General features: G+C 57.1%; 9 protein-coding genes and 1 pseudogene across 10 annotated transcripts; 7 read left to right on the top strand and 3 right to left on the bottom strand.

The window, feature by feature from the left end:
• Window positions 1-3622: 3622 nt before the first annotated feature.
• On the top strand, window positions 3623-6769 carry LOC129496268 (major allergen Can f 1). The gene is made up of 7 exons (XM_055304384.1): window positions 3623-3712; window positions 4059-4186; window positions 4621-4691; window positions 5158-5268; window positions 5812-5910; window positions 6092-6118; window positions 6720-6769. The coding sequence occupies exons 1-6, from the start codon at window positions 3623-3625 to the stop codon at window positions 6115-6117; spliced, it is 525 nt and encodes a 174-aa protein (XP_055160359.1). The 3' UTR covers window position 6118; window positions 6720-6769.
• Window positions 6770-21893: 15124 nt separating this feature from the next.
• LOC129515410 (beta-lactoglobulin-2) lies at window positions 21894-25005 on the top strand. The gene is made up of 6 exons (XM_055334327.1): window positions 21894-22008; window positions 22392-22531; window positions 22914-22987; window positions 23815-23925; window positions 24492-24593; window positions 24826-25005. The coding sequence occupies exons 1-6, from the start codon at window positions 21919-21921 to the stop codon at window positions 24840-24842; spliced, it is 534 nt and encodes a 177-aa protein (XP_055190302.1). The 5' UTR covers window positions 21894-21918; the 3' UTR covers window positions 24843-25005.
• A 22551-nt stretch (window positions 25006-47556) lies between these two features.
• Window positions 47557-51620, top strand: LOC129514035 (beta-lactoglobulin-1). The gene is made up of 7 exons (XM_055332584.1): window positions 47557-47679; window positions 48063-48202; window positions 49017-49090; window positions 50057-50167; window positions 50692-50793; window positions 51025-51068; window positions 51453-51620. The coding sequence occupies exons 1-6, from the start codon at window positions 47590-47592 to the stop codon at window positions 51039-51041; spliced, it is 534 nt and encodes a 177-aa protein (XP_055188559.1). The 5' UTR covers window positions 47557-47589; the 3' UTR covers window positions 51042-51068; window positions 51453-51620.
• A 7259-nt stretch (window positions 51621-58879) lies between these two features.
• LOC129516846 (minor allergen Can f 2-like) lies at window positions 58880-62377 on the top strand. Its single transcript, XM_055336328.1, has 6 exons — window positions 58880-59185; window positions 59848-59981; window positions 60572-60645; window positions 60852-60965; window positions 61670-61765; window positions 62298-62377. Exons 1-6 carry the CDS (start codon window positions 59075-59077, stop codon window positions 62321-62323), a joined length of 555 nt encoding a protein of 184 aa, XP_055192303.1. The 5' UTR covers window positions 58880-59074; the 3' UTR covers window positions 62324-62377.
• Window positions 62378-65153: 2776 nt separating this feature from the next.
• GLT6D1 (glycosyltransferase 6 domain containing 1) lies at window positions 65154-67572 on the bottom strand. Its single transcript, XM_055336343.1, has 2 exons — window positions 66443-67572; window positions 65154-65837 (listed from the first exon to the last, which is right to left on the bottom strand). The coding sequence occupies exons 1-2, from the start codon at window positions 66718-66720 to the stop codon at window positions 65165-65167; spliced, it is 951 nt and encodes a 316-aa protein (XP_055192318.1). The 5' UTR covers window positions 66721-67572; the 3' UTR covers window positions 65154-65164.
• Window positions 67573-79453: 11881 nt separating this feature from the next.
• On the top strand, window positions 79454-81331 carry LOC129499068 (epididymal-specific lipocalin-9-like). The gene is made up of 6 exons (XM_055308709.1): window positions 79454-79549; window positions 79944-80080; window positions 80241-80314; window positions 80695-80805; window positions 81088-81189; window positions 81306-81331. Exons 1-6 carry the CDS (start codon window positions 79454-79456, stop codon window positions 81329-81331), a joined length of 546 nt encoding a protein of 181 aa, XP_055164684.1.
• Window positions 81332-93743: 12412 nt separating this feature from the next.
• On the top strand, window positions 93744-97490 carry LOC129504201 (minor allergen Can f 2). The gene is made up of 7 exons (XM_055316789.1): window positions 93744-93839; window positions 94631-94764; window positions 96058-96131; window positions 96467-96577; window positions 97043-97144; window positions 97258-97300; window positions 97436-97490. Exons 1-6 carry the CDS (start codon window positions 93744-93746, stop codon window positions 97281-97283), a joined length of 543 nt encoding a protein of 180 aa, XP_055172764.1. The 3' UTR covers window positions 97284-97300; window positions 97436-97490.
• An 11410-nt stretch (window positions 97491-108900) lies between these two features.
• On the bottom strand, window positions 108901-109024 carry LOC129518573 (U4 spliceosomal RNA; annotated as a pseudogene).
• A 1114-nt stretch (window positions 109025-110138) lies between these two features.
• LOC129498974 (uterocalin-like) lies at window positions 110139-111319 on the top strand. Its single transcript, XM_055308608.1, has 3 exons — window positions 110139-110231; window positions 110358-110554; window positions 111076-111319. The coding sequence occupies exons 1-3, from the start codon at window positions 110139-110141 to the stop codon at window positions 111317-111319; spliced, it is 534 nt and encodes a 177-aa protein (XP_055164583.1).
• A 6359-nt stretch (window positions 111320-117678) lies between these two features.
• Window positions 117679-122171, bottom strand: SOHLH1 (spermatogenesis and oogenesis specific basic helix-loop-helix 1). Of its 2 annotated transcripts, XM_055329972.1 has the most exons (8): window positions 122100-122152; window positions 121687-121815; window positions 121079-121226; window positions 120545-120666; window positions 120367-120458; window positions 119040-119229; window positions 118516-118586; window positions 117679-118042 (listed from the first exon to the last, which is right to left on the bottom strand). In XM_055329972.1, exons 1-8 carry the CDS (start codon window positions 122138-122140, stop codon window positions 117825-117827), a joined length of 1011 nt encoding a protein of 336 aa, XP_055185947.1. In that variant the 5' UTR covers window positions 122141-122152; the 3' UTR covers window positions 117679-117824. The 2 variants fall into 2 exon arrangements, with proteins under 2 accessions (XP_055185947.1, XP_055185956.1); XM_055329981.1 differs by lacking the exon at window positions 121687-121815 and having other exon boundaries at window positions 122100-122171.
• Window positions 122172-124725: the final 2554 nt, after the last annotated feature.

The raw sequence follows: 124725 nt of genomic DNA, 5'->3' as shown, positions 1-124725 counted from the left end.
CCTGCATGTGGTTTCAGACTCAGAGGCTGTCTCGTGATTTCTTTATCACCCCCGCATTGCCTCTGAGACAGGCAGAAATGGCTTATTTCATCTCTGAGTCTTTCACCAAAAAGGACTTTCCCAGAAGGAGCATCAGTGTCAAGCCCGGCCCCAGAGAGGAGCCTCTTGGCGCTCACCTGGGGTGGGCAGAAGGGCAGGTGCTCAGGGAGGAGCCTGGTCTCAGGGTCCCCACCTGGGACATCTCCAGCTCCCCCACAGCAGTGAGGGTATGGGGTGGGTGGGCAGGGGTGGATTTCGGGAGGCAGGAGAGCTTCAGGGCAGAGGCCCGGGGCCTGGGTCTGCCCGACTGGGTCCGAGGTCCTGGAGGCAAACAGAGGCAGAGCCACTCTGTTCCCTCCTCCTCAGTGGCTCCAGCTTATGACACCTCCTTCCGTGCTGCTCCCCGGTCCTGACCCAGGTCAGTAGGGAATGTGCACACATTGTTGTCCTGCGGCACGGGGGCAGTTTGGGGCAGTTACAGGGCTGGCCCTCATGCTGCCTGCTCAGAACCTTCCCAGTGGCAGAGATGCCTGGTCCCCAGGAAGAAGCCCGGCCAAGAGGTTAGTGTGCTCATAATGAGGCCCCTGCACCAGCCAGTAATGGGGCCTGTGCTGGCCAAGGCCGAGTTGGCGGGATCTGAGCACTGACCACATTGGGGAGCCCGACTTGGCTCCCAGGCACCCACTGGGAGAGGCCCGCCTCTGGATCCCACTCTCTGGGATCTGCCTTGTCCAAGGAGGGTGGGAGGAGCCCCTGAGAAGCTCCCTGTGCTGGTGGAGGGGGAGACAGGTTGGCAAAGCCTCCCCTGGCGGCCGTGTCTGCTGGCATCGAACTAGCAGCCAAGATAGGCAGGCACGGATCTAGGTGGCCTCCAGGCACACTCCTGTTTGTGTGACATTCACCATGACACAGAGCAAACTAGAGGCACAAAGGGGTCCTGTGTCCAGAAAAGCCAGGGACCTAGCAGGAGCTCAAGGAAAGAAAGAACTGGAACAGAAACACAGCATGACCTTTCCTGGAAGCAGCCCCTGGGCAAGCACAGGCCCTCCCACTGCCTTGCTGCTCCCGGGGGCCAAGGTAATGTGCAGCTCAGCTCTCCCCGCTGCCCTCGAACCTCCCCCGGGACCCCGGTGAGCCGTCTCGTGCACCAGCGTTCCCTCTATTTCCCTGGTCCATTGCTGGGGCCCCAGGACAACAGGGCCGCGCTCCTCTGGGGGCGCTGAGACCCTCGGGGCGGCCTCTGCACCTGCTCATCGCTTGGGCCGCAGGTGTCTACCTGCGGTTCCTGTCACCTCCTCACACTAAGACAGTTTGACTGCATTTCTAATTCTTTCTATCAGTCTTGCTAGAAGTTTGTTTCGATGCATTCTTCCCAAACAGCCAGCTTCACCACTCTTGGGTTCCCCCATTTTAAAAATACCCCAGTTCTTCAGTTTCCATTCTTTGTAATTTTTTACCTTCTAATTTTCTTTAGGCTACTTTTATTACTTCTTGATTTAAATGCTTATAACTCATGTATTTTCGTCGTTTTAGGGGTTTAAACAATAGACATTTCTTTCTCAGAGTTTTGAGGCTGGAAGCCCGCCAACCTGGCACCCGCAGATTCATCCTATCTGAGGGGGCCCCTCCCTCAGAACCTACTCATTCTCAAAGGCCCCACCTCCTCACTCCACCCCCATGGAACTAGGCATTCAGCACGTGAATTTGAGGGGGACATGGACATTCAGATCCCAGCACATGGCGTCACTTGACATCCAAGCTGTTATGGTTTCTAACTATTCTGTATTTTTCACTTGGTTTCCTCCACAAACCACGAGCTGTTTAGGATGATATTTTTTTAAGGGACGCCTGGGAGGCTCAGTGGTTGAGCCCTTGCCTTCGGCCCAGGGCGTGATCCTGGGGTCCCAGGATTGAGTCCCCAACTGGGCTCTCTGCATGGAGCCTGCTTCTCCCTCTGCCTGTGTTTCTGTCTCTCTCTCTGTGTCTCTCATGAATAAATAAAAATTTATTTAATTTAAATTTTTAAAAATTTATTTATTTATAAATAAATAAAATTTTATTTAATTTCAATTTTTTAAAATTTTTTATTTGTAAATTTAAAAATTTATTTATTTATAAATAAATAAAAATTTATTTATTCATGAGAGAGAGAGACAGAAACACAGGCAGAGGGAGAAGCAGGCTCCCTGAGGGGAGCCCAATGTGGGACTCAATCCCAGGACCCCAGGATCATGCCCTGGGCCAAAGGCAGGTGCCAAACCGCTGAGCCACCCAGGGATCCTCAAAGTGTGGGTTTATCTTCTACCACTCCGTTCATTGTGGGTTCCATTTTCACGGCCTTGTAGCCAAACAGGATAGATGCTTTGTATTGTTTCTTGAAATTTCTCACGTTACCTGGCGTGTGGACAATCCTTATAACTGTTCAGTGTGTGTTTTAAAAGAATGTAGTTCTTGGGGCAGGGTCTTTGTACACACAGATTTTTATCATTTTGGTTTGGAATCTCCTGCATTGGTATGAACGAACTATTAAACCTGCGGCCTCTGTTCTGGGTAGAGAAGGATTAAGGCCTCCCACCGTGACCGTGGATTTGACAGGAGCCCTGGCTTCTTCCAACTGTTTTGGCTTTTTTATTTTTGCCGCAGCTTGCCTTCAAACTCATGGCTATTGTATCTTCTTGGTAGATTGCTCCTTATGCTGTTTTTGTACGGGTTCTCTGTTTATCCTTATATAATGCTTTTCACCTTAAATTGTGTTTGGTCTGCTCTGTCTGCTGTGACGTGTGGGGAACCAGGGTGATGTTGCCGGGTGAGTAGGTGGGGGGCAGCTGGTTCCCATCTGCTTTGTGGGTTGGGTCTGCACTCTCCCACCTCCCTGAACCCTGGGCCCCCGCATAATGTCATGTGTGTGCACACTACACTGTCCTTGTGGCCACCTGCCTGTGGTGGCTTTTCCCTTCTAGGCCCAATCCTTCACATGCAGCAGACAGGGTGCATCAAAATGCCCATGTACCTGTCTTGGCAGGAGTGTAGATAGTCTCCTTAAATACACACAGGGTCATGTTCACATAGTAGGTCCCTTTCTTGAGGCTGAATTCGAGGTTAGGAGGCATGCCCAGGGATACAGGAGGGTCAGGGAGACCAAGCCCCATGGTTCTCAGGTCCAAACTGCACTCCCTCTCTGGCAGTCACACGTCTGCCCAGTTGGTGGGGACGGGCCACTGGCACTTTACACGTCTCCCCTGGTGGCTTCCCTCACAGAGAGCCTCTACCTCCTGTGCTCAGACCCACTCCCTCCTGTATAATATTCGTAAGTCTGTTCCTCTGGCCTGGGGCACCGCTGGTTGCACAGTGGTGGTCTGTGCTGGTTAACAAGAGTTTACAGTTGAAAATAATGACATTTTATCCGCTCCACTGCAGAATTGGCCACGGTTTATGGGCGGGAAGGGAGCGGCCAATTGTCTGTGCCAAGTCTCCTGGGGGCCCTGGGCCGAGAGGGGTATAAAGGGTGACCATGCCCTTCGCACAGCCTGTCCAAGCCCAGGCGAGCAACCTGTTGGCAGCTGTGAGCACAGACCCCCTAGACATGAAGACCCTGCTCCTGACCATCGGTCTCAGCCTCATTGCGATCCTGCAGGCCCAGGATCCCCCAGCTTTGGGAAAGGACACTGTGGCTGTGAGGCCCTGATGGGGCAGGGTGGGCCGGGGGCACTCAGGGAGAGGCACTAACCGCTGTCTCCGGGGCAACGGTCAGACAGAGCAAGACGGGTCTGTGCCAAACGAGCTGCGGGTGCGGAAGGCCCTGGGAGCAAGGACACCTGAGGTCCTAGCTGGTCTGCAGGGCCTGACCACTGGCGCCTGGGGGTCCGGCAAGGGCACTGGGCATCTGCTGGGGAGGGAGGTGGGCCGAGAAATGCTCTGTGCCCCCAGCCCTGGGGTTGAGGGACAGCCTGGGGCTGCAGAGCAGGAGGGGGATCCCAGGGGAGCTGGCCTGTACCCTGAGGAAAGTGAACCTTCTCCAGGTGACAGGGAAATGGTATCTGAAGGCCATGACGGCAGACCAGGAGGTGCCTGAGAAGCCTGACTCAGTGACTCCCATGCTCCTCAAAGCCCAGAAGGGGGGCAACCTGGAAGCCAAGATCACCATGCTGTGAGTGTCAGCGACCAGGTGCCCCGTGACCTCCCTCAGCAGCACCCCCTGTATGCACACACCCAAGAGCCAGTGTCCGGGTGGGACCAGCAGACCACGCAGTGACCTGGGCAGCCCCTCTTCATGCTCAGCACGGGGCAGCTTTGAGGGGGTGCTGCCACAGAAGATGCCTCACTGGCGGGGGGCGCAGAGGACAGGAGAGGCCCCAGAGGGGTGGCACTGGCACACTGGGGGGACTACTGCACCAGCTCCTCCCGGGGGAGCCCCAGGGAGCTGCCTCATGTGGCACCGAGGGTCTGGTCGGGACTTGGGAGGGAGATGCCAGTGGCTCCGTCAGCCTGTGCCAGACCCAGGGCAGCACGCGGCGTTGCCCTGGGCTGCTGGAGACAGGAGGGGTGTGCCCAGGGTGGCATCACAGGGCTCCTGTGTTCCAGGACAAATGGTCAGTGCCAGAACATCACGGTGGTCCTGAACAAAACCTCTGAGCCTGACAAATACACGGCATGTGAGTCCTGGAGCCTGAGCCGGGCAGTGCCCTGCATGTACTGGGGGAGGGGGTGGCTTCACGAAGCCGGGGCGGACTCGCAGCCTGAGAAGTCCGCTCCTGCCTGACCCCTCAGTGCCCACTGTCTCCTTGCTGAGCCAAAGTGCCTTATGGTACCAGCACCGCACCCCAAGTACTAGTGGGACGGATCTGTCCCCAGAAGGGCTGGCCTGCAGGGCATTCCAGCCATGTCTGTGCCCAGGTCAGGGGCAGAGGGCAACCTGGTTGTTGGGGACTGAGCACCCTGTGCCCCATGCGCTTCAGACCCCTCTGCCTGGAGCCTCTCTGGGACCCGGCAAGGGGGCCCCAGACCCGGGTGGGAATGCATGGAGGCTGGGCGGTGTGCCCAACTGGACCTGGGTGAGCCCTGGTTCTTTCTGGAGAACCACGAGGCCTTTTTAGGACACGTCCTGCTGTCATTCCACAGACGAGGGCCAGCGTGTCGTGTCCATCCAGCCGTTCCATTTGAGGGACCACTACATTCTCTACTGCGAGGGCAAGTTCTGTGGGAGGGAGATCCGAATGGCCAAGCTTCTGGGTGAGGCTCGCACATCCCAGTGCCTGCAGACCCTCCCCCGACCGCCGGCCCTCTCCAGGTGGCTTCTCCTTCTGGCTGCTTTCCCCCCACCACCACCCCCGGGGAAGGATTCATCGCCATTCCTGGGGTTCAGGATTTGGGTGTTCAGCCCGGGTCCATGCCCAGCAAGAACACAGAAACCCAAATGTCAGGGAGCAGGCCAGGCTGTGCCTGGGGGGCCGCACCACCTTCCTGGGGTGGGGGGAGCTCCAAGCGTGTGAGGTCCTGCCTGGGAAGGAAATGCCTCTGTGTGGGGGGCTTGGGGAGTCCTGCAGCTGCCCCCCCTGCCCCCCTCCTCACCCAGTGTGTCCTCCCGGGTCTGCTGCTCCAGCTCCCGCTACATGCTCACAACTCCTCTGCTCTGCCTTTCCAGCTGCTTGTCTGCTCTGGCCCAGAGCCCTCTGGCCTGGCCCCCATGGGGGTGCGCGGGCTCCCACCCAGGTTGGGGTGCAGATGCTGCCTGGTCGTGTCCCCCAACCTCATGCCTCCTGGTTTCCCTGACAGGAAGGGACCCTGAGCAGAGCCAAGAGGCCTTGGAGGATTTTCGGGAATTCTCAAGAGCCAAAGGATTGAACCAGGAGATTTTGGAACTCGCGCAGAGTGGTAGGAAGGATGCCTGTGCCTGGTCCTGCCCAATTGCCTCCATGGTGGAACCACCAGCAGAGTGACATTTTAGGAGAACACACCACATCCAACTCTGGCTGTTCTCTCTGGGCTTGTCTGAAACCTTGGCTGGCAAGGGCCCTGGGGATCTTCTGAATCATGTGTTCCCTTCCTTCCACAGAAACCTGCTCTCCAGGAGGACACTAGGGTAAGTGGACAGTTGCAGAGTCAGTGGGATTTCAAGAGGCCATGTCCCACCTGGGCCGGGCAGGTGCAGCCATCCAGTAGAGTGGCCCCTGGCAGCGAGCACTCCACGGGCCGGCGTGCAGGTGGGCGATGGACCTCCCGATAGGCCAGTGTGGGAAATCCCTCCTCACCCCTAAACAGTCATCGTGACTCTGTTTACCCAATGAGTTGCTTAAAAGATTCAAAAACATGGTGACCCATGCACGGGATGCCTCCGATCCCCTGAGTCCCTCACTGGCTGTGTGTCCTTTTGGAACTGGAGTTTCAGAGACTTGCAGCAAGGCTGCTTGCCCAGTGCTGGCAGAGCCAGAGTCTAGATCTGCATTCCCGCTCCTCCTGTGCTCCCCACCCCCGACCTGAAGTCACCTTGTCACCTTGTCACACGTTCACACTTCACATGACTGACTGGGCTGGGAGCCTTGGGGGCGGCCCATGGGAAACTTCCCCTTCTGATGGCTCAGGTCCAAGGGCTGGAGCCCCCAAGAGCCACCCCTGGGCCCTGTGCAGCCACCCCTTTGGCTCCTGCCACAGCCTGGGCCTCACAGACACCCCTTCCCTCCCAGGGCAGGAGGCACGAGCAGCAGTTCTTTGGCAGCCCCGGGGCAGCTGCTCCATGACCCTCTGCCCTGCAGAATGCAGAAGGATCTCCTCCCCCGAGCCCACCTGCTCCACCCCTCCTGCCACCACCATTCCCTCCTCCCGGCCCACCTGCTTCCACATAAAAAGCTTCTGCAGGGGGATCCCTGGGTGGCTCAGTGTTTTAGCGCCTGCCTTGGGCTCAGGGCATGATCCCAGAGTCCCGGGATCTAGTCCCACATCGGTATCCCTGCATGGAGCCTGCTTCTCCCTCTGCCTGTGTCTCTGCCTCTCTCTGTGTGTCTCTCATGAATAAATAAATAAAATCTTTAAAAAAAAAAAAAGAAAAGCTTCTGCAATCCCTGGTGACTCTGTCTGTCTGTCTGTGGGGTCCCTCGGGTAGGCTGGGAAGGGGGCAGGGTGGACGAGCCAGGGCAGGAGGGATGCGAGGACTGGTGATGTCCTGGTTCTGGGCAGCGGTGCATTGGTCCAGTGGGCAGGAGGGTACAGGCAGGGCCAGGGTGCTGCAGCTCTGCCTGGGGGTCCTGCAGGGGCTTTCTGCGGGGCTGGCACCCACAAAGCTCAGGTCCTGGGTGGTCTTGGGGTTGAGGGACAGGTCTGATCCATGGGGAAGCACAAGTCAGACTTGTGGGCTTGGGACAAAGGGAGCATCTGCCCGGGTGGGGGATTCAGGGTGCCCTGGACCCTCAGTATTGGTCCTGCATCCAAGCCACCTGCACTGGGTGGTGGGCGGGGGTGGAGCTCCAATCAGGGGTGTGGCTGGCGCTGGAGCTGTCAGCCAAGGAGGCCAGCCTCTGCTTCCCAAGCTGCTCCGTCCAGACTCCTAGCCTCCCTCTGGGTCCCGGCTCGAGGCTTGCCAGGTCTGAGTCTGGGCGGGTTTGGAGGGTGACATCTCTGGAGTAGAGAGTACCACATGTATCATTTTGTTCAGATACCTTTGGGGGTTTCTGGTGTTTGATAAGATTTAAAAGCTTCTCTGACAGCACAACACAGAGAGACACGGTGACACTGGGAGATGAGAGGGAGCCTCTGCACACGGGGGCTGCCAGGGCTGACCAGGTGTCAACCTGTCAGGGAGGCTCTTGTGATGCATGTGGGGTGGGGAGAGTGGGCCGTCCCGGCTCCCCGTGTGGACTGCCTACTGACCCAATCCAGGGGGCCTGGAGCAGAGGCCATGCAGCACTCGAGGCTTCCTTGGAGCAGATGCTCTCGACATGCGGCTCCATGTCCAGCTTCCCAGCTCCCAGCTCACCTGTGACGGGGGCACGGGTGTCTCCCTGGCTCACCTGCAGCGGGGGCATGGGTGTCTTGGGGCAATTTCTCTACTTGGCTGCACTTGTGAGGCCAGGGGAGGCAGCTCAGATCCTGGAGGGCAGTCTGGGGGCCTGGGGTGTCCTGCTGGTCCTCTGTCCCTCGTGCAGTGTCTCTGGACCCAGCCTGTGGGCTCGGCTGTGGCTTGAAAGCACTTTGTTGATTTATCTACCCCCGGCCCCCGACTCAGTCTCCGCTTCCTCCCACTTCCTGGGCAACTGTCACATAGACCACCGGGGGATCTGGGGGAGGACATCCATTTAGACCAGCCTGCCCACAAGATGCCGTGCACCGGGCTGTGGGGAGGAACCCGTCTGCGGGGAAGAGAAATGACCATTCGTGGGGGACCATGAGGATTGAGGACTCGCCGGGGCTCTGCTTGGAGGAACATACATTCACAGAATGAGTCACAGGTGCACCAGGCTCCTGCAGGTGGCCCAAGCCTGAGGCCTCACACTGGCCAGGCCCACGAAGCTGCCAGGGCCTCTGCCCAGGCTCCAAGTCTGAGGAGTCCTGCCCATGGCACATGGTGTGGCCTCCACAAGACCTCCCTCCCCTGTGAACAGACCAGAGCCCCCTCAGCCCAGCCAGAGCCTCACCCAAACCCCACCCCCACCCTGGGCTCTGTCCCAGGGACAGTGGGGCTGGGACTGCTTTCTGGCAAGAGGAGCATTTTGGAAGAGGGAATGTCCCTCAGTGGTCGGGTCTCAGGGCTTCCAAAAGACGAGGGGATACATGTGGACCCCCAAAGCCACCCCCCATTCTGATTGCTCCTAGAGTGGCTGCCTGGGGGCCACAGCACATATCACCTGGGGCTCCACGGGCTTGGCTAAAATGTGGAGGCCTTGCAGCTGCACAGGCCCATTCCTCCCAACTTCTCAAAGGTGCCCACTGGCCCGTGTGTTGCATCCACCAGCCAGATGTGCCAGAGAGGGACGGAGAGGGGAAAGCGGAGCTTCATTCACCCCTTGTCCTGCCCCTTGCCCTCCACTCCTGGGTCCTGAGTCCCACTGTCCATCCATCTGCAGCTGGACTGGTGCCCCCAATCCACAACATGTTTCCAGCCCAATGCTTTCACTGTTGCTTTTATTCATGAAAGGTGTTTTCAGCGGCTGTACGATGCTGGGTGGGCTCTTAGTTTCTTTCAACCCTTTCCTGAGGACGGCCCACAGTCTTCTGGGCCCTGGGGTCCCTGATGTGGGCTGACGTCCATCCTGCCCCCAGTCTCCGCCCACGGCCATGCAAGGCATGTCTCTTCTCTCTGGTCATCTCCACTTCCTCTGCATGTTTGGTGCCTCTCTCTCTCTCTCAAATAAATAAACAAAAATTTTTAAAGAAGACTATGGACTTTACCATTTTATTTTTTTAAAAGATTATTTATTTATTTATTCATGAGAGACACAGAGAGAGGCAGAGACACAGGCAGAGGGAGAAGCAGGCTCCATGCAGGGAGCCTGATGCAGGACTCGATCCCGGGACCCCAGGATCACGACCTGAGTGGAAGGCAGATGCTCAACCGCCGAGCCACCAGGTGCCTCTGTACTTTACCCTTTTAAACAGGCATTTAACTTGTCTGAACCCAACCTGCATGCTCTGTGTCCCCTGCACTGGGCACAGGCCAGTTCTGTGAACCCGGCTGGGCTGCCTGGAGTCCACCCTGTACGTTCATATTTTAGGGTGAGCCCAAGATTCCGACAGTTTAGGTGCAGTACTTGGGGCTCTCGCTCTCTGGCTCCTTTCTTTCCTGGCTTTCTGCCTTCCTTTCCCAGCAGCCTTAATTGCTGGGGACCCTGTCCCCGTTCTCCAGCCAGGAGGATGGCAGGGTTTCTATCAGAACTGCATCTGCTTCAGGCAGCAGACACCAGGCCTGCCTTCAACACAGAAGTGGGGGCAGCAGAGAGCCCTTCCCCCAGGTGCTCATAGACCAACTGACCACAGCTTACCCGCCAGGATGCCAGGGTCCCAGAGAGTTGCATCCCACCTCGTCGGAGATAATGCTGCTCCCTAGGGAAGGAAGGGGTGGCCGGCGGTCAGGGAGGGACTGCTTGACGATCTTGACAGAAGAGGGTGCATGAGCAGAGCGCTGGCCAAGGTCCCCAAATCCGTGCTCTGCCCTTGGAGTGGATGTTGCTGCCTTTGGGCAACTTGACCTGGCTTCGTACACAGTCTCTATGAGGAGGAAATAGAACGTGGGTGCCCCAGTTTGGGGTCCCCAGGCATCAGACCTGCACACAACGCACTCAGCACCTTCTCCCCATCAGTCTGGCCTGGGTCCCTTGAGGGCCATCCCAGGGCACGCATGGCCTGCAGTCCTGCTCTACCTCAGTTACTTTGGGTGTGCTCCTGCCCCCAGGAAGGCCAGCGGGAAGTCTCGCAGTAGGTCTGGGGGCAGATGGGTGGGGCCTCGCGTCACTGCCTCTACCCAACGCCTCACACACACAGGTGCACTCGGCCCCAGGTCACTGCGATGGACACTTCCGTGCCGGCTGTTCCAACTCTCTCGTCTCCTGGCTGCTTGGTCGGGGTGCTGACCTCAACCATGGTGAACTGGGGGACTGGCTACCAGTGGGCAGAGCAGAAAGGAGCTCATCTGGACCTGGGGGGTTGCTGGGGGTTCACCTGCTGGTGCCTCCCTGCCCAGAGACAGTCATGACGAGGGGCTCAGGCCCCCCAGAGACGAGGGTAAGGATGGCCCCTCTGGGCCAGCCACCTAGAGAGTTGAAGGGAACCCAGAATCAAGATGACACCAGGGGACCCCGACGTGTGTCCTGCTCCCCTCCCACATGGGATCCAGGGCCGGGCCTGTGGGCAGAGGGTGACGAGGATGGGGCCCAGCCAGGGGTCTGCCTCCTGCCCTACTCCTCGTCTCCTTGCTCCTGGGATGCCTGGCAGCAAGCAGGATGCCCTGTGGTGGCTTTCTGGGGAGTTCCACAGGTACCCCAGCCACCAGCCCTGAGCCCCACAAATGTCTGACTCCGCGGGTCTGCTCCTGGCCGGGTCCCAGGCCTCAGCCCCGGTGGGCTTGCAGCTCCTCTCGGATGCCTGCGTTCTCTCCAGTCCTGGCTGCCTTTAGTCACTGTCCCCTGTGACCAGTTAAGAATTCTGTATGTTTGTTCCAACGGCGGTGTGGGCTCTCTCTCCGGAACCTCGACCAAAAGACTGACTGACCGACGTGGGACCCTTCCTCTCTCTCTAAAAGCAGTTCTGGGATCTCAGCCTCTCCGCGTGAGCCCGCAGGGCAGTCTCAGCTGGTGTCTGGAGCCCCCAGCTGCCTGCGTCGTCTCCTGACATCCTGACTCCAGCATGCACACGCAGCTGGTGAATCCTGTGATTCAGCCTTCAGGCCAGCTCTCTGACGCCTCCAGAATCTTCACCACGCCACAGCCGGGGCTTCCCAGGGGTGGGAGGCGGGGTGCCCCCGGTGGGGGGAGGGGTCGGTTCTCAGGGAGGGAGGGCCATGGTCCCCCCCACCGCCCCAGGGCTTCATCGACGTCCCACATCCGGGTGTCGAGGTCCCACTACTTTGTCATCTCCCCAACGTTGCCAGGACAGACTTGGCAAGGATTGAGTTCAGCTCCTGGCACAGTCCCACAGCCACACCGTCACCGCGGGGTCTGCTCTCAGGCACCTCTGTCCTGCGGTTTCTGAAATAAATGATGATGCCAAGGCCCTGCTACTTCCTGGAGCTCCAAGGTTCAACATCTCCTTTTGGAAAGCCACCCTCAGCCCATCACTGGTCCCACATTTATGGTTGAGAGCAGCAGCCCGCTGGGTCCCCCAAACCAGCTAGTCTCCAGCGGGTGCCGTGTCCCTGCAAGCAACCCCAAGGTGAGGAACTGCTGTCACTTGGTGCCCTGCACCACCACGCCCCATGTTCCACTGATGCATGGCCTGCTTTCTTGGAACATGCAACACACTTGCAGAGACTCTGGGGAAAGGGCCTCTGGAGGCCTCCCATCCCAGGAGCTGGAGGGAAAAACAACTCCAAACGCTGTGCCTTCTGGCGCTGGCGGACAGAGCAGGGAGGGAGCACGTTCCCTGGTGGGGCTGGGGTGGGTGGGTGTTTGCTCCACATCGACCAGGAGCATTTCCGCAGACAAGTCTATGAACCTTAGCTAGTGCACGGATCTGTGTCGCCACCACCCTAATCGGGATACAGAGCTGTTCCATGCCTGACACTACGGGCGAGGCCTCCCTCCTGCTGCCTTCCCTGCCGCAAGTTCTCATCTATCCAGAACGTCACATAAACGGAGCCCTAGCACCCCGGGGCACCCCGGTGGGAACCCTCACTCTGCTCAGGCCCTCGCCACCTGCCTTGCCACCAACCTGGTCCATGCCTTGCTCCATTTACTGTGTCATTCCATTGCATAGACAGACTGTGGCTTGTTTGACCAGCTCAAGAGAGAGGCACGTGGGGCCATCTCTTGTTCTTAGCAATCGTGCCTGGGGCTGCCATACACATTTGTGTGCGTGGAATCCTGTGTTTTCATTTCTTTTACATGCAGACCTAGGAAAGATTGCCTAGGTGTAAGGTGTGTATTTGTATTTGTAAGAAATCCCCAAGCCGTTTCCCAGAGCAGCTGTGGGTGAGGGTCCCACTCTTGGTGTCCCTGCTGATATCCTGCGCTCTGGTGGGCATGTAGCGCTGCCTCCTGGATGGCGTGGTGACACGTTTTCATCACCAGTGATGCCACACGTCAGATCCCACTGCCCTTTGCCTTCTGGATGTCCTCTTTGGGCAAGTGTCTGTTCAAGTGTTTTGCTCATTTTTATTGGGTTGTTTGCTTTTTGCCGTTGAGGTTTGAGGTTATTTCAATGTATTTTTTTTGAGATTATGAAATTTACAAATATTTCTCCCAACACAGGCTTATTTTTATTTTTTTAAGATTTTATTTATTTATTCATGAGAGACACAGAGAGAGACAGAGACACAGGCAGAGGGAGAAGCAAACTCCCTGCAGGGAGCCCCATGTAGGACTCAATCCCAGGACCCCAGGATCACACCCTGGGCTGAAGGCAGATGCTCAACTGCTGAGCCACCCAGGTGTCCCACATGCAACTTATTTTTAAATAAAATCCTCTCAACAACAGACTTGGCCAAGCAGAAGTTTTGAATTTTAATGACATCCAGTTCACCAGTTTGTCTTTATGAATGATACTTCGGGTGCTGTCTCTGAGAATGCTTTGCCTGACACCAGCTCATGAAAATGTCTCCTGAATTATGTTACACTGAGGCCTGTGATCAATGCAACAGCTACTTTCGTAAAGGAAGGCCTGTGGCTGACGTCAAGGCTCCTTTATTTGTGTGTTCAGTCACTCCAACAGGTTTATCGAACAATAAATTGGCCCTATTGTGTGACCCCATTTCTGAGTTCTCGGTTCTGCTCCACTGATGTGTGTGTCCCTTCCCAGCACCCACAGCATACCCGCAAATGCAAACGTGCCCATCAGGTGACCTCTTACCTGCCTTGAGGGCTGGGCCCACATCCTGCCATGGCCTGCCAGCATCCCTCAGCACCCCAGAGTCCCAGCAAAGCTCAGTTGGGCCATGGACACCACTGCCTCTCGGGCCCTTTGGTGCCCTGCTGCCCAGGCTCCTTGTGAGGATGGGGCAGCACCGGGGTGTCTACAGAGCTAGGCCATCGAGGGGTCCCCGGGGACCCCTGTCATCTCAGAGATCCGGTAAGGGCAGGCATCCTGCCTGTCCCTGGCAGAAGGTCAGCACACACAGGGAACACGAGAGCCTTTCTCAAGGCCTGGACCTGCCTCCTGGTCTCAGGCCTAAAAGAGCATTTGACTTGCCCCTTCTCCACCCTGGGGAGGGCAGGGCTCTGCTCACAAGCACTTTCCTGGGGGTAATTACTGGGGTAATTACAAGTAGCACGTTCAGTTCCATCACCCAGAGGTTATGGAGAGCATGTGGGGAGGCACACCTGGTGCAGAGAGGCACAAGGATGCCTTTGTGAGGCCGGAAATACCCGCCTGGGGCCTTCACCTCCTGCCAGGATCAGCTCCAGGCCCCAGGACAGGCACTCCAAGCCCAGGGCCAGCACAGGGATCCTTATTCAGAGGGCAGCAGGGGCCTGACCACAGGGTCTAGGCTTGGGCGCCTGAGCCTCTCACTTGGTCTGTGTGAGATGGAGGCAGCCAGATGACCCTGCAGGGCCATGGGTCAGATACCATGGAGGGGTTAGGGCTGCAGGGTAAGGACAGGGCCCCTCGGGGCTGGGCTCCTCTGTGCCCTGGGTGTGGGGCCCTGAGCAAGTGGATTGAGTCCCCTAACAGAGGCAGGTGACAGCAAATGAGAAGCCAGAGATTCATGCTGGGTCAGTTGGAGAGGGCAGCATGGCGTGCAGGTCTGGATGGCTCTGAAAGGGTAGACCCACCTAGAGCCTGACAGGGAAACAGGGTCTTTGCAGACGTGATCACCTAGGTACAGACTGTGGGACGAGATCATGCTGCTGGGGCTCTACACCCGAGGGCTGGTGTCCAGAGGGGAGAAGAGGGGATTCGGGACACAGTACAGAAGACAGAGGATACTGAGCAGACAGCTGGGCCCCCTGGGATCTGGGAGAGGTGGCAGCGTGGGTGGAGGGGGCTGGAGGACCTCGGCCGGTGATACCTTGCTCTCAGACTTCCGCCCACCCGACCTGGGAAAGAGTACGTTTCTGTGGCTCCGAGCGCCAAGTCAGGGTAGACCCAAGAAGAGAACAAAGGCGTCCCACAGCAGGTCCAGCAGGAACATGATACAGGGGAGAGGGTGATGCTCCCACAGTGAGCCTGGGGGCACCCCAGGGAGGTGTGGCTGCAGCCGAGCCCTGAATCCCAAAATATTCCCCCTTGGGGGGCTCCCCAGGGTGGGATGCGGCAGGTCCGGGATCTGCAGGAGTGGGGCCCCACCCAGGGGTGAGCACAGGCCTGAGCAGAGCCAGGGTGGTCGAGCAAAGGTGAGCCATAGGCGGGGGGCTGGAGGTGAGGAGCCATTCTGCTTCCTTGCCCCCCGAGGATCCCATTCTGAGAGTGTGGCTCGCCCATTCGGGCCCCAAACACAGCTCATGGGACACAAATCAAGTAAATCAGGGCTTACTGAGCAGCTATTCCAAATGATAGGCTCTACCTGCCAGCAGGTGGGCTGGGCAAGCCCCCAGGGACCCAGGCCCAGGGGTGGGGGTGGGGGTGGGGGGTATAAAGGGCGGCCCATGAGGAGCCCACACAGCCTTTCGAGCCCCAGACACAGACCTGCGTGGCAGCCATGACCCCAGGGCCCTGGAGATGAAGACTCTGCTCCTGGCCACGGCCCTTGGCCTCATCACTGTGCAAGCCCAGGACCCCCTGATCTTCCAGGACCCCGACATGCAGCTTCTGTGGGGTGGGTGGGGCTGGGGCAACAGAGGGTGGTCAGGAGTTAGACCCCTTTTAGAGCTCAAGCCTGACCCTCCCCAGGCTATGGTCAGAGAGCAGGAAGGTTCAGAGTCAAGAGGACCTGTGTCTTGTCTCCAGGCCCTGGGACATAAGGATGTGGCCGATGGAATGTGCCAGAACTAGCAAGGGACCCGGAGCCCCCAGGGGAGCCAGTGTCCACCAAGAGGCCTCAGACGTGTGGGGGTGATGAGCAGCTGGGTGCTGGAGGTGTCTGGTGGGGCCTGCGGGTGGAATTATGAGGGGGTCAGGGTCGGGGGAGCTGGTCACAAGTGCTACAAGGACATGTGTCTTTCAGGTTTCAGGCAAGTGGTATATTAACACTGTGGTATTGGAAAGGGGCACCTCAGTGGCCGAGGTGCCCCCGTACAGGTCTTGGGGCTGAGCAGTGGTGACCTGCACATCTCCTTGATGCTCAGGTGAGCATTTGCCCGGCTCTACCCCAAGCAGCACCAGCCTAGCTGCCCACCAGCCCCCCCATCCCATGGCCTCGGGCCCCACTCGGGGTCCCCCAGCCCTGCACTCAGTGTGGGGTAACACCGAACACCCACAGAGCTCTGGAGGTGGGAGGGCCCCAGGCAGGGCTGGGATCTACTGTGCTGCCCTGAGGTCAGGACTAGAGGCCTCTGCATCCCCCAGACAGGAGCGGACATCAAGCCGTTGCCCACTTGGCCTCTGTCCCGACCTCCAGGTCCAATGAGCAGTGCCACACAGTGGAGACCTTCCTGGAGAAAACAGATACGCCCGGCAAATACAGAGCCTATGAGATTCGGATGCTCAGTGGGTGGATATGCCCCACCAGACCCGGAGCGCCCCCTCCGCAGGCAGCCTTCCTGCCCTGCCTCCACTGCCCCGGGGCAGTCCTGGGCCGGGGACTTGGGACTCTGGTGCTGGGGACCTCAGTCCTGGGGCTCAGGTCAGGAGGCGGAGGCTGGGGACAGGTGGGCGGATCCAAGGGCATGGCAGTCAGGGGTGGGGGGACATCTGCCACCCCCGAGCTCTCCTCCAGGATCAGGAACCTGTGTCCACCCCGTGGCCTTCTTCAGTGGGCAGGAGCCACCTGCACGTGGAGGAGATACCTGTGAAGGACTACATTGTACTTTACTGTGAAGGACAGTTCAAGGGGGACGGGTTCAAAGTAGCTAAGCTCATGGGTGAGCTTCCTGCCACCCTCCACGCCCCGAACCCCCGGTTCCTCCCGGTCCACTCCCTGACACTGTGGGCTCACCTGCATACCTCACTGCAGGTAGAAATCTGGACATGAACCCAGAAGCACTGGAAGCACTTAAGAAATTCCTACGGCACAGGGGACTGCCACAGAACATGGTTGTGCCTGCCCAGACAGGTAACGGCTAGCTCTGCCTGTGCCCCCCGTCCCTTCTCAGGTCCCCTACTCTCACGGGGACACATCAGTGCAGTGACATGTCTCAGGGACACAGGGGACCCCTCTAGGTCTTCGTTGTTCAGTGTGTGAGCTGCGGGTAGTGACAGGTCTGGGCCTTGTCTGGGGCGTCTTGTCATTCGGGCTCTTTCTTGGTTTCTATATCTTTATATATCATGCGTTCTCACATGTGATTAGGATGAGTGACCCCTGGAGGGACGTCCTGGGTTCCATAGGACTTCAAGGTCCCTGGGGACATCCCAATCTGGGCCCAAGAGTCTTCTTTGCAGTGAGACCCCCCCCCAGGGGTCACTCAGGATGTCTGTCCCCAACTGTCTCAGGGACAGAGAGGAACTCTTTTCTTTTCTCTGTCTGGCAGGGTCATTATGTGGAATTCGGGAGTGAGCAGCCAGGCTTTGCCCTGACCACACCCCATGCACCCCAAGAAGACATCTAGGCCGGCCTGAGTCCTGGTGATGTCCCTCCCGGCTCCTCCCTGAGGCGCTGGGACCCCCTCACCTCCCTCCCGCTCTGGGTGCCCCACATGTGCCCTGTCGCCGGGTCTCTGTCACTAATATTGGAGCTGGAAGTGCAGAGACTTGCCTGAGGTGCGCAGATCCACCAGATCTGCCGTGAGCACAGCCCAGATGGGGACAGACGGGGGCCTAGTCACGGCCCCAGGGTGGCCCAGCCCGCTTACCTCAGAGGCACCCCCCCCAGCTTTGGGTAGTGGCAGATGGCAGAAGGACCCTCTCCCTCTGGAGCCCCCAGGAGCCACCCTGTACCCCGCATGGCCACCCCTCACCACCCCTGCCCAGGCCTCATGGACACCCCCTCCCTCCCAGGGTAGGAGGCACGAGCAACAGCGGCTCCACGGCAGCCCTGGGGCAGCAGCACCGCGACCCTCTGTCCTACATGACGCAGATGGAACCCCTGCCCCCGGGCCTGCCCGCTCCACCCCTCCCGGCCCCCTACCCTCTCCTGCTTCCACATAAAGAACTTCTCCAATCCCTAGTGACTCTGTCTGTCTGTGGGGTCCCTCGGGTAGGCTGGGAAGGGGGCGGGGTGGACGAGCCAGGGTAAGAGAGATTCGAGGACTGGTGATGTCCTGGTTCTGGACAGCGGTCCGCGGCCCAGCGGGCAGGAGGGTGCGGGCGGGGACAGGGTGCTGCGGCTCTGCTTGGGTGTCCTGGCGGGGGCTTTCTGCAGGGCTGGCATCCACGAAGCTCAGGTTCTGTGGCTGGGGGAGGGAGTGGGAGGGTGACAGGTTCTGACCAAAGGTGGGGACACACATGGGGGGAATCACCTGGTGCCCCCGTTCCCCACTGGCTGGAGGCCGTGGCAGTGATGACAGTGGAGGCCTGAGGCCAGGCTCCTCGGGGCCACCAGGATGAGGACAGCAGGACACTGGGACCCCAGCCAGGGTAGACTCTGCTCGTGACCCCACCCCAGGCTGGGCCAGACACAGACTCTGCCCGAGGAGTGGCCGCCTCAGGAGGAACTTCTGTTCATGTCCTGGTGCCGACATTGCAGCTTTGCAATGCATAGCCTGACACGCTGCTGGCTGGGGTCTCCCTTGCGATGGGAGGGATGCACCCCACCAGCCTCCTGGAGGCAGGAGGTACGGGGAGTTCCCTCCACACCCCAGCTCAAGGCATTCCCGGGCCTCTCCTGGCACAGCAGGCCCCAGGGGCAGAGCACCAGGGACAAACTAGCTAATCTAAGCAGATAAAATTCAGTCCGATGACGGCGGTGCCCACGGAGTTCACTGGGATCCGGATAATCAGGTTTGAGAATGTGTGGGAACTAGGGGGCAGTGGGAACAGGGGGCAGTGGGAATGGGTGCGGTGGGAACCGGGGGACAGGGGGACCGAGGCCAGTGGGCAGGCAGGGATGCTCGGGCCTTCAGACACGGGGCTGTGACCATAGGTGTCACTGATTTGGGACCTGCTGCTCTGGCTCCCTGCACACATGCACATGCACGGATACACACACACAGGCACACACGTGCACACGTACAGACACAGGCACACAAGTGCACACTCACAGATACACTCACACACAGGTACACATACGCACATGCACCGATACACACACATAGGCACCCACGCATACAACACACACGCGCACATGCACCAATACACACACACACACAGGCACACACCTGCACACACACATGGCCACGCTCAAACCCAGAGGCCCCGCTCTGTGTCTCAGGCTGAATTCTAAGCCTTGAGAAGTCCTCCCTTTAGACGTGCGAACAGCTCAGGCCAAGGGTCCTCCAGGCCGGCCCGGATCCCGTGCACAGAACCGCCTCCCACACCCCCTTGCCCAGTGCACAGCAGGTGTCCCCCGCACCAGCTGAGCATGCTGCTGAAAGTATTGATTCCAACAGAGCATTTGTGCCCACCCCTCTGGGGCTCACGTTGGGGGGGGGTGCTGCATTTCCTGGCTCCCACCATCAGCCGTGTCCAGGGGTGTCCTCCTCGTACAGTATCCCCATCCTCACATCTGCTCTGCTCTGACTCTCTCCTACCTCCAACGTCCACTTACATACTGTGCCCACCCTGGGCCCACCTGGATGAACAGGGTCCCGGCCCTTAATCCATTCACGTCTCTCTGCTGTGAACCACACATATGCACAGGTGCTGGTGCTTGATGGACACAAAGGGATGACATGTGGTGTTGCTGGAGCACCAGTGACAGGAAGCTTCCAAGGGCCTCTCCGTGGGCAGTACCCATGGCAGCAAATGCCCCTTCCTGCCACATGACAGTGATGGAGGGGTCTGTGGTCAGTGGTCAGGGGTGTGTGAGGAGCCACGAAAGGGGACATGACAGGATGGCTGGCCCTCCTTGGGGGAAGAGGGAAGACCTCCCAACGAAGGAATATCTGAGCTCGTTGTGACCACGTGGGTAGACACACCCTAGCAGAGGGGTAGCAGGGCCAGGGATCAAGTGTTCAAAGAAAGTTCTGGGGCCTCATGGAGGTGGGGTCACCTAGACTTTGAAGTGGGAACTGTATGGCAGCTCCCCCCACCATGCACAGGCACATGCATATGATCTCACACAGGCAAACATGCATGTGCACACATGTACCCACACACGTATACATTGACACACATGCATGCATACAGACACGCACATGTATATACACACATCTGCACCTACAAACATGTGCACGGAGATACACACATGCACACAGAGACGAGCACATGGAAAGATTCATGTATACACATGTGCACATGCATACACAGGCACATACAGATACATGTGCATGCACAGGCATACAAGCATGCACACCACACACACACAGACACAAGTAGACACATGCAGACATGTATGCACAGACACACAGACAGGTGCATGAGCACATACAGACACTTGTGTGCACACAGACACTCGTGTGTGCACTCCAGGATGATGCCATCTGCACTTCAGTGGAAAGTTCTGGGAGCAGAACGGAGAAGGACCGAGGGACAGGGAAGCAGAGACCCCTCAGGGGTTTTGGTCAGGAGACTCACGCCTGGTGCTCTGGAGCCTGGAATGAGGGAAGGGACAGCAGGGCCAGAGGACGGAAGAAGGTGCAGGGCGTGTCATAGGCGGAGGCCTATGTGCCTCCGTTCTGTCCTCTTGTCTGACCGTATGAACCAGTGCGGCCAGCATCACACTAAGGAGCAATGGTTTCTGTGGGCATACGTGTGCTGTGCCTGGGATTGGGGCCACCTGTCCACGTGAGCCACCAGGTGGGCAAACTAGAGTGGCACCTCCACAGACGCCAAATGGCATTCAGGAAAACGCTACACGCAACGTAGGGCCACTCCTCTTAGCAAACTACAAATAGAGTTTCCTTAACCTGGCAGGGCGGTGATGGCAGCGGAGTGTGGGGACCCGGTGGCCGGGGCGGGCCGGTACCAGGGGGCAGCGAAGGGTTTGCAGCTGCCAGAGCTTGGGAACCACAGGACCCAGGGGACTTGAAGCCATTTCCATTTGTGGACTCCACTGTCTCTGTGAAGACTCCCCAGGTGGTCACAGATGACAGTGGTCACAGGTTGTTGGTATTGTTTTTAAATTTATTTTAAAAATTATGGAAACTCACCCGTGCAGAGAAGAGAGGATGGCGGATGACCCCCTCAGACACTGCGCTCAGTTTCATGCTGTCCATGCCCCAGAGACCTGTCACTTTCCTTCTCTCTTTGGTGGAGCATTTGAGAGCCGCCCCAGGCACCTCTCTGGCACTAGAAGAATCCGCTCCTCTGCTGGGGTGGTGTGGCATGTGCCATGACCACACCTAACAGTCGTCATGCATGAACACCCCTCAGTGGCCCTCGTACCCAGATCCACACAAGCGTGGTGGGTCCGTCCCTGCCTCAGTGGGTCTGGGGGAACCCAGGACGACTTGAAAATTCTCCAGGAGGCTCCAGTGAGCCCTCTAGATTCCTAAATAATGGGGACCGTCAGGGTTCATCCCTTCTGGCTCACAGAGAAGGGAACGGGATCACACCTGCATTTGGATCTCCTTTCACGTAGCAAGTGTGTGCCCACAAAACAAAACACGTTTCATCCACAAGAGAGAAGATGATTTAAGAGGTCATTTCTGGGTGAAGTTGCCAAGGTCATTTGGACACACCCTGGTCACCCCGGGTTCCCGATGGGGGTGCTTCCTGTGTCCCTGCTGCCAGATGGCGGAGATTTGAGGAGCACAGAGGAGGTGAGGGTGGGGATAGAAGCAGGTTCAGTGTCCTCAGAGGAAGTGTTACCGATGCTGGCGGCCAGCCCTCACCCTCCGGCCCCCACCCTCCCCTCTGGGACCTGCCAGGAGTCGTCCAGGCCTCAGGGACACAGGGACCTTCCCGATTCCACTGGGAGGGAAGAGGCCTCCTATTGTCCTGGTGGAGGAAGCCCCCTGGGGGCCTGGGGATGAGCCCGGGGATTCCGGGAACCGCATGGGGGACTGGACGGTGCTGACCCGCACGCCCCCGCCCCTACATAAGGACCCGAGCCCACTGCTCGGCTTCGCTCACTCCCGGGAGCTCAGCGCAACCACAGCCGCAGCCATGAGGAGCTTCTTGCTTGTCCTGGCCCTCGTGTGTGGCATCCAGGCCACCGTCGTCCCCCGGACCATGGAGGACCTGGACCTCCAGAAGGTTCGAGGACGGCCGGGGTGGGTGGTGAGCTGCAGGGTGGCCAGGGAAGGGTGTCCTCCACAGGCTCTGGGGCATGAGCAGAAGCCATGACGTCGGGAAACCTGCCCCTGGCTCTCCGCCTTCAGGGTGGCTTGTCATTTGGTTTCCCCAGTCCCAGAAGGTTCTAGGGAACTCATGTGACTTGTACTTCAGACCCACCTGGGTAACAGGTGCATGATTTCCAGTGTGGAAATCCTGTAGCCCCGTGTCTGGTAGATGGCCAAGGGTCATCCAGAGCCCACTGACTGCCACCCGCTTAGACTTGGCCCTTGGCCTGGGTGGGAGGGGGAGTCCTCTGTGGGGACAAGAAGGGGCGCAGAGGCAGCTCACGGCCCCTTCCCCAGGTGGCTGGGACGTGGCACTCCATGGCCATGGCGGCCAGCGACATCTCCCTGCTGGATGCTGAGACCGCCCCTCTGAGAGTGTACATCCAGGAGCTGAGGCCCACCCCCCAGGACAACCTGGAGATTGTTCTGCGCAAATGGTGGGTGTGCAACCTCTCCCAGGCTGGGGGCCAGTGAGGGCCTGGCTCCTGGGTGGGCAGGTGGGAGGGCAAGTAGACAGACAGGTGGGGCGGGTAGGTGAGCGGGCAGGTGGATGGGCAGGGCAGGGTCCCAATGGGAGCAGCTCTGTGTGGGTGGTTCCCAGTGCCCTTGGGGCCCCTGCCCAGGCTCTGAGCCAACAGGCCAACCACACAGGGGACTCAGGTCAGGACACAGAGAGGCCTGTGTGGAGGCTGGTCAGCCGTGGGGCTGGGGCCCTGGGGCCCGGGTGGGTCCTGCCGTGAGCCCTGTCTGCTGTGAGGGACCGTAGCGAGGACCACTCAAATTCAGCATCCCCCCCATTATGCTGTCACCGCCTTTCAGGGAAGACAACAGGTGTGTTGAGAAGAAGGTCTTTGCAAAGAAAATGGAACTTGCAACCAGGTTCAGCATCGACTGTGAGTGTCGACTCACATTGACTCTGAGCTGCAGCCCCAGCCCCAGCTGCCTGGAGGCTGCTGTCCCTGCCAGTGTCGGGGTGGGGGAGGTGGGGGGTGCTCGGGCTGCCTGCTCTGACTCGGGGGGTGCTCTGCCCAAGCCCTGGGCCACCAGCCTCATGTGGAGTGGGGTGGCCTCCTGTGCTCAATGGACGGCTGCCACCGCCCCTTACGCTGAGCTCCTGGACTCTGCTGGGCTGGGGCAGGGGTGGGGCGGGGGGCGCAGAGAATCTTCTACTGAATCCTCTGCCACAAACTGTAACATTTGAGGGGTTTTGTAAATTATAAAAAAAACACAAACGGAGAACTTAGTGGTAAACTTTAAACAAAGGAGACACAGAGATTTCTCATAGGTGTTCCCCCTACAAATTCTAGTTGTTCCTTACACATGAGACTTGCTTTGGGCCACCCTGAGCCTCCTCTTTTCCCTGGGGCCTATGTCTTCCTCCCTGCCCTTCCTCCCTGTCCTTCCTCTCTCTCCTTCCTCCCTCTCCTTCCTCTGCCTCCCTGCATCCCTGCTTCCCCTCCATCTCTCCCTACCCTCCAGTTCCTGCACCCCCCAGGGTGGGGGCTCTGCTCTTCTGTTCCACCCTTCTGACCCACCACAATCCTGGCTGCCCACACACCTCTCACCTTGAGCAGGTGCTTCATGCTGTACCACTCTGCCTCTCCTCTTCCTTTTCCTGCTGCCCCTGGCCATGCTGGTGCCTGGGGCCGCTGCACCTGCTCACGGGAGGGACCCTCTGCCAGACAGGACACCATCTTCACCCAGGCTCCTGTCCCCTCAGATGTGGAGGAGAACCAGATCTTCCTGCTGGACACGGACTATGACAACTACCTGTTCTTCTGCATGGAGAACACGGACGCCCCCCAGCAGAGCCTCATGTGCCAGTGCCTGGGTATGTGCTGACAATGTGCAAGGTCACCCTGAGTGCAAGGCTGAGCACCCCTGGCCGGTCCCTTGGACCCCGGGGAGCAGACACAGCAGCATCCTCTTGGCCTTAGGGCCTGGAGATGCCACATTTTACCCCAGTGGTGGCTAAGTCCCCAGATTGCCTGAGAAATCCAAGATAAGGGGGCCAGGAGGCTGGTTGCAGGATTGAGGGCTGGCTTAGTGTTACTGGCCTCATCAAAAGATGACTACTAATTCGAAGCTTTGGTGGATGGTCATGTTCGACAAAAGCACCACTGAAACTGTCATGTTCTCCCCTGAAATGGAAGCCAGTAGAATCTGGTGGCACGAGGCTGAGGCAGTCCTGGTTTGCCTGAGAGAAGCATTTTCTGTGGGGTCATATACACGTGTTCCTGTCAGCACACCAGCTATGCTGGGTGACCCCTGGTAGCCCGCGGCGGCAAGCCGTCTCCTCCCTTGTCCATGCAGACCCCCTGCACTGCCCTAGATTGAGGGGGAGGGGACAGGGACCCCGGAGCCCAAGACTGACTGCAACCCCCCACCCCCCCACAGCCAGGACCCTGGAGGTTGACAACGAGGTCATAGGGAAATTCAACAGAGCCCTCAAGACTCTGCCTGTGCACATGCAGCTCTTGAACCCCACCCAGGTGGAAGGTGAGCACCCCACACCCCACACCTCACACCCCTGCTTTCACTCTGCGTGTGGCTCACCCACCAGACAGCCATGAGCACTGCCCCCCACCATCCGCCAGGCCTCCCTGGATGGGGTGGAGCAGGTCACAGCCCCTGAGGGTGGGTACCCCTCCCCACCCCATATCTGCCCCCTCTGGGCCAGGGGCTGTCCTGGCGACCTGTGACCCCCCCTCCACTCTCCTCCCCGCCACAGAGCAGTGCCTCGTCTAGTCTAGTGAGCTCCACCTGACCCATCTCCTGGGGCAGAAATTTCCTTGTCCTTTCGAAGAGGAAGCCAACGACCTGCTAGATGGTCCCCCTCCAATTTCCTGAGTCTGTGTGCTCAGGCTGGGACCCTGCTCTCTGATGACTCTAAATAAAGCCACATGACCTCCCCTCTGTGATGTGTGTTGTTGGGAGGCATCAGGGCTCAGGGTGCATGGGGGATGTGCTCCAGGAGGGACCAGCTCCTGGGGAGAAACTTCCTCAAGTTTCTCATGCACAAAACAGGAGAATCCACTTGAGCAAACTTTGTAAAATATTATCAGTGAACTAGGAGGAAAACTCATAGTCCTGAATCCTTAAATTAGTTAGCTAAGAGAAACTAAAATAAATGAATCTATAATAAAATCAGGTTAGAAAAAAAGCATTAAAATAAGGAAAATAAGGTGCCTCTGCCCCTAAGGCAAGGGTGGGGGTGAGGCTGGACAGACTTAGCTCACCTGTCAGAAACTGCTGGAAAAAAATCCCCACAAATTTCCAGAAATATCAATGACCACAGATGGAAAGAAATTTAATTTAAAGAATCATAAGGGATTCAGTTGTTTGGCTTTAATCTCATATATTTAAAAACCCCAAGTGGATGATTTTCACAGCAAGTGAATGTGTCCAAAACAAATCTAAGACGACTAGAGAAAAAGTGGTCAGGCCCCTCACCGAGGCAGAGGACACATAAGTGCAGAGCCTCCCGCCCGCCCTCTAGCCCCACCGCCGGCCTCAGAAGGGGGCAGATAGGCCCTTCAGGAGCAGTGGTCAGGAGTGAGCAGCTCTCAGTATGGGGGGCAGGCAACGCCTTCACATTCTCATACCCCTGACAGATGAGCAGTGGAAGAAGTCCGTAACACGAACAGCGTGCTTGCACAGCCAGAGGGACTGTCCCCTGCGCTTGCTATACATGTGGGCACGTCATCCCCATGACAGTGCAGGGGGGCAGGCAACCTGTGCCCCTACTGTTGTCACAGAGGTATAGCATGAGCCACCTGCCCGACACGGGGGCCACATGGGGCTGGCAGTGGGCGAGTGTCGCGGCGCACACCCACCCACCCCCTGCCTTTCCCATCAGGACACCCTATGCACCCATGCAGAGCCCCTGAATGACCTCATTGCCCCTGGATTCCAATGGCGGAGCGTCTGTGTGAAGCTCAAACTAATTTCAAACAGACTATATTCAGATAATTAAAGAGGAAGAATGATTCCTCTGTAGGTGACGAAGTCCTGCTAAGACTCCTTCCTGTAAATTCTCTAAATGGATAGGGGGCAGTTTCCAGGGTGTGCAGTTACGTGCTAACTTCTGTGTAAGAAAGAATGGAAATACACAAATGCGCAGAAACATGGACTAAGACACACAGGAAGTATGAGCAGATGCTGAGTTAGAAACCTATGGGGAGGAACATGAGAGCGCGGGTGGAGACATTGGTGGGTGTAGATTTCATGCAATTTTAAGATTTGAACCAGTTCATATCTTCTGTATTTTAGATGTGAACTGAAATAAAAACCGAAAAGCAGCAAGCCATGAAATGATAACAAGCAGAAATGAATGAATCTAACTTCTGTAAAACTGACCATTTCAGTTTTGATTTTTTTTTTTTTTTTGGCCGGTGACATGCTTTAATGCCACCTGGCAATCGATCCATCATGAAAGGTGGTTAGTTCCAATGAGACGGAACATAGACAGTGGTGGAAGGAGAAGCCTCGTCGAGCAATATTGGTCAGATGCCGTGCTTTCTGGTCACACCCTGTTCACTTTGCTGTGCACACCCCCACCCTGGGGTCTTGCCCCTGTGACAGTGCTCCACCTATTCATACTTTGATCTTCTGTGGACTATATTCTAGGGAAAAATAAAATTTTTTAAAGATTTTATTTATTTATTCATGAGAGACACACACACAGGCAGAGACACAGGCAGAGGGAGAAGCAGGCTCCCTGCAGGGAGCCTGATGCAGGACTTGACCCCAGGACCCTGGGCAGATGCTCAACCACTGAGCCACAGGGGCATCCCAGGAAAAAGAAATCATAGCATCAACCTAGTAATAATATTCGTGTTGGTGACAATACTGGTGTTCTTATCAGAGTCCAAATTGAAACAGATGGAACTTGAAAAGTGGCTTTGAAGGATTATGCATTTAGAAGGAGATCTGTCAGCAGGGAAGGAGGGAAGGGGCTGCGGCTGATGGGGCCAATCTCTTACCTACCATGCATAGTCATAAGAAGAAGGGATGGGTTGGGGGTGTGTGGGGAAGGATTCACGTTGTCATTGGAATAAAACCCAAAAGGTCAGGGGAGCAAAGTAGTGTGGCAAGAAATTTGTGTTGAAAAGTAATGGAAGATGAGGGTGGTATTTTTATTCAAAGTAAGTCTTATTTAATAAATGACACACAGGCAGCTGGAATTGGGGTAGTGTGTGTGTCACAACCTGAGCTGAGGAGGGGGGGGGGCACCCCTCAGCTTGCAGTTCCCAGAAGAGTTTTTGCAAGATTTGTGTTGCTGCTTTCTTAAATGTTTGACGAAATTTAACAAGGAAGCCAACTGAGGTTTGAGATTTTGGTGGCAGGATAGGGGGAAGATTTTCATCCACAAATTCAATTTCTGCAATAGATCTACATCGATTCTGTTTATCCATTGCTTCTCTAATAAGCTTTGATACTTTTTATCTTTCCAGGAATTTATGCATTTTGTCCAAGTTATCAGAACTATTTTCATAAGGTAATGCAAGATGTTCCCTTAATATCATTTTTTTTTGAGAGAGAGAGAGAGAGAGAGAGAGAGAGAGAGAGAGAGAGAAAGAGAGTGTGTACATGAGTGAGGAGGGGGCAGTGGGAGAGGGAAAGAGAGAATCTCAAGCAGACTCCCCACTGAGCTCGGAGCCCAATGCCGTGCTCGAACCCATGACCCTGAGATCATGACCTAAGCAGAAACCAATTGTTGGATGGTTAACCGACTGAGCCATCCAGGCGTCCTTTCTGATATCCTTTAGTGTCCACAGGGTCTGTACTGCTGTCTCATTCTTTGTTCCTAATCGTGATACATGTCAACGACCAGGGTTATCCTGGTTCATCTGGCTAGAGGTTTATCCATTTTCCTGATCTTTTCCTTTTTTTCCTGATCTTCTCAAAGATCAAAATTGTTTTTTATTTTCTCTGTAGGTTTTCTGTTTTATATGTTATTGTTTTTTGCTATTACATTATTTCTTTCCTCTTGCTTATATTGGTTTCAAATTGTTCTCTTGGTTACTTAAGCTTCAGGCTTAGATTTTTCAATTGAGCATGTTTATGTGGCCTAATATAAGAATTAATGCCACAAATTCCCTTCAAAGTGCTGCATCCACATACTTTAATATATTTTGCTCTCATTTTTAGTTAATTCAAAATACTTTTCTTGGATGATGGGCACTGAGGGGGGCACTTGACAGGATGAGCACTGGGTGTCATACTATATGTTGGCATATCAAACTTCAATAAAAAAATATATATATAATAAAAAATAAATTACAAAAATACTTTTCTGTGAAGGATCAAATCGTGTCCTTTGTCTATTGAATTCTTGAGGTTTCTCTATTGATTCACATGAGCTCTTTATATGTTAGGGAAATTAGATATTATGTGTTATCAGTTAAAAATACTTTTCCTCAATTTATCATTTCTCTTCTTACGCAACTTGTGGTGTCATCCCAATGTATTTCCTCTAAAACTCACCAGTGTTTCCTTTCCTGGCTTCTGACCACCGTTGCAGGGTTTGGGTCACCCTTTAGAAAGGCCTCTTATGTTCTGAAATTGAATTCCTGGATTTTCACTGTTTCATTGTTTCCATTGTTCAATCTTTTGCTCCATCAGGACTTCATTTGCTTTAATTCATGAGTTAGGACTCAAATTGTGTTTTCCAAATGTCCACCCCCTTCTCCCAAGACCATTTATTAACTACTGAGTTTCCCCACATTCCTGATTCTCATGTGTACTTGATTCTGTTCAGAGACATTCCCTCCATTCTACTGGGCTGCCTGTGTGCCAGAACCCCAGTGGTTTTGTTTTGTTTGTTTTGTCTTTGAAGTACAGTCAGCCCACACTGTCACACTCAGTTCAGGTGTACAACATAGTGATTCAGCATCTCTACATGTTATGCTGTGCTCACAAGTGTGGCCACCACCTGTCATCATACCTGTACTGCAGTATCACTATGTTCCCTGTGCTGCACCTGTCATCCTTGTGACCTACTTATTCCATAACAGGAAGCCTGAACCTTCCATTCCCCTTCACCCATTTTGTACATCCCCCTTCCTTTGGCAACCACTTACTTTGTTCTCTGTATTTATGGGTCTGTTTCTGCTTTTTGTTTATTTGTTTTGTTTTTTAGATTCCACCTATAAATGAAATCATATGGTATTTGTCTTTCTCTGCTTGGTTTACTTCACTTAGCAGAATACCATCTAGATCCATCCATGTTGTCACAAATGGCAAGATCTCATCTTTATGGAATGTTCCAGCCCCGATTATGACATGCATTTCCTTCGTTTGTGTCCTTTGTTGGGTCCTCAGGAGTGTAATTCTTTTTTCACATTGAGCTTGTATAATTTTTGTTAAATTTATTATTAAAAATAATTTTGAATTTTATCAAAGCCTTGGTAGTTATCATCGGAAATGATCACATAATTTTTCTCTTGTGACCTATTACTACGATGAATTTTATCAATAAATTTACTCATATGAATTATGCTCATGATCCTGGAATGAAGGCTTTATGTATTGCCCTCCAAAAGCGTTCTGTGTTCTGTCTGACAATATTTTAGTTAGCAATTTTACACTGATCTTCAAAAGTGAGATCAATTTGTACATTTCTTGGTAGGTTCTGAAAACAGAGTCTTAACTTCATAAAAATGACTTGGAATTTTCTTTTTTTTTAGCATTCAAATTAACTGTCCCTTGAAGGTGTGCTAGATTTTCCCTTTAAAACTATTTGGAACTGGTATTTTAGGGGGAAATAAATGCCTCCTAAATAACTTATTCTTCATTTTTCCAGTTTTTTTCTAGGAAATTAGTCCATTAATACTTGATAGCTCTCTTACTACCAGGTTGGGTACCTTATATTTTTCTAGAAACTGTCTATTTCATCCAAATGTTTTGTTTATTCCATGAGGTAAAGTAAATGTTTTCCTTCTATTGGTTCTTTACTTTCTTCTCCTTTTGTGATTATTTTCCCAGTAGCATTTATTATTTGATGTATATTCTCTTTTTCCCTTTTTTCTTGATTTGGGCATTGAGGGCTCCCTATTTTATTGGTATTTCTCAAGAAAAAACCACTTGACCAAATATACAATTTTTCTATTCCCTGGTTCAGTAACTTCTGCTTTTATACTTGCAGTTTCCTCCTTATCCTTTTTTATGGTTATATTGTTTTCCCCCTAGTTTTTGAATGGTACAGCTAATTAATTCATTTCCATTCTTTTTACTTATTAAAATTCTCCTTAGTACAACAGATTTTCCTCTCAGTGCTCCTTTACCTGGATCTCTCAGAATCTGATGTGCTGTGTGTTCATTTTCATTTTCTAAGTATTCTGCAACTTTCTCTTTCATTCAAGAGTTGCCCCCACAATTTCCATGTTTTTGCAGTAAAAAGAATGATGAGGGATCCCTGGGTGGCGCAGCGGTTTAGCTCCTGCCTTTGGCCCAGGGCGTGATCCTGGAGACCCGGGATCGAATCCCACGTCGGGCTCCCGGTGCATGGAGCCTGCTTCTCCCTCTGCCTATGTCTCTGCCTCTCTCTCTCTCTCTGTGTGTGTGACTATCATAAATAAATAAAAATTTAAAAAAAAAAGTTAAAAAAAAAGAATGATGGACTGGTCTAGCACATAAAGAGGGTAAAATCCAATTCTGATCACCTAAAACATGAGTTGAAGTGTCAAAAAGTGTCTGCCCGGGTTTGTGGTCTGGGCCAAGTGTTTCTGGGTAGGTGGAGGGATCCTGAGGAATAACAAGTCCAAGTTCAGGATTCTGAGTCCTACTGACTCTTTCCTTGTAAATATTTATCAGCACCGCCTTGGAGCCCTAACACTGAATAGTGTTCACCTCTTTCCTGTCCTACCCAGTTAGTTATCAGATCCTGCTGTCACTTGGGTTATTGGGAAGTCCCAGTTGGAGCCAAAAATTGAGCCAGTCGGACACAAAGATCTATTGTGAGGAAGTGCCTGAGGACTCTGCAGAATCTGGCAGGTGTTGGGCTCACCCTGGGTTCAGGAAGATGGCCCAATACCTGGTATGAGGGCCCTGGGAGTTGGAAGCCATGTCCTGTTCCAGAACCAGTTTCCAGCTGACCTCAACAGCCCTGGATTCAAGGCCAGCCTTGGTTACTAACTGTGTGTAAATATAGGTCAGGGACTTGGCACATCCTACCTTATTCCTGATTTCTGCACAGGAAACTGATTGGGAGAGGTCAAAAGTGACAACGGACATGAAATCACCTTGGAACGTAGGAGGGATTGTGAGAATGAGAAACTAAATGGACTATCCAATATGAGTTAAAGAAGCCATTCATCCATCCATCCGTCTAGCCAAGCAACCATCCACCATCCATCATCCATCATTCCTCTTCTCAAACACCAATTGTGGTGCTGTGTGCCCTGTTTTTACAATCTTTGCTATCTCAACACTGCCTAAGTAGAGCCCCTTGAACAGTCAACTCTGGGATGAATGCTGCAGAGGTTTACTACATTGAGTATAGGTAACTTTCAAAATGCAAAAACAATTGTTTCTGCTACACAACTATGGATCAAATGACATTGTTGGTGATGTAACAACGTGTGTCAAGTAAGGCTGATAAAGAAACAATGACTCCTTTTTAGATTCAGAAATTGTATTATTTACATGGACAGCAAAGCAGGATAAGCAAGGGTATCACCCCCCATGTCCCTTGTTTTACAGGATAACACCATATCCAGAAGGATCTGGATACAGCAATGCAACAATAGTGGCGGGAAGCCCTGTTGTTGAGAAGTCCCTTCTAGACAAAGCTAAGTAGCTTTGTCCTGAGAGGCAGAAGCCTCCTACTGCATGAGAAGGATGGAGTAGCTGAGACTCTCTGTGGCAGCCTCCTAGGAAGATGTGGTGGCAAGTGGGAAATGCTCTCATAGCAGTTCTCCTAGGCCCCCCGGGGTCTGTGTTCCAGAAGAATCACAAGGCATCTATCAAGGCTCATATTTAGTATGGTGTAAATCTGCCTATATGAACATGTGCAAGGTGGCAAGGATGCCACCAGGAAACCAGGCCCTGACAGTATGGGCCCCAAATACTTGGGAAAGCTCCTCTCAGAAAGGGGTCCCTAAACCTTGTCTTGAACATGGAGGATGGGTTTGCCAGCTGGCATGCTGCAGAAAGGCCTTCTGTGGGAAGGTTTACAGCTCTGCTGGCCTCAGAGACGGGGGAGTGGGAGCATCAGGGGGGATTCCAGAACTGTAGGTATGGACTTGGAGCAAAACTCAAAGCTAAGGCAGAGAATGCAAGAGCTTAGCCCCTAGATAGGCAGCTAGTGAGTCAGCATCTATAAATCTTGAGAGAGCAAGAGATTTCTGGACAACCCCACAGGATGCGAGCCCCGCTGGGGAAGCCTTAACCCGGCTTGAATCAGAATCAGAGGTTGGGAGAAGTAGCCAGTCAATAGACCTCAATCCCCAAACTCAGAGGTTTTGCCTTAGGTCTTGAAGGAGGCCAGGTACATAGCCTCTCTGTGATTGTGATGCACATTCTGTTTAGAACACTTCCCAGCAAGGAGAGTATCTGTCTTTATTTGTTTGTGTTTTTGGTATCAGAGCAACATGATCCCATTGACATGTAGGACTTTTCCCTCTGTGGTGTGCCTGGAACAGGGCGAGGCCGAAGGTGGGGAGGCCATGTAAGGGGCAAGCCCAACAGCACATTTACTAAAGAAACATGAAGTTGAGGAATAGGGAACTGGCAGGGAGAACAGAACAGAGGACGTGGACAATTTACAGGTGAAACACAAAGATCAAGTGGAGGAGGATGGAAAATCCAGGGATGACTCGCAGGACCCCTCCCTGAGATGCAGGAAGGGTCGGGTCTCTGGAAAGGAACCAATTCAGAGGTGCTTTGGGTGGGAGCTGGGGGGGTTTCCAGGTGTTGGTGCCTACTGGGGAGTTGACCTGGAATTCAGGAGATTCACAACCGAAAAGTGAAACCTAGTGGTCAAGAGAGGGCAGCCAAGACCCTGGGGAAGAGATGAGACCCCTCAGCAGCAACAGAGCACAAAGGACGAGCACTCTGGGCATGGGGAGAGATATGGGGGGTCTCTGGAGAGGGAAACAGCCCAAATGAGAAGAACCCCAAAGTTGGAAGACGTGTTTCCAAAGGAGAAAGGACAAGTCAACAGGCCGCACTGGTGGAGTGCCCACCAGGGGACAATCGCTGGAGACCACCTTTGAGTCTGCAGGGTGCCAGGCTGGGTGGAAACCACACCGGTGGTGGTGAGGCTGATGCGCAGGGTGCCATCGTCACCCCAACCCTGGGCCATGCGGTGCAGGGAAGAAAGAGCCAGCAAGGGTGAGGGTGGGCGGACGCCAGGGATGGGTCTCCTTCTTTGTCGTTCTAAGTGTTTCACCCCCACGTCCTGACGACATCCTCCTTTTGAGGGGAAGCTGTTGGAACAGACTCCAAGAGGGACATAGGGGACATTTTGTTGATGACAAGCCGGCACCACCGCCCACCCGGTGAGGTCCTGTGGCCATCATGGCAGCGGGCAGGAGGGAAACGGGCCTACTCCAGGCCGGTTCAGAGCAGAGACAAATGGGAGGCCAGGCGACGGGAGGAGCAGGGCTCCCCCAACTGTGCTGCTGGCCTCCTGGCCGCAGGCTGAGCCTACTGTCTATGATGGACACGGGGCGCCCCTCTCCTCCTGTCCACCCCACTGAGCCTGGGGATGGCCACACGTGCAACCTTCAGCCACGTGGGGCCAGTTTCCACAATTGGACAGCAGGCAGCACTACCTCATGCCCATCACGCCAGCCATGCTCGGAGCCCCAAGTGGACACTAGCCATAGCCCCTCCCCTGCACTCGTATGGGGTCTGCCCCAGAGGCGGCCCGACGGTGCCAGGCAAGTTCCCCCCACAGGCAGAGCGGGCACAGTCCTGCTGGCTCAGTGAGGCTGGTCAGATTGCCCATGACCACCTGCCAAGGGTCCCAGGCTGTGTCCCTCAGGGACTTCGTTTCTTCCGTCAGGCTCGTGTGTTGAAGGAGCTTGTGAGGCATCGCTCCTGGGTTTTCACTTGGCAAGGGCAATGCATCACGGCTAATATAAAATTCCATTTTTGTCAAGATTCTGTGACTTTTAGAAATTCATGGAATTATTAGAGCAAGACGTAAGGTCTGCACATGCCAAGTCCACCCAGGCCACGGTCACAATCCTCCGGCAGGGACCGTCACTCCTCCCTTCCTGAGCACCCCGCTATCCCCTTGTCAGGGGTGCCGGCATCCTCAGCCCCTGGGTCTGTGGGATCGTCTAACACCGCTGGACATGAGGGCCTTCATTTTCCTTTCTGGCCAACGGGCTCCCGACCCAGGTCAGAAGCAGAAACTGCATTACAGCCAGGTGCTCACAAAATTTCAACAGAGCAACTGGCATTGGGATCATGTGAGGACAGTTAATGCCCACCGGGGACAGTTTGTGAACACTGACGAGTACCGGGAAGGTACGGATCAGACGCGGCCAGTCAGCAGCAAATTAGCCGGGTTCTTTCTCTTCTTTTCTTCCTCTAAATCCTGTATGACTCTCTCACTTCCCTCTCTCATCAAAGCCCCTGGCTCCCCCTGCACGAGCGAGTGGACACTCTCTGGCCCCTCTGGAGCCTGTGCTCTCCGCCTGCAATCTGAGACCCCAAAATAAAGGCCTGTGTTCTTTTTGGTTTGGGCTCCTGAGTGACAGGCCTGGGCTGGGTCCCAGGTCCCAGGTCCCAGGTGCTGGCCCCTGGCCCACCCACTGCACCCCCATGTCCACCTGCCCACCCCAGAGCCGGTCAGCTTGCTGGCCATGCACTCAGGGGCCGATGACCCAGGGCCTGGATGGCCAGGCAGGCGCAAAGAGGGGGTCCTCCTGGAGCACAGCAGAGCACACAGCTGCATCCAGCCCAAGGGCGCATATGCTCGGGATAGCTGTGTGAACTGCACACACACAGGGAGGGACCAGGAGTATGAGAGTCTGTCCCTTGTGCAGGACACATGGCCACCATGTGGCAGGGCACATCGCTCACAGACTCCGGGGCTGGCAGGGGGCTCTGAGGCCACTGGCTGAGCCCGGGGCCCACCCTCCAGATGCTGCTGTGCCCAGTGCTGACTCTGACCTGTTGCCCAAGATCGCAACCCCGGAAGTGATCCCAACGCTGGCCGGCCTAGGACCAGACCCTCTCCTCTGGGACCTGCCAGGAGCCAACCAGGCCCCGGGGACACGGGGATCTTCCTGCTTGGATGCAGTGGGAGGTCAGCGACATTGTCACAGAGAGAGGGTTCATGCTCTCCTGGAAGAGAATGTCCTCGTGACCCTGGGGATGAGACCGGGGGATTCTGGGAACCACATGTGGGGCGGGGGGGCTAGACAGTGCTGGCCCGCAGGTCCCCACCCCTACATAAGAACCCAAGCCCTCCAATTTACACGTATAATGCAATCCCTATCAAAATACCATGGACTTTCTTCAGAGACTTAGAACAAATTATTTTAAGATTTGTGTGGAATCAGAAAAGACCCCAAACAGCCGGGGGAATTTTAAAAAAAGAAAACCATATCTGGGGGCATCACAATGCCAGATTTCAGGTTGTACTACAAAGCTGTGGTCATCAAGACAGTGTGGTACTGGCACAAAAACAGACACATAGATCAATGGAACAGAACAGAGAACCCAGAAGTGGACCCTGAACTTTATGGTCAACTAATATACGATAAAGGAGGAAAGACTATCCACTGGAAGAAAGACAGTCTCTTCAATAAATGGTGCTGGGAAAATTGGACATCCACATGCAGAAGAATGAAACTGGACCACTCTCTTGCACCATACACAAAGATAAACTCAAAATAGATGAAAGATCTAAATGTGAGACAAGATTCCATCAAAATCCCAGAGGAGAACTCAGGCAACACCCTTTTTGAACTTGGCCACAGTAACCGGAGAAGGACAAACAGTGTATGTTCTCATTCATTTGGGGAATATGAATAATAGTGAAAGGGAATATAAGGGAAGGGAGAAGAAATGTGTGAGAAATATCAGAAAGGGAGACAGAACATAAAGACTTCTAACTCTGGGAAATGAACTGGGGGTGGTGGAAGGGGAGGAGGGCGGGGGGTGGGGGTGAATGGGTGACGGGCACTGAGGGGGGCACTTGACGGGATGAGCACTGGGTGTTATTCTGTATGTTGGTAAATTGAACACCAATAAAAATTAATTTATAAGAAAAAAAAAAAGAACCCGAGCCCTCTGCCTGGCCTCGCTCACTCCCGGGAGCTCAGCGCAACCACAGCCGCAGCCATGAGGAGCCTCCTGCTTGCCCTGGCCCTCGTGTGTGGCATCCAGGCCACCGTCGTCCCCCGGACCATGGAGGACTGGATATAAGACAGGTACAGGGGTGTGTGGGGGCGTGCTGGGGGCCTGGGGCCAAGGGTGGCTGCGGGAGGGCAGGAGGACCTGACTGCAGAGGTCTAAGGGGAGGCATAGAGCTGGGGCACATCTTTGTCCCCCTGAAAGCTGGCTCCAGCCACCCCCGTGTTTCCCCCTGGCTCCTGGGGTGGTCACCTTGGACACCCCGAATGGAAGCTTACTCAGTGTAGCGCTGGGGTGGAAAGGGCCATTGTTCTAAACATGTAAGAACCCCCATGCGGGCATTGGCACATGGCTGGTGATCCTCAAGTGTGCCCTGAGTCCTGACGCCCATATTTGCTGTGCCACCTGAGAAACATGTGTAGGAGACCATCCAGTGGCCTGGGGTGAGAGGGGGAGCCACTGTGGGGGCAGGAAGGAGCCTGGGGACAGCTCACGGCCCCTTCCCCAGGTGGCTGGGACGTGGTACTCCATGGCCATGGCGGCCAGTGACATCTCCCTGCTGGATGCTGAGACCGCCCCTCTGAGAGTGTACATCCAGGAGCTGAGGCCCACCCCCCAGGACAACCTGGAGATTGTTCTGTGCAAATGGTAGGTGTGCAAACCCCCCTCCCAGGCTGGGGGCCAACAAGAGCCTGGCTCCTGGGTGGGCAAGTGGGCAGGCAGGTGGACAGACAGGTGGATGGGCAGGTGGATGGGCAGGTGGAAGGGCAGGGCAGGGTCTCTATGGGAGCGGCTCTGTGTGGGTGGTTCCTGATGCCCTTGGAGCCCCTGCCCAGGATTCTGGGCCAATAGGCCGAGACCACACAGAGGGACCCCAGGTCAGCGAGGCCCCTGTGGCGGCTCGTCAGCTGTAGGGGTGGGGTCCTGGGGGCCCAGGCAGGTCCTGCCGTGAACTCTGTCTGCCCCTGGAGTGGGAGTGGGAGCTCAAGGAATTCTGAGTGCGACCACAATGAGGTCCTTGGCAGAGCTGTAACCCAGCCCCTCACAGACAGGTCAGTTTGGGCTGACACATGTCCACGGCCACTGGGCAGGTTTCCCGGCTGGCTCCGTCTACCCCATTGTCCTCCTGCCCGAGCCACCCACTCAGAGCCACGGGGCCACTCACGTTCAGGCCAATACCTCAGGCATTGCTCCGAGCTGGCCTAGGGCCAGACAGGGCTAGGTGGCCTCCTATCCCTACCCTGGGGTTCATGGATGACCCTGCCACTCTCTGGCTTTTCAGGGAAAACCATGCATGTGTCAAGAGGACCATCATGGCCCAGAAGACTGAGGACCCAGCTGTGTTTACAGTCGACTGTAAGTGTTCCCACGCCATGCCTGTGGGGCCACACTCCGGTCAGCAACCCCCAGGCGGCCCTGGAAAAGCAGTGACCCCTCCCACGCTGGGCCCACTCGGGGCCTGCTCTGAGTCCTTGCCACATCTTGGCGGCAGGGAAGAGACAGGACCTGCTTCTCCTATGCCAATGCCACAAAGGGCACTCCTGGGGTGATGAGACCTGGGGATCTCACTCCCTCTGGAGCCCAGTTTCCTCCTGGCCCCTTCACCCCCTGCTTGGCATCTGGCTGGCCATGACATCTGTGTTGTTATGCAAGTGTAGGTCAGTGAGGGTGTAGGTCTAAGGGCAGGCAGGTGGTGGCTTCTCCTTGGAAATGTCCACAGAAACCAGACCTGTGGGCAAACACACTGTGGATTTGCCTCTTGGTCCTGGAACCCACTTCTGGAACATTCTGGGCCTTACCCCTGCACCTCTGGCCTTTCTGTATGGCACCAGCCCTGCGCCCTGAGCCTAGCAGCCTCCTGCCCTGCCTTGGTCTCATCCAGGACAGGCCCCAGGCCCTCCCTATGGATTACAGCCCGCCCCTGTCACCAGGGCCCACCTGCCCTCCCCCAAGTCTGTGGGGCCTGCAGCCTCTGACACTGTGTCACACTGTCTTCCTCTGAGAGGCAGTGTGCGTGGTAGGTGGGTGCGGTCTCATCTCCAGAATGGCCTGGCCACCAGGGGCAGCCACTAACCACCCCCAGCCCTGGCCCATACCGCCCCTTCCACACCTAAGAGCGGGTTCATCTGCAGGGCCTCAGGTCTACCTGAAAAGGTGGTGGGAGTCTCCAAAGAGCTGGACAGGGTGTGGCGGGGGCCCCCACAGACTGGGGACCCCACACGCTCCCCCTGGCTCACTGCCTCTGAAGAACGGAGGCATCACAGCCCTACCTGGTGCAGTGACTGTTGCTTTCTGTCTTCTGCTTGTTGCTGTCCACATAGAAACCCCAGCTCCAGTGGGCACCGGTCTTGGAGCATCTTGTCATTGCTCACAGGACCCACAGGCACCTGTCCTAGCAAGGGGGGGCAGTCACCTGGGTCCGAGTGCCTGGGTGTGTGGACAAATAGTCGGATGAATGAACGGCACAGCCAGACATGGGGGACCTGCCTGTTCTCAAGCAGGGCAGTATCTCCGTGAAGGGCCTCCCTGGAGTGCAGGCATTTGAAAGAACCATTTACGGTCTTGGCGCACGTGCAGGCGGTGCTGGTCTCAGCAGCCAGAGCTCCCCCAGCCCCGCCATGGGGGCCAAACCCTGGTCCCTCTGCAGCTCGGGGCTTGTGGCAGCAGCCGTGGAAATGAGGGGCAGGGGGGCATCCACTTGGCGGTGGGGAAGCGGCCTGAGGTTGTGAGGGAGGTCGGAGGACCCGCAGATTTCAGAGCTCTGTTCCCACCTCTCTTCCAGACCAAGGGGAAAGGAAGATTTCCATGCTGGACACAGACTACACTCACTACATGTTCTTTTGCGTGGAGGCCCCACTGCCCGCCACCCAGAGCAGCGTGATGTGCCAGTACTTGGGTACGTGGTGGAGTGGCGCAGGGGCGCCTGTGAGCACCCCCAGCCCCAGCCCTGGCCTCCGTGGGTTGCGTTAGGTCATCAGGGGGATCCGGTGTGGGTTACTCTGGGTGAAGGGATCGGCTGGGGCAACGCGGGGACAGGCCGAGGAGGTGCTAATGGTGAAGACCACGGGTTTGTCTACGGTGGAGTGGCCACGCTTAACACAGGGTGGAACAGGTCAATGTGGATCCAAAAATAGGGAAGAAGTAGATTTTTAAGGATTTTAAAAATGTTCAGATATGAAAGCAACTTAGAAGGGTGACATTCAGGTGTCAGACAGAAGTGCATTACAGCTCCCAGGGGACCACAAGCTGGGGAAGCAGAGGCTTCCGGTCCACACATCATCAACACCTGGGCCAGGACTCCCTGCAGCCCAGGGTGGCGAGCCGTCTCCTCCCGTGTCCACACAGACCCCCTGCGCTGTACTGGGAGGAGGTGGAGGGGACAGGGACCCGGAGGCGGGTGGACTGAGCCCCGGAGACCTCCCTGGTAGGTGACCTCAGGATGCCAGTGTGTCCCTCCCACATTCAATTCCTGGGTGGGGTCCTGGGCACCCTAAGGAAGTCCACACAGCCCCGCGGCCCCAGGACTGACCCACTGCCCCTCCCCCCCCCAGCCAGGACCCTGGAGGTTGACAACGAGGTCATGGAGAAATTCAACAGAGCCCTCAAGACTCTGCCCGTGCACATGCGGATCGTGCTGGACCTGAGCCAGGGAAGGGTGAGCTGTGGCCCGAGCAGCCCCCCGGGTGTGCTGACCTAGCCCTGGGTCCCAGGATAGCATCTTCCCTCACTGGTGGCCCCCCCCTCCCCCAGGCCTCCAGGGACGGCAGCAGGAGGTCACTGCCCCTGAGGCGGGGTCCGCCTCCCCACCCCATCTCCACACCCTCTGGGCCTGGAGCTGTCCTGGTGACCTGTGACCCCCCCACCGCTCTCCTCCCCCACAGAGCAGTGCCTCATCTAGTGAGCTCCCGCCTGACCCGTCTCTTGGGTAACGTACTAGCCCTGTCCCCGCCCACCCAGCCTGGATATGTGCACCGGTTGGGGGCATCCCAAGGGACCCTGGCTCCCCTCTGTCTGGCCCTGGCTCCTCTGCGGGAATGGCTGGAATCTGGCATCCCTCCCTCCAGGCTGGCCGCATGCCCACTCTCTCTCTCTCCAGTGGTCTCTCTGGGGTGTCCTTCCCATGTCCCCGTCAAGCTCCCACGTGATGTCCCCATGGCCTCTCCTGGGCGAGGTGGGGCAAACATGGGGGGCTGGCGTGGGGTGACCAGTCTACAGCCTGAGGCGGACAGGCCGGGCCCCACCCTCAGGGTCCGATAGGCTCCCCAGGAATCACAGGGGAGCCCCCGTCTGTTTCAGGGCCCAGAGGCGACATCACCCCGTCTGTCCCCTGTCAGAGGAATCAGGGGGGACAGAGCCCCAGGTCCTGCCAGTCCTGCCCTCCCAGTCCCCAGGCTCCTTGGAGCTCCAGCCTGGGGTCCCCTACCCTGAGCCTCTCCTCCTCCAGCAATAAAGAGATAAACCAGAGCAGTCTGCCTGGGTCTTTCCTGGTCAAGGTGTGGGGGGTGCATGGGGTAGGGGGTGCAGGGCAGGGGGGAGCAGGACTTGTGGGGCAGGGGGTGGGGTGACACACAGGGTGGGGGGAAGGTGCACGGCTTGGAAAGAGTGTGAGGCACAGGGAGGGGGACGGCAGTGTCAGCATGGGTCCCAGCAGGACCCTTATCACTCCCCACCCCAGTGTCAGTCTCCCATTGCCACGCGTGTGGCATTCCTCTGGTCCCGGGACCATGGAAGCCCTAAGTGCGGACAGGAACAGGGAGATTCACCTGGAGAATCATGACTTTTCTGCTTCTTGAAAAAGAGGTGTCTCGGAGGCCGTCCTAGGGGCGGGGGGGCTGGAGTCCCAGGGCGGGAGGGGACACAGCATGTGCTGCAGAGGGACAGATGCACATGCACCAACATCACACGGCAGCCGCTTCATCCCCATCCCCATCCTGTGAGGACCCCGGGCCCCCACCACGGGAGCCACTGCGGAGGTGACCCGCTGCACATCCCTGATGTGCACTCCCGAGCCCTGGCCTGAGTGGGGGCCTTCTGTCCATCCCCACCGGGTCCCTGGGAGGCAGAGCTCTCCATCCTTGCTGAGGGAGGGGGCATGAGCTGGTCAGAGGCAGAGCTGGACGTGACCCAGGCCCCTCAGCTGCAGCCCAGCTCTGAACCTGAACAAAATCCCTTCTGAGGGGAACACAGCAGGTTCTAGCTTCCAAGACACAGGCAGCGGGATTCCCACAGGGTGGGTGGGAAAGGAGCTCATCTGGGTGAGAGCCAGTGTCCCCGTCGCAATGCTCGTAGGGGCCATGTGGCAGGGAGGCCTCTGCGCTGAGATCAAGAACACGGGCCGCAGGCTGGCCTGCCTGGCGCCCTGCTGTCACCAGTTTGTGGGGATCCCGGGTCCCTCACTGTCCTGTGTCTGGTTCCTGGGTGCAAAGTGGAGCGAGCAGAAGGAACGGGCTCAGGGGGTGGCTGCTGGGACCCAAGGGCTCAGTCTGCACTCTGTGCGCTCAGTCTCTGCCAGCTGCCAGCACGGCACCACCACTGCCACCCGGTCCGTCCTACTGCCATCATCCGGTCCCACCGCCACCATCCAATCCCACCGCCGCCATCTGGTCCTGCCGCCACTAGGTCTCACCCGGCCACCACCCCACTGCCCAGCCCAGCCTCGAGCCCCAGTGTCAGGGTCAGCCCAGGTGTGCCTGATAGCTGGCACTTTCTGCTGGCCCTCCTGCCACTGCCACTGTCAGTGAAAGCCAGTAAGGCCACCTCCCCTCCCAGTTCCTCCCTGCTAAGCACCTGTGACAAGCCCTGAAAATAACTATGCTCTGGAAGGCGGATGAGGAAGATGGTCTGGTCTAGGACCCCAGGATCGGGCTATGGGTCCCCCCACTGTAGAGAATAAGATGAACCCAGCCTGGCACTGGAAGGCAGCCCAGGGTGGCTCACTCCCTGCCTGGATCACACCAGACACCCTCCCATGACAGCAGGTTCACCCAGTGCCTGTGGCCACAGAGGTCCACAGGGGGCCCTTCAACTGGAAGCCATCCCTGGACACACTCCCCTTTCACAGGAGACCAGGCCTGAGACGCCCTTTGCCTGTGAAGCCTGGCCGGGGTGGAGATGGGAGGGTGGGGGGAGCGCCAGCAGGGATGGGGTATGGGGGACAGGGGACAGGGAGGCCCCCCGGCCACACCAGGTACACGTCCTGGCATTGCACGCTGAGGCAGCCTGCCCTGCACACTGCGCCTTCCTGGGGAGCTGTTGTGACCGGGACCCAGAAGCTCCTAACCAGCAGCCAGCCAGGGTCACCGTCACACGGGCACCAGGAAACCCCATCCGGAGTGACACCAGACAGTGAAACATAGGAAATCTCAGCACAAAATGAAAGTCCTAGGAAGGAGCCAAAGGAGGCAGCGGTGCCCAGACATGCACACAGCGTGCAACCCAGGGGCAGGACAGCCTCAAGCCTCAAGCCGCAGGTGCCCGCACAGAGGAAGGTCACCAAGGGCACCCCGCAGCTGTGATCGAGGACAGTGGACCAGCTGCGCGAGACCCAGCAAGGCTGGCTCCTAGTGAGGACGTCTGCCACAGGTGGAGACCACAGGACACAGCAGCCCAAGGTGTGTGCCACGCACCGGGCTTCCGAACCCCTGGGGCTAAGGCTGGGGGACCCGAACTGGGACAGACAGATGGACAGCTCAGGATCAGGCTGGGGCTTAAGCCCGCCCCAAGCAGCCATGCATGAGGGAGATGGCAGGCGTGAGGTGAGTGAGGGCGTCCGAGCAACCCCTGCCAGGTGCGCGGACAACACGCCCGCACAGAGCTCACCCCCAAGTCACAGGGCCTGCTGCGCTTACCCCAGTCCTGGCTCCGACACCTGGCTGCGGGCATGGAGGGTTCAAGGAATTTCCAGAGCAGCTCACAGGAGTCAGAGACACACGAAGAAAGTCGTGTCACAACATTCACAGTGCTTAACACCCATGAGAGATGCAGAGGACAGTGACATGGAGAAGGGACCAGGGTCAGGAGGGCAGCATATTACCACTGTGCTTCTGGGGCTCAGGGCTTGTGAGCTTGGTCACCCAGGGTCCCTCCCCTTCCTGGTCCTGTCCTCTCCTGTCCTCTCCTCTACTGTCCCATCCTGTCCCGTACTGTCCTCTCCTCTTCCGTCCTCTCCTGTCCCGTCCTGTCCCATCCTCTTCTTTCCCATCCTCTCCCATCTTGTCCTCTCCTCTCCCGTCCTGTCTCGTCCTGTCCCATCCTTTCCCATCCTGTCCTCTTCTCTCCTGTCCCATCCTCTCCCATCCTGTCCTGCCCTCTCCTGTCCATCATGTCCCATCCCGTCCTGTCCTCTCCTGTCCTGTCCTGTCCCGTCCATGAGCCAGAACTGCTGGTACCTCTAACCAGCGTGATTCCTGTGTAGTCTAAGCTTATCAAATAGCTTTTCTTCTCCAACCTTCTGAGATCCTAAATCCAGCCGTGCACCTCCTGCTTCCTGCCCGCTGGCCCTTGTTGCTGGGAAAACCCAGTTGGTTCCCATGGATCCTTGACTCACTTGCTGGGTCCCAGGTGCCACCCTTCAGCTCGGGGAGTCTTGCTCTCACTTCTGAGGGGCTGCTGGTCCTGGCCTATGGGTTACTGGGTCCCATGGGATGGGGAGTGAGCGTCCCCCACCGTCTGTCCCCAAAGCTCAGATAGATCAAAGCGCAGTAGAGCTCAGCCATGAAGCTGCCAACCGGCGACGTGGTGGGAAGCATCTGGTGACAGTGAAGCGTCCCCCACCCTCTTTCAGGGATGTGTGTGCAGGTCGGCGTTCTGGGGCATCTTCACGGCCTCTCAGGCCTCCACCTCCATGGCCTCTGGATCCCCACGTCTGTGGCCTCTTCACCCCATTGTTCTTGATCAAGCTCAGCATGGCTCGCCCAGGACCTTGGGGGATCACGTTGTTGAGTCTGGGGGGGCCTGACCCCCCCCTCATCTGCAGGGCTCACAACACCCTCTTTACTGATGTCCTCTCTGTAGGGGCTGCTCCCTTCCCTTCCCCTGGGGCGGCTCCTTCCTGTTCCCATCCCAGCCCCCATGCCAGCCCCCAGGATGGCCCCCAGGACAGCCCCTAGGACAGCCCACACGCCAGGCCCCACACCGGGGCCCTAAAGGCATCTGCTCGTTCCACCAGTGGCTCTTTCTGTACTGGGCCCCGGGGGTGAGTGTGAACCAAGTGTCCCTATGCTGCCACCAGCTCCAAAGCAGCAGCTCCAGGCCACGGAAGGTGAGCGGCAGGTGCTTCCGGGGCCCACACACCGGCTCCGGCACTCTGCTCTCTGCCTTAAGGTCAAGCTTGCAAACGGCTGATGCCAAAATCCTCTGTGGAAGCTGGCAAGGCCACTGTGCTTCCCTAGGCTCCTACCGCCTGCCCCCTGGGGGCCGCTGGCAGCACACAGCGCTCACCCAGTGACCCGGGGCTCATTTCAGAACCAGGCTTCTCCAGCATTGAGCACCAAGCTTCGGTAGGAACCCAGAGATGACTTGGCACAGAATGTTCTAGATGGGGGCTGCAGGGTGGGCTGCGCTGGCCTTTCTTTGAAAGAGCAGGGGCTTCAGGTGGCCTCAGATGAAACAGCGTGAGACCCCTCCTGGGACGGGAGCTCCCAGAACGAGGATTGGGACGACAGCAAGGGAGTGTGCAAGAGGGGGTGCTGCATGTAGGCAATGAGAATTTTTTTTAATTGTGGCAAAATATACAGAACATGAATGACATCACCTTAGCATTTTTAAGTGCACAGCTCAGGGGTGTCAGGGCGCATGCTCAGTCCTGTGCTGTCCCCTCTGATGGTCACTGGAATGTGGTCCTCTTCCCACCCTACTGCTCATGCTCTCTTTCTCTCAGATCAATCAATTTTTAAAAATCTATTTTTTTTAAAAAAAAGAGAGAGTGTGATGACACATTTGGGACTATTTTGGCACGTTCTATTTTATATGCTACGATAATGATGTGCGTAGTGACAATGAGTGTAAGCACACCAAGTGCCTGGAGCTCTGGGGGCACAGGGAGGCGGGGGTCCACCGGCTTCATCAAGGGTTTGTACGGGGAAGGGGCCTCCACCAGAGAGGGGTATTCTTTCCCGAAGAAAGGTCACCCACTAATGTGCAGGTTTGGGGGCCCCTGGCACTGCCATCACGGCCATGCCCCGTGTCCCGCTGACGTGTTCTCCCGAGGCCACGCTGCCTCCTGGTCCTGCTGGAGCCCAGCTACAGGGAGGGGTCCTGGGGAAGCAGGGCAGGCTTGCACGCAGCCTATCTCCCTGAGCAGAAGCCTCTGACCCTCCTTGGCACCAGGAGTTCATCCTGAGGGGTGTAGTTCCCACTCCTGCGTTTACAGGCCCCCCTCCTCCCACCCACTTCCACAGCACAGGGGTCCTGGCAGGAAGGGAAGTGCCCGTTGGGCCCAGTCTTCTCCAGGCCCCACTTGCTGGGGCAGCAACCTGGGAAAGTGGGACCCCGGGGCCTGGGTCTCCCCCACCCTGGACAACATCAATCATGTTAGACTTGGGAGGCCTCTTTCTCTTGCGTGTTCCTCTAGTGGAATTCTCTGGAACCCCGTTCCTGGAAATGAACAGATTCGTTCCGAACAGTCAGCGTTGGCAGGAACACAGCAGGATTTCTGAGGCCTGGGCCAGGCAGACGCCCCATAGCCACAGGAGGGACCAGGGGAGGCTCTGCCCACGGCTGCCACAGGAAGGCCACCTGAGAGGCCACCCAAGACCCTCCTCTCCCCACCCCGCCTTCCCCAGGAGCCCAGGACCTGTGGGCTCCCCAAAGGTGGGCTCTTCCCCTGTACAGGGGTGAATCGTCTCTGCAGAAAGAAAGCAGAGCTGGTGTGGGAGAGTCCTTAGGCTCCATCCAAGCTGCTGACAGTGACATGTGGTAGAAAGGCCCAACACATAGGCCATGGGCACCTGGAAAGGCCCAACGCATGTGGGCGTGGGGTGTAGCTCCCAAGGCCCCGCATCAGGAGAGCAAGACTGCATCTGTAGGATTCGCTGGGGCAGCTGTCCCCCTCTTTGCTCCATTGTCCAACCCATGCCCTCCTCCCCAGGGGTGCGCAGGCCTTGGCACCCCTTCCCTCGGGGCACGGGGCTCACTCCTCTCCCCCGAGGGGGCTGGTTGGCCAACGTGGATCATCAGGACATATTCTGTGACTGGTCTCTTCTCCTCCAAACTCCTCAGGGGCACACCTGTAGCTCCGGGTCGCCAGAGACAGGTCGCACGAGGAGCCACAGTGAGTGCTTCAGAAGAGGTAAAGCATGGGGGTCTGGCAGGCTCGGGGCCCCAGCACTATGGCCTTTCCGATCACAAGGAAGCTGCCCATGCTGCGCCCGCAGGCACCCTGCCCTGAGGGGACCCACACAGCCATCTGGCGACCCTGCTGATTGCAGGAGACATCACCGCAGCCCGGTGACTCGGCACCTGAGCCTGCAGAGGGCTCGTTGCCTCGGGCGCCACCGGAACTTGCTGTACCCACAACCGCTTCCTGCAGTGGGCGGTGGGGGGGGGGTGTGTGACCCAGGAGGATCTGATGCCGAAGGCTGGAGGGTAAATAGGACAAAACCAGGAAGGACCACATCCTTTCAGGGAGGCTGGGCATGGGTGACCGGGGAGGCGGGGGGGGGGGGGGAGCTGCAGGAAGGAGCAGGGGTAAAGGGACATAGGTGATGTCTGTCCCTTGTGCAGGACACACGGCCACCACAGACACGTCACCCACAGACCCCAGGGCTGGCAGGGGGCTCTGAGGTCACTGGCTGAGCCCTGAGGCCCACCCTCCGGGAAGCAGCTGCACCCAATGCTGACTCTGACTTGTTGCCCAAGACTGCGACCCAGGAAGTGTTACCGACGCTGGCGGCCAGCCCTCACCCTCCGGCCCCCACCCTCCCCTCTGGGACCTGCCAGGAGCCGTCCAGGCCCCAGGGACACAGGGACCTTCCCGATTCCACTGGGAGGGAAGAGGCCTCCTATTGTCCTGGTGGAGGAAGCCCCCTGGGGGCCTGGGGATGAGCCCGGGGATTCCGGGAACCGCATGGGGGACTGGACGGTGCTGACCCGCACGCCCCCGCCCCTACATAAGGACCCGAGCCCACTGCTCGGCCTCGCTCACTCCCGGGAGCTCAGCGCAACCACAGCCGCAGCCATGAGGAGCTTCTTGCTTGTCCTGGCCCTCGTGTGTGGCATCCAGGCCACCGTCGTCCCCCGGACCATGGAGGACCTGGACCTCCAGAAGGTTCGAGGACGGCCGGGGTGGGTGGTGAGCTGCAGGGTGGCCAGGGAAGGGTGTCCTCCACAGGCTCTGGGGCATGAGCAGAAGCCATGACGTCGGGAAACCTGCCCCTGGCTCTCCGCCTTCAGGGTGGCTTGTCATTTGGTTTCCCCAGTCCCAGAAGGTTCTAGGGAACTCATGTGACTTGTACTTCAGACCCACCTGGGTAACAGGTGCATGATTTCCAGTGTGGAAATCCTGTAGCCCCGTGTCTGGTAGATGGCCAAGGGTCATCCAGAGCCCACTGACTGCCACCCGCTTAGACTTGGCCCCTGGCCTGGGTGGGAGGGGGAGTCCTCTGTGGGGACGAGAAGGGGCGCAGAGGCAGCTCACGGCCCCTTCCCCAGGTGGCTGGGACGTGGCACTCCATGGCCATGGCGGCCAGCGACATCTCCCTGCTGGATGCTGAGACCGCCCCTCTGAGAGTGTACATCCAGGAGCTGAGGCCCACCCCCCAGGACAACCTGGAGATTGTTCTGCGCAAATGGTGGGTGTGCAACCTCTCCCAGGCTGGGGGCCAGTGAAGGTTTGGCTTCTGGGTAGGCAGGTGGGAGGGCAAGTGGACAGACAGGTGGATGGGCAAGTGAACAGGCAGGTGGATGTGCAGTTAGGTGGGCAGGTGGAGAGACAGGTGGATGGGCAGGTGGGCAGGCAGGTGGGCGGGTAGGTGGGCAGGTGAGCGGGCAGGTGGAAGGGCAGGTGGATGGACAAGTGGAAGGGCAGGTGGATGGACAGGTAGATAGTCAGGTGGTAGGGCAGGTGGATGGGCAAGTGGGTGGGCAGGGCACTGTCCCAATGGGAGCAGTTTCATGTGTGTTGGAGCCCCCACCCAGGGCTCTGGGCCAACAGGCCAACCTCACAGGGTGGCCCCAGGTCAGGGTGCAAAGAGGCCTGTGTGGAGACTGACAGGTCAGCTCTGGGGCTGGGCCCTGGGGGCCCGGGCAGGTCCTGCCATGAGCCCTGTCTGCCCCTGGAGTGGGGTGGGGTGTAGGAGAGAGCTGGGTGAGTGTGGGGGCCAGAGAGTAGGACCCAAACCCCATGATGGCCAGCCAAATGCAGACTATCGCCCCTGACTGTGGGCTCAAGGGCACTCCCAGCAGGTTTTCCCTCTGGTTCCATCTGCCCCTCGTGGTCCTGTCCTATCTGGTCACCTGCCACCCGCTAGAGATTATGATGAGTACATCCCAGGTCCAGCTACCAGTCCGGGGCCCTCCTGGAGCATGGCCCCTCCTCCCCACTGTGGTTTGGCTCCAGCACAGTAAGGCCTGTGCAGCCGGCCCACAGGAGGAACCTTCTTTCAGGGAGGACGGCAGGTGTGCTGAGCAGAAGGTCCTGGCAGAAAAAACCGAGGTCCCTGCTGAGTTCAAGATCAACTGTGAGTGCTGGGCAGCTGGGCCATGAGGGACCCCAACCCGCCAACTCACAGGCAGGGCCGTGGGGCTCATGTTCTGGCCTGAGGGTTCCTCAGTGCCTGCTCTCACTGCCATTGCCACCATCCGTGCTCTGGCCTGGGGCCCCAGGGAGTCTCTGCTGGGCTGCTCTGACCCCTGCACCCCTGCAAGCACCTCCTGCACACTTGGCCAGGAGACCAAGCTCGCTGCCTGTGGGCGGGGCCTGGGGGAGCCTGTCCTCCTGGGCCATCTGTGCCCAATGAGACACCTGCTCCCAATGGTCAGGGCTCCATGATGCCCCAGACACTCCTGGGCTCCTCTGCTCCTCCACTCCTGTTGGGCTCATTCCCTCCTATGCTCGTTCTGCATTCCTCACTGAATCCAAAATGAGACGGCCCCGCGGCAGGGGCAGCTTCCACCACAGCTGTCCCCCCCAGCAGGCAGGCTAGGCTGCGACCACCTTTGCCCACCCCGGGCCAGCCCCCAAGACTGGCTTTGACTGGAGGAGGAGGCTTCACAGGACCGTTGCTGACCAGCCCCAGGGGCTCCACACCATTTGCCGCAACGGGGCTAGGATGTGGGCACTGGCTGCGCAGCTGCCAGGAGGCAGTGCGGTGCATCAGGGCCCACCGGCGCTGGTCCCTCATCTCCATGGGGACACAGCTCCGCCGCCAGAGGCCACTCTTCTCCCCCCCGAGGTGTCCAATTCACTCAAACTCAGTGTGGAAACCACTTTTAACCACGCTGGGTCCCAGGCTGCGGGGCTGGGGACATCCGGGATCTAGTGAGGGGCAAGCGCCATTTAGGAGGTGGCCCCATGGGGCCTTGTGCGGGTCCCAGGGAAGCCCCCCGCCCAGGCCTTGCCAGGTGCTGGCCATGGGCACCTCACACGTCCCCTCCTGCTGGAGTGGAGAACCTGAGTCCAATACCCCATCCTGGTGTCCCCCCAGATGTGGAGGAGAACCAGATCTTCCTGCTCGACACGGACTATGACAACTACCTGTTCTTCTGCATGGAGAACACGGATGCCCCCCAGCAGAGCCTCATGTGCCAGTGCCTGGGTATGCGCCCCTGTGCCCGCAGAGAGCACGGCTGCTCGGTCCTCCCTGTGACCTGCGGTGGGCGGTGGACACGTCTTGAGTCCCCAGGGGGCCCCAGGGCTTGTCAGGAGAAGGTGGTCAGGTGCTGAAGAAGAGGGCGCCTTGGGGACTGTGAGTAGCTGGTGACAGGGACAGATGTGAGCTGCTGTGACCATCTCTAAACGGGCAGGTTCAAAGCCTTTGTAAACGTAGTTGCTTTTATTTCACCAAAAGACAAGTCAGAGATAAACATGTCTTTGAATTGTAACATCCTGAAAACAAACATAAAGTGACATTTTCACAGTCCCAGAAACACCATCGGGGCTCCCAGCCTCCCCAGGGGACCACGAGCTGGGGGACAGAGGCCCCCAGTCCACATGTCAGCAGCCCGCAGCGGCAAGCCATCTCTTCCCATGTCCACGCAGACCCCCTGCGCTGCCCTGGGGTGAGGGGGAGGGGACAGGGACCCTGGAGCCCAAGACTGACCTCACTCCACCCCCCCACAGCCAGGACCCTGGAGGTTGACAACGAGGTCATAGGGAAATTCAACAGAGCCCTCAAGACTCTGCCCATGCACATGCAGCTCTTGAACCCCACCCAGGCGGAAGGTGAGCACCCCACACCCCACACCTCACACCCCTGCTTTCACTCTGCGTGTGGTTCACCTGCCAGACAGCCATGAGCACCGGCCCCCCATCCCCCAGGCCTCCCTGGACAGGGTGGAGCAGGAGGTTACAGACCCTGAGGGGGATCCCTCTCCCCACCCCATCTCCATCCCCTCTGGGCCTGGGGCTGTCCTGACGACCTGTGACCCCCCCTACTGCTCTCCTCCCCCACAGAGCAGTGCCTCATCTAGTGAGCTCTCACCTGACCCGTCTCCTGGGTAACGTACTAGCCCTGTCCCCGCCCACCCAGCCTGGATATGTGCATGGGTTGGGGGCATCCCAAGGGACCCCGGCTCCCCTCTGTCTGCCCCTGGCTCCTCTGCGGGAACGGCTGGAACCTGGCGTCCCTCCCAGTGACTCCCGGGGCCAGGCTGGCCGCATGCCCACTCTCTCTTTCTCCAGTGGTCTCTCTGGGGTGTCCTTCCCATGTCCCTGTCAAGCTCCCACGTGATGTCCCCATGGCCTCTCCTGGGCGAGGTGGGGCAAACATGGGGGGCTGGTGTGGAGTGACCAGTCCGCAGCCTGAGGCGGACAGGCCGGGCCCCACCCTCAGGGTCTGATAGGCTCCCCAGGAATCACAGGGGAGCCCCCGTCTGTTTCAGGGCCCTGAGGTGACATTACCCCGTCTGTCCCCCGTCAGAGGAATCAGGGGGGACGGAGCCCCAGGTCCTGCCAGTCCTGCCCTTCCAGTCCCCAGGCTCCTTGGAGCTCCAGCCTGGGTCCCCCTGCCCTGAGCCTCTCCTCCTCCAGCAATAAAGAGATAAACCAGAGCAGTCTGCCTGGGTCTTTCCTGGTTGAGGCATGAGGGGTGGGCAGGGTGGGGGGTGCAGGGCAACAGGGAGGGGGATGTGCGGGGCAGAGGGTGCGGGGTTCAGGCCTGGGCCCCACAGTCCATGGCATCTGGGCATCAGCACTCGTGATGGGATCTCTCAAGCCCAAGGAAGGAGCCGAGGGGCTGCAGGCGTGCCTGTCATCCCTGCACACCGGGCAAACGTCACAAAGGACCACAAGTGAGAAGGGCTGAACACTTAATCTGATAACTATCGATAGGAAACCATAAACACATTACTTGCCAATCAAATTCTGTGCTCTTATGAAAGCGCCACCCGTGACCCTGGAGGCTGTGTCTCAGGAACATGAGGCTGACTGCGCCAGGAAGACCTTGGGCTTCAAGCCTCATGTTCTGACAAGCGCACTGACCCGTTCAGGGCGAGAACGAAGCAGAGGCTCCCCGGGTTAGCAGGTCTAGGAAAAGCAGTCAGAGGCGGAAAGGAGACTTGTTTTCCGCAGACGTTTACTGGCATAAACGTAGGAGTGAACCCCACAGAACCAGGGCTCCTTCAATAACCAGAACAATTCACATTTAACAACATATACACATATTTTTATGTATGTAAAATTATATATAAATGTTACATACACATAACAGTTTATGTATAATTTTGATGTTTTAAAACCATAGATGGAATAGATACATTTCTAGAAAAACATTAATGACCAATTTTGGCTAAAAGGAAAACTTGAAAAATTTCTTTTAAATTTTTAATTGAAATATAGTTGATCCATGACATCACATTAGTTTCAGGGGTACAGCAGAGCGATTCGACAAGTGTGTACCCTGCAGAACGCACAAGTGTGGTCGCCACCTGTCACCGTATGAAGTTAGTACAGTGTTACTGACTGTGTTCCCTCTGCCGTATTTCACATCATTGTGACTTATTTATTTTACAGCTGGAAGCTTGTACCTCTTCATCCTCGCCACCTATTTTGCCCGCCCCACCCACTAGTGACCACCAGTTCGTTCTCTGTATTTATAAGTCTGCTTTTTTTCTTTGTGGTTTATTTTCTCATTTGTTATGTTTTTTAGATCTCACCTATCAGTGAAATCAAATGGTGTTTGTCTTTCTATTTCACAATATCCTCTAGGTCCTCCCCTGTCATCATAAGTGGCAAGATCCCACTCCTCGTGATTGCTGAATATATTCCATTGTGTATATGCACACCGCATCTTTCTTTACCCATTCATCCAAGGACAATGCAGGCTGCTGCCATGTCCTGGCTGTTGTCAACGATGCTGCAGTGAACACAGGGGTGCAGATATCTTTCCAAATCGGTGTTTCCATTCTCTTCAAATAAATACCCAGATGTGGAATTTCTGGGTTGTATGGCACATCTATTTTTAATTTTTTTAAAGATTTTTTTAAAGATTTTTTTTATTGATTTGAAAGAGAGAAAGAGAGTGCGAGCAAGCATGAGTAGGAGGGGACAGGGGGAGGAGGAGGAGAGAGAAATTCAAGCAGACTCCACACTGAGTGTGAAGCCCTACGTGGGACTCAGTCTCACCACACTGAGATCACAACTGAGTGGAGACCAAGAATCGAACGTTTGACTGAGGGAGCCACCCTGATGCTCCTATTTTTAATTTAAAAAAAAAAAGATTTGAAAAGAACTATAGCTATAGAAAATCAAGAGCAGTTCCAGACCCCAGTCTATAGGCGAGAGCCACCAAACTGCTATCAGATGGTTCCTAGCTCAGACAGTCGCCCCAAGGTGTAGACACAGATAGGAAGTTGCTAGACTCTCCTATGACAGAGCTGGAAGAGGAGGAGGCAAGGAAGAAGAGGGCAGACATCCCCTTTTAGGATAAAGACAAATATCTAAATGATTTATTACCACGTTGAATCTAATGATGATTTCAATACATCATGATTTAACCCAGAGAGTCAAGGACATTTCCATATTAGAAAACACATTCAAACTTCACTAGCTAAGAGAGTAACTTTAATTGGTTTTTTAAAATACTTCAAATATATCATATCCCTTTAACAAGGCAAACTTTTCACTATCAAGAGTGACACTCAACACAAGCTGGTCTACACCACATTAACAAACAACCTTAAAATCTCAGTGACTCAAAGCATCATATATATTTCTTGTTTATTGCAAATGTCCTTTACCGTTTAGCAGGGATATTGCACCTCATGGCCACTCAGGAATCCAGGTGGTTAAACAGCCACCCCCAGGAGGTTGCCGGTCACCATATAGAGGGAAACTGTAGACCTCCAGAGAGCCTCAAACCATCCGTTCAATGCTCCATCCGGAAAGGAATACACGTCACCTCCCTTCTCCACCTATAGTCCAGAAGTTGTCACTCAGCTAGAGGGAAGCTGAAAATAAAATCCTGCCTAGGACTGGAAGGGAATATCCCTACACTGGTAATTAAAAACAAAAACAAAACAAAAAAACTTAACTAGCGGACATCATTTTTAAGGGTGAGAAACTCATTGCTTTGCCCTTATGATTGACAGCAAAGCACGGCTGTCCTCTGCCGGTACTCTGTTCAATACGTGCTGAGGGTCTTACTGCAATAAGACAATGATAAGAAAGAAAAGACATAAACATTGAAAAGGAAACATCTAGCATCACCAACAAAACAAAAAAAGAGAGAAGACACAAATTATTAGCTCAGGAATGAAAGAAGGGATCTCACCACAGGCCCTGCAGACACCAAAGGACGATAAGGAAATCTATGAACACTTTTATACACATAAATTTGACAACTCAGACGAAATAGACCAATTCCTCAAAAAATACAAATGACCACAACTCCTCCAGCATGAACTAGATCATCTGAATAGCCCCATGCTTATTAAGAAAATTTAATTCCTGGGACACAGGATGATTCAGTGGTTGAGTGTCTGCCTTTGGCTCAGGGTGGGATCCTGGGGTCCTGGGATCGAGTCCCCACGGGGCTCCCCACAGAGAGGCTGTTTCTCCCTCTGCCTGTGTCTCAAGATGTGATTTCAGGGTCGTGAGATTGAACCCTACATCGGGCTCCAGGCTCAGTAGGGAGTCAGCTTGAGATTCTTTCTCTCTTTCCCTCTGTTCCTCCAAATCATGTTCTCTCTCTCTTAAATAAAAAAAATCTTTAAATAGGGAATGATGAATGCTTTCATCAATGATGGATGGATGGTGAGAAGGTGAATCATGGATCATGACAAGGATCCCTGCTCCCAATCCTCTTAGTCATCAGAGTGCAGAAAGTTCTAGGCAGGACAATAAAGCAAGAAAAAGTAAAAAAAAATAAAAAATAAAAATAAAATAAAAATAATAATAATAATAAGGCATGCAGTTCCAAAAGGAAGAAATAAAAGTATCTCTATTTGCAGATAATACAATTAACTATGTAGAAAATCTTAAGGAATCTGCAAACAAAAGCAAAAACAAAACAACAACAAAACCTTCTTGAATTAATGAGCTCATCAAGGTGGCAAAATATATGAAAAACATACAAAAATCAATTATGTTTCTAGCAATAGACTGTGGACACTGAAATTAAAACACAATGCCAGGGCAGCCCCGGTGGCTCAGCGGTTTAGTGCTGCCTTCGGCCCAGGGCGTGATCCTGGAGACCCAGGATCAAGTCCCACGTCGGGCTCCCCATGGAGCCTGCTTCTCCCTCTGCCTGTGTCTCTGCCTCCCTCTCTCTCTGTGTTTCTCATGAATAAATAAATAAAATCTTTTTAAAAAATGCCATTTATAATCACTCCCAGAAAAGTGGAATGCTTTGATGTAGATCTAATGAAACATACATAGGGTCTGTAGGCTGAGGACCATGCCACAGTGAGGGAAAAAAATCGAGGAAAATCTAATAAATAGTCTTACTGTGTCCGTGAACCAAGACTCAGCAGCGTAAAACATGTCAATTCTCCTCCAGGGGTATACAGCTTTCATGCAATTCCTGTCAAAATCCCAGTAGGGTTTTTCTGTAGACAAGATTATTGTAAGATGTTTATGGAAAGACAAAGGTCCTAGAATAGCTACAGTAATTTTGGGGAAAAAAATGATAAAGTGGGAGCAATCACTCCATCCATAAATTTTAGGTTTCATAAATTTTAAATCTTATTATATAGCCCAAAGAATCAAGGCAGTGTACGTGTAGAGGCGGAGACACACAGATCTGAAGAACAGAGTGAAGAGCCCAGAAACAGATTCACACAAACACACCCGGCAGCAGGCAGGTGTTGGGGTGGGGTATCCCTAAAACCTGCCATGTCCTCCCTAAATTATGTTTAAGCCCAAGCAGGGCTGCCAGCAAACAATGGCCTCTCCTTGCCTCAGTCTCCCCAGGTCCCCCAGAAGAAGGAACCTCGTTCCTCCACATTGCAGCCCAGCACTGCTCGCATGGCCCGAAGTTTCTGCTACTATGCACGTCCCAGCCGGTTATCAAAACTGCTCCCTGAGAAACCCTGCAGCTGAGCTTCCTGGCTTGGAGACAGGGCGGTGGGGAGACCCGACGGCAGAGCTCCCATTCCTGGAGTTACCACCAGCTTGCCGAGGGATCCAGGGATCCAGGGATGGAGGGATCCAGGGATGGGCCTCCAGGTTTCCACCGTCGGCTCTCTGCAAAAGGATTCCTCGCTCTCAGTTACCCCAAAAGGGAGAGAAACCAGCGACGCCCCAGAAGCGGTGGGATGATGGGAGATGGGATGTCTGCAGGATGGAGCTGGAGCAAAGCACTCACAGAAATGTTTCACGCCGAAGGGGACAGTGCGGGCTGGTGCGGAGCAGACACACAGGCCTCGGGTTTTCTCCCTCGGAATCCTAAAGATTTGACTCAAATGCAAAACCTCACAGCTACAGAAGGAAAAGCTTCGGCTCCCGCCCAGGCCAGGCGTCCTTCGGATGGCCACTTGGTGGCACCCGAGTCCCCTCGTTCCGTGAACACGGCAGGACCCAAAGTATTCAGAAAGGGGCGGGGAAGTTCTGCCCAAGGGGCTCCACCGTCCTGCCCTTGGCAGCCTGTCCCTAACCCCCATGCTAGGCCTGACTCAGAGCTGTCTCCTCAGGAGCCACTGGGGACTGCCACTTGATGTCCACGGTGTCCACGTGATGTCCTCCGGTGATGCCCACGGCGTGCGCTTGGTGTCTAGTCTGCAAGGACGTGTCAGCCTCTGACATGGCCATCACCGTGACCGTGACCGTCCTGGGTCCACCGAGCCCAGGCATGCGCAGTGACCCCCGTGTGTGAGCTACCGTGTGGAGCCCGCCTCAGATTCACAGCCCGTGCCCAGGTGCTTGCCGTCCTGCCCAGCACGCCTGGCCCCTCCCCAGGCCCATTCCCACACACAGACACGGGGGACAGGGGGACCCCTCCCAGGGCTGTCACCTGAGATCCCAGATTCCACCCTGGATGCTGCGGGGACACTCCCTTGGTGAAGGCCCTAGTGACCTCTCCATGGCTGGGAGCTGGTCTCCTCGTGTCCATGGGTGAGGAGGACCCCAGACAGGCAGGGCTGGACAGTACCTCACCCCCAGATTACAATGGTCACAGCAGCAAGTCTGTCTGACAGTCCCTGGGGCTCTCAGGGCAGAGTCCCAGCAGGCCCAGGGCTCCCGCAGACACTCCAGTCTTGACCTCTGATGTCAATGACTTGTATGCTCGTCGGGGTAGGGGGACGACAGGGGGAGATGGAAGAAGAAAACCCCTCCCCCCTGCCCCTCTGTGCTCTGCCCTGGCTGTTCCAGCAGGGACGTCTTCTCAAGTCCACCTTGTATAAGTTTCTTGACTTTTTTGGAAATGATCTGGGGCTTGGACCCTGCTCCCTAGGACACAGCCAGTTCCTGACACCCACCTGAGCACTCTCCACAGCCTGCATCCAGGCACCTGTGACCTCGGCCCTCCAGGCTGGCTGGCTGCCCAGCTGCTGCTCCGAGCCTGACCTCCCCAACGTGGCCTCGTCTCCCCATCCCCGCCAGCCTGGCCTCGGGGACAGTGGGTGACCCTGACAGACTCACAGCCCACGAGCCAAAGTGTCACTCCAATCACACCCTTCCACTGGCTACCGTCACACAGAGGGAACCAGTCTGTACGTGACCCAGGAGCTCCCAGGACCTGGCCTCGTGACCTCGTGGAGCATCCTCACCTTCCCACATCCCCTGTCCCCTGCCTGCTTCAGGGCTCTGGCTCACGTTCACCTTCCAGAGCACTGTTCCCTCCTCCCTTCACCCAGCCCCTCCCCCAGCACACAGCTCAGCACACAGCTCAACCATCACCCCTCCTGAGAGGTGAGCACCATGTGACACTGTCACTCCTGTGTGGAGCCCTGGGCGGGCTACACATTCCAGAAGACTCTATCCACCTCATGGTCACCAGCTACCTGTGCCTGTGGGTGCCTGGCACGCAGCAGTGGCCCGCTCAGGACAGGCTGGAGTCTGCTGCTGTGCAGGGTCTTCATGTCAGGGCCTCTGGACCATTCTCCCATTTCTCCTGCCCAGGAAGAAGGGACAGACACAGCAGAATGCCCCAGGACCCCTGATGGGGAGCCAAGGTCCCCTGGTACCAGGATGGGGGCTTCCTTGCTGGGCTGATTCATCAGATCCTCAGACATGCCGCCCCAGGACATTGTCTTGTGCCCATGGGCCCACCTCTGCAGTGTCCTGACCTCCCTCCCCATCCCCCAGTGGCTGCCCTGACTTCCCTGCCCCTCACCCTCCCCCAGTAGCTGCCCTGACTTCCCTGCCCATCCCCTGCCCCCAGTGGCTGATCTGACTTCCCTGCCCCTCCCCATGCTGTAGACCCACATTGTGTCTGCTCCAGGCTCTGGTCTGCGCCCTGGTCACCTGTGCAGCTCAGATGCCCCCCAGAGAGGGTGGTGAGCAGCAGGGGTGCTGTCGTCGGTCTGAGAGGCCGTGAGTTGTAGAGGGTATGAGAGATGCTTGAAGTAAATACAAACCAACAACACAGGCCCTGGTTTCTTGCCAGGGTGCTGACCATCGTGAGGGTTCTGTGCCTTCCAGGCCCCCCGGAACCCCTCCCAGCACACATCCCAGGACAATGGAAGGGGAGGAGGGAGGAGGCTGGTCCTGGCCTTCCTGGCTCAGGGAGGATGGATGTCTTGGGAGGACAGGCCAGGAGGAGGGAGGGAGCCCCTGGGGCTGAGGTGACTCCTCCATGACAGCCTCAATCCACAATGTGGCTGAACCACCCTGATGGCAACCACCCTGCAGGCCAAGGGACAACCCTCACATCCTTCAGATACAGGGCAGGTGTCAGGGAGGCTCCGCCATTCCTGTGGGAGTGATTCTGAAGGCCGAGGAGGCTGGGCGGGATGGCTGGGCCAGCCAGGGCGGCTCTTCAGACCAGTGGCTCCAGAGGACGGAGGACGCATCCCAAGGAGGGACGCTGGCTGCCCAGCCTCCCCAGCCTCTGGGCCCCACGGTCATGGCCACACTGCGAGGGCCACTCCTGCTGCTGACCCTTGGCCTGGGTCTGGCCAGTGCTCAGAAGGCTCTGGAAGAGGTGCCAGTAGAGCCGGGGTTTCAGGCCCAGAAGGTAAGGGAGTAGGGTCAGGTCCCTGGAGAAGCCTTGGGGAGGGTGTGGGTGCCTGGCGCTGTGCAGTGGCAGTGCCCCGGGAGCAGGACTTGAGGAGAGAGGCCGGACAGGTGGGCGAGGCGCAGGCTTGCAGGCGGTCAGCTGCCCCTCCAGCCACAGGCATGGCCCAGGTAGGAGTAGGGGTCTTCGTCCGCCCACAGTGCCCACCACTGGACCTGCTGATCAGGGGTGTGAACAGCACTGGGGCAGGAAGGGGCCAGAGTTGATGCACCCATCTGAACCCCTGCCCGTCTCCATCTCTGGCTGGAGCCGGCCAGAGAAGCCATCCAGGACAGGGTCCCTGGGCATCCCTCGCCCCTCCCCAGACCCGGCCAGGGCGTCTGGAGCCCAACGGGACAGCGCTTGGACCAGACACAGGAGCTGAAAGAAGAGAGGCAACAAGAAGAGGCGGGGGAGACAGGACAGCCTGACACAGAAGGACATTCACAACCAGGAACCGGACACCTGTCTCCCACCCCGACCTCCACCGAGGGCACCCCTCTAGCCCCTGACCTCCCCTGGCAGCTCAGTGCCTGCGATGCTGGGGCCTGAGAGCCAACCCCAGAGGCTCGGGTGCTTTGCAGCCAAGGACCCTGCACCACCTGCGTACCTCACACCTGCAGGTGGAGGGCCGCTGGCTGACCATCCAGCTGGCTGCCAGCCGCGCCCACCTGGTCTCCCCCACCGATCCCCTGAGGCTCGGCCTCCACTCCATCTGGACCCGGGATGAGGACGTGGAATTCGTCTTGTTCTGGACGTAAGCATGCCCCTGCAGCTCTTCTCAGGGGGGTTCCCTCTCAGGGGCCTCCCAAGGGACAGTGACCAGTGCTTAGAACCAGAGGGACACGTGGCATGGAGCTGCAGGCTCCAGACCCTTCCAAGAGGAACAAGGTTTCATGTCAGAAGCCCTAAAGCTTTAGGACAAGGAGCAGGGGGGAAACACACAGCCTGGTTCTTCCTGTCCCCGGGGATGAGGCATAAAGACTTGGCCTATGTGTGGAGCCCAGGTGACCCAGGACAGCCTGGACCAGGTTCCCACCCCCCCCCCCCCGCCCCCAGAGACCTGAACCTCCAAGCCAAGGACAGGGAGTTTGACAGCTCAAGGAACAGGAAACCCCTGCTTCCTTACTCCTGCCCTCTGGTCCTGTGTCAGCCCCTCAAGAGCCCACCCCCTCCCCCAGCTGGATGGCCCTGGAAGCCAAGGGAGCCAGGAGACTCAGAGAGGCAGGAGGGACATCAGCCAAGGTTCCTTCAATGTCCCACTGGGGCAGAGCCTGAGCTGGCACCCCAGGGGGCCGAGAGACAGGAACAGGCTGGGACTTCCTATGCCCCCTCCTCTTTTCGCAGAGGAGACGGGGTGTGCAAAGGAGTGAACGTCACCGTCCACCCAACTGGGCTCCAAGGCCAGTTCCAAGGCTCCTGTGAGTAGCCCAGAGCCCCCTGGTCTGGGTGCTGTGCTGGGTATGGGGGGGTGCAGGGGACGCTCGATGCCCTGATCCAGGGGGCTGGAGGAAGTGCGATGCTGGCGGGAGACATCCTCCTGGTGCCCTGCGCTGTCCAGGGGGGTGTCCAGGGTGGCGGTGGAGGAGAGAGGTATCTCCGGTCACCCGGCTGGGGTCTCCCACAGTGGAGGGAGGCAGCAGCATGCACGTCCACTTCGTCAGCACGGACTACAGCAATCTCATTCTCTACATCCGCCTGGAGGACGACGAAGAGACCACCAGCTTGTGGGCCCTGCTGGGTAGGAGGGGGGGTCTCTGTGAGGCTGTGTGGGGTGGCTGCCCAGACCTGAGCATAGGGCCTGCCGCTCCGGGGGTGCAGGGCCTGCCTGGACTGGACGGCTCTGAGCTGCACCCAACGGACACTTCCTCCCTGGCGCCCCTTGGGTTGGGCATCCCTGCACCTGCCCGCTCACTGCCATGGGAATTCATTCAACGGATCGGCAGCACAAGCCCGGATGTCCTGGGGGGGAGGGACAGTCCACTAGAGAAGAACCACTCCCATCTTAGTGGAAGAGATAAACAATGAATCTAAAAGCTACTGAGTCCCATCAGACTTCAGAAAGTGAAAGAGCCACGTGGAGAAGATGGGGGGTCATGAAGGAGGAGGGTGGGCGGGGCCGGGGGTTGGGGGGACACTTTGTCCTGAAGGTACATGGAGGTGGGGGCTAGGGCTGGGTCAGCGGGGAGGGGGCGGCCGGTCCTGCAGGCAGCAGGCTGTTGTGTGAAGGGAGGACCCAGATGTGCGGTGCCCCTTTGGGGAGCACTGCATATCCTCTGACAACAGTGGACCTGCTCTCAGGGGAGACAAGGAGGGAGGGGGACTAGGTGAGGCCCCAGCAGCCAGCCAGTCAGTGGCAGGGCTCAGGCTGGCAGGACGGGACACTCGGAGAACAGACAGGGCCTCTGGGCTCTGGTGCCCTCATCCCCCACCCTGTGGTTTCAGCCAGAAGAGTGCCCGGAGACCCCTTGTGGCTGAGGAAGTACCTTGAGTATGTCGCCAAGTTCCAGCTGCAGCAAGCCCTAGTCTTCAACCTCGATGGTGAGCACAGCCCACGAGACATGTGTCCCCTGCCTCACCCTACTCAGCACCCAGGCCACTGTGCTGGCGCCGTGCCTGCTGGATGGCACAAAGCCCCTGAAACGTGGTGACCTGGGCATGGCCTTGGTTTCCATTCTGCGGATTCGGACTCTGAGTCAGAGAGGCTCCGGCTGTGGAGCCCCTGGTCCCCACACCCCCTCCCCGGGCACCATCAGTCCACGAACACATGCAGGGCTGTGGGTGGGAGCGCGTCGAACAAAGGGACACCTTCTCCAGCTCTGTGCCCGTTCCACGGGGACCTTGTCGTCCCCTCACTGATTTGCTCAGGCCAGGGCTGCGTGCCAGAAAGAGAGCCCGGAGCAGGGGGAGCATGGCCAAGCTGTGGGGTTGTGCCAGGGGGCGGGCAGGCTATGGCCATCTGTGGGTGCTGGGCAGATGAAGGTGACCCCCAGGGGGGACGAGGGCTAAGCCCTGAGTTTGCTTGGTTGCAAAGTGAAAGGGCAAAGCTCCATCTCCACGTCTTCCTCCACAGCTCGGTGCCCCCCCGCCAGAGCCTAGGTCACAGCTGAGGAGCCCTCCTGCCTGGCCCTCCTCCTGCCCACTGCCCTCCCTCCCCCGCTGCCTCCCACCCTCCAGACTGGCTTCCCAGGCCTCCCAAGCCCCCTCCCCACCCCAGCCTGAGCCCGGCCCCCTCCTCAGCCCCCTCTTGGCCTCTCCCAGCCAGGCTCAGGGGCATGACAACGCTGAGCGGCCAGGAGGGGACAGGCAGCCCTTCCCTCCCCCCTGCCCCGAGTCCTGGGCTGCAGTGAACACAGCACTGGAGTCCTCCAGGGACACAACCCTGGTAGGGGCCGCCTGGCGCTCCTGTGACCTGCTTGCACCCAGCTCCTGCCCAGGGACAACTCAGAGAGGCACGCTGGGCCCGTCCCCACCCAGGTCAGAGAGTGCGGAGCAAGCCCAGGACCTGCCCATGCTCCCCAGAGGAGCCAGGTAAACACAGGCTCTTGCACTGGCACAACAGGTGAGCTGAGACAGGCCCCCACCCTGTCCTGGAAGTCAAGGGCGCAGCCAGGGCGGTGTCTGGACGGAAGGCGCCCCCTCTGCCTGGGGAGCCAGGACCACCCACGGAAGGGCAGGGTCTCAGGAAACTGTGTCACGGGCCCCCATACTACCCACCTGGAAATGCCAGAGACAGGTATGACTGGATCCTGCCCCAGGAACGCCCCGGGGGCAGACAAGGTCTCCCAGAAGGCCATGCCTCAGCAAGGCAACACCCACCATAGCCAAGGGTGAGGTCAGCAGGACCTGGATAATCATTTGTGGGCCCCCTCCTGCTTCCCCTCTCCGGGCGGATGTCTACCTGGCGCTCACTCAGATGCCAGAGACCAGCAGGTGCTCAAAGCACGATACTTCCCTGCAAACCAGGAAACCCAAATCAAGAACTAGAATGAACCTGGTATGATGAGGAAGTGATGCTCAGACATTTAGCAAGAAATTGGCAGCATTTATATGGAGGGAAAAAAAAACTTTTTTTAAATCCTTACTCTGGGACAGTGAAAAAAATGACTTAAATAAATGGATATGGGGTATTCCTGCATCATCTTCAATATTATGCATATTTAATTATCCTCAAATTAGCCTGTCCATCCAAGCAGTTCAATCAATACCCCAGTGGAATCTTTACCCTGAAGTGCAAACCTGAATCTAGCATCCACAGGGAAGAACAAAAGTTTTGAAATGCTTCAGAGAGAAGTCACACAAGTACCATCCCGTCGTTAACAAGTGTGAACCGACAGCTATTACGATTGTGCGGAATTAGGGGCAGGAAGAAAGATCTAGGAATAGAGTCACGAAATAATGCAGGAGGCAAATGGCCCATCACACAAGGCATTATTTATTCAATAAACAGTGTTGGGGGGAAATGGCCAAGAGATTTGGAGGAAAAAAATAAGTTTAGATATCTAACTCCTTGCATTGTCTTACGATGAATTCCTGTTTGATTCCTAATAAACACAAAACCTCAAAAGTTCTGCCCCTATCAATAATAACTCAGGGATGGGACCCTACCCTATGAATATAGGTGCATCACTAATACCCAAACCTGAAATTCAATATTGTCAAGAAGCTTGATAATCTCATCTCTGAAGATCTCCACTGGGGCTCATGAAAAGGGACCCAATGTGAGAAAAGTGAGCAGATGCTATTTTTACTTACCAGGTTGGCATGATTCAATTTTTTTTTTTTTTGCAGCTCAGTTGGCACCTGCTGTATGGGGACCCGCGCTCTCGCTCAGAGGGGCGGAACTGCGGGGGACAGTTCTGGGGTGACCTGGCTTTCGTCTGGACAGCCTCATGATGCCCTGCTCAGCCCGAGCTCCCATTCCGGGAAGGGATGGTCTGTGTTCTTGGTGTCAGCTCGTCCCTGTGTATGTGTGTGTGTGTGTGTGAGTGTGTGTGTGTGTGTGTGTGAGTGTGTGTGTGTGTGTGTGTGTGAGTGTGTGTGTGTGTGTGCGCGCGCGCCCTGAGCTCCTGTTGTATAAGGTCACCAGTCTGCCCTGGGGACCTTGTGACCCACCTCGTGACCTCATTTACCTCAATGGCCTCTGTGAAGACCCCATGTCCACAAATCCCTCACAGGGATGCTGAGCTGTGCTCTCCACACCTGCCACCTCCCACGGGGGCAGTTCCCCGTCCTGACCCCACTTGACCCACCTCACCCATGTCCCACCCTTGCGGGCAGCACCGGACTTGCAAAAGCAATGCCGTGGTCCGTCTCCTGCACTGTCCTGTGCCATGGGCTGCTTCGGGACAAAACTCTTGATTTTAATAACTACTTCCTATCCCTCCCTGCGCCCAGCAGAGTGCCTTGACCACACAGCTCAGTGCGTACCTTCATTTTAACGAAAAAACATGCTATGGCTTAAAAAAAATGAACCGGGCATCCCTGTTTGTAACAATAAAAGAAAGGCATGTGTCTGGACATTACCCATGTCCATCACAGGGTATTACTTGTGGGGATTCAACAAAGCAATGCCCACCTCAGGACTGGTGCCTGTTACGTATTCTCCAATGAACCGACAAACATTTATTGTTTTCCCTTTATTTTAATTCTCTGTCCTTTTTGTATTTATATATATTTTTTTCTGGACTACAATCTTTCTCCATTAAAAAAAAATCATTTCCTGCCTCCTAACCGATGTCCCGGCTCTACAATATATAGATCCCAACATCGCTGTGACCAAGCATTAAACAATCGCTTTTATTCTTTATCCTGTTCAGACCAAACTGGACGGTTCAAAACTGCAGGGAGAAACACGTCCCGTGAATGGATGGCTTGCACAACTCCACCTCTGAACCCACAAGAGACTCGGGGGGGCCCTGTGTACTCTAGAACCCATGGCTACGTGCGCAGGCACATGTGGGAGCACTGCGCTGCCTTGACCAACCAAATCTGTGCCGGGAGCTGCAGCGCCGTGTCCCAGCTGTACTCCGGAGACAGCAGCTTGGTGGGCTTGTGGGTGAAAAAGTACTTGTTCAGGTATCTTTCGTAGGTGCTGTTCAGCCCATTTTCCTTGTCGTGAATCATCCCTTCCAGGTATTCTTGGATGAAGTCTAAAATCTCCAGAGGCGTGCCACCCACGACGGAGCCATCATAGTAGAAGTCCCCCTCTCCCAATAGGATGCACGCCGCTGATCTGAACCTCCTCTCGTAAGGGAAGTCCTTTATGTCTTTGAAGTACCACCAGGCATGGAGCTGAGCCACAGACGTGCCCAGGGTCTCCACCCCAAAATCGTTCTGGAAGACCCTGTTGGCCGTCATGCTGAAAAGAAAGTCGACTTCGTCCTGAATGTGCCCTAGGATGTGCGAAGCCAAGTTCTTCATGTGCATGAGGTGAAAGTCCTCCCGGCTGCCTTCTCTGATGGTGAATACCTGGAATGTCTGCAGAGGACCTGGCTCCAGGTTGGGCAGCCGACACATGGCATCCACCATGATGTAGAAGATGACTCTGTAGCCGGTCATGAAGTGCTTATTGGCCGACTGCATGAACAGCTCTAAGTACTGGTCTGCGATCCTGCAAGACACACACATGTACAGAGGAAGGTGCTCCGTAAGAGTTTCAAGGGAAAGAGACATGTCACCAGATGTGTCATCTAACTGACACGTCACGGATGCTACAGAGCCCCCAGTGGGTAAGGGTAGGCAGGTCGAGTCTGCAGGTCCAACTGCACTGGTTAGTGAGGAAGGGTGTGGTGAACCAGGGGGTCTGAGAAAAGCCTTTAAGGTTTTGGAACACCCATTGAAAAGAAAGAAAATGTGAGCTAGGGACGCCTGGCTGGTTCAGCAGTTGAACATCTGCCTTAGGCTCAGGGCATGATCCCAGGGTCCTGGGATCAAGTTCCACATCAGGATCCCTGCAGGGAGTCTGCTTCTCCCTCTGCCTGTGTCTCTGCCTCTCTCTGTGTCTCTCATGAATAAATAAATAAAATCTTAAAAAAAAAGAAAATGTGAGCTAAACAGTATCAGTAGAGACAGCCACATGACATGAATGACCCCATGAAGCAAGGACAAAGCCACATCAGGGTGTTTCTGCAGGATGATGGCAAGATGCGATGGTTACGGGTCCCTGTGGGCGGCCTCCCGGCGGTGGAAGATTCGTATGTACTCGTTTGCTTTTACCTGCCAGTAGCAAGGACAGCCAGGCCTATGGTGAGGTCCTGTCCTCTGTAGTACTCTTCCAGGACCCGTCTATTAAAGGTGCCTTCCCATATGACTGGAGCGAGCCAGTCCGTGGTCGTTACGACATCAGGGCGTTTTCTGTTGAACAAACAAGAAACCAGTAAAGTGGGCTCCACCTTCACGACGACAGCCGCAGAGGCCGTCCGACAGACACCAGTGAACGCAGGCAGAGCACCTACCACGTGCCAGGCACTGTGCAGGTGATTTAAGCAGCTCATTTAATCCTTGCAAGACACGATGCAGTAAGTACTACTGCGATCCTTGTTCTTGGTGTGGGGAAACAGAGGCACAGGTTGGTTGAGTAGGCTGCCTAATGCCACAGAGCTAATATACATGGGTCAGTATGCAAGACCCAGCAACTGAAGGGATGCCTGGGTAACTCAGTGGCTGAGTGTCTGCCTTTGGCTCAGGTTGTGATCCTGGGGTCCTGGGATCGAGTCCTGCTTTGGGCTCCCCGCAGGGAGCCTGCTTCTCCCTCTGCCTGTGTCTCTGCCTCTCTCTCTTTCTGTGTCTCTCATGAATAAATAAAATACTTTTTAAAAAGACCCAGCAACTGCTACTTTTGTCACCATGCTACCTGCCTTTCAGCCCAGGGGCCACATCCTCCGACCTCCAGCTCAGCTTAAATGGGAGCCCAGAATCAGGGTGTCCTGATACTGCTTGAGGCCAGTACTGCAGGCACAGTGCCTCTGCCTCCCCACATCTCCCTAAGTCCTTCAGTTTTCCTTCCTCCTCTCCACTAGCACCTCCCCCCAACCGCGGAAGATCTAGAAGATGCTTCTCTTTAAACCTCCCCTTGCCTTAGGTCCATCACTGCAATCCAGAAGGAAAAAAAATATCTGGGGGCATCACAATGCCAGATTTCAGGTTGTACTACAAAGCTGTGTTCATCAAGACAGTGTGGTACTGGCACAAAAACAGACACATAGATCAATGGAACAGAACAGAGAACCCAGAAGTGGACCCTGAACTTTATGCTCAACTAATATACGATAAAGGAGGAAAGACGATCCACTGGAAGAAAGACAGTCTCTTCAATAAATGGTGCTGGGAAAATTGGACATCCACATGCAGAAGAATGAAACTGGACCACTCTCTTGCACCATACACAAAGATAAACTCAAAATAGATGAAAGATCTAAATGTGAGACAAGATTCCATCAAAATCCCAGAGGAGAACTCAGGCAACACCCTTTTTGAACTTGGCCACAGTAACCGGAGAAGGACAAACAGTGTATGTTCTCATTCATTTGGGGAATATGAATAATAGTGAAAGGGAATATAAGGGAAGGGAGAAGAAATGTGTGAGAAATATCAGAAAGGGAGACAGAACATAAAGACTTCTAACTCTGGGAAATGAACTAGGGGTGGTGGAAGGGGAGGAGGGCGGGGGGTGGGGGTGAATGGGTGACGGGCACTGAGGGGGACACTTGACGGGATGAGCACTGGGTGTTATTCTGTATGTTGGTAAATTGAACACCAATAAAAATTAATTTATAAAAATTAAAAAAAAAGATGAGTCCAAACAGGGACAGAGATATTAGATTTGGTTTCAATAATAGGGCTTAAAACATGCAAAGCTGGTTCAACATTTGAAAATTGTTTGATACACCTACCATCCCAAGAAATTAAATAACAGTCAGGTGCCTGTTATCATTTGACACAGGAAAAAAAAAACATTATACGATGTCCAACAACCATTCATGAAGAAAAAAAGAGAGAAGACTTCCAGAAAAATAGGAATAAAGGAGAATTACCTTAACTTGACAAAGGGCATCATTAGTTTCTCTCTCTTTTTTTTTTTTAAGATTTTATTTATTTATTTGAGAAAGAGAACACAAGCAGGGAGGAGGGGCAGAGGGAGAGGGGGAAGCAGACTTCCTGCTGAGCAGGGGGCCCAATGTAGGACTCAATCCCAGAACCCTGAGATTATGGCCTGAGCCTAAGGCAGATGCTTAACCAATTGTGCCACCCAGGCATCCCAATTTCTTTTCATGCCACAAGTTTATTCACCAACATATTGAGTATGTTGAACTCAAGAGTTTGATCCATTTTTCAAAGAGACTATACCTCTTAAAATGTTACTTTTCACATCCATTTAATGGATTAATTAAACATCCTTATTTCTTTAATTTTTATTTGTTTATGATAGTCACAGAGAGAGAGAGAGAGAGAGAGAGAGAGAGAGAGGCAGAGACACAGGCAGAGGGAGAAGCAGGCTCCATGCACCGGGAGCCCAACGTGGGACTCGATCCCGGGTCTCCAGGATCGCGCCCTGGGCCAAAGGCAGGCGCTAAACCGCTGCGCCACCCAGGGATCCCTCTTTTTTTTTTTTTAATTTTTATTTGTTTATGATAGTCACACACACAGAGAGAGAGAGAGAGAGAGAGAGAGGCAAAGACACAGACAGAGGGAGAAGCAGGCTCCATGCACCGGGAGCCCGACGTGGGATTCGATCCCGGGTCTCCAGGATCGCGCCCTGGGCCAAAGGCAGGTGCCAAACCGCTGCGCCACCCAGGGATCCCCTAAACATCCTTATTTCTTAAGCAGTTGATGTCTTACTATAAAAAAAAAGGTGCAAACAAATCCAGATCCAAAGTACAAAATCATTGTAAGCAGTAACCACCTAAAACTGGGAACAAGGCAAGGAGGCCCATCCTCACCAACTCTTCTTCACCAGAATAGTGTGGATTCTAGCCATTGCAATAAGGCAAGAAGAAGAAATGAAGCCCCGGGGGACTGGAAAGGAGAAAATAACAATGACCCTGTTTGCAGATGACTTGTATATATATAAAATCCTACAAAAAGGGGTGCCTGGGTGGCTCAGCAGTTGAGCATCTGCCTTTGGGTCAGGGTGTGACCCCAGGGTTCTGGGATCGAGTCCCACATCAGGCAGGGAGCCTGATTCTCCCTCTGCCTGTGTCTCTGCCTCTCTCTGTCTCTCTCATGAATAAATAAATAAAATATTTTTTAAAAAAAACTCTTGAATTCAACATAATCAATATATTGTGAATAAACTTGTGGCATGAAAAAAAAATTGGGATGTCTGGGTGGCAAGTTGGTTAAGCATCTGCATTGCCAGGGAGATGCAGATCAAAACCACAGGGAAATGTCACCTCACACCTGTTAAAAGGCCTGTATAGAAATAGATAAGAGATAACAAGTATTGGTGAGTGTGTGGAGAAAAGGGAATCCTTGTGCACTGTTGGTGGGAATGCAAATTGCTGAAGCCACAGTGCAAGACAGTGTGGAGGTTCCTCGATATTTTTAAAACAGAAATTTCAAAAAGGAACCAATCTCACCTCTGGATATTTACCTGAAGAAAATGAAAATACAAATTCCAAAAGATATATACTCCATCATATTTATTGCAGCATTATGTATAATAGCCAAGGCATGGAAGCAACCTAAGTGCCCCTTGATAGGTGATGAACAGATAAGAAGATGTGGTGTATATATGCAATGGAATATTACTCAGCCATTTAAAACAAAGCCATACTGTCTTATTTCTTCACATGTTTGGTAATTTGGGGTTGAAAAGTGGATCATTTAAATAATGTGGCCACTCTATAAATCAGATTCTTTCTAACGGAGCAGAGGTTTCAGTGACCATAAATGACAAAGAATACAGGCTTTATAAAAATAGTTCAGAAGCTATTAAAACTAAAGAACATAACAATAAATGGCAAGCGCACATGGTGGGGAGGGCAGGAGGACCTGGTGCAAGGCCACTGCAGAGTTGGAGAGAAGTACCCAGCCCACAACTGCTTAAAATGCCAGAAACCTCACTATTCTTTTTCTGGAGCAAATGCTCCCCCAGATTGGTGCAAGCCTTTGATTTCCAGAGTTCTGAAAGAGTTGATTATAGCAATTTTTGCCAGTTTCTTCATTGGTTTTATGAAGGATAAAGTTGGGGGAGGTTATCACTCTTCACTTTTGGTGACATAACTCTAGAGACTCTTGTACCGTCTGTTGGCAGCACCAAGCATCATAAAGCAAGAACTCTGGGAATTCACTTGGACGTCGACCTTGGAAAACTCCTGGTATGACCTTCTACTTTGGATGGTCCAGTGCCCTGCCACCCAATGGCTCCACCTCCACCTGGTGCAGGTTCCGCACACACATGCCAGGTGACCTGTATGAAGGGTGCCAGCAAAGCAGAGAAATGACCCAAGTGCCCACAAGCAGGACAGCTGATGGATAAACTCCTATATTTCCACACTGGATGTTTACACAGCTGCCCAAAATGAACCTCAGTAATGTGCAAAACTTGGGTGAATCTTACAGTATCAAGAGAAAATAAAAATCCCAGAAGAGTACCTAAGTGTGATATCTTCTTTATATAAAGTTACAGGGGACAGAGTAAAGGGATGGGAAAGGATATGCAGGTTTTCATTTCCGTTGCATTAAAATAAGCAAGCAAGCAAATGCAGAAATAATACAAGCAGGCTTGCATGAACCCATGATAACAGTGTTGTGGATCATGGATAAGATTCATCCACGAAAGGGCAGCCCGGGTGGCTCAGCGGTTTAGCGCCACCTTCAGCCCAGAGCCTGATCCTGGAGACCCGGGATTGAGTCCCACATCGGGCTCCCTATACAGAGCCTGCTTCTCCCTCTGCTTGTGTCTCTGCCTCTCTCTCTGTGTGTCTCTCGTGAATAAAATAAATAAAATCTTTAAAAAAAAAGAAAGATTTATCCATGAAGCTGAGGTCCATTTAAAATACATAAATATGTAAGGAAAACGCTCAGAGAAGCTCAAATACAAATGAATGATCAACATACCAAAATACGCTCAAACGGTAATAACTGCAGATAGGCAAACTGACTTGGGATATTTTAAACTAGCAGTTTTGCCTAGAATAAGAGATTTTTCTGATACCTTACTTTATCCACAGTACATAAGAAACTAAAATGGTACGATTGTTGAGAGGGAGTTTAGCAACCTACATCCAAATTATAAGTGCCCCCTTTCTTTGAGCTCATGACTTTGTTTGGGGGGATTTGTCCCACAGATCGACTCACATGACAGTGTGAAAACACCTACATACAAGGTTAATCACTGGAGCCTTACTTGCAAAAGCTCCAAACTACAGACCACCTAAAACCAGTGGCGAGTTACAGGTCTGCAACCAGAAAGTCAGGCACTATGCAGCCATTACAGACATGGGGCCTCCCCATTGCTGGTGCCGGAATCAAGAGGAGCCATCACAGTAGTTTCAAACCACTTCCAAAGAGAGTCTTTCACTGACAAGACCAAGGAGGTCAAACCAAGGAGAGTGTGTCAGGATGAAGAGCCTAAACAACGAAAACTCCAGGGATGCCCAGGTGGCTCAGTCGGTGAAGGTTCTGCCTTCGGTTCAGGTCATGATAGCAGGGTCCCAGGATCGAGCCCCGCGTCAAGTTCCCTGCTCAGTGGGGAGTCTTCTTTTCCCTCTCTCTCCCTCCCTCCTGCTCATTCTCTCTCTCTCTCTCTCTCTCTCTCTCATATAAATAAATAAAAATATTAACAAAAGAAAAAGAAAAGAAAATGAAAACTCCAGCCCTGGGAGCCTCCCAGGGCAGCTCTAATGGGGTGATCAGAAAAAAATCTATCGCTCCACACTGAGCACCATTATTTGTGTGAGAGCAGACATGTCTATTCTTACCTCGGATTGAACCAGTCTGAGAGCCGGAGTTCTACTTCATCCCTGGTGAAAAGGGAAAACTGGGTTATTGTGGGTCATCCATGTATCCAGCAAACATTTCCGGAGCCCCGTGGTGTGGCAGGGGCTGTCGGGCACTGGTTCAAAGCTGTCGGCGTACAGCCTGTGCACTGACCTCGAGAAGCCAAGGAGACAGCCCTCCGGGGTCCCCAGGGTAGGAGCTGCTAGCTGGGTAGGTGGTAGGATCAACCCCATTTGGGGGTCAGGGAGCCTCATAGTTTGGTGCCGAGTGATGGCCAGAGTGGGGACGGCAATAAAGGGCTTGTGGGCATGCCACTGGGAGGATTTACCAAACCCACAGTAGCACCAGCTTAGAGGCTGTGAACGGAGATGGCACAGGTTCTCCCCCCTCGTTCACCACCAGAGTGGCTTTGCTGCATTTAAGGTAAACAGGTTGGAGAAAGAGCCGACATTATGTCTTTAACCTTCATCTAAACACACAATTTACCTAGTTTTGTTGTGCTTTAATGAGATTGGGCAGTTTGCCTCCATAACACTGGGGCGTGCTGTCCGTAAGGGAAAAATGGTGGGAGAACACCCTGATTTCGTTATCGGATTCCCCAGGGCTAGACTGTCGAACTCGGGGCTGCCCATGCAAACTTCACTAAAATCACAAAGTAATGGATGGGCAACGTACTAAAAACTAGCCTTTCTTTCATTCATTTATTTTTAAGTGAGCTCTGCACCCAATGTGGGGCATGAACTCACACCCCTGAGATCAAGACCTGAGTTGAGATTGGAAGTCAGATGCTCAACAAGCTGAACCACCCAAGCACCCCCCAAAAGTGGCCTTTCTTTTAGAATATTGGGGTCACGGATCCCTGGGGTCCCACGGAGTGACAGAGGCATGGAAAACACAGCTGGTTGAAGAGGGGATCCTGACCTAAAGAAACCAACACCCTGGAGGAAGGCGCTCAGCCTGCAGCAGAGTTGGCCTCGTCCTGGGCAAGCGCGTGAGGGGCCCAGCCTGCGGGATGCAGGGCTGTTGTTACCCGGGGGGCCAGGGGAGCCTGGCTCCACACCACACGCCTACCCTGTCCCCACATGGTGGGCTCACACACGCAGCTGCGTGCAGTGCAGGCCAACATTAGGGACTCCACGAAGCCCATCCACCACCTGCTGTCCCCAGAGACGCATGCTGGCACACGGACCTGGGGTCCCCCCTGGATTCCCCATGGGCTCTGGGAGACAATGATGCCTGCTGTGCGGTGCTGCTCTCTCGTGTCCTGTCTGTCCCTTGAACATCACCACCATCCTTGGACCTACCACAAGTGCCTACTCGTGGGCAGAGCAGTCCCCAGCTGAGAGGCAAGGGCCCACCTGGCTCCTGCCAGCTTTTCTCCCAGTCTGTCGGGTCTTCGTACAGCAGCGTTTCCTGCCAACACAGATGCCCCATGTGTAGGGAGTTTTGCCAGGCAAAATTCAGGACTCCCACTGGTCTGCTCACTTGGTGATGTGCATCTAAAGTGCCTCTGTGCCCTCACGGCTCGATCGCTCACCTCAATTCAGGGCTCAATCACTCACCTTTGTTCAAGCCAGAATGCTCTCCTCTTGTCTGGATGCACCACACTTTATCCCATTCCCCGCGGCAGGGCACTGGGTCACTTCCACTTCTTGGCAATTGTGTGCAAAGCTGCTGTGAACGCCTGGTGTGGGTTGTTCGTGGAGGTCCGTTTGCAGGCCACGTGGACAAACAGGAGCACGATGCCAGGTAAACGGAAAGACTGTATTTAGTTCCCTAAGAAGCCGCCAAGATGTCTTCAAAGGCGCGGCCCCATGTTGCATGGCCCTAGCCATGAACGAGGGTCCCGCTGTCCATGTCGCTGCCGGCACACAGCGGTCATCAGCATGCCAGATTCTCCAGGGTTCATGGTGGCATCACGTTGTCTTGATGGGCAATTATCCCATGGCAAATGATTTTGAGCATCTTTTCACGTGCCTGTCCCCGCTCTGCGTGTCGTCTTTGGTGCATCTTCTCGGTGTGCTCTGATTTTGCCTGCTTTTTAAGGAGGCTGTGTCTTTACTGTCAAGCTGGAAGCGTTCTTTCCATTTTCTGGATTCAAGCTTTTTATCAGATGTGTTTTCATGAAGGCTTCATCTCTAAAGACGTTCTTCCTGACAGTATGGCTGCGTTCTACTCAGTCTCTGCGGAGACAGCCCTGCTGGTGAGGAGGTGGTGAGAAGAGGGACTTCTCTATAGGAGACAGCTTTCTCGTGGGTCACTAGCAGGTGTGTCCTGCATGTCCAGAAGAGCAACCTCGGGCTATCCCTCCCCTTGCTTCGCGTTTCCTTCAAGTCTTTGCTATGTAGATTCCGACATTGCTCACTGTGCCCTGTAATGTGCCCGCTGCCTACCTCCTAGGAAAAGAGCGGAAAAGCTCCCCACCAGCAGATGCTTTGGGCGATGGCCGCCCACCCACCCCACCCCGCCCCAGGAGTAACTGTTACCCATCCACACATGACAGAGTTAACATCTGCACACTTTGCTCCATCCCATGGAGAGAAGGGAAGGTCTGGTCATGTCCGAGCATTACTAATGTCTGCACCAAACTCAGCCCCTGATGCCCTCTCTGCCAACTTCACGGGTCCCGGCTCACCCATATCTCACGTTTACCTGAAGTGATACTTGATGAACAGGAAGTATAAAACACATGAGATCAGTAACAGCATCTTTCTCTTGGAATGCATCTCCTCCTGGAGGGACAAGGAGAGAGAAGGAGATCTTAAATAACACACAGTCTTACCCCTGCCACTTTCTAGGCCTGGATTCACAGCATCTCATTTGGGGCCTCGAGATACCAACTGAAGCTCCTGCTTCTAGAAGGAGGAGGCTGGCCTGGAGGGTTGGGGGGAGCTCTGTTCTACTGGTGCTCCTCAGGGCGTCGAGCTCCTCTCTCCCCTGCCCTGGGCACTGAGCGTGCACATCCTCTGGCCCTCCTGCTACAGCACGTGCACCTCTATCTGGACGGTATAGGAGAGATGCATCAAATGCCCCCACAACCCCGCTGTAAAGACAAAGCTGTGACACCCAGCTGTGATGATGAGGAGGAGGAATCCAGGAGTCCTTCTTGGCCTCGGAGGCATGACATGCCCCCCAAAGTAGACTCTGTTCTTTTTCCTCACCTGGATAGTAAGATGGCTTGTTGGTCCCAAGGGTATGGTGGTTTAAACCAAAACTATGAGCTCTCTCCAAGGTCGATGCTCACGAACAGGGATTAAAACCTAAATCACAGGCATTCAGGTCTAACGTGGGACTCTGGGCTCTGGTCACACCCCAGAGCTTACTTGGGGTTTCTATGCACAAGCCTGTAGGGTCATGTGTTGGAGCAGAGGGGGGCTCTCTGATGCTTCCTTTCTGAGCACTTGGCTAACGGGCACGAGGCTTCCCAGCACACTGACCGGCTCCGCAGCTGTCTGCCGTGTGTGCCTGTCGAGCGCACAGGAATGGGGCTGCTCTGGCTTGAGGTGCCCGGTGAGGGCCCAGAACACGCTGGGTTTTGGAGGCAGATGTCAGATGAAAGAGAAGAATCAACACGGCTCCCTAATCATCTTATATTGATAAAATACTGAAATTCAAATAGCCTGGATCTCTTGAGCTAAACACAAATACAACGTAAAAATCGATTCAGTTGTTTCTTTGACCTTTGATAATATGGCCGCAGGACACCGGCATCGCAAATGTGGCCCCCGTTGTCCTCGTACTGGATGGTCTGCGTCCCCCAGCACTGCACAGGCACAGCGTCCAGGCCCCATGACAGGCGACGGGCCCCCTCTTTAACCAATCCAAGGACATTAGAAACGCCACGTGGATGGGGCAGGAAGTCCCTCCCAAGGTGCGCCCCAGCAACGTCGTCCCCGTACTGCTCACACTGGCCCACCCCCTCCCGAAGGGTGGTCCCTTTACCTGGCTGGGGGCGCTGTGAGAGACAAGGGGGGTATTGCCCAAGCATTCTGTCTCTGGGTCTCTGTAAAGCCACAGGCTGGACACTGTCCCCTGCTCTGAGGTGGTGACATCAGCAGGCCCTTTGATGATGCAGCTGGCAAAGTCCCAGTCACAATGATGCAGCTGCCGGCAGGGGCATCTTGGGGATGCTGGATGACAGGACTTTGTCCCATTTAAAAAGTAGAGGATGGGGCGCCCAGGGTGGGGCGGGGCTGAGTCCATGAAGTGTCCGACTCTTGGTTTCGGCTCAGGTCATGATCTCAGGGTCGTGGGATCGAGTCCTGCGTCGGGCTCCTGTCAGGTTTAATCCGATCGGTAATGAAATGAAATAGAGAGGTCAGGCAAAAGTTGGTCGAAACAGGCTTTTAGGGATCCCTGGGTGGCGCAGCGGTTTGGCGCCTGCCTTTGGCCCAGGGCGCGATCCTGGAGACCCGGGATCGAATCCCACGTCGGGCTCCCGGTGCATGGAGCCTGCTTCTCCCTATGTCTCTGCCTCTCTCTCTTTCTGTGTGTGTGACTATAATAAATAAATAAATAAATAAATAAATAAATAAATAAATAAATAAAACAGGCTTTTAATGCGACATGCTCTCCAGGTGAGGTTCCTCGGCCCCCAGGGGAGGGAAAGAGTGGGGAAGTCTCAGGCCGGGGAAGTCACTCCCAGGGGAGTACAAACAGGCTTTTGAAGGGGGGAGGGTTAAGGGGTTGTATGTCTGTACAGGATGGTAGGTATTAGGTATATTTCTGGTGAAATCAGCCTGGGGCAATAACTGCCCATGCCCTTATATGGGGTCTGGGTAAGTACGGTTCAGGTTTCCTGCATAGGTCCAGTCTCCCCCTGATGACATATCCTCGGGCGGTCTGCTGGTGGTGGGAAAGTTCCGAGGTAGGGGCAACAAGGTGGGGGGTCCGCCACCATTTTGTTGGTGCCTCCCTATCCCCCTTGATCCCACCGGCCCAACAGCTCCAGGCTAAGCGCAGAGTCTGCTCAAGTTTCTCTCTCTGCCTCTCCCCCTGCTCATGTGCTCACTCACTCTCTAAATGAATACATATTCTTTTTTTTAAGTAAAGGATATTTGGTAAATGCTCTTTGGCTCCTTGTCTCCTCTGTGGTTCCCTCCTCGTTTTCTAGGGACTGGCCTCACTCACAGGGCAGTGTCTTCACCATGGCGTGTGTTCACACCTATGACAGAGACACTGCACACCAGCTTCTGTGTCCTCGTCCCACCATGACAGCCACCTCCCTGCCCAAGAACGCATCCCCTTCATTGTCCTTCCAGTGCTTCTGTGGCACTCAGCTTGCTGACGGTGGACGCCACATGTGTTCCTGCCATCCGGCCCATCAGGTGTGCTCGGCACAGGGAAATCCTACTCATGTGCGATCCCACCATCACCATTTGTGGCTGTAACACCCATCTTTCCATACCCCTCCCCTTTGAAAGTAAGATCATTTTCATTATCGAAAGTGTAGCATGTGTGCATGGTGTCTTGGCTACACGACAAATGCGACAAACGCCACAGAGACGTGCCCTCACTGCAGTGGGGGCAGAGTGCATGCTTCCTCCTCCGTGCCAGCGGCGGTCACTGGCAGACTTGGGCTTGCAGACACCTGGCCCTCACCTCTGTGCTCACATGGGGGCATCCCCCCACATGCCCCCACCTCCCCGTGGCAGCCCTGGGCTGCACACACCTGTCTCTGCCCACTTGGCCACCGGGAGGGTGTCTGCGCGCATGGGGAAGGCCCGTTCGCTGCAGGCCTGTGGTTCTCAGAAGACCCCGGGTGGGCAGGAGTCGTGGGGGTGCTGTCCATCCACCAGGGAGGACCTCCCCGCGAGTCACTGCCCAACGCCCGGCCTGGTGGAGAGTGAGCTGGGCGGGCTCAGTCCTCAAAGCCATCAAGGCCGCCCTTGCCCATGGATGCCTCCTTCTCTCCCCACAGCCTCCATGACCCCAGGGCTGCGGGGGGGCTCCTCCCCTGGAAAGGAATCCAGCACATTCCGGGGTCTGGGGTCCCCCTTCAAGGGGGGGGACAGGTGCCTATAGCGAGTGTCGGAGGGAATGGAGGTCATGGGCCAGATGCACCTGCTTCCTGAGACCACGCCGTGGAAGTGAAGCCTCGGACAAGAAGTCCGCTGACCCTAGGGCCTGCAGAACTCGCTTATTTTAGAGAAAATCCAGACTACGCTCCTCCAATGAGTCAAACTTACACCCTTTGAATTACTTTGTCCCCACTGAGCACCTGACGCAGGGAGACAGTTATTGCCTCAGGACTGAGCTGGTGAATCAGATCACAAAGGGGGCCTGGGAGCCCGATAACAAACAGGCAGGACAGGGGACGGGACAGGGACAAAGGTTTGGAGATAGATGGGGCTGCGCGGGGTACAGCCAGTGATTCACAGGGGCAGTGGGGGTCAGGCGGGCCCTGGTCACCCCCACGTACTGATGTCCAGTAGCTGCCACCCCCTCTCAAGGCTGCGTCTGGAGATCGGGCGCTTCACCATCATCACACACCCTGGAACATAGCAGGTACTCAATGCGATCACCACGAGCTGTGGTCAGGTCCTTTGGATGGGATTTGGCACCCAATGTCCCAGTCAGTCCACCGGGGGCCCCCCTGCTGGCCCCCAAGCACCAGCCTGCCTGCTGCACGGGGACACAGGGCCTTTCCACTCTGCTCTGGACCCTGGCCCCCTGCTGTGTGAACCCAGGTCTGTGCTCTCCAGGCCCCAAACCCCAAAATGTCTGTCTCATTCTGGCCCCACCATCTGGGCTCCCCTCGCGTCCCCTCCCCTGGGATTCATCACTTCCAGGGTTTCACTCCGAAGTCACAGCCACATGCTCAAGGCAAGGATGGCCCACACAGTTCCTCACATGTGGCGTCATGGGCCCTTCTGTGCCCTCGAATCCGGACACATAGGCCAGGCAGGGACAGTCCCTGTCGGCTGCCAGCTCCAGCAGCTGAAGAGGCCAGGGAGGCCCAGGGTCACCCGGGCTCCTGCGGCCAGCAGGCGCTCAGGCCCAGGGTCCCGCCAGCCACTCACCCAGCCTCACCTGACTTCCCTTTACCACCTTGACCCAGACGGACACTCTGTCCTAGCAGATGTCAGGGTCATCCCATCACTGGCTCCAGGACATCCGTAATCGGTGAGGGGGGTGGCAGCGGTGGTGGCCTTTGGCTGTGTTCCCAGCATGCAGAGGATGGGTGGGGAGAACAGGCAGTGCCTGGAGGCAGGAGAGCGGAAACTACAAGGCAGAAAGGGGTATAAAGGTGGTGGGCCATGGCCGAGGCACCCACCAGTGGGCATGGCCCTGCTCCTGCTGAGCCTGGGGCTGAGCCTGGTCTCCACCCAGGAGCTCAACCCCCAAGCCATCGTGCGGAAAAACTATGACATGGCCAAGGTGGGCCCAGGGTCTGAGTCTGGGCCCTTCCCAGGGGCCAGGCTACAGAGCACCTGTCCGTCCTCCATCTGGGGTCGGGGACCTGGGAGGAGGGCTTGCTTCTCCTTCCCCAGCTATGATGGCTGTGGATATTTCTAGGAGGGCAGGGAGTTCCCCGGGAGAGCAGAGGGGTCCCCATGAGGGCAGAGGGGTCCCCGAGAGGGCAAGGAGGACCCTGGGAGGGCCCCAGGAGTTCCTGGGACGGAAGGGGCGGTCCCTGGGAGGGCAGGGGAGCCCCTGGGAAGGCAGGGAGGACCCTGGGAGGGCAGAGAGGACTCTGGGAGGGCAGGAAGGGTAGGATGCTGGTTGGGAGCCCCACACGCAGGCTCCCCACCCATCGGGGCCTTGTCCACAGGTGTCGGGGGTCTGGTACTCGGTGTCCATGGCCTCGGATGACATGAAGCGGATTGAGAAAGATGGGGACTTGAGGGTCTTCATACAGAATATCGAAAGCTTAGAAGACGGCAGTCTGAAGTTCAATTTCCAGTTCATGTGCGTGTCACCCATCTCAGCTGGAACGGGGGAGGACCGATGTCCCTCCTACCCCCACCCTGTAAACAGGGTGGGAAAGGCTGTACCGGGGGGTCAGCCTGGGGCTGAGGGAGGCTTGAGGCCCTGGCTGGCTGCCCGGTGTCACAGCAGCCGGTTTCAGGGTGCTCGGGGAGTGCGTGAAGGTGGCCGTGGTCTGTGAGAAGACGGACAGGAACGGGGAGTACACCGTCAACTGTAAGTGCAAGTGGCCCTTCTGCGTCCGGCAGCAAGGGCTCCTGGTCCCCAGGGTGTCAGCCGCCTCCTGGCGAGCTGTGACCTAGGGGCTTTTATGGGGCCCCATGGCAGCCTGACCATGACATGAGGGCACCTGCCTGGCACGTGGCCCCGGGGAGGGCCCTGGTCTGGCCCCTGGCTCACGCCTGGCAGGTGCACTGGTTTGGGGTTCAGGGAAGGGTGGGCACCACCACCACCGCGATGCCCAGGGAAACTGCCTGAGCAGCACCCCTCCTCCTGCCGGGGCCACCAGCCCACCATCCACACCTACGGCCGCACGGCATACCTGGCACACATGCCAGGGGTGAGCTGGGGCTGCGCTGAGCTGCGTGTCCACACAGATGAGGGGGACAACAGGGTGCTCCTCTCGGAGACCGACTACAAACTGTACATCACCTTCCATCTCCGGAACATGAGGAATGGGACAGAGACCAACGTGCTGGCACTCTATGGTACCACCTCCTGACCCCTCCCACGTGCCTGGGGGCCCCTCCAAACTGGAGGGGATCTGACCACCCTAAGGCTCTGATCCATGATCAGGTCACCCCTCATGGAGCATTGGGGACACAGGCCAGGCCCCTGAGCTCTGTGTGCACCCCCACCTTGCCCGGCCCCATCTCTGCTCAGGGCACCCCGCCCCCAGCCTCAGCCCTGCCTGGGTGCCCCTGAGGCCTCCTCCTTATGGCATCCCAGCAAGCAGTGAGGGACCCTAGCCCCTGCTGCTCTGTTCTCAGGACGGGTGCCAGACCTGAGTCCCAGCTTCCTGGAGAGGTTTGAGAAAGTCTGCAGAAAGTACGGGCTGGGTCCTCAGAACATCCTCAGCCTGAGCGACCAAAGTAGGTCCAGCACCATGGGCAGCAGCCAGGAGGTCTGGGGGAGCCCCCCTGGGCCGCAGAGCTGGGGAGGGAGCCCCCAGTGAGGCTCCATCTGCGAACCCACTCTGTTTTCCCAGATGACTGTTGCAAATACAAGAAGTAGAGGAGCCCACCCGGGCCTCCCGGTGCGTGAGCATCGTGTCTGGGCGGGGGGAGGGGGTAGCATGGGGTGCGGCGGGAGAAGCTGGGGGCAGGAGTGGGGCTGCTTCCCCAGACCCAAGTATCAGGGGGCCGTATGGGGTGGTAGTGCCCGAGCACACATGGAGCACACTCTGTGTCAGTGTCCTGGGGCCACCAGAGCAGATGGCGTGGGGTGGGGGGGCTGCCTCTGCCTCCATGTCCACACGGCTTCCCCTCCATGTCCGGGTCTCCTTCCCCTTCTAAGGACACTGGCCACTGAATTTAGGGCTTACGGGGTAATCCCACACGATCTTGTTCCAAGATATTCTCCTTAGTCAGATCTGCACAGACACTTCCCTTTTTCCAAATAAGGTCACACCCTAGGTCCTGGACATGGGCGCAGGAACACGCACACACTTGGGTGGACCCTCTTCGACCCCTACTTTCCTCCTCTGAGCTGTTGTCCTTTCTCCGGGCCCAGCTGCATCCAGGGAAGATGGCCCCCACCCTCCCCAGGGACCAGCCCTCCAGAGTCGCCTCCTCTGAGGGACAGTCATCCCTCAGAGAAGACAACGGGCTCAGAGGCTGGGACATGGGCCCCTGATGCACCTCACACTTGTGCATACTTGGAGTTCCCACTAATTCTTGGTTAATCCATTCGTAGACTAGAAGCACTTGTCCCTTAGACATCCCTCCAAGAAATACGGAAACGAGCACACCGACACCATCCGCACACATCCCCAGCAGCCCTGCTCACAGTTGCCCTCCGGAAACGGCCTGACGCCCCCGGTCCAGGCGCCTGGGGACCCGGCCCAGCATGAACGGGAATGGGCTGGGAGGTCTCCAGGCGGTGGTGTCGAGCGACAGCCACCAACCCCAGAAGGCCACACTTGACGATTTACGATTGGATCGGTTGAGTTGTCTGGAAAACCACAGAAACAGAGAACCACTGTGGGGGGTGGGGGGTGGGGTGCGGCTTGAAGGGATGCCCGGAGGGCTCCCTGAGCATCTGGGCCGTGGTGGAGGCCATGGGAGCCTGCACACACCAGGAAAGCACAGAGCTGTGCACATACACGCCTGCCCCTCAGGGCACGGCAACAAGGCCGCATGACAGTGGGGTGGTGCCAGGGTCGGCGTCCAGGGGGATGGTAGGCAAGATGGTGGCATCAGGATGACCGATGAGGGGCACCAGGCGGTGTCTTGACTCCCACAGCTGCATGTGAGTCTATAGTTCTCTCAAAATAAAAGGTTAAACAGAAGAAACATCTGTCCTTCTTTCCAAGTCATTTCCCAGAAAATGCTGGCAGGCTCCCCGATTGTCTCCCCATCCCCGGGCTCAGCCCAGGCCCCACCACCATCGCTGGCCCTCGCTTCCCACATGGCTTCCCTCCACCTCCCCCACCCAACTCCCCACACATACATGCTCCATCAATGCTTAGCAGGCAGCCAGGTGGCTCCGGGGTGGGCAGCTGGATGGGGCAAGGAGGGGCTCCCCTGGTACCCCCAGGCTGAACCGCAGCTGTCCCTGAGCCCCCTCCATGGGTGAGTTCAGCCTGAGATCTCTTCCCAGCCCACTGTCCCAGAAATCTCCAGGACCAACACAGGGCATGGACTGGTTAGCAGGATGGATTGAGGCCCAGCCGCATATCTCCAGGAGTCCCCACCCCCCAGCCCAAAGCCCCAGGGAGCTGCGGGGAGCAGTGTCTGCTCTTAACAGCTGAGCTGGGCTGCAGAGGACCAGGGTCTGAGGAGCTCCAGGCAGGAGATGGAGAGCTTTGTGCCCCTTCCGCAGGGGCAGAGCAGCTCCATCAGGATGGGCAGGGGGCTGGGCAGTGGCCAGCCTGGCCTCAGGCTCCTTGTCCAGAGTCCAGAGCCTCAGTCCAAGCTGCTGGGCCATGGCAAGGGACATGTGGGAAGCTTCCCACTCAGCAGGGCTCACTGGTTCGGAAAGCTGGCATCTGGGGTTCAGAACGGGGTTTCCCAGAAGGGATGGTCATGACGTGGTGGATGGCAGCGCTTGAACAGTCCCCAGCCCCAGCCCTCCGAGCTGGGCTCTGGTGCTCAGCGCACTCCCGCAGCCCACCCAACCCCGGAGACCTCCAGGCGGACCGGGTGACAGATGCAGCAGCCCACAGTCTTGGGGTCAGGACAGAGCAGGGCTCGGCGGGGCACGAGGGACATGCCAAGACACCATCACTGTGGCTGGCGTTGGGATGCTGAGGTCCCCTCTCAGTGAGCGATTAGGACCCAGAGGCGAGTCTGGCGTGACCAAAATCAGGTGAGCTTGTTGCAGGAGAATAAACAGACAAGCTGCCCACAGAATGCGGGCTTGACCCCAGCAGGAAAGCGCTTCTCAGTGTTTGCTGCCACCCAAAAGGACTTTACTTCCAAGGAAGGGGCATTGGTAAATCTCTGACACCCCTGCGCCCCCTCACCCAGCCCCTGTCACAGCCCTAGGGGGACCTGCTGCGGACTGGGGTAAAGAGGCCAGAGAGCCCAGGGCAGGGCGGGGTGCCCAGGGGCATCAGTGGGGACACTAGCAGAGTGCCCCAGGATGCCGCCCAGAGGGAAGAACCGCCCCGGACCAGATCTCACTGGCCCAGTGTGAGCAAGGGAAGTCCCAGGGCAGGGACAGCTCTGGAGTCCTGCAGGGGGTCAGACTGCATGGCCCAGGCCAGGACGACAGGAGCGACCTTGGGGGTGTCAAGTGGGGAGAGGCTCCGCTGTCTTCTTTCATCTTTATTGCCCTGGGCTTTCTGGAAGACCACAGCCTCCTCCCTGGCCTCAGATGAAGGCAAGAGAACAGTCCCCCACGGGTTCCATCCAGATTGCTGGCACGCATCAGAGGACGTGCTGCTTCAGTTCCCACTTCCCCAGAGAGCCGGTAGCGGTGGAGACGGTGGTGAAGGAAGCCAGATACAGGGACCCTGCTCCCCGCTTGGGTGAGCCTGAAAGCAAAGGGGACGCCATGCCAGGCCAGCCGCCCAGCCAAAGCTCAGTCCTTGCCTTTCCCAGCACAAACCCCATGTGGGGAGGACCACACAGCACCACGAAGTAAGAGCTTGGAAACGGAGGCCAGTGGCACTGTGTGTGCAGGTGACCCCCTCACCATGGCCCCACTGGAACACAGGACAGGTCCCTGCAGGTGCCGGCTACTAGAAAGAGGGCCGAGAAGGAAGGCCTGGCCACAGACTTCACAGGTCAACACACGTATGTCCAGGAAAAAGCAGGTTCCAGAACAAGTGACACGGAGGGAAGAGGCGAGGCAAGGTCCCTAAAGGCGAGGCCAGGCACAGCAGCAGCCGGTTCTGTCAACTGAGTCAGGCAGGTGCTCGTGGGAGGTGAGGACAAGTCACCTGAACCTACACCAACCAGTGTCACCCCCAGGCAGGCACCATCGCTGCACGAAACGGGCAGATCCTCACTAGCTGCAGATGGCAGGTGGGGCCAGGCCTCCCTGAGCCGCTGCCGCGGTGGCAACCCTGGCGTCCCGCCACCTTGTACGCATCCAGGTGCCAACTGTGCTGCATACTGCCTTCCAGAACCTGAACTTCTCATTTATTCCCAAGACAGGAGCCCAGATTTGCCTCCTCCGCCGTCAAGCCATGGGCACAACATTTGGCAGTCCGGAAAGAACAGGGCATGGCTGCGCATGCTGGTGGCACCAGTACCTGGACAAATACAGGACTGTGGGGACCTGGCCAGGCCGGGTGGAGCAGGTCCAGCAGAGTCAGGGTGTATGGGCAGCGGGGGCACAGCGCAGGTGCAGGTCGGGCCCAGCACGGACAGTTGAGCCTCACCGGGCTGGGGGGACGGGCAGCAGTTGGCCTGTGAGGAGCCCGCAGACAGTTTGGGGGTTTCCTGGTGTGCATTCTATAAAGAGCACTGCACCCAGCAGGGCTGCCCTGGTGACACCCTAAAGTCCATGACACAGCCTAGCCCACAGCAAACCCCTCCGGGGCAGGTTCTCTCCACTCTGACCCATGGACACGTGCCCCATTCTCCAGGGAGGGCTCCCTGGATGCCTCGTTCCCGAACCACGGCCTCGTCTCCACTCTCACTTGGCCCTCGGGGGGTGTCTGTGCCCCCGCACCCAGGATGGTGGGGCTCACAGGGGTTGTGGTGTCCCCAGCCTACAGGGAGCGGCCCAGGAGGCTCCAGAGAGGAGCCCTGCCCTTCCCAAGCTTACCGGCGCTCCAATGTCTGCCACGGGAACACGATCTTTGTTCCCTCAGTGCCCAAGTTCCTGGTCGCACAGCGTTCAGGACTGAAGACATGGAACAGACAGAGGATGGTAGGCAGCAATGCCAGTTTACCGGGCAATAGTACAAGGCTCCCAGTGAGGGAGGGGGCCCGAGAGCGTGGCCGTTTTGGTGTTAAATCTGGGGGTCCTTATAAGCTCTCTCGCAGAACTATCGTGAGTGTCCTGAGAGAAGACCCCGAGGACTGGGCGCTGAGGCGTGTCCATCAGGGCTTTGATTGCACACGTCTACTCGGTGGGCTCCTGTCCACGTGTCGATGGTCTTGTGCGTTGATGTCTGCACGCTGACGTTTGACAAAGTTGCCCGCACAGAGGCTGCAGACACGATGCTGTTGTGGTCTTGTCCGTGCTGCCAAACAGGATGCCAGTGCAGTTCTGTCTCCACCGTCCTGGCTCCCTGTGTCCTCGTCGGGTACCCTGGCCTTAACTGCCTGAGTGTCCAATGGACTCCTAACACTGCCCCCTGCTCCTCCCCTCTGACCAGGGAGGCCGGTGACCAGTGTCAGAGACGAACAGACCAGACTTGCTGACAGAGGCAGTAGCCAGGGGGCCCCACCACAGCTGAACTCCCTGCCCGGAGGAGACTGGACCTTCTGGGGGGAGTGAGGGCCAGGGAGAGGGGCACGTGGGCTCCAGCAAAGGGGACAAGCTGGAGACTTACCACAGGTGTGTGTGGCCGGGCCTCCCGGGGTTGCTGGCAGGCGGGGCCTGGCTCGGGCGGGCACTGACCAGGACACGCAGCCAGCCAGGCATTCAGGGGGGCTGGGGTCATCCTAGGGATGGGGCTTCTCGGTGCTTGTCCATGTCTTTAGAGGCCAAGGTTGAGGCCTCGCTGAGAAGAAGCTCAGGGGAGCCAGCTAGAGTCTGGCCAGGACCACGTCTTTGTCCCCGGGCCCCTGGTACACACGGCCCAGCCGGCAGCACCCACCTGGACAAGATCCGAGGGTGAACAGGGGTTCTGAGGGGGCGCAGGGCCACAGCAGCCCGGGCCCCTCATCTCGGGGCAAATATGGTACCCTCCTCATCCCGAGGGGGCCCTCGCAGGCAGCACCAAGATCCCGGTTCTCCAGGTACTCCTGCTGCGCTCAGCTGGGAATCGTGGGGCATTCTGCATCCCTGTTTTCTTTTTCACTTTGGGTATTTGACCTGCAGGCCCCTCCCACACACAGAGTGTCACGTAATGGACCCCTCAGTAGCCCCTCAGGGCCTCACAAGGACACTGGCCTCCATTGCTTTTGTTACTTTTTGTTGCATGCGTCACAACCACCATCAGTAGGTCCCCGGCTGCCTTTCTCCTCCACAGATGCACGGGCAGCAGGTCTGTGTAGGGTCCGTGCCCTGCCAGCACTCCATGGCCATGGGTGGACACTCCACATGGGCTCATGGCCCTTGTCCATCCCGTGTGTCGCTCTGCAGCATTCTGTGTCACGGTCATGCTCTCAGGGTCATGAGATCAAGCCCTGCATTGGGCTCTGCGCTCAGTATGGGGTGCGCTCGTCTCCCTGCCCCCCTGCCCCTTCAGCCTGCACACGTGTACACACACACACACACACACACACACATCCTCTCTCTCAAATAAATAAATCTTAAAAAAAAAAAAAAACACGCACCGCACTTGCTGCATCCGGTGGCAAACTCTGAGGTGCCCACGCCCCCCCCCAGGGTGAACGCTGCTTGTGGAACGCTGGCCCTGAGGGTGCGTGCAGCCCCACGCTGCCAACAGTGTCCCCATGGCTGCGAAGCGGCTCTGCCCTCCACAGCCCAGGCGCTGCCTCCTCCATCCCCAGGGGCTGCTCAGGCCCCTTCTCTCAGGTGAGGAAACACAGCTCACTGCCTGCATTCACCCCGACTCCCGGCAGGTGGAAGGCGCATGTGCACGCTCCTCCTCCTCCTCAACAGCTGCCTGTTCAGGTTCCTTTGCCACTTTAACAGTTGGTGGGTTTTTTCCCTGTCGATTCTTAATTCTCTATTTGGGATATCGATCCATTGTGCACCCCTGGGCACCAGACACCCTCCCTGGTCTGTCACCTGCCACTGACCATGCTGCTTCCCTCTTGTTCTGAAATATGTCCTCTCATCTATCCCCCATCCTTGTCCATGGAACTCATGTGCTCAGGGCTGCATCCGCTCCTCCTCTTTCCCTCCTGGCGCTCGCAGCAGGAAGCGTGCCAACTTGCAGGTGCAGGACGCTGGGCCAGACCCTGCTGCCTACCTGCCTGCAACCTTGGTCACAGTTCCTAAACTCTCTGTGCCTCAGTTTCCATAGTTGCAAACTGCAGGTAAGGAGACCTGTGCTGTGAGGTCATCGTCACAAGGATTACCTCAGCTACTAAGGGCCAAGTGCTTCCAGCACCAGCGGGCAGACTGTGTTGCTGCGGCTGTGCTGCCGTCACGGTGGAGCCTGAGCTGCCCGTGAGCTCCCTAGGCCACGTCCGCTGGGCGCCTTCTGCACTCTCAGCACCTGACAGGAGTCTGGCACACAAATATCCCAATGAAAAAATCGACTGTGCTATCTCTGCCCTGAGCCAGGAGCTCTGAGCTGCTCTGCCCTCCTCAAGGTCAGGGGATGGCCAGGGGCTGGATGCTCGGAGTCCGGGATGGGCACGGTGGAGGCCGCATACCAGGAGCTGGCCCGCTCAGTGTTGTTTTTTAAGATTGACCTTTCAAAGCCAGCATCCTGTTGGCTACCAGAGCCAGGTTTGGACAGCAGGCCAGAGGGTGACCTTGGCCATGCCTGGGGAGGAGGTCGGCCTCCTGGAGCAGGGAAGGCCATGTTGTCAGAATCTCCATCCGCCGAGCTCATGGGACCCACAGCCTGAGACCCGGGACCCCCCATGGCCCCTTGGTCACTCGCTCCCTGAGCTCCACCTGCAACCACTGAATCCAGTTTTGTGAGGAGCATGGAGCTCAGCATTCCAGAATGAACATGGCACACAGGGAGCCAGGTGTTGGGGGCTCCAGGCTAGAGAGGAGTCCAGGGGTCGTGACCCTGCATGGTGGGGCCCGGGGTCAAGGCCATGATACAGGGAAAAGGGTGGGCAGAGGCACAAACCCTGGCCATCCACCTCACCATGCACCTGAGTCCCAGAGGCACAAAGACGGGGCTTCCTTGCCCTCCACTTCCCCAGCCCCATGCCCATCACGGGCCCTGGAAGGTGATGCGAGGGGTTAGGGGAACGAGGGCGGGCAGTCTCACACGTGACCTCATGTTTCCCAGCTCTGATGGCCACCTCGCAGTGCTCCAGGCTGAGGGCCAGCTGACAGCCGTGGGACACCATGTGGGAGGGTCCCTCAGGGTTGTCACGTGGGGGTAAAGGACAGGAAGGAATTCGGAGCTCAGGCCCTGGGGATGGGATCCCCAGACTCAACACACAACCACACAGGACCCTCCAGAGGTGGGCCGCACCTGCTCCCCACCCCCGCGGCCATCCTGCTGTGAGCCTGGAGTTGCTCTCAGGCCCTGACCTCCGCCCTCAGTGCAGGTGACAGAGCTCGGGCCTTATGAGGGGCCACACAACAGACAGCACAGTCCTGAGGTCCTGGGCAGCAAGGTGACCTCATCCCACTCCCTTCTGTCCTCAGACAAGCTGGCCCCAGGTCCTCCCTTCTGCCCCTGGCAGCCAGGCTCCACGATGCTTGGGCATCTTTCAAAGTTGGCATGTCTGCAGGTTCTGTCCAACCATCATCAGCAAGGCCATGATCTGCATGCCCCCAAGAGATGCTGAGACGTCGCCAAGAAACAGTGTAGGGAGAGGAGCTCTCAGAGGACCGGCTCCTGGCTGCACCGTTCAGACCCCCTGGGCCTGAATGAGGCTGCACCTTAGGACTGGCCCAGACAGATTGGCCCCCAGTCTGTACCCAGATGACCTGTCCCCAGATGGACTGGCCCGGATGGACTGGCCCCCAGACTGTCCCCAGATGAACTGGCCCCAGATGGACTTGCCCCAGACAGACTGGCCCCAGATGGACTGAATGTGGAGGCATGTGCTTCTGGCAAGAGGAGGGTGGTGGGCAGGTTCCTGCCTTCATGGGTCAGCAACAGAACCCCAGCCCCACATCAAGCTCAGAGCACTTGAGCCATGGGGAGGGAGAGGGCTTGGCTCTCACCTGAGCCTCCCTGGACCTTATTCCTTTCTAGTCTTCTCCCTAAAGCCCCAGGACATGGCTGTGGGGCTCCAGTTCCTTCCCAGAACCTCACCCGGGCCAGGAAGGGTCCACTCTGGAGGCCTGGTGTCTTGTGGGACCTCATGCTGGGACCCAGAGCCAGGCTAATGCCCCAGCAGTGCACGGCACCTGCCAGCTCCACACAGCTGCCAATGCCTACAGGGACCCTCTGCTCGAGGCCTCTAGAACAGCACCCCAGTCTCCCCTGACCTCCAACCACCCAGGTGCTCAGGACAACAGCTCCGCATCATCCTCAGGCCTCCTGTTCCCAACCCTGCAGCAGGTCTCTGACTCCTCAAAACAGGAGCCGACCTCTCTTCACCTGTTCTAAGGCTTCCCCATCCCCACTAGCCCCTTCTCCCACCTGGACCGCCCCCCCCCCCCAGGGGCCCCCAGTGGGTCCTTCTGTGCATCCTCTCAGCCTGGCAGTGACAATGTCCCTGTTAAACTCTGAGTCTGTGTCCTGCTTCAGGGTAGTGGGACCAGCCCCAGCACACACAGAGGTTAGACATCAACCATCTAAAAGTGCGAGACAGTGACGAGGGGCCGCAGAACTGGAGATGGTGGAAGGTACTGGATGACTTACCAAGTATTTTTCTTCTGTCTTTCCTTTTTTTTTTTTTTTTTTTTTTTAATTTTAACAGCTTCCTGATGAGCACAGCCCCACTCAGCAGAGGCCGGTGGCTAAGGCTTGGATGGAAACCCCCCGATGCTCCTAGTTTAAAGAACCGGAGAACAAAGCTAGAGATAGCCTGAGCTCTGAGCAAGGATGGGGCATCCTGGGAAGGAGGGTGAGCTCCGAGCCTGCATGCATGCCTGGGACACATCTCTGCACGCCCGAGACAGACCGTGCAGCCAGCAAGCCTCAGGGGGAAGAAAGGGACATCCTTGTCCTAGCAAACGCACCATGCTCAAAGTCTGAGCCCAGCCAAGGACACCTGGCCACCAAAAACTCTCCAGAGGAACAAGTCAGGATCCAGAATCTAAATCACACCATTCATGGCATCCTGGATACGGTCCCAAACCAGCAAACACATGGGGGACAAGCCCATGCCAAGCAGGCAGGCACTGGAGTCACCTGACTGTAGGTTCCAGCGGCTGTGGACAGGAAGGAAAAGCACGCTCTCAGACAAACAAGGGACAGCTCGGGAGAGAAGCAGCAACTGTAAGAGGAAACAAACAGGAATCCCAAGCTCACTGCACACACATCAAACTACACGCTCCCCGGGATCAGGGGCTGAGGGTTGGGGGGTTGTTGCAGTGAACCTGCAGATAGATATGCAGGAATTGCCCAAACTAAAAACCAAGGAGGAAAAGGATTGGGGGGTGGGGGATGACAAGCAGCACACCAGCAAGCTGTGTGACCACATCCAAGGCCTGGTGTTTCACTGCGGTGTCAGGGCAGAGAACGGACAGATGTTGGGGACACATGTAAAGAAATAATGGATGAACAAGATCCCAAATGTGGCAAAAGATGTGAATCTGGAGCTCCTAGAACTCAAGTACCCTCAGGCAAAAAAAGCAGAGAGGATGCCCAGGGGGCTCAGCGGGTGAAGCGTCTGCCTTGGGCTCAGGTCCTGACCCCAAGGTCCTGGGATCAAGTCCTGCGTAGGGCTCCCTGCTCTGTGGGGGGTCTGCTCCTTGCTCTCCACCTGCCCTCAGCCCTCCCCGACCTTGTGCCCCCCTCTGCTCACTGGTCACCTGCTCAAGGGGACCTTTCCTTTGAAAACTGACCCAAAAGTGCTCCCCAACTTCCTGTGTCTTCCTTGTACCGTCCCCTCCACTTGAACTTCTTGGCAATGCGCCCCATAGTGTCTCGCCCCATCCGACTCCAAACGGCAGGTGCAGGCCTCCAGTCTGCAGGGTCCTGGAGGGCACACACGGGCGCTCCATAAGTGTGGCCAAAACAAAGGAATAGATGGCTATAGCGCCCAGAATTCGCGAAGATGAAATAAGCCCAGGAGCCTCTCTGGTACCTGGCCCGTGAGGTTTTCACCGTGGATGTGCACCAAGGGCGGGAGTCTTGCCACGGAGGGGCGCATGAGCTCAGGCTGGGCTCCCCTCCTGTGCACGGCATGGCACCTCCAAGGAGACCCGTCGCCCAGCTGTGAGGATCAGGCTGGCCCTGGGGACCCTCACTCCGCAGGCAGCCCTGAGGACGTGGGCAGAGCGGGTGGACTTTGCTGCCCATGCAGGACCCCCTGCCCTCTGGTTTCTTTCCAACTGTCCAGGGGTCAGAGCCGTGCTGTGGCCGAGGCTCTGCCCAGGGTCATCCTCTGAACCCATGTCCTGGGGTGGCCAGAACAAGTTCCCACCGGCTGGGTGGCTCAAAACATCAGAAACTTGCTCCTCACGGTTCTGGAGGCCAGAAGTCCAGCTTCCAGGCCAGCGGGGCTGGTTCCTTTGGGCAGCTCTTACAGAGGATTCATCCCAGGTGTCCCCCAGGCCCTGGAGATGCCAACAATCCCAGGAGTCCTGGGCAGGTAGACACCTCCCTCCCGCATCCACCTCTACCACCCATCACCCTCCCTGCACACGCCTGTGCCCCAGTATCCCTCCTCCTGCACAACCCCTGGCACCCAGGTTCAGGGTCTGTCCTACCCCAGCACGACCTCATCTTCATTACGTCTGTGAAGACTTCAGTCCATGGAAGATCACATTCTTAGCTCCTGGGGGTGAGGACTTCAAGTATCTTTTGGGGGTACCCAGTTTGACCCTCAGCACCCCCACAGACAGCGCCCCTGACTCTATCAGCTCCCAGTGAGCCCAGCGTCCATCATAGGGGATAAACACGCAGCTCATGACAACGTTGGGAGGTCAACAGGTGACCACTGTGGGGACAAGTGAAGCTTGGGGGTCAGCAGTCGCCATGGGATTCTGCTCCATCCGCTCAGCCAACCTGACCCTGTGGGAGGCAGGCCACAGGAAAGTGCTTCTCATCGTGGGACCTTCTCAGCCCAGCTTTGGGGGCTGGGGGTCCTGCGTGTTAGAGCAGAACCCAGGCCCTGTGACTCTCTGCAACCCGGTCACGGAGGCCGGGCCGGGGGCTCCCTAGGGAAGACGCCGCAGGGTCCCTCCTGTCCAGGCAGAGGGGACAGGCCAGCAGCCAGAGGGCTGTGGCCTCTGAGCGGGGGGAGTGCTGGTCAGGCATTGAGTCCAGGCGGGAACAAAGGCCTAGAGATGGGGTTTAAACAGAAGAGATTTCCTCTCTCCCAGTCTGGAGGCCAAAGCCTGGGAATGAGGTGTCAGCCTAGCTATTCCCCCTGAAGGATCTGCCCCGGGCCCCTCCCCGCTCCTGTGAATCTTGTGTCCACGCAGCCCCTGTTCACGAGGCCACAGGTCATACGGGATCAAGGCCCCCTCACTCCAGCATGACCTCATCTCAGCTAAAGACATCTGTAACAACGCTGCCTTCAGTAAGGTCACATGCTGAGGTCCTGGGGGTCAGGACCTTCACAGACGCATTTTGGGGGGCTCACAATTCAGCCCCCAGCACACTTCAGTCGCCGTCCTCGTCCTATGGAGGGCTGCAGGCTTCCAGCCCCGCTCCCCCATTCCTGCACCCCACCGTTCAGCCCTGGGGGTCTCCCCATCCACAGCACCTGGTCACTGGCCATGTCCCGGCAACGTGGCAGGCACGGAGGGCACACCAAGGTGACGCTGGCACCCTTCAGGCCCAGGAAGTTGGCACTGCCCACAGCTGGTTGTTGATTTTGGAAATTGGCTGTATGGGTACATGATATTTTTGGTGTCCAATGCAACAGGGAAGAGAACACACAAGAGCTAACATTATGAACAAGATTAAGACATCAGTATGAAGAGCCCCAATTCCCCATGGGGACAGGACAGGAGCTCCTCACCACTGACCGCGCCCCCAACCACATGGCTATATAGACAGGCCACGGGGCCGGGTCACCAGACCCTGCAAGTCTCCAGCTGTCGCCAAACCCAGACAGAAGGTGCTGTGGACATGCAGCTCCTACTGCTGACCGTGGGCCTGGCACTGATCTGTGGCCTCCAGGCTCAGGAGGGAAACCATGAGGAGCCCCAGGGAGGCCTAGAGGAGGTGAGCCCCATTAGGCCGCCGGCCGGTGGGCGGGAGGTGGCCCCACCCTGAGTGAGCCTCGGAGTTGGTGGGTGGCCTGGCTGAGGCGGCAGCCTCATGGGTCCTCCAGGGAGCAGGGCTGCGGGTAGGAATCTTGGCCTCAGGCAGCCAGATACGTGGCCCCCGAGTTCATGCACAGGAAGCAGGGCTGAGGCCTGTACTCCCTGGTCAGCCCTGTATGACACCCTGCTGGGTACCGCTGCCCCTGGCCGACCACCGCAGGCCCAGGCAGACAGAGGACCGGAGTCTAGACTCCACTTTTGGAGATTTGTTAATGAGCCATAGGGCGAGCCCATGATGGGGTAATCTGTTGGAGAGTCCATGGCAGGAGGATCACATGGGGGAGTCCACGGTGGAGGGGAAGATCTGTGGGGGAGTCCATGATGGGGGGGATCAGTAGGGAGGGGGTCCGAAGGCAACAATGGGGGCTGGAGCACCTGCCAGGGTCTTGGAAGGAGCCCTAAGCTGAGTCTAGAAGGGAATGAACCATCCGCTGGGGCCGAGGGGGCAAGTGCTGAGCTGGGACCCGTAGGGCCAGAAGCCCTGGACATGCCTCCTCCTCATGCTCACCCCTGCCAGCTGGTCCACTGGCCCAGATGGGGTGGGGGCGGAACATGGGGACTGACCTTGAATCTGCCAGCCGCCAGCAGCATCACGGGCTTTCCTGGGTGCTGCGTGAACAGGCTGCGGACATGGGGTGGGGCAGGGGAGGGCAGGGTCCCCAACTCACTCTGTTCTCTCGCTGCCCACAGCTGTCTGGGAGGTGGCACTCCGTTGCCCTGGCCTCCAACAAGTCCGATCTGATCAGACCCCGGGGGCACTTCAGGGTTTTGATCCACAGCATGAGCGCAAAGGACGGCAACCTGCACGGGGATATCCTCATACCGTGGGTGCAGGGCACAAAGGGGCGTGGGGGTGCGGTGGAGTTGCAGGGTGGATGGGGCTGGCCCTGGTGAGGGGACAGGAACACTGCTGCTCAGGAGAAGCATCAGAGGTCTGATTCGGCCACCCTCCTGCCCCCTCTCAGCACAGGGTCCCTGGTCAGGACATGTGTGGGCAGTGGGGGGTGGGGATGCTGCTGTCACTGAGGTGGGGGTTCCCTCAGCTGCTGACCCAGCATCCAGGCATCAAAGGAGGTCAGCGCCAGAGGAGGGGAGGGCAGCCCAGGACAAAGAGGACCAATGTCACCTTTAAGGGATCGAATGGATGTGCTTGTCAAACCCCTCAGAGCCCACACAGAAAGTAGTGACTGTCACCGTGGGCAAATGATACTTTCATTTAAAACATGAAAAGGGGGCCTGGGCTTCTGCGGTGGCGCTGCTGGGGGCGGGGGCAGCAAGCGAGTGCTAGGAGATCTGTTGCTTCTGGAGCCTCCGATGGCCGCTGTGGCCAGCAGCCAGCATCCTCTGACGCAGGGTCACAGGGTTGGAGGTCGTGCCTTCTAACGTGAGGAAGCTCTCGGAGACGGAGGCAGACTCGACCTCAAAACTTCGGTTCAGGAAAGCTTGCAAGTTTGCTGCAGGAGGTCATCCTTACGCCGGCCCAGCATGCGCTGCCTCTGGTCTGCAGACTTGGGGAAGTGGCTCCCCAGGCCTCCAAGTCTTCCCCCTCAGTGGGCTCCGCCTCCACCTCACTGAAATCCAAGTCCTCTAGCCAAGGACTGAGGTCTAATGGTGCACGCCCAGTCAAAGGGCATCTTGGAAAAGTCACTCTTGGTTTGATGTGGAGCAGAGGAGGGGGAAGGCCAGGACCAGACAGTGGGAGGAGGTGACATCCAGAACTGCCTGCTGAGCCCCAACCCGGAGCTGGCTTCCTTTCCCTTCACGCTGGTGCTTCTGCAGCTCACGGGGTCCCCCCACCCCACCCCCATGCGTCCATCCCCGCTCCGGGTTTCAGGGTCCCCCACCCACCCCAGGCATGGGGGCTGAGTAGCAAGCTTTAGTTTCCAGTTTTAATTCCTTCGTCAAGTAGATTAAGCAATGCCAAGGCCTGTGGTTCTGGTCCTTAGAGAAAATGAGGACCTTACAAACGAGGCCAGTCACTGTTAGAGAGCTTTCCTGGAGAGATAAAGATCTCTTTTGTATCTTTAAAAAAATAAAAAATAAAATAAAATAAATAAATAATAAAACACGAAAGGGGGCAGGTGGACACTAGTAAGCCCACCCACCTCTGTCTGCAGGCAGGACGGCCAGTGCGAGAAACTCTCCCTCACTGCGTTCAAGACTGCCACCAGCAACAAATTTGACCTGGAGTGTAAGTGTGTGCAGGCAGCAGGCTCCCCGAGGTCATGGCCCCACCAAGAGGTAGGGTTCCTGGGCTTAGAGCCCTGCGGCAAGGACCGGGCAGCTCCACGCCTGGGGGACAGGTAGGCATCCGGACTCAGGCCCCCAGCCCGGCAGGGTACAGGCAGCTCCTCTCAGGGGACAGAGCCCACTTCCACACCCAGGTCCCCCAAGACCAGGTAGGACATGGGGCACCACCCCCACAGAAAGTGAACGGGTGTCCCTCCCAGGTGGGCCTACAATCACCCACCTCCCCGGGGTGGCCATCTATCTCCCAGCCTGTGTCAGCCCCACTATCCTCCACAGACTGGGGACACAATGACCTGTACCTGGCAGAGGTAGACCCCAAGAGCTACCTGATTCTCTACATGATCAACCAGTACAACGATGACACCAGCCTGGTGGCTCACCTGATGGGTATGTGTAGTTCCTTCCAGAGCCATCCAGACTGGCTGGACCCAGGTCCACCCCTCACGTTGGGTATGGGCCTATGGCCCCCGCAGCAGTAGCGGGCTAACTAGGTCTGGGGAGGTTGGGACCAGACCCCGGACAAAGGCTCCAGCCACAGCCACACTCCTGCTCAGCCTCACCCCTGCAGCCCCAGGCGCTTGCTCACACCTGTACACACTGGCTCACATGGCCCCCTCACCAGGACCATCCCGTGACCAGGGCTCCACCTCCACGCCTTTCTGGGTAGCAGGGGAGGGGACAGTCACTTCATCTTATGTCATCCCAAGAGAAGGAGTCTCTCCCCACATCAGCCCCAATTTTCCATGACACATGACCTCTCCTCTCAGTCCCCAAGAGCCTGGTCCCCCGACACCCCCTGGGGCCAAGGCCCTGCTCTGGTGCCCCTATCCCCACCCCCATGTTCCCCTGCAGTCCGGGACCTCAGCAGGCAGCAGGACTTCCTGCCAGCATTCAAATCCGTATGTGAAGACATCGGTCTGCACCAGGACCAGATTGTGGTTCTGAGCGCTGATGGTGAGGCCCGCTGCCCTCCGGCCCACCCCCACCCCTTGGGTCCCCTCAGTTCAGCGGCCACCCAGCAGGCTGGGGCCAGGCAGGCACTCATTCCTGGTCACTCTGCCCCTCAGATCGCTGCCAGGGTTCCAGAGACTAGGGCATCAGCCCACGCAGGTGAGTGGTGGCGCCTGGAGCTGCACCCCGCAGGGCTTCTCCAGGGGCCCTGGAGGTGGATGGAGCCCCTACCCTGGTCCCTGAGCTGCCTTCAGAGCCCAGAACTACCCCCATCCTCTGCCACCCTGTGCACAGAGAGCCAAGCAGCAGGATCTCACCTGCCTGAGGACTCAGACCTGTAGGCTCGGGGACACCGTACTCAGCTCTGCGTCCCTCTCTGTGAACCCTCCAGGTGATCCCAGCAACAACACCCACCTGCGCTTCCATGTGCGGCCCTGTCCAGCCTGCCCCCATTCCCTGCCTGGGCAGCCACACACTCCCCAGCCCCCTGCTATGGTCCCTCCTCGCATAATAAAGGACATTCCTTTCAAAAGATGACTGCAGAGTCCAAGTTGTCTAGAGGTCATTTCTTCTGGGGCTGCAGAAATGAGCAAAGGGAAAGGCGAACCATCTTCCTGAATCCGAGCTGTCCCCAAGGCTGAGTGCCCGCAGAACCCAGGCAGAAAGTGTTGCCAGGTGATGGGGCACACGTTCATTACAGCTTCAGCCTCTCAAGTGTGCAAAATGCATCCCCTGGGACTCTTAGCATGAAATAATAGAAGGTCTTACACAGACACACACATGCACACACAGCTTCAGCAGTAAATGGAATGTTGGCTCTTACATATGAACCACGCTGAGCCAGGACTGCCTGCAGGCACGGCTGTATCCAGGGGCAGAAGAGCCATCTTTCTCTGTCTCCTGCCTGTTTTCTTTCTTTCCTTGTTTGCTCCATTCTCAGGCTGCACATATGGCTGCCAGTGGCCACAGACCACTCCTCTTCCCTCGAGGTACAGTGTAACCAATTTGTCCTCTCTCCAAAGTCCCTGCAGAGGCCTCAGCGCTGCAGCCCACAGGCCTGTTCAGGTTCTGGCCCCTCCTGCGTTCGTCTCCAAATGGAGAACAGTGAGGCACTTGTGCTTCTCAGCAGCCAGGCCCGAGTCACACGTCCTCTCTAGAGTCTGGGGTGGGGGTAGCTTCACAAGCCCAGGATCTGAGAAGAGAGGGTGGTCCTCATGAGGAAGGGCTTGGTGGGTGGGGCGTGGAGGCACGGGTCCACAAGCTGCCACCTCTGCCTCCTCCCAGTGATCTGACTGCACTTCTATCCCCTATACCCTCAGCGCCCCCAGGTCCAACCAGGGCCTGGTCACAGCACCTGCTCCAGGTCCAAGGGGTGGGAGATGGGGCTTCCTGTCACCAGGGCCAAGGAGAAATCTGGAGGACCCCCTCCATGAGCAAGAATGAGAGTAAACTCCTAAATCAGCCGTTCTGGTGGCAGTGGGGCCAATGGGCCACTCAGGGTACTGCCCAAATATGCACAGGGGGTGCTCCTCCCGCCGTGGGACCCTGGGACAATCTCTCGGAGCACACAACCAAGGGCGCAGGGGCCCAGGGGACAGGCCGGCAGGCGAGCCATCCTGGCTGTCCCTCTGCCCCGCAGCTCTGACGAGGGCTCTCCAGGCCAGACAAAGTCCTCCCTACGGGCTCTGCTTTGGGTCCACACAACCAGCCAGCTCCCAAAGCCAGCCACACATAAAGACCATGGAGAAGCAGCTCACCATAGGAAATCCTCAAGGATCCAGTACGCCTCAGCTCACCGGCAGGGAAACTCTGAGGACACCAAGGAGGTGGCCTGGGCACCATCAGCTCAGCAACAATTGAGGAAAACTCACCAGCTCTTTATGATGTTCACCCTGAATGGCAACGTGACGACGGCTACTGAGCTGGACCTGGGTGGGCTCTCTGAGCCCCAAGCCCCACGGGAAGGGGAACCTGTCCTACAGAACTGCCTCCACTTGGAGAAGCCAAAGCAATTCCAATGTGCTCTCAGTCATTTGAGAAATTCAGGCAAAGACCAGGACAAAGGAAAGACAGGACAGCGTGCAGAGAAGACTCTGAAACGGGCCAAGACCCGAGTACAGCACCGTGCCACCCGCCAGGGACACGCACCGCCTAGAGGCGAGGGAAGCAGCCCTGCCTCGTAGAGAAGGGAGTTCTTCCTTCTCTGGCAGGAAGAACTAGGCAGCAGGGACGCAGATTCGAGAAAGTTATTATAAGACAATCATGTCAACGGAGCAGAGAGGAGACACAGACACTCTGTATTAGCGATCATTTCTACCAACTACAAGGCACCACCAACTGTGACCAGGGCTTCAGAAACAGGATGTACTGGCAGGGCCTGGCAGCAGTGAGGCACCAGGCTGTCCTCGGGCCTCTCCTCAACAGCAGGCAAAGGCCAAGGCCCGAGGAGGTCGGGTGGCCCCACATACCAGGTCTAGGAGCATCACCAAACGAGCATCGGGGACATTGGGACAGATGCCCAGCCTGGGGTGTGTGCTAGGTCCCCTGCCTCGAGGGATGACAGCAAACACACAAAGGAGGAGAAGCCATCGGCATGGAGGCCCAGGCTACCCGCACTCACCCAGAGGATGCCTGGCTCAGTACAGCCTGGACTGCGGGGGATGGGAGGGGGGCCCAGCCCCCAAGTCCTGCCAGTGATGGAGGGGGGGCCCGGGTGTGAGGCTCACACACACTGACTGACTTCTGTGGACACGGTCAAAGGGGAGAGAAGGCCTTTGCTCCCAGGAAGCTGGAGTCTGGAGGGGGAGTGACATCCAACCACTCCAGAAGCCCCTGGGGACTGGGAACCACACGTTAACCCACAGCTGGGAGAAATGCACCCTGGCCCTGCACCCAGAGATGGTATCCCTGGGCAGGAAAGTGGTAACCAGACAGGTAGCTCCCCTGGGCCCCCAAGGGGACTCCCGAGGGTGAGGGGGCAAGTGGCCCCATCACCAGTAATATGCCTGCAGTGTCTGGGACCTCAGCCCAAGGCCCCTTCCACCCCTCACAGCCCTTCCCACACTGGGAGCCAGGCTGGAGGAGCTCCCTGCTTCTGTTCCCCTGAACTGCACTGGGTGTCAGGACACACGCTCCATGGCTGCCAGTCACACCCGCCGCCAGGGGCGGTCGCTGGATTCCAGAGCAGGAACATGACACGCTTGGCGTGACCTGGCTCCTGGTATCCCCAGCGGGTCTATGCCCAGAGGGCAGCACAGAGACCAGGATACCAGCTATTGCTCATCAAGATGAGAAAACCAACACCCTCCCCAGGGGTGCTGACGAGCTCCCTGACACAGGGATGCTGAACCTGACACAGGGTCAGGGGGGTGACTGGAACCACTGGGGGACTCTGGGCACAGAAAGTGCCCTCTGGACTTGTTTTCGGCACCTGGCTCTTCTGACAATGGTCCAAGAAGGGTTCAGGGAGCCCCCGATACCACGAGCAGCAGTCGCATTGCACAACCGAGTGCACCTTTCCACAAGAAGGTCATGTGCTCTCTCTCTACCTGCAAAGAGCTCCATGACCCAGAAGAGAAAGATTTCTCCCTGGAGTGAGGGTGTGCTGCTAAGTGCCATCTGCCAGCTATGGACACTTGGGGGCTGGTGTGCACCCTGGGTAAGTTTGGGATAGGGGTGGAACTGGGAGCCCCAGAGAGGGACCACAGTGCACACAGGCTGGGCCTGAGCAGGTGGTCCCACCCCTGGTTGGAGAATTCTGGGCCGTGGAGGCTCTGCATTCACCTGGAAGCCCTTGGCCTCTCTCATCAGAGCACCCCTGCCCAGCACAAACGGGCCTCTCCCAGCTCTGGAGGTCAGAAGTCCCAGGTCAGTCTCATTGGGCTAAAACCAAGGTGCCAGCAGGCCCACGCTTCCTGCAGAGGCTCTTGGAAGGGACCCGGTACCTTACCTCCATCTAGGGCAGCAGGCTGCTCCTGCTTCATGTCCCTCCCTCCTACTTCAGGAGCAAAGCCCTTTCAAACCTCTCCCCACACAAATTCTTCCTTTTGTGTCAAATATCCCACAGCAACTCTACCACAAGGACCCTTGTCGTTAGGATTAGAGCTCAGCGGCTGATCCGGGATCACCTCCCCGACCCCATCTCCAAGGACGCCTCCTGAACCCACGACTATTGCATGTTCACACAGGGACCTGCCATCTCTGTGGTCCTTCTATGCTGTCCGGTGGGATGATGAGACACAGCCAGTACAGATGTAGATTTGGATGGAAATGACTGCGTGCATAGCCACAGAATTCCCCAGTCGGCGCTGTGTGTAGAACACCTGCTCCTTGGGGACCCAGGGCATCCACCACACATACCATGGCATGGCCTGTCACGCACAAGCCTCAGCACCTCCCAGAGAATCAAAATCACGCAAGAGGAATCCCTTTTCTCTTCTGCTGTTAAACTTCTTCCACCAAATGACTGATTATGCTGTAGTTTAAGAGGAAAAAGTCAAGTTACCATATATCCATTGAAGAACTCACACGCAGGATCTATAAAGGACTCCGACAAATCAACGGCAAAAAGCAAACCATCCAAATAAAAAACAGGCAGCAAATGGGAACAGACACTTCAAAAAATATGACATATATGCGAGTGGCCAGTAGGTCCACAGAAAGGTGCTCAATGCCATTAGTCATCAGAAATGCTAAGGAAAACCAAGGTGTCCTGCCACTTAACACCCACAAAACAGCTAAAATTAAGAGCTGACTCATCCAACGCTGGTGACAATGTGAGGCAAGAACTCTCCGACATGGTCATAGGGATACAAAGTGGCCCAGCTACTCTGGGACATTTGGAGAGTTTTTTTTACTAACATTGGAAGTGCATCTACTCACGACCCAGCAATTCCACTCCTAAATACTCCCAATAAGAATTTAGCTTTTTTATTTAGTATTTAATACAGAGTATTTGCTTAGTGTTTAGTGCTACTTTGTACTCAGCACCTAAATAAACAGGATTATGAGTTACTGAAGGACTCAGGCAATAGTCAAAAGCCAGAAATAACCCCAGTGTCCACAGAAAGCATGGATGGACGACCCATGGGACAGCCTCGCACAGGAGGCTCTGTGGTGGGGACACAAGGAAACACAGCCCTACGTAAAGAAGAAAAAGTCTCTCTGTTTGCAGATGGTATGAACTTATGTAGAGAAAGCTTTCAACCTCCACGTACAAGGGTCAGAATAATCAATGCATTCGGCCAAGTTGCAGCGTAAAGAATCAACACATAAGCACATCGGTTGTGTTTCTATTCACAAACAGTGAACAATCTGAAAGGAAGGGTGACAACAATTAGATTCACAACAGCATTGAAAAGAACAAAATACTTAGGGATGAACTTAACCAAGGAGGCAAAAAAGCCTTTTCCACTGAAAACCACCAAACAGGAAAGAGACGAAAGAAGATGTAAGCAGATGGAAACACATCCCATGTTCATGGATCGGAAGCCACAAATTGCTAAAATTTCAGTATCTCCCAAAGCAATCAATGCATGAATTCAACACAATCCCTCTCAAAATCCCAATGGTGTCCTTTTGCAGAAATAGGAAAGCCCATCATAAATGCATATGGACCTCCTGAGGGCACCAGAGTGCCCTGGAAAAGGAGGACAATCTGGAGGTCCTGCAGGTCCTCACTTTAAAACCTACTACAAAGCTGGATATACAGACTGGGGCAGAATGCCTTGGAAAGGAACCCTGTCCTACATGGTCAGGCGGCTTTGACGAGGGTACCAAGACCACACAGTGGGGAAAGGACAGTTTTCTCCCCAGACAGGACAATGACCTCCACGGGCAATGGAACAAGGTGAACCCTTAGCTCACGCATGCACAACAGTGAGCCTGAGGTGGACCACACCTGACATCTATAGCTAGAATGTTCTAGAAAAGGTATTGGGGGAATGCCTGGGTGGATCAATGGTTGAGCATCTGCCCGCATCAGGCTTCCTGCATGGAGCCTGCTTCTCCCCCTGCCTGTGTTTCTGCCTCTCTCTCTCTCTCTCTCTCTCTTATGAATAAATAAATACATCTTAAAAAAAAGAAAAGAAAAGGTATTGGGGAAAGCTCTGGATTCGGCATCTGGCCATGACCTCCTGGACATAAATGGAGCCACAACAAATTAAAAACCTTTGTGCGGGATCCCTGGGTGGCGTAGCGGTTTGGCGCCTGCCTTTGGCCCAGGGCGCGATCCTGGAGACCCGGGATCGAATCCCGCGTCAGGCCCCCGGTGCATGGAGCCTGCTTCTCCCTCTGCCTATGTCTCTGCCCCCCTCTCTCTCTCTGTGACTATCATTAAAAAAAAACCCTTTGTGCATCAAAAGTCATTGTGAAATCTGAAATAGCAACTGCACAGTGGGGGCAGGTGTCCTCAAACCCTCAGTTGGAGATGGGTTTGGTATTATTTGGTTGGTGTGTGACTCCAACACAAAAACACTGGTCAAACATGAGCCAACAACATGGACAGACGCTTCTCCAAGGACACACAGACGGCCAAGAAGGAAGCACATGGACGCCTGCTCCATACCACTAACCACAAGGGGGACGCAGACCACAGCCGTGAGCTGAGACCGCGCACACCTGCAGGACACACATGGGGACACACACACACACACACACACCCGCGGCCAATGGGAACATAAAAGGCATGGCTTCTTTGGAAAATACAGGGGCAGCTTCCCAACACATGAAACACAGAATTATGGTGAAACACAGGAATTCCATGTCTGGGCAGCCCCCCAACAGAACCGAAGGTAGGGACTCGGGTCCATGCACACCCACGCAACCCACAGCACCACTCAGCACGCCCACACACCGATGACCAGGTAACATCATGTGGTGTGGAATATTACTCAGCCATGAGACGGACGTTATGACACGTGTCACACAACACACGTGAGCACTAAACACAGTACGCTCAGTGAGGTAGGCCAGGCCACAAAAGGTTGGACCCTGTGGGATCCATTTAAGTGAGGGCCCTGGCTGCTCATATTCAGAGACAGAGCAGGAGAATGGGGGCTCAGGTGGGGGCAGGAGCATCAGTGTTTCTGGAGGACAGAGTGTCAGTTTGGGAAGCAAAGAAAGTTCTAGAAGCAGACGGTGGTGCCAGTTGCACGACACTGTGAGTACACTGAACACCACAGAGCTGTGGTTTTAAATGGTTATGAGGGCAAATCTGTGATCCAGATACTGCCACAATAAAGAATAAATTCATTCATTTAAAAAGTAATGTGGGGACGCCTGGGTGGCTCCGTGGTGGAGCATCTGCCTTCAGCTCAGGGAGTGACCCCAGGGTCCTGGGATCAAGTCCCACATCGGGCTCCCCATGAAGAACCTGCTTCTCCCTCTGCCTGTGTCTCTGCCTCTCTCTGTGTGTCTCTCATGAATAAATAACTAAAATGCTAAAAAAAAAAAAAAAAAGTAATGTGGATGACTCTTAAATGTAGTATTTCACCAAAAACAACCAGACACAAATACATGTGTCCTGTAAGATACCGTTTTTATAAACTTCAAAAACAGACAAAATGATAATAAGGTGCTGGGGATGCACAGTGAGTGGGAGGAAGTGCTTCCCAAGATCCAGGGAAGGGAAGGGGTGACCCATGGTGGGGGAAGGGGGGGTCCTGAAGACCAGCATCCTGCAAGAAAGCTGCCTTAGTGGCCGGGCTGGGTGAACCACAGGAGCCGCAGTGCGTCTTGGTGGTCAGTGTTCATGATGAAAAGTCAAAGTCCAGTCTCTCTGTCAGACATGCCCACCGTGCAAGGGACACTGCCACCCCGTGGATTTGTACATGCTTGTGCACATGCCTCCAAGGACAGAGCAAGGTCGTAACTCAAAGGCCGGCAAGTACTGGGTACCTACCCCTCATCCCAAGATGCCTCCTGGCCGGGGGGACACCGACCTCCAGACACATGCCCCAGTTCATGACGGGCGGGCAAGTGACACTCGGCAGCTGGGTCTCCAGCACTGCAGGGCAGGAGTGACGGGCATCTGAGGTCTCTGGATTCTGCTCGCCCAAAAGATGGCAAGCTGGAGAGCCCCAGGGGCAGAAGAGCAGGGCCACTGCAGTAACCCTCTGCGGGACAGCCATGACCAGCTCCTGGCCAACCCCCACCACAGGGGTCGGCTCTCTGGCTGCTGCAGAGCCGTGCCATGGCCCTCAACAGCTGCTAGCTGCCCCGCGCGGTCAGTCCCGCCCTGGGCCCGTGACCTCCCTGCAGCTTGGAAGGCGGGTGATGCAAACTGGACACATGGACACAATGTGCCCGGCCAGTGGCCACGGTTGGCTGAGGTCACCTGGGCCCGGGGATAAGAATGAAGACACAAATCCCCACACCTGCCACGAGGACAGAGAACACAAGTGTGTGACCTGCTGGTCCCAGGCTAGAGGCCTCAGAACCGGTCTGTTCCAGGAAGAGGCCACCAGGATACCAGCTTTTGTTTTTGAAAATTAGCATCTCCGGAACCTTTGTTGAAGCGCCAAATGGCACTGCCCTGGGCCCCAGAGGGATGCTAATTGCTGCCAAGGGCCTGGCCTGGAAGGGCCCTTCTGGGAGGGACACTCATAGGGTGCAGGGTCTGAATGAGGATGCTTGTGCAGAGACTGGGGCGACTGGGGGTAAAGCTCCACGTCTGGAACGCACCCGTGCCCTGGTCTGAGAAGGGGCGAGGTGCCCCTGACTTCCTCGAGGGGCCACCAACATGAGGGGGGCTGGGATCCCATGTTCCAGAAGCACACGCTGGCCTGGTTGGGAGGGCCGGGGAAGGCAGGGACAGTGGTGGGGGCCTGACTTGTCACCGTTGATCACAGCAGGACCTCAAGTGACCTGCCCATCTTATTTCTGCATCTATAAAAATAGGAAAGGACTCAGCAAACTGAGCCAATGCATGGGGTACAAGGTAACTCTCCTGCCAGGTGGGTTGGCCTCCTGGGGCCCCCATCAGACACCACCACACACCCGGCTTGACACCACAGAAATGCGCTCTCTCCATTGGGAGGCCCAAGAACCAAACCCCAAGGGTCATCAGCACTGACACTTGTGAGGTTCTGAACCTGTGCCTTGCCTCCCCTAGGCTTGGTGGGGCCTGTATCCCCAGCTTGCAGTTGCAACCACTCCCACCTCCATCTTCACCTAGCTCATCCGTCCCTGTGATACCTGAGCCTGGGTCTCTCCAGCGGTCACTGGATTCAGTGCCCACTCCAATCCAGGGCAATTTCACATTAAGGCCTTACCTTAATCTGCAGACTCCAGATAAAGTCACGTTCTGAGGCTTCAGATGGATGTGACTTCTGGGGAGACCCTACTCAGCCCTACTCAGGAAATGCTGTGCATGCCCTGTAACCCCACCAGGAGGGGTCAGTGCCCAGATGCCAGGCCATGGCAATTCCTGAGCATGGAGGATCCCAGCTCAGGGGTCTGGCAAAGGACTTCTCCTTGGCCACATAGAGCAGCCCAGCTCGGGCCCCACTCTGTTCCTGGAGCTGCAGGTATATTGAAACTCAACCTGTGCCAAGTGGGCCTGCCTGCCCCCACCAGGACCTCAGGGGAGCAGGAAGGAGATGGGCAACCACGGGTCACAAAGGGAGCTGGGCAGCCACCCCAAAGCTGGAGGGTAAAGACCCCAAAGAAGAGAGGACTCCTCGAGGCAGCAGCTAGTGTCTCACAAGAACACACCCCCCAAAATGCTTTCCAAACTGAAACGGACCCCGAGATCCTAACCTTCCAGACCCTCAATTCGGGTGTGTCTTGGAAGCCCGACCCCTCTGGCAGGCAGTGGCTGCTCTGTGGGGCACGGGTTGCCAAGGCAGCTGTGAAATGGGAGCAGCAGGTGCTCCTGGCCCTCCTGGGGACAGCACGCACACCTGCCCCACCCCTGGATTTCAGGGGGGCCTGCAGGCACACATCTCTGTGGGGACATACCTAGCAGAGCTCTGGCCGTGTCCAGGGGCTTTGACAGATCATGTAACTGTCCTCCTGAGGCCTTTGGACCCCCTGACATCCCTGACCCAGGGCATCCACGTTTGTATTAATTCCCATTCTCGTTATTCCAGTTACGGTCGTTTTATTTCCAGCCATTCTGGGGTGCTGGGTGTAGGAGTGTCTATAATCTCAGGACAATTTCCATTTCTCTGGTTACCATGGGTTGTGCACCATTCCACAGTTTTGGCTGTCACATTGCCTCTTTGTCGAGTAGTGACTTAAGTCTTTTGTCCATTCCTCTGTCACTGCTTTCTCATTGATTTGTGTTCTTTATATGTTGTGGAGAGAAGCCCTTGGCTGATAATAGGAACAGTTTCTTTGTCCTCCTGCGGCTGCACTTTTCACCCACTTGTCTTCCAACGAATGAGGGGTCTTCATTTCCACCCAGTTTGGTGGACTTTTGCTAAAGGATCCTGCCTCTTCTGTTCCATCTCTGCAGGCTCCTTTCCTTGAGGCCGTAGGATATGCTCTGCAGCCCTCCTCAGGTTTAGAGACTTGGCTGTGTTGTCTTTCACATCTGGTGGACAGTCCCCCAATGTGGGACATTATTCTTCTTCCTGCAGACCTGCTCTCCACCCACAACCATAGCCCTACAGCTGCAGCCACAGACCCAAGGAAGGGAGGCCCCACGGGAGACAGGAGCTAGAGTCTGGGGCATTCACACCCTACCCTGCAGCGTCCCTCCTGGATGCCCTGCCTGCAGCTCCACGGCAAGTTCCATGGCTGCTTCTTGCTCGGCCCTCCCTCAGGCCCTGGCCCTGACCTCCCCTCACTCTCCCACACCTTCCGTGATTCTGCAGTCACCCCTTCGGCCATGCCACCTGTTCCTGCTGGGACTTGACACCCGTCCTGCCATATAGGTGTCCTGCAGCTGCTATAACAAGGGACCACGGACAGGGCTGAACTGTGTTCTCCCTATTCTGAGGCCTGAAGGCCCCCGTCCGCGGTCACGGGGCCACATCCCCTCTGGAGGCTCTGGAGGGGAGACTGGTCCTTCTGGCTCTTTCCAGCTCTGGGGCTGCCTGCACGTGTCGGGCTTCGGGCTGCATCCCCCAACCTCTACTCAATCTTCCATCCCGTGGTGGTCCTCACACCATCTTCCAAGCAACTGTGTCCAAACCTCCCCTCTGTTGTTTTTTTTTTTTCAAGCCTCCCCTCTTTGTAAAGACATCGATCACACTGGGTTGGCCACCCCAGTGTTGTCCTCCTAACTTGATTAACCCACAAAGACCCAACCTCAAAGGAGGTCACATGCTGAGGTCCTGGGCACAGATTTCCACCCAGCTCTGGGGCGGGTAAGCACTCAGCACACTGCTGGGATTGCTCCTTGAGCAGGTGTGATGCAGGCTCAGGCCCGTTCTCGTCCCAAATGGCAACCAGCAGCCCAATCTCAAATATGCTTTTACCCCATTTCTCTGCAGCACCACCTCACTATAAAAAGTGTCCCCATGTGGAAGTATGTGTCTGCTTTCTTTTGCTTTGCACTGGCTCCATCACTAAAACTTTGCAGTAAGAATGCAAGTCAGCAGGAGTGAGTCCCTCCCAACTGAACCAAGGGAGCATCGCAGCAACTGTAACCCTCAGCACGTGGGGACCGCATGGCACACAACCGGCTGGGATTCTAAGATCCTGCTGATGCTGAGGAGGGAGCAGACATTCCTTCAGCACCGAGACTTCTAACCCACTACGCGGTTTGCAATGTATTCAGTTCATCTGAACACCTCAATAGCAGTTGGTAGCCTTCTGGGCAGAAGATCTGCACAATTTTTTTGTTGGATTTCTCTCCAGTTACTTATTTTCAATTAGCAATAATCGCGCCTCGGATAAACCTCATTGGCTACGATACTGCCACTGCGCAAAGCTTCCAGTTACTTATTTATTTTTCCAAATTGCAGATAAATTCTCTTCAACCTCCCACTCTGCCTATGCACTGCTCACACACAGAAACGGTCCCGTTTGCACCCACACTCCCGCAGCTGCTCACCTTCCTAAACTCGCCATGATGGACTTACCCACCAGGGATCTCAGGCGCTCTTCCCGCATCACCACACATCTACCCGTGACCTCAGTAACACTCCTCGTCGTGCTTCCTTCCGTCCCTTACCAAGGGGCCCATGCCGTGAGCCACAGCAGCGGTCACAGCGTCCTCAGTCCTAACAGGGAGGTTTTCTATGCTTTGCCGTGAGGCAGGGCTGTCGTGGGAACCTGCCGGTTCGCTTCTCTAACAGCGGTAGGGGTGTCCATCACGAATATCGCTGAACCTCGTCAGATGCCTTTCCTGCCACTAACATGACGCTTGTCCGATTTTTTTCTGCCGCCCTCAACGTGAAATACCTTGGTTCTTGTGGCTTAAACCAACCCTGCGTTTCTGGGTCAAACCCTGCAAGGTCTCGATAACATCACCCTTTCCATATACTGCTGGGCTCGTTTTATATCTGCGTGGGGTCCTGAACCTTTACTCCGGAGGGTGACTTGAAACATTCCCTTCCTTGCAACTGTCCTTGTCAGGCTGATACCCAGGTGGCACCACTGTCCTGAGAACAGACCACAGGGAGGCAGAGGCAGCATGGGGACTCAGCACGACCAAGCCACTCAAATCTATTGGTGGCTGTCACAAGGAGATGTCACAGCCCCCCTAGGCTGCCACGTCAGGAGGAGCTCCATGACTCAAGGCCAGCACTAGGGGACACAGGCGGGTCTTGGAAGCAGCCCAGGGGCACAGCTGTTCTGGGAAACAGCCTGACCGCCAGCACAGACCAGGCAGGGGCCTGGGGGATAAATGGCCAAGTGGCCATTGTTGGCAGTAGTGTCAACAAATAGAGGGTCACTGTGGCAAGTGGGAGGGAAGCTCTGGTGTCTGATGGCCAGCCATGTGGCAGGAGCCCCCTCCCAGTAGGGGACGAAAGGGCAGCTGCCACAGGTTCCAGACACCTTCGTGAAGTGCCGTCAGTCACCCCCCTGGCAGCTCTGCCTCACCATGATCACATTGCTGGTGCCAATACTAACTCTGCTCAGTGGCCCCCAGGCCCTGTACAAGGGCCCCCAGAACTTCAACTTCATTGAGAATCTGGTAGCCAGCCACAGGCATGGGTGGGAGGAGGTGGCAGCTGGGGGCAGCAGGAGGGGATCAGGGCAGGGCACCCACCAGCCCCACTGCTCCCTCTCCTGCACCAGCACAACCACCTCCACTCAGCAGGTCAACGGCAACTGGTTCTCGACAGCACAGGCTTCCGATGACCTGGAGCTCCTACAGGAGGACTCGGACATGATGTTCTTCATCCACAAAATCCATGTAATCCTCCAGACCATAGAGTTCCACATCCACAGAAGGAACATCTGGGAAGAGGATGCAGACGGGGCCATGGTGCAGGAGAACCCTGGGCCCCCTCCCTGGTTGGCCTCCACCTCCCAGACACCAGAGGGCACGGGGGACCTAGTGACACAGGGCAGGGCTGGGGCTTGCTGTCTGGGGACGGGACACATGTCTGACATTCAGCGTGGCCAAGACCCACCCAGTCCCACTGAAGGGCTCCACGGGCAACAGCACCTCCTCCGGGGCCTGGGTCCCAAGGGATCTTGTCACCCTCTCCCAGGATAAAGGGCATGTGTGTCCCAATCATAGTAACGGCAAGTAAGACAGAAGGAAATTTCAGTATATGCTGAAACTGAGTACAAGCAGTCAGCATCATGCAGCCTGCAGGCAGGGAGCCCCTGGGAGTTGGGACAACACGTGGCCTTGTAGGAGTGTTCCCAGCTGGCTTCAGCTCCCCTGGGGAACCCCCAGCAGTGCGTGTCTGCAGGGGGTGGGGAGCCCACACCCAGTCCTGCCGCTTCCTGGGGCCTGACCACTCAGGCAAGACACCAAGGTGTCTAAGACTGTGAAGGGACAGCAGGCCTCCCACCCCACCCCCCAGGTCCACAGATGCCAGCCACAACATGATCTTCCTAAAGGACATGGGCCCCCATCGCTTCGCCATCTTCTGTGCTCACAGCAACTGGCATGGGAAGAAGAGGGTGGTGAACGCCCTCAGTAAGTGCCCCTGCCCCCCGCCGGCAGGAGACAGGAGGGACCTCGACTGCCGACTGCCGCAGGGCCACGAGGGCCAGGAAGGTAATGAGGTGTTTGACCACAAGGGAGACCTGCCCACATGCCAGTAGCTCGGGTAAGCCCCCTGATCTCTGCGCCTCCTGTAGCATCAAGGATGGCAAGGACAGTCTTAAGAAAACTCCTGCTTGAGCAAAGGGGTGGTACTCCCACCCAAGCAAAGGCCTGGCGGTCTAGCCAGCAGGTCCCATGCTGTAGAGGTGTCGGCTCCCCTGAGACCACCAGGGCCACCGTCTTGCACAAATAAGAAAAGCAAGTAACAGACAGGGTCTGTGCGCCACCTGTGACACTCCCCTGCTGGCCTCAGAGACCACAGAGCCCTGGGTAAGAAGTAGGCTCCCTCTGTGGAGTGGCAGGGTTAGGGCACAGTAGCTCCAAGAGATGTTTGCATCAAGGACCCAGGTTGGTGGCCTCACAGGAGCCCAGGGTCAAGGGCTGGTCAGAGTTTGCAGAGATGAAGGTCAGAACCAGTGTGTCATAGGCAGGGGCCCAGCGTCCCTGAACCTCTGAGGAGACTCCCCTGCCCCTTCCAGCTCCTGGACCCCCAACATCCTGAACTGTGTGTCACTCGAAGCCCTGCCTATGTCCCCAGCAGGATTCTCCTCTGTTCTCAAACCTCCCTTCCTTCCCCTTAAAAGAACCATTGTCACCGGTTTTTGGGTCCATTCTGAACCACCTTATCCTCAGACACTTTCCACACCTGCAAAGATCCTGCTTCCAAACTAGGTCCTGTTCCCAAGTTTTGGGGACAGGGACTTGACTGCACCTTTCAGGAGACCCAATCCGGCCATGCACCAAGTGTTAGGGTGATCTGATTTAGTAGACAGCCCTGGGCTGGGCCCCCAGGCTTCAGGGCTGGTGGAGTAGCCTGCACTGGCCTACAAGGTCCCAACAGCTAGAAGCCATCGGCTGCACGCAGGCCAAAAGTTCTGGCTCTTAGAGTACGGGGATGGCCTGGGGGCACAGGCTCGCTAACTGGGGGCAGAGTGATGCTCAGGGAGCAAGGGGCGGCCGGCCAGCCAGGCAGTCAGGTACCACAGCTGCCCCCAATGCGCAGGAACTCTTGGCCCAAAGCTACTTGCTTCTGCTTTGTGGGTAGTGGGTTCCCGGCCAGGGTCACAGGGCTCGTGGCTTGGGTGCACCTTCATTTATGTTCCCCAGGTACCCCTCAAGCATTTGCCTTTACACAAGCCCAAGAACGAGACCCCCATAGGTGTTCCTCAGACACCGGCTGTCCCTCCCTCCAGACGTGGGGTGAACAAAGAAATCCTACCCAGAACAGCAAAGGCCGGACCCCACCTGAGGGCCCCGTGTAGCTCTGTGGGGCCCCCTCCTCCTCTGCAGCCTGGCATGGGACCCTCTCGGGCACCCCTCCACTCTGATCACGGCAGCTCCTTCCCCCACGGCCTGCCTGCACCCTGAAAATCCAGAGCCGTCTCCAAGCTCCCAGAACCCCCCTGCCCATTGTCCCAAATGACCTGCTGGAGGGACAGCCTGCATTGCTCTGCCTGTAGGCTGGACCCCTCCTGTGAGCTTTGATGTCATGCAGAGGTTTAAAAATTACTGCAAAAGCCACAGGATCAGCCCGGCCAACACCATCAGCCTGACCGGAACGGGTGGGCCCCTCACTCCAGCCCTGGGGCCAGAGGGCACAGCTCACACCTCCACTCAACCACCAGCATCCCTCCTCACATATCGCACCTGTGTGACCGAGAATAGGTAGGCCGCTGGGTCCAGGTGAGTGACCTCTGACCCTGCAGGGGGGCCCTTCGAGGCCAGGGTGGTAAGGAGCACACGGTGCTCCACTGGTGCTGAGCACCCCATCATGCCAGCCACGGTGGGCAGCGGTGTCTGACAGGGCAGAGAGATTCAAGCTGCTGGTTCTGCTGCGTGTGACCCAAGGTAGGGGTGTCCACAGGGTCCCCTGAACACAGATGGGTGTCCACCTGGAGGAGGGGTGTGGCAGAGCAGATGGGGGGTCGGGTCCTGCTCACCGACACACCTCCCCAGTCCCTAGCCAAGGGGCAGGGCCCAGGGCATTGCAGGATCTATCCCATGTGTGAGCCCCTGCCCCTCTCCACTCACAGAAGCATCCAGGACACTCTGCTCTGACAATGGACCAAAGTTGAGTGGACCCAGGAGGCAGCTCAACCGCTCCCATCCCCCCAGAAGCCCCCGTCCCTGGAGGCCTCTCCTGGTGATTGCCCCCCTAGACTGAGTGTGCTCTGTGGGGGTGCTCTGGGTGCTGACCACATGGGCCAGGACGTCAGAGAGATGGGGCTGAGCCAGCCCACTGTGGATATGGGTCCACACTGTGGGAGGAGCTGCCAGGTATTCCCCAGGGTGCTGTCCCCCTGAGCCCCTGCCCCTCTCCACTCACAGGAGCATCCAGGACACTCTGCTCTGACAATGGACCAAAGTTGAGTGGACCCAGGAGGCAGCTCAACCGCTCCCATCCCCCCAGAAGCCCCCGTCCCTGGAGGCCTCTCCTGGTGATTGCCCCCCTAGACTGAGTGTGCTCTGTGGGGGTGCTCTGGGTGCTGACCACATGGGCCAGGACGTCAGAGAGATGGGGCTGAGCCAGCCCACTGTGGATATGGGTCCACACTGTGGGAGGAGCTGCCAGGTATTCCCCAGGGTGCTGTCCCAAGTGATGACCACACACCACACAGGCAGGCAGCGAGGCCAGGCCCCAGGGCCACCTGGTCCCCACAGTCCAGGGCTCGCCAGCCAGTGGGTCCAGAAGCAGGTCTCACAGGCGCAGAGGCAGCAGCAGAGCCAGTCTAGGCTGGTCCTTTGCTTCTGAACTGGACCTGGCCTAGGAGCCCCTTCTGGCCACACACTTGCATCCCTGCTGAGTGGTGGTGGCTGAGGCCATGGGGGCAGGGACAGTCATGAGGCTGGCAGGTCCGGCAGATGCCTGTCTGTGGCCCCCTCTGAGGCACACCTAACCCCCAGGCTCCCCTCCACCGGTGCCCAGCTGCATGGAGGCTCCCCATCCCAGTGCACAAGACTGTCATCCCTCAGGACCACCACTGAGCGACCCACCAAGCCCACCCCTGTCCCAGACCAGGGGGCTCCCACCAGTGGCCAAAGGTCCCTCAAGGGCATCTCTCAGGGCAAGCCATACCGTGTAGCAGGCATCAGCCATGAATGCAGGGAAGGTGGCTGCGCTGTCCCCGTCAGAAGGGGGGGCCTCCCACCCCTGCAGTCAGGATCCTAGGACCCAGGCCCTAGGACCCACCCCCCAGGCCACCCCCAGCACCCAGGGGCTTGCTCCTACCCCTCAGGTGCTCACCCCAGCTCCCCTGGCAGATGCCCCCCTCCCCACCTGTACCTCCCAAGAGCCCTCCCAGCTCATTTCTTCAAGCAACACCCAACAGTGGAGCTGCCCCCGCACCCCCACCCCTACCAACCCCCAGCCCCCCGCTCAGGGTGGCTGTTGGTCTCAGTGGCCCCAGGGTCTCAGGTCACCTGCAGTTCAGCAGCCCCTCTCTGGCTGCCTCCTCTCCAGGGGCAACATGAGTTCCCTCTCCTGGCTCCCCAGACCCCTCAGCACTCCCACATCCCACCTCTGTCCCACCAGCTCTCAACCTGGGGCAGCGCCAACCCCATGCCCACCCTATGACACTGGGTCACAGTCTGGGGTGCCCAGTCTCCTCGCTCCTCCTCGTGCCAACCAAGCTGCTTTCATCCGGGAGCCCTCAGCCCTGCCACCTGCTACCCTCCAGGGGGCATCCTGCCCCCACAACTCAAATGCCCCACAGGCGCCAGGGGAAGTAGGGGCAGTGAAGGTGAAGGAACCTGTCCTACTACCCTCTCAGCAAGGGAGCATGGGACCTCAAAACCGCTGCCTTGGCCATGAGCAGGCCTGGGGGCCCCCTTCTGCCATGAGCACCCCACTGTGCCAGGTGATGGGCTGGGGGCAGCTGGGTCTGCTTTGTGTCCTTGCTGTCAGTCACTGAGACTGGCGTTGGAGCCACACTAAGGTTTCTGGCTCCCTCAGGTCTGTACTGCGGGGGCACACCGAGGCCTGGTCAGTCCAGCGAGGGTCACAGGACTTCCTCTCACTTGCCAGCCACCTGGGACGGAGCTGGAGGACACAGCTGTCCCACCAAGAGGTCAGACCTAGAGACAGAGGAAGGGCCTTGGGATAACACCTCCTCCCCAGCAGCAGAGTGCCTAGCCTGGATACCCTGTGTCCCAGGACAGGGATCACATGGTCAGAGGACTAATGAAGTCACTGAGCAGCACTGAACACCTTAACCCAGATGTCAACTCCCGGTGACCCACGGTGGCCGTGAGATCCAAGGAGCAAGAGGAGCAGTGGGGAGGCAGGAGCGGAGAGGAAGCCAGCAGGTGGGGGTGCAGGGCACCAGGAGGGCAACAAACAGCTCCCAGCCCAACAACCAGCTGTCAGCAAGGCCCAGCCAGGGGCACAGTCCCTCCAAGATGTCCCAGGCCGAGGGGCACATGGGCCTGATAGACAGTGTGGCCTGAGGGTGTCGGGTCCTGCAGGCCGCGTCCGCGTCCCTTCTGTGTCCTGTTTCCAGGCAAATAGGCCCTCCTGGTGGGGGCTGTGGGGACAGACATGGGTCACCTCTGGAGCTGGAGGGAGTTGTGCTATAGCCCCCCATCCACTGCCAAACCCCCAGAACACGCCGGAAGTCATCATGGCTTTCTAAACCCACCCTGGAGCATGTGGGGTCACGATCACCACCACCAAGAGCTGAATTCGGGTTCACAGGAGCTGCTGAAGACAAGGGGGAGCCGGCTGTTCCCTGACTCCGCGGCTCCTTCCAGCGCGAGCCAAGCCCCCAGCAGGACCTGCAGCAGCCCCTCTCCTACAGCCACCCATCCTGTGCGTCACTGCACCCACCCTCCCACGGCCTGCAGGGTGGGGGTGAATGCTGGCTCCAGGCACCGCCCCTCCCACCAGGCTGGGATCACCCTTGACTCTGCCTACAGGTGCCCCCCATCCCCTGCCTCCACCGGCTCAAGGTGAGGCAGGCCAGGCGCCTGAGACAGGGCCTCATCCCTCCCTTTCCAAGGCAGGGCCTGGGGCTTCAGCTGGGACTCCTGATCTCCCCTCCCTGGGTGCTGACCTGAGATCAGCGTGGGCGTAGGGGGCCAAAAGCAAGACTGTTCTAGGTCAGCCTAGCCAAAATCAGCTGCCTTTCCACAGAGCCATGCACCTGCTCCCGGGTGGGGCTCACAGTCCCACCACGGGTCTCCCTCCTGGCTCAGTGAGCCTGAACCTCACAGCAGCAGTACCCAGGCGTTTGCTTCAGCCCTGACACAGCTGTGCCCAGGGTGCTGGGCTGACAGTAGGGCGCCCGAGCATCCCACCCCACCAAAAGGAGGCACGGCCTACGCTTGAGAAGCACACACAGACATAAACGTGCACACGCCAGTGCTGATACCCGCAATGCACGCACACGAGGACCACGAGGGTCCTGAGGACTATGGTCCGGGGGTGATCGCTGCCCCCACGGGCACCTGGCCACCCCCAGGGTCCCTCCCCCTAGCCCCTGCCAGGCTCCATGAAGGGCTCACTCTGCCAGTGCTTCCAGCCCACGCCAGCTGCTCCTCACCTTTGTTTGCAATGACTCATAGAATGAATGGAACTTTCTGGCTGCAGGAATATAAATGCATTCAGGTGTGGGACAGGCAGCCTGGGCAGGAGACTCAGGACTCACAGTCAGGAGAACCTACTCTCCTAGAGGGCAGAGAGCCCTCTGGACCCTGAGGCACTCGCTGGCCTGGAGGGTCACTGGAGGCCTGGAGCCCAGCATCTCTGGGAGGGAACAAGCAGGAGCAGAGTAGTGAGGCCCTGGCCAGCCTGGGTCTTAGCTGAGAGATGGTAGGATGCAGGGCAGGGTCAGCCCCGCTCAACCTCAGGGGCTTGGCATGCTCCTCCCAGTAACCCAGGCCTTCCCCAGATCCCAGTAGTCAGGAGCAGCTAGGACTGGGCTGTGCCCTCCAGGAGAAGACTCCAGATGCGGATGCCAGGTGAACTCTGCCACAGGCCCCCTCCCCTCGCCCCGAGTGACAAGTGCAGAGGACCCCATCTCAAAGGCAGAGGCCCACCCTTCCCCGGCTGCAGCAGGACACCAGGGCCATCCGGGGCAGACTCCTGGGCCTCGCGGGCTACACAGCTCAGACCAGCCTTAGGCACGGGAGAGGTGGGGTCCCCTGCTGGCCTCTCTGAGGAGCAGGCCAGGAACCCAAAACTCTCGGCCCCAGAGCCCTCCCCAGACTGAGGAGCTATTTAGGGACACCCAAGGCCAAAAACATCACAGAGACAAAGCCCCAGGCAAGTGCCTGCACTCTGAGCGGAAGCTGCGCCATCTGCCCAGTGAATTGCACTGATTACACAGAAGCTCCGGAAGTTCTGCTTTCTGCAGGAGCACCAGCCTGCCTTTAATCTCAGTCTCCACCACCGTTGCCCCGCCAGCCACGTGGGAGCAGGGCACAGCTGCCACCCGAACCCAAAATAAGCCATCAGGGTGTGTGACACACATGTGCAACACAGGCCCAGTCCCCCGCACCCCCGGCCTAGCAGGGAAAGAAGTCAGGGAAGATGCTGTCCACCTCCTCCCGCAGGGCCAGGCTGGGGCAGCCCACGTCCGAGCCCCACGGCTCCAGGGGGCCGCCCAGGAGCTCCTGGGAGCCGGGCTCGGGGTCTGTCAGGAAGCTGGGCTCTGCCCTGTCCAGCAGACTGCTCCTGGCTGTGCTCCGAGAAGGGACACCGGCGCCTCTGCCCTCCAGAGACCCTGGAAGCAGATGCAACATGTCAGCCTGGGTACCTAGGCCAGGCACAGCGGGGTCAAGGTGCAGGAGGCCCACCTCTGTCTGTCTGTCCTGTCCGACTTGGCTCCTGAGGGCCATGACAGGCAGGCGAGCCCACACCTGTGGCCCTGCTGGAGACCCAGGAGGGTCCATCCAACCACAACAGAAAACCACTGCCCACAATTTTAAATCTCATTCCACTCATCACGGATCCGATGTCCTCAAGGGGATGTTTAAAGAAATACCACAGGCCCCACCACCACTCCCCACTGCCCTGGAACAGCAGGAGACACATAAGCAGCTCCACGCACTAGGCTCACACGTGGCTCCTCATGCACACAGATCACCTTGCACCCCCACCCCGATGACAACCACCAGCAGAAGAAATCAGCTCAGACACAGACACCAGATCTCAGTGTCCCACAGCAAAGAAAAATGCTCACGTCTCCCCGCTCACCCAGCCACCAGTCAGGACTGGCGTTCAGCAAGAAGGACATCCCGTCTTCCACATCACATCCCGCTGCAGGCCTGGATGGGAGCAGAGAACTTCACCCTTGGTGATCCCAGGTGACCCCGCTCCTCAAACCACAGGAGGAAGGTACGGGCCCTCAAGGGTGGCTTCAGGTGCAGGATGAACAAACAGGGTGCCCCACCCCCCAGACCCTGAGCCCTCCCGCCAAGGACAGACTGGCCCACCACGCTGCCTCTGTTGGTTTCCCTCCAACCTCTGCCACGCTCCCTTCCCACGGCCCAGCTGGTGCGTGCTCACAAAACACAAACTCGTTTACTACCAGCCGAAACACAGACCGCCTAGAACACGACAACGTTTTCAGAAACGCGTCAGAAAACCACACGGCAGCGTCTGGCTCGAACCGGCCTGGGCTGGCAGCTGCGGCCCAGGCACAGATGGTGAGGGAGGGGTGCAGACTTCCCGGGGGGTGTGGGTGCGGGGCTGCTGCACACGTCCACCAGGGCACCCACCTGGGGTCCAGCGTCATGATGGAATTGGCCCCTTCTGCCGAGGGCCCCCCAGCCTGGCACAGGCAGCTCTGAGCCTCTTCGCTCACCAGGGGGGAGGATGGCTGCCAGGAGTGGGCAGGCCAGGGTGGGGGCGGCCTCAGGACCTTGGAGGGACTTGGGCCTGGGGGCTGGGAAAGCAGGCTGCAGGGCTCTACGACAGAAGTGAGATGCAGGGGAGCCTTCCCCACGTGGGGAGCAGCCCTCCTCTGGAGACCCCCACACCCATGTGGTGCCCGGAGCAGGGATGAGAGAGCTCAGGAGCAGCACACAGACAGATGACCTGGACACGAACGCCCAGGGCCAGTCAGGCTTCTTGAAGCAGATACCCACCTGGCCTCAGTCAGCCCCTGGAGCTCGGATCCGGGACTCTACCCATCTGCCCTCGTCCCTACCCCAGCCTCCACCCTCAGACCTAACTCCCTGCCACATGACCTCTGCACTCTCCTGCCCTGCCCGTGGCTGCCAAAGGTCCCTGGAGGCCCCAGCTCCGCCGCCAGCCCTGGGGACAGCAAGCCCCCGCTGCTCCTCCATGGGCACATTCAGGCAATCAGCAGGCACATCCTTGGTTCCTGTGGTGCTCAGACACTGCGGCAGAGGCAGTCACATGCATGAGGCCCGAATGCCAGCACGGCCAGTCGTGCCCATGGTGTGACAAATAGCTAGGATCCGGGGTCTGACACAAGGGAGGTACAACCATCAGAGGTGCCCCGCGGACTTGGCTGGCACAGTACCAGAGAACAAAAGCCCTCCCTGTGCAGAGTCTGTGACTCACTCAATTACAGGACAAAGGAGCAGGAGGGCGCCTGAGAAGGGCAGGCCAGGCGGGGGCTGCTCAGGACAGTGAGCACAACAGGGACAAGGAGGACGGGACGTGCTTCCTGCAGGACCCAGGGACCCCTAGAGGTCCAAGGTGAAGGAGAGCCGAGGAGTCGTTCTGGGGGAGCAGCAGCTTGGACCCTGCTCCCCAGCAGAGAATGGGACAAGGATGCCCCAAGAACCACCCACCACCTGCAGCAGAGAAGCCAAGGCAGCTCAGCCTGCACCCCTGCCCCCCATAGCTCCCATTAACCTGTTTTCACCACAGTTGAGGGCAGCGCAGGGTCCCTGAACTACACCCCAACACACAGGTTTGTCACGATGAGAACACCAACAGTACGGGTTCCACCCCCATTCGGGAACACACTCTGCCACTCCCAGGGTCAGACCCAGGGCCGTCCTACAGCACCTGTCTGTCTCCCCTCTGGCAAGGACACCAACCTCACAGGCACCGGTACCCACTCTTGCTTACCAGGGAGGGCTGGTGGCCCATCCAGCACCTCAGTCACCCCCAATGGGGCTTCACCCACTCCTGCAGTGGCACAGTTTGGAGAAGCCTGTGGCCTAGGTGACACAAAGACAGATGGGGAGCCCTGAAGGGTCTGTGTCTGCAGTCCTCAAGGGGGCCCAGCCACACAAGGAACACTAACATGGTCAGGCCACACGCTCCCAAGCCACAGTCTGGTGCCACTGCTGCAGCCGGACCCAACACAGCCAGTTGTGTGACGTCCTTCTGCCACTTGTGCCACGGCTCCTTGGAAGAAGCAAAAACCTAAAAACGAAAACAAGCGTAATGGGTAACAGGTCATGATGCTTAATCATCTGACACCTGAGAAGAGCAGGGTGAGCTGTGGTCTGTCACCCGCTGCCCTGCTGGGGTGGCAGGGGCTCAGCTCAAGTGCAGATCCTGGGCTAGAACAGCAGAGCACGGACAACAGGGCTGTAAGGGACTGACATGGAGACCAGACTTGTTTTCCAGGGCTCCTGCCTCACTTGGGGAGGCCACCTGCTGACAGGGGGACCACCACAAATGGAGGAATGCCAGCCAAGATCACAGTTCCCCTGACAGCACCGCAGGCAGAGCGGAGACCAGGACCTCAGGACTGCAGGGAAGTCAGGGCTGCCCCTCAGGGGGTGAGCTGCCCCCCAGTAGAGAAGGGACCCGCAGACCAAACACCACTCACGGTGTGCTGCTCCTGGCCCGGCAGCAGGGTGCCCACGAGCCGCAGGAACTGCACAGACATCTCCAGGACCGAGGCCATGTCCTCCCGCCGGCCATCAAACCGGGGCAGCAGAGCCCGCAGGCGCTCACAGCTCACGGAGATGCGCTTCCTGCTTGCAAACAGCCATGTCGGTCAGTCCACATGGCCTGGGCCAGGGGGGAGGACCCCAGCCACCAGAACACCCCTCAGAGCCGCCCCCAGGGCCTCCTCAAGTAGAACAAACCTGCTAGTTAGCTCTCCAAACAAAAGGAGCCCTTCAGGGTCACCCGCCACAGGTTACCCTTACACTTGTGCAACAGTGGCCAGCCCTGCCCTGGATGCCCCCACCCCACCCCACTAGAGACCCCAAAGGCACAACCTTCAGCTGGTCAGGAGGGCTACAGAGGTGGGCGTTCTGGCTCAGCCCAGGAGGAACTAATTGTCCCCTGGCCACAGGGCAACCTCGCCCCCTGCCCCAGCTGCCTACAGCCCCCGGTCCCAGCCTCCATCTGATAGCCTCAGGCCCCCCCCCGCCCCCCAGCAGCTCCCCTGCAAGCCAGAGATGCCCTCGGGCCTCCAGGGCCACCCACCTGCGCTCCCTCTCGCTGAGCACATTCCGCGGGAGGCCAGGGCCTGGCCGCTCGGGGGCCGCCTTGACCCGGCCGGAGCCCTGGCCTCGCTCCTCGCTGCAGCCCCGGGCGCTGGGCGGGGAAGGCCCGCTGCCAGCAGAGACAGAGCAACGCGCTCTGTCAACTCGGGAAACAAGCTGGGCCCCCGGGGTCCCCATGGACGTCTCTGAGGGGCCCCGGGGCGAGGGGCCCCGGGGCGGGGTGCTGGACCTGGTCCTGCGGGGCCCGCCCTCCCCCAAAGGCCCTGCTGCAGGCGCCCTACCCCAAAGGGTCATGCCGGCTGAGGACCTGCGGCTCGCTCTGTTCGGACTGGGGACCCACACACACACCCCAGGCAGAGGCCTTCCACCTGACCCGGCACCCCAGGCGCTCACCTGCACCCCACAACGCCAGCCTCAGAGCTCCGGAACGCCATGGGCGCAGCTGCAGAAACGCAAGCGCACGCCCAGGACCTCCACGTGCCGCCCCACGTGCCGCCCCACGCGCCTGCGCACGCATCTCTGCCGCTGGCTCCGCCCCGCACATGTGCCCCGCCCCGCCCAGCACGTGCTCCGCCCCGCCCCCACCGGCCGGGGGGGCGGGGGGGGGAGCTCAGGTGTCTCCCTGGATAAGTTGCTATGAAGCAGCCACGACCTCAGGCTCCGCCTGGGTGCTCCTCCCTCCTCTTCCCGGGGGTCCCCTTCTTGGGGGTCGACGCTCCCCTAGGTGTGGTCTCCCTAGGCGCCGCCCCCTAGGGAGGGGGGACAAAATAAAGGTCCTAAAGGTTAACTTAGGGAAGGGAACGAGCGGGAGAGGAGAGTGGCGGTTTTCTGGAACCCACAAGCAGCACACATAGGAGCCCAGGCTCCTCCCTGCGCGGGCACGCGGGCCAGGTGTCAGGCCACAAGTAGGACTCCCTTGGCGGAGCAGTTAGGTGTTCCCTGAGCTGTGGGAAAGGATTAGATGGGAGTTTCTGGAACATTGTTTGGCCAGGAACCCTGAGCGGGGGTCCCAGAGGAGAGCGGGAAGGCGGGCCGAGACCTTCCCTGACCCAGGTCTGTGGAGGACGCCCACCTGCCCCTGGGGCCAGCATCTGCAGCGCACCTGCACCTGGCCCCGGAAGCATGTCCTCTCCCCCGCGCTCCATCCAGGAGCCAGGGGCATGCCCACAGCTCCCCCTGCGCCTCTGCACACCGGCTTCCCTGCCCGCGCCGTGCCCGCCGCCTGCCCTGGGCCCCCCGATTCTCGCCACCCTCTCAGCTCGCTCCCCAGGGTCGCGCGGGTCTCGGGCCGTTATAGGTGCCCGTGCCCTCCTGGGGCTGACCTCCAGGGACGGGTGGGCGGCGTCTGCTCGGAGGACTGAGGCCCCCCAGCAGGGGCGAGGGGTCCTGCGCGAGCGCCACCGGGACCCGCCCCGTCCTCCGCCCGGCCCTACGCCGCCGCCGTTCGCCGCGCGGCAGGCAGGGGGCGCGCCCTGCCCGGCGCCCGAGCCCCGACCCTGAACAGCCGTTTTTTTCCTGTTTCGGGAGAGAAAAGTGCAGTGTTTCGGGGGGGAAAGCAGCAAAGCGCAGAAGCTTCTCCCTCGGTTCCAGATTCGAGCCGCCCCCGCCGCGCATGCCGCTCCCCGACGGGGCGCGCAGCCCGGGAGACTCATCCAGGGGGTCGCGGCCTGGGGCGCGCGGCAGGGGCCACACCAACCGGACCTTCGAGTTCGACGACGGCCGATGCGGCCCCAGGTACAGCCGGTGCGCCCCTCCCCAGGCGGAGGGACCCCAGGACCCTCGCACCCCAGAACCCCCTTCACCCTGGGGCCCCCGCAGCCCAGGTCCACCTCCACGCCCGCCGCCACATACCGCGGGGACATAGGACCCGGCGCCTGGAGGGAGAGGTGGGGAGTGGGGAGGTGAGGGGAGGGGGTAGGGAGGGCGGGGCTGGCGTCTGTACCACGCGGGCGCGCACAGGTGCCTGAGCATCTCCCAGGCGCCAGGAGGTGCTGCCCTGGGGGGCTGGGGCTGCGCGGGCCTCGACCGAACCAAACCGGGGGTGGGGGAGTGGCACGATACTCCACATGGAAGCAGGTGTTCAAGGGCCGCACTTCCCAGGACCGACCCAGATGGGCTGTGGGAGGCAGGTGTGCAATTACGCAAAGGGCAGGAGTCCTGGCTTTTTAATCAGGAGTATTATCCTTTTTCTGGGAGGGGGGAGGAGTGGTCCCCGTTTGCCCAAGGGGGTGAGAAGAGGACCAGCTGATATGGCTTCTAGGTGGCTTGGGAGCCAGCCATGGTTGGCCACTTTTCACCCAGGCTACCTGTCCCAGGATGTCGTTTTCCTGTCCAGCCAGGCGACTGGCCCAGAGGGCACATCACTTTGGCAAGGCCTGGGGAAGGCAGAGTCTTAGCTGACTTGATGGGTTGCTGTCCCAACCAAAGGAAAGTCATGCTGGGTGGTAGGTCAGCCTGAATGGGGAGGTTCCAGAAAAGGTCATGCTGAGTGGCAGGCTAGGTTGGATGGGAAGCCCCTGGGGGAAAGTCAGGCTGGATGGTAGGTTGGGCTGGATGGGGAGGGCCCAGAGAAGGTGAGGCTGGGTGAAGATCCACCTCCGGGAAAAGGGAGGCTGGGTGAGGGCCCCCTAGGGAAGGTCAGGCTGGGTAAGGACCATCCCTGCGCCGCCCAAGGAAGGTGGGGCTGGGTTGGAGTGGGAGCTGCTGCAACAAGGCTGCTGGGTTAGGGAGACAGGCTGCAGCTGGGAGAAGGAAGAGCTTTCTGGGGGGAATGAGGGCCTGGGTCGGGGAGCTTCTGTGGGGCAGCTTCCTGTACCAGGCTTCACAGCAGGGGCAGCTCTGGAGTCCAGGGGCCTGGCTTTGCTCCATCTCTGGACCTTGGGTGGGATTCTGTTTTGAAAGGTGCTGCTTGGTATCAGTAACAGTGCTGTGGTTCTAGGCAGAGGTGGGGGTGGTGGGATAGCCCTGCCTGCTGCTGGCGGCCAGCCCCCAGGCTGTAAGATTCAGCATGGAGGGTCCT

Source organism: Nyctereutes procyonoides, unplaced genomic scaffold (assembly GCF_905146905.1).
Source record: "Nyctereutes procyonoides isolate TBG_1078 unplaced genomic scaffold, NYPRO_anot_genome, whole genome shotgun sequence".
In the NCBI taxonomy this organism is placed as follows: domain Eukaryota; kingdom Metazoa; phylum Chordata; class Mammalia; order Carnivora; family Canidae; genus Nyctereutes; species Nyctereutes procyonoides.
The sequence above is the reverse complement of the archived record's forward strand: the minus strand, read 5'-3'. Positions and strand labels throughout refer to the sequence as shown.

Coding starts and splice junctions, on each gene's coding strand:
- SOHLH1 (XM_055329972.1), bottom strand. CDS start 122,140: ATGGCGTTCCGGAGCTCTGAGGCTGGCGTTGTGGGGTGCAG. Junction 121,227..121,686: donor CTCAGCGAGAGGGAGCGCAG/GTGGGTGGCCCT, acceptor GTTTGCAAGCAG/GAAGCGCATCTCCGTGAGCT. Junction 118,587..119,039: donor ATCATGACGCTGGACCCCAG/GTGGGTGCCCTG, acceptor GCTCCCATCCAG/GCCTGCAGCGGGATGTGATG.
- LOC129499068 (XM_055308709.1), top strand. CDS start 79,454: ATGGCCCTGCTCCTGCTGAGCCTGGGGCTGAGCCTGGTCTCCACCCAG. Junction 80,081..80,240: donor AAGTTCAATTTCCAGTTCAT/GTGCGTGTCACC, acceptor AGCCGGTTTCAG/GGTGCTCGGGGAGTGCGTGA. Junction 80,806..81,087: donor CAACGTGCTGGCACTCTATG/GTACCACCTCCT, acceptor CTCTGTTCTCAG/GACGGGTGCCAGACCTGAGT.
- LOC129514035 (XM_055332584.1), top strand. CDS start 47,590: ATGAGGAGCTTCTTGCTTGTCCTGGCCCTCGTGTGTGGCATCCAGGCC. Junction 48,203..49,016: donor GAGATTGTTCTGCGCAAATG/GTGGGTGTGCAA, acceptor ACCTTCTTTCAG/GGAGGACGGCAGGTGTGCTG. Junction 49,091..50,056: donor TGCTGAGTTCAAGATCAACT/GTGAGTGCTGGG, acceptor GTGTCCCCCCAG/ATGTGGAGGAGAACCAGATC.
- LOC129516846 (XM_055336328.1), top strand. CDS start 59,075: ATGGCCACACTGCGAGGGCCACTCCTGCTGCTGACCCTTGGCCTGGGT. Junction 59,186..59,847: donor CGGGGTTTCAGGCCCAGAAG/GTAAGGGAGTAG, acceptor TCACACCTGCAG/GTGGAGGGCCGCTGGCTGAC. Junction 60,966..61,669: donor CAGCTTGTGGGCCCTGCTGG/GTAGGAGGGGGG, acceptor CTGTGGTTTCAG/CCAGAAGAGTGCCCGGAGAC.
- LOC129515410 (XM_055334327.1), top strand. CDS start 21,919: ATGAGGAGCTTCTTGCTTGTCCTGGCCCTCGTGTGTGGCATCCAGGCC. Junction 22,988..23,814: donor AACCAGGTTCAGCATCGACT/GTGAGTGTCGAC, acceptor CTGTCCCCTCAG/ATGTGGAGGAGAACCAGATC. Junction 23,926..24,491: donor CCTCATGTGCCAGTGCCTGG/GTATGTGCTGAC, acceptor ACCCCCCCACAG/CCAGGACCCTGGAGGTTGAC.
- GLT6D1 (XM_055336343.1), bottom strand. CDS start 66,720: ATGAGCTGCTTAAATCACCTGCACAGTGCCTGGCACGTGGTAGGTGCT. Junction 65,838..66,442: donor GCTGTCCTTGCTACTGGCAG/GTAAAAGCAAAC, acceptor TGTGTCTTGCAG/GATCGCAGACCAGTACTTAG.
- LOC129496268 (XM_055304384.1), top strand. CDS start 3,623: ATGAAGACCCTGCTCCTGACCATCGGTCTCAGCCTCATTGCGATCCTG. Junction 4,692..5,157: donor GCCTGACAAATACACGGCAT/GTGAGTCCTGGA, acceptor GTCATTCCACAG/ACGAGGGCCAGCGTGTCGTG. Junction 5,269..5,811: donor CCGAATGGCCAAGCTTCTGG/GTGAGGCTCGCA, acceptor TTTCCCTGACAG/GAAGGGACCCTGAGCAGAGC.
- LOC129504201 (XM_055316789.1), top strand. CDS start 93,744: ATGCAGCTCCTACTGCTGACCGTGGGCCTGGCACTGATCTGTGGCCTC. Junction 96,132..96,466: donor CAACAAATTTGACCTGGAGT/GTAAGTGTGTGC, acceptor TATCCTCCACAG/ACTGGGGACACAATGACCTG. Junction 96,578..97,042: donor CCTGGTGGCTCACCTGATGG/GTATGTGTAGTT, acceptor GTTCCCCTGCAG/TCCGGGACCTCAGCAGGCAG.
- LOC129498974 (XM_055308608.1), top strand. CDS start 110,139: ATGATCACATTGCTGGTGCCAATACTAACTCTGCTCAGTGGCCCCCAG. Junction 110,232..110,357: donor TCAACTTCATTGAGAATCTG/GTAGCCAGCCAC, acceptor TCCACTCAGCAG/GTCAACGGCAACTGGTTCTC. Junction 110,555..111,075: donor AACCCTGGGCCCCCTCCCTG/GTTGGCCTCCAC, acceptor CCCACCCCCCAG/GTCCACAGATGCCAGCCACA.